A 144,179-nucleotide genomic window follows, 5' to 3' on the forward strand; every position below is an offset into this window, starting at 1 on the left:
ACTCCACGCTATAAACTAGGAGGGTGAAGTGAGGTCATATTTTGAAATGCATGTGGTTTGTAAAAGCTTTAATAGTGTTAAAAGGTTGTTGTGCTTAGTCTGGATGCCAACGTGGTTTCTAAGTAAACCACTGTTGTACTCGATCATGTAGTACCATTCAAACTGTTATAAACATAGAAAAACACACAATAGTAACTTATTGAGCGATGCACGAGGTGCCACCGAGGTAGCACTCGAATTCATGCTGTACACATTGTAGTAGATTGGAGCTTCCAATATCATCCACACAGTAGTGCTTTGAATTGCACATGTTCAAAGCTATGTCATAGGTTGTACGGAAAGAACAAGATATAGGCTACTTTGCATGGCTTGGTAGTGTTTAGTATATCTGGGCAAGGTAAGAACTAAAATACCCAGTGTCATACCTTCGATGGATTGTACTCTTATAGCACAGATATCTGGCTTGACCGTGACAATCATTTTCCTGAATGAAATTGTCAAGCTAAAAAGACAGTGACGTTTCTTGGCTAAATTGGGCTATAGTGCTATTGACACAATAAATGAAACTCAGAGCAAGTTACTGTGTCATGCTATGACGAAATGCCCTGCAGCACCGGGGATTCCAGGTAGAGGGGGACCACATCCATTTCAAGGCACTTGTTTTCAAGGGAGACTGTACATGTGGCTATAAAATTGTAACGATTCCGTATAGGGACTAGGCCATGGTACCGCTGGCAAGCTAGGGTTTCTGACCCATGACGCAAGAAATTATCGAAATGTTCACAACCGCTCAGAAATATTCATATTTGTTGAGTTACAGTAATGTTTTGGTAAATATTACAAATATTCGTTTTGATATTTGTCAGACAATGCACTACTGATTACCAGCTTACGTACAATGAAACTAGTGTTAGTCTGCGTTTCACCCAACAACAGCGAAGAATTACATGTTAAGCTAAATGAGGTGGAGATAAGCCAAACACTAACAGGAAAGTGGCTACTCAGTGATTTTGGTAGGAAAACCGTTTTGAGGGATTGAATACGGTCTTGTATATGAAAACAGAAAATCAACCAAGTTCAACACAATCAAGGATTTCCTCTTCCTGTTTAACAAACAGGAACCATTGTATAACATCAAATATCTAAAGCTGTTTCCACGTACTCAAGACGGAAATGGCTATTTCGAATATATGAAAGCAGAAGTAAGACCGTATACATGTAATTATACCAAGAATAAATGACTATTTGTCTAAAAGATGGGTGTGAACTTTAAAATGGTCGCTAGATCCCCAAATATTAGATAGATATATCTAGTACAGTGCCAATAGGCAACATGCTTGTCTTTGTGTCCATCTCAAGAAACTCCTAAAGCTTTCTACACAAGATACCCGGGACAAGATACAAGTAGCTTCTTCAGATGTTAACACCACGACCAGTCTCTGGGCTAGAGAGCTTCTTGAGATAGTAACACACAGTTTCTGGGCTAGAGAGCTTCTTCAGATAGTAACAACAAGACAAATCTCTGGGCTAGTGAGCTGCTTGAGATAGTTATGTTATCAAATGATACAGGTTTCTAAGGTGTGCATTTTCATTCAAACAAAAGTGATGATGTCCGAAACAAAAAAAAGATGAAAATGATGAGATATATATGACTGTTAGTGTTGCATAGGTATTTGGGCATCTATGTCCAAGACTCGCCTTGAAATGCCGATGGTTCCACCCCTAGTCTGGATTCCAACTGTGGTTAATAGTAGACTACATCCAGACTACGAAACTACTAAACCACTTTTGATTGTACAAGTGAATAATGAACACTTTTATCTCTTATTTTCTTTCAGTTAACAACAACAACAACAACAACAACAACAACAACAACAACAACAACAACAACAGCAACGACGACGACGACGACGACGACAACAACAACAACGACAACAACGTAAAAGAAAAAAAAGGTAGCAACTCAGAATATTAAAAAGAAGAAGCAAATATAGCAGTATTAGATAACCAAAGTCTGAATAAAAGACAGGAAACATATCAGTACGTGTGGCCAAGTTGCTACTTGTGGGACTGACTTGCACAAATGCATGTAGAATAGTCTTGAGAACGAGTATCGCTATTCCGCTATCCTAACTTATTTTTTGAATTTTCGCTCCGTTCCAAATTCAAAAAAATCAAAATATCAGTTAGAATAGTGTAGCAATAGCTAATAGTCGTTCTCATGTCAACAGAAAGGCTAGGGACTGACGAGATTTAATATGACCTTTGACCTAATCTCAATCTTCTCGAAGTTTACCATAATAAAGTGTCGAAGACAAGATTTTATATCCTGGCACCCATGCGGATGGGGATTTTAAATTTTGCTTTTCAATCGTGATAACAGGCTAAGAATGTATAAAGACGCGATTGGTCAGGACCCATTCTACACCCGCGTACAAGGTATAGCATCATTTTTCACTTTGCACCCTTCAATGCCAGACGACATTTACATGTAATATATGCATGTCATAGTATGACATTTCTAATTCTGGGGACACACTTGTTTCTCGGTATTTACTAACTGTGATCGCTTTGAGACAAACATCATGAACATACACCGACAATAGTTATAATCAAAATCTAACAAACGGTTAATATGCGGCAGACATTTCCCAAATTTACAAAGTTGAATACGGCAAACAGCGTGGTAAATAGAGAGGCGTATACTGAGACATCTAAAACGTGTCTCCTGTATACACGAGTAAAGAAAAAACACGATGACATGTACAAGTGACCCGGATTCATATTGGGTCGTCGCTTTTTTTGTGTCTTAATACAAAAAGAAGAAGGAAATAAAAAGCCCGACTTGACATTTTGGTTGGACTCCATTGTGTGTTCAAAGTGTAAAAAATCATATCATGTGAACGACTCGTGAGCTGTCAACCCTTTGATACACGATAGCGCAATTACACCGAGTCTGTGAACGACGCGGTTCAGCGGATATATACAACAATTTGAACAAAGGTCATTCATTAGGGTTGGACAGTTGGCGAGCTTTATCATCAAGATAAGGAATTATCGGAATTTCGCAATCTTTTGTAGTTTCCGCATTGTGACGTCAAAGAGCAGGGTTTTCCCCATCTGTTCCAGATCTGTTCTACCTGGAAGTTGTTTGCCAGAAAAGAAGTTGAGTTATGAGAATTTTAGTACACACGGCTTCAAGCCCAGTGTTTAGATTTTCACAAAATGTTTCTACATTTCTCCAGTATTATTGTCTCCGTTTTTACACTCTTTCACGAATTTCTACAAGTTTTCAACTTTGTGAATACTGAAGTAGGTGTACCTGTAACGTCATATCTCAACCCATTGAATCATACAGCATCATAACATTATATTCGCCTGGGGAATTGAGTACACCCCTTTCCTTCATAAAGCTGTTGTTTTTTCATTTCACACGCTATGCCCACCGATATTTTATTTGCAATGACAAATCATGCGTACATACGTTGATTGAAAGCTTACAGCTTGTACCATGTATTTTGTAATCCCGGCTATGTCGAAGCTGACAAAAAGACCACGATAAACTACAATGTTTCACGACATGTACAGGTACAGAACACATATTTACACAATCATGTAGAACAGGGCAGCTTGGATTTTAAGATAGAAATAGCCATGCTATTGTGGAGTATACATAACCATACAGTATTGTAGAACTGGATTTCAAGTGTCAAATAGCCATGGAAAAGTAAAGTATAGAATGGGACACTACTAGTATACGTAGATGTCACTCTAAATGGGACACTTTGGATTTGAGCCTGCAAATACTCATGTAACACACAAGATGGCATGGGTTTAAGGCTGCAAATCACAATTTTTGTTATAGTCGGGTAGTCTAGCTCGTCTAGCTCCAGACCGGCTGTATTACGTACTCAATGTACTCCATACTAATGTCAGTCTGGACCTAGACTAATATAGTCGGGCTGCACATGTATGCAAGTAGGCAGCAGCCTGAGGCCAGGAGCCTACAAACCTGCAGGTTTTGCCATTTTGTCAGCTATATATATATATATATATATATATATATATATATATATATATATATATATATATATATATATATATATATATATATATATATATATATATATATATATATATATATATATATATATATATGTTTAATAACTTGCCATGGTTATATTTTCAACATGCATTTTAGTAAACAGAGATTTTTAAACAACTAGGGAATCAAAATCAAAACATTTGACAGTTCTAATGGACTCTAACGGAAATAATGTTCGTAAGAAGTTTGTCTACCCATGTCAGTAACGTTTCGGTTGAAGCATATGACGCACTGTTTCGGGTAACTTGTGGATACATTACCCGCTATCATTTTTTATCACAAAATACTTCATTCCTCTTTGTCTATTTTTTATATTCTAAGAATTTGATCAAAAGCGATATCGATACGATAAGTACTATAGCGCCACCATGTGGTAGACTTGATAATTGCAATGCGTACGAAACGAAAGTCACAGCACAGAATGAGACAACTTGAATGGAAGACGAAACAAGAATTGAGAGGTAAACTCTCATATGTTTGGCATTTATGAACAGATAACAGTGTTTAATAACAAGAATCAAAATCTGCAATTGTAATATAAAAACAAAAATATTACTCTTGTGTATTAAATTTATGAAATGTTGAAAATGATGAAATAGAAGTTGGGTTCATGAAAAGTCACACGCGTGCCACTAAGGCGAAAAAAACTAATTGTGTGTTTCCGAAAACATGGTCTCAGAACACAGGGTAGGTAGGTCTGGATTTTATTTTACTTTGTTTTATTTAAATATCGTTTTAATTTAATTGTTTTTATTTTTGTGATAGTTTGATGAAATACTGATGTACAGACATCACTTGGGAAAGAAAACAGACGTGTATGAAGGTCAAGAAGACAAAGAATTTCTCATCTTTTTTATTTTTAATGTGTAAAAAATGTTTAGGGTCGGTCGGGTTATTGGTAGTCTGTAAGGTACGCCGTGACGGGGCGCCCTCAAACATCGGCCAACCCCTAACACCAGAGAGAGGAGGCCGGTGAGGGCGAAACGTCACGACGTATCTTACAGTCTAGGTTATTGGAAACACAAATTTAAAAAAGTGTTTGCTAAGAAGATTAAACAACGTACAAACAGTTCTATATACCAGTTTAGGTGACTTCTTCTATTCTAAGTGCATTGATCATTACCATGGAAACAAGTACCCCGTTTTCATTATAATAATGAGTAATAGTGAGTAACCTATATAGTGCATCATGTCCGACTTCTCCATGCATTAACTTGCTAGTCTAATTGGTCGGTTAATAGTGAAGCGATGTATTGGCCGGGAGATGGGGGTACATGCCGCCCAGATTCCAGACATTGACCTACTCATGAGGGCGTTTGTTTTTCGGTGAAGAGGGGACTCATAATCCCGGCCCATGATACATTGTATGACCATATATGTCTATGGTATGTATGACCAAGAAGGTGTGTACATATAACATCGCGAATTCATGAATGAGGCCATCTCGGTCGTTGGGGGCGATATACAGATTATTACAAGGAATACAACCACATTCCTTCAAATGCCATGCTAAACACAGTTTATTGACTTCTTAATGTGACTTTTTCCCCTTTTCACTCAAGGATTGGATAAATTTCTTATGAATTGATGGCATATAAGTAAAAGATACAACGAGGCGTGCGAACAGAGTTGTATATCCTACTAATACCATGGCTACTAATACCATGTGTTGTGATGACTTGATGATATTCAGTATACATTTGCATCCTCCTATCTTATTTTCACATATACACGCGCATCACACTCAAATCAGATCACAGTGAACGGTTGTCAGGGGCAACGTGGTAGTATGCATCATACTATGTGTACCACTTCATAAATACATTTACTCACAGGTGATGAAATATTATACAGAGTGTGTGGTATTACAAGTAAGTCATCGTATCTAAATAACACAACAGTTTCCAAAAAAAGATGCAGTTACAGCTAGTGCAGCTCTAAGGACGAGGCAGACGATACAATGTTGTATGTGTAGTGGCTATGTTAGCTATTAAACTAAGATTTTTATTGACTCCAACGACACTCTTTTTCAGGTTAACCATGGCTGCTAATGATGAGGAACAAAACAAAATCATAGTGTATCGTTCATATGGTGGTGAGCTGACTACTACATGTATAATGTTAGCAAATACACGAATATACAACCCGCGAAAAAACACCAGCCTGTTTGCTTGAATGGGGTGAGCCAAGGAAAGACCACGCAAATACAAAATTATGAAAAAACAACAGAATACCTTATACAAAACAACAGTGGGTGCCTCTGATCTCAGACCACTAAAAAAAGAGCCACAAGCATGTCTCTACACAATCATACCTCCATGCCACAAGCAAGTTTTATCACAGGTTGTAGATCATGATATTGCGTCTTCTTGTATAAAGTCAGTGGAGGGTGAAATATCCACTTCGCTCAGTCCAGGGCCTGAGCCCATTGCTATGACAATTAGAAGAGACGCTCAAACACATCGCTTTTCTTTTCGATTGGTGGTAAGTACGTGTACGACATATATTTAACTCGATGTCGTAAAACCCCACACCTCTTTACGGAACCAGGTATACTAGTATATTACTGTGGCTTCGGCAAGAGTGTTTTCAAAATGTACACTGTACATATGAACATGCCCAAAGTTTGATCTGCAGCCAAAATTAGTTGAAGGTGGGCTTCGTGAACCACCCCATGTTTCGCATCAAGTTCATTGCCAAAACCACAGATTGCGCCAGAACACCAACACCAAGAACACCACCACCAACAACAACACCAAGAACACGCGAAGTACTGCTAAGATCTGCTACATGTAACTACAGAAGTTTGCGACAACCAAAATGGTCGATACTGCCGTTGATGTAGCTGAAGCATTGGTTGGTGTTTCCCATTCGTGTTGTAGCAGCGTAAGTGACATCGACGACCTTGTGCCAACTGACCATCAACAATCTGGCGGGTGTCGTAAACTTGGTGCTCGGATTTTGACATTGACTTTATGGCTTCTATCCACAATTGATTTGATAACAGATTGGGTTCAATATTACTTATTTGCGACTGACCAGTTCAGTTTGTATGTGTATAAAAGTCCAGAAGCAGAGTGGACATTGTACTCTATATGTTTGGTGGCTTCACTTTTGTATATCATGTACTCGTACCTTCTCTTTCAAAATATTTACTCAGCCTGGAAAATCAGTCGAGGTGCTGTAAATTCTGAAACAAGCGAGGGCGAAAAAGAAGAATGGAAACTAAACAAAGAAACCTATCATCGAGGTAGAAGCGTCATAGAAATATTCGTGATATTTTTGGAAGATGTGCCGACTATTGTTATATACTTTTTTTCGTATATCCCTGTATGGTCGGATGGTTAAACGTGTGGCTGATTGTTTCGTGGTGGACTGCTGTTATTACTAACATTATCAAAATTGTCGTCTTATTCATCAAGTGTTGTCGTTCAGTGCAAGACAGCGAATCTAGGTACATTTGTCTCTATGTATCTATTCAGATGATCTCGATCCCAGTATGTATTGGCACTTTGGTTTTAGCAAGCTACATGGTGGCTAAAGCAAGCCTGCTCACCGACTCTCAGATACGCCTGTACCACACGGCAACGCGGTTCTCTGAACATACATTCCTCGATGGACGAACGCATCGCATATGGAGCGAAAACCCCACGATATACGGCACTTACACGCCAATTGCTAATACCGCTGACATTATAGTTCGCGGGGAAAATATCACAGTTATATGGAAGGATTGTGGAGATTTCTTCACCTCGTTTAACCAAGGTGCACGCGACGTAGATTACACAGTGTGCGGGAATTATTCCGAGGACACCGGAGTATTAACTCCTCTCCCTGAATGTAAATTAGGCTTCACCCTGGTGTACAAAGTATCGGAAGACGGTAGCAAGCGAATGCATAAATCTGTTGAAGTATCTGGAACGGACGGTTTTTACAAATGGCGATGTTTTGGTTATTATAACACTGGTCTTAAATTAACTTACGATGGAACAGATGTGCACAGTAGCATATACTTCATGTATGCTTCTGATAAGCTTAAGCCTTGGAAATACGAAGTTTTATTCAACAGCAAATTTTGTGGAAAAGCTATACATTTATAAGACACAGTTTCGCTGAATAACTGACTATATACCACTGCATACTTTTTAAATATTTTTTCCTATTGAATATAACTGTTGATAAAGATGAAAGCTGTAGCTATTTCCAGTCGAAACTTTTAATTACCATCTCACCTTTTGATGATTTTTTTTCGGGTGTCACAATGTTGCAGAGACAAAGTACGTGACAAAATTTCAGCTGCAGCTAAATTGATTTTAATGAACTGAAATGAAATGTACTGTCCACGAGTGGAAAAAAATGAGAGTCACAAATACAATGGGCATAGGTGATAGCAGCGTTCATTTGTGGCATATAATTTACCTGTAATAACAAAACATATCACATGAACATAATGCGAAACAAGAAGAACGTTGGCAGAAAGCCATCACTCAATGATCCTACAACCAGTTGTGATTGGTTGCTTTTAAAACTGGTCAAAGGCCAAGACCGAAAGCGCTTTGCCATGCCAGGGGCCATTTCGTTACTATTGGTAACGAGTTTCAATCATAGACATTGTCTATCGACTTCGACCATCGGCATAAGTTTCTTCTGAGTAAACTCACGAACTCACTTGCAGACACACACCAGTCTGTCAACCGTCAGCCTTCGTATGACAAACGCTACACCTGAACAATGCGTACGCGTCCTGTCGCATTTGTCAACGGTTTTATGTGGGTTATTGCTACCCTAAACCTATCGTTACATTGGACATTTTTCGCCAATATTGCAGGAAACGATGGCTTTGAGCCCGGGGTAATTGTCTATATGGATGCAGTAAGAAGATGGACTCTATCTGGGTTTTGCATGATTGCATCGTTTGTATATACAATATATTCCTTCCTGGTTGTACGAGATATTTGCTGTAGTAATGAAATATACCCAGAAAGAGATCAAAGACGGATGAGGAACACCAGAAGTAATGCATTCCTTATTATTGAAGTTGTTTCAATATTTTTAGAAGATTTCCCAGTGATCATGATTTATTACATTACTGTGTACCCATGCGTTGTAAAAGACATAAGTTCGGTCATCATTGCATCGATTACCATGACAACCATTGCAATACTTTGCAAGACTATGCATATTTTCTTGTATTTCATTCGATGCATCGGGCGTTCGCCAGCTAAAGAATGCCGCGATGTCCACGACGTGAAGAATTTTGGTATGTTAGTACTTTGCATCATGACGGGTACAATATTCGTGTTGGGTAGCATGTTGACTCTAGCCACTATCAGGTGGCCGTCTGACATTGACGTTGAAATTCAAGTTCGTTATAAAATGTACCCAGTTCGAAGTGAAAACGTGTACGGTAACACGTCGTTCTTATTTTGGAAATGGGAAGAATACACTTCAGAGTCTTATTTCCTCGCCTCAAGTAAAGAGCTTTTCTCGAATAAAGCCGAAGTTAGACTGACATGTGCTGATCTTAAATACGGGGGAAAGATTTACTGCAGAGACTTGACAGAAACTGCCTTTGTGGATAGCTTTCAAAGCAAGGATAATTGTACCTACGATTTCGTGTTCAGCTATAGTCGCCTTACTCGTATCGATAACAGAATATCGTATACTGTATCGCTGCCTCCAACAAGACGATGGCGGTGCTATGAATATTCTCGATCCGGTAAAATTTACATGTATTATTACGGTGATATCGAAGTTGTGTATTCGCAAGTACGTCGCCTTGCATATGATTTACGCCTTGATGCCTCTACACACTGTGGGAAGGGACCAAACGGAGTTCTGACCTAACTCATTCTACGTACATGTTATGCCTACGGCACACCAATGGTGTCTTAGCTTCTCAGCAATAATTACTGCACAAACGAGGTACATGTATACGGAATTATGTTGTTGATGTCGTTATCGGGATCGATTCTGAACCCGGTACACAGTAAAAAAAAAACTTATCTAACACGAACGCTAACGAATGACATATTTTTGGTACGACTTGAAATTGGCATTTCATATGTTGTTATTTTTCAACTGAAAACTGATGCTTTGGACAATATAACTAAATGTATCTAGTATGTACTTATTAGCACATGATCGAGAGGGACGACAATCGTATACGAGTGTGTGTGTGTGTGTGTGTGTGTGTGTGTGTGTGTGTGTGTGTGTGTGTGTGTGTTCGTTATTTGCATAGCTAACCCACGAGCACAAGCTGCAGACTTATGTCATGGGATAAAACTTAAACTGGGTTTATACGTTTTTGGTCGTATTCAAATGTTTATTGCATATACAAAAGGTTCTCGCAGTTTTCTAAAGCATATTTCAAATTAGTCTTAAGGTCTTGTAAAAGAAATCAGGACAAAGCTAGGGCAGAGGCGATGGCTTATAATCTTACACATGGAGACACTCGTAAATTTTGGAACTCCGTTCGCGCCTACTACTGTAGGAGGGTACAATGGCCATACAAAAATAGACGAAATGTGGAAAACGCACTACGAATCTTTACTAAATTCCGTTACGAGTACTCAAAATAAGGAATTTGTACAGTCTGCTCTACTGGAAGTCAATTTTCATGATGAAATGATTGTCACTCCTAAGGAAATTAGAGACGCGACTTTTTAGTTAGAAAAGGGTAAAGCAATGGTATAACTGCAGAACATTTTATCTATGCGAATCCAACCCTGTATGTTTTACTCAGTTTGTGCTCTACTGCTTTTTTCGTTCATGGGTACCTAACCCTCCAGATAGTTTTATGCATGCAACAATTGTACCTATTGTGAAAGACAAATCTAAAGATATTACGTCAGTTGATAATTACAGACCTGTTGCTATAGTTACGACGGCGTCAAAGTTGCTCGAAATTTGTATTTTATCTCGCATTGGGCAGAGTATTGAGACACGTGACTTTCAATTTTGGTTCAAAAGTAACCACTCCACTGATATGTGTATCTTTGTGTTAAAAGAGATAATTGACTTTTATAAGAGACATAATTCGCCAGTATTTTCCTGTTTTATGGATGCAACGAAAGCACTGGACCATGTTTAGAAAACTGATCAATAGAAATATTCCTTTATTTATAGTTAGAATATTGCTATTTTGGTATCGTAGCCAATTATTCTCTGTTCGCTGGGCTTCAGCGGAATCGACCCCTTTTAGTGTTATTAATGGGGTTCGTCAAGGAAGCATCATTTCGCCAAAGTTATTTGCTGTATATGTCGACGGACTGAGTAAAGAGCTCCAGTTAGCAGGAGTAGGGTGTCATATGGCTGGCAAAATAGCTAACCACCTGTTTTACGCGGATGACCCAGTCCTGATTTGTCCTTCAGTCAAGTCTTTAAGGAAATTGATTAAGATTTGTGAACAGTATGGCGAGCAGCATGACATTCTTTTTCACACAACTAAAATTGAGTGTGTGTATATTTACCCTAGATTTTGGAAACCGGTTCGGATCCCCAATGTTTATTTGTACGGAAAGCAATTGAAGATTGTTACTTCTAAAAAGTACCTCGGGTACATTATGTCTTCGACAGGGGATGACGAATTAGATATGCAGAGGCAGCTCAAGTCTTTTTATGCTAGGGCAAATTTTATTATTCGTAAATTTAGTCATTGCTCCCAGAAGGTGAAATGTACACTTTTTAGAAGTTTTTTTTTATACAATGTATATTGTTTAAATGTTTGGTGTAACTATAGTACTAGGATGATGCATACTTTAAAAGTGGCATATAATAACACAATGCGATTAGTATTTGACCTAAGAAGTGCAGTCAGCATTAGTAATATCTGTGTAACCAGTGATATTTTGAATTTTTCATCGCTCCACCGAAAGTTGCTGTATACATTTAACAGACGTATTGTTAAGTCTCACAATACTTTAATTCGAATCTGCATTGACTCTGATGCATATTTTCAAACTTTGGAGAAAGTATAGGATTATCATGTATACTACAAGATAGTTGCTAGTTTAATGTTATTTTATCTGTCTCTTTCTTTGTGTTTGTATGTTTTTTATATTTTTATGAGACATCTTGGTGGCCTGAATTAAAGAAATAATAATAATAATAATAATAATACTTAATCATCATTTGCAAGTTGACTGAACTCAAACCTGGTATTAAGATATGGCCAAAAAAAAAAATCTAGTTCTCAGTGGTCAGCGCGCCCCTGCCCTGAATACCCCGTGTCGATCCTTTTTTCCCCCGATAATGTTTTCTTTCCCGTTCCTTATTTATTCCTGATATTAGGAGAACAAGCAGCTGAAATCTACCCAACATGCCAAGACTGCTTAAATACAAAGCCTAAACTGCTTCAAAGAAAAAGGAAGTTTTTCAAGAGATAAATATGATAGAACAGAGTATGTAAAGTGTCAAAAAAATGTGTATTTACTAATTTGCAAAAAAAAAAATAGAAAAAGAAATTCGCATCGTCGCACCACTTTAGAAAGTTTACCCTGACCAGAACCAGATATATATTTTTTGCCTATAACTTATAAACTTATTGATTATACGTATAAAATGTCGACGACATACCAACTAACGCAATCAACTGTTCTGATAGTGCCAAAAGACAGTTGTAATGTCATAGAAGGCATGTATCGTATTAGCACTATTTGTAAAAAGTTGATCAACCCAGCTTGTTGTGCAATCTCTCGTCACCTACAATGGTACATTCACTCGTATTACAAACCTTGCGAATCTTTGTCAAAGAGTGCCATGTTTAGACATGTATATATTGAGGATTTGTCAGAGAGAAATGACTCGCTTCAACAAAAACAATAAATTATGTGAACTTGAAAGAAAGAAATCGACATCTAGCCTGATGTTTTCTAAGAATGAAATTTAAAGTACGTGTGTTGTATTGTCTGTTGTGAAATATTGCGATATGGATGATTTACTTTAACAATAGCTTACTGTGTAATGTGACACCATTGTTAGGACAGTCGTCTGCGTCTGCGTCTGCATCTGGTATGTGATGGACTATTGTAATATAATATAATAGGCCAGTATTATTGTTTATATATCTGAATTGAAAGTTGTTCTGGTTGGTAGCTAACAAGCGTTCTGGCCTAATGTTTGTTTGTCTCCGTCTGTGTGTATGTGTGTGTGTGTGTGTGTATGTATGTATGTATGTATGTATGTATGTATGTATGTATGTATGTATGTATGTATGTATGTATGTATGTATGTATGTGATTGTACATAAACTCAAGTTGAATACACAAAATAATAATAATTAGAGATTTATATAGCTCCTAGTATACATCAAAAGACTCTATTTGAATGTATATTCCCGTGTAAACATAGGTTAGCTTTCTTTTTATACCTTGACCTTTGACCTCCACATACCAAGTCAAATTATATGTTTATCAATAACTTTTCTTTATTGACATGTATATTGTTAAAAACCAAGAGAGCATACTTGGTTTGACCACAACATTCTCTACAAACTGTACATTCCTGGTCTTGATGTAAAGAATTTAGGTATCTATGTGGGGAAGGCTAGTTTAGGTGACATGTAATCTAAGGCAGGCACTGACAGACTCAATTTACACACTAGAAATGCCTACCAGGGTTTGACCTGCAGGTCCAAGAAAAGGCTATACAAGTACATCCAATATTTCATCTCGGGACAAGTACAGAACGACTGCCCCTTTCAATGTTTGTCTTCTTCTCTTTCAGCCATTGTTGTTTATGTTCTGCCATGTCACAGATGACTGAAAGAAAATCTATAGCACCTTGGTAACTTTGAAATCTTGCACAGAAGCACTTGACATGTACTTGGCTATTTTGTGGATTTCCTGTAAGGGTTTGTGGGAAAATGTGTGGTGATGACATTATAAATAACTTAATCTATTGACGATTTTGTCTTGACACATTTTGTGTTTGTCATGATACAGAGGGCGCTGTCAAATGTTTCTGCTACCTTTGGCCTTTATTTAATCTTGAGAAAGTTATTGTAGTGTACATTATAGTAAAATTTTCCTCAATCATAAAAAATGATCTTGAGCTCCATGATGTCCATGCCTTTCCTTTCCAAGACTTGTATTTAATGTATCTGGTGTATTAACATTGTCTCTATTGCACATAGAAAGCTGATGTTGTCATTTATAACAAATACACATTCACACAACTCCATTCAGAGCAGATATAAGTTTCCAGTGCAATCTTCCTAAAGGAAACCTAAATTTCATCTTCCTACAGGAAACATCCCTCTCAACTGACTCATTGCCTTGTTGCTGAGATGCTAGCTTGTTGGTGTACCCAGTTTTAGCATGTTTTCTCTCACGTTATCTTCTCATGTCATCAGCTAAGAAAGACTCCATATTTCTCTCTCTACTTTTTTCTATAATTGAAAGACTAGCTTGTTGATATGATATACCAACTTTGTTTTCTCTGCAGATACCCTTTCCTGGCATCAGCTACGAATGAGCCTGTATTTCTTCTATAACTTGTTCATGTCCAGTGTTTGCTCATTTTCTCTCCAGATACCATCTCCTGCCATCATCGGTAAATGACCCTGGACTTTTTCCATAACTTGTTCATGTCCCAGTTTTTGCTTGTTTTCTCTCCAGATACCTTCTCCTTGCATCAGCTATAGAAGAGTCTGTATTTCTTCTACTTGCTTTGTTGACACTTATGTCCTCAACTATAATGTAGAAAAAAACATGAAACATTATTTGTTTCAAGTTACACACATTTGGACTCCATACAGACATTGAATATATAGAAGAAACTTTGTTAGATTTCCTTTATCTCTACTACCTTGGACAAGATTCTATAACATTAGCAAACATGCTGACTGTATAGGAAAGTTTCCTAAATCTTACCAGAATTATGACACTCGTGTAACATACTCTGTGAGTCCATGGCCTTACAAGTATGGGACATAAGTAATCTGTCATCTCTATACATTCATTTCTATGACATCTCCTAGGACATACAAATCCTTTATTTAAAAATGTGATTTTTACAGAAAGCAAGGTTTATACATCTTGTAAGTTGCATGTCTAAATATATACCATATTTGTATGAACACTGTATTTTTCTAGCAACAAATTGTTTAATTTACAAAGAATGGTAGAAAAAGCATGCAAAATAAAATTAATGTAGTAGTTGTAATTCTGTCTGTACATTTATGCAGTATATGAGGTCCAATATTGTGCAAACACTTTTTGAGTACTTTAAATCACAAAATCTAGCAAAAATATCTTCGTTAACAGTATCTTTCACTCACCATATGCTCTGTCCCTCTCAGTGTCTTTACTGCGTTGTAGCGCCCTCTCTTGTTCAGTTTCATCCTTATTATCCATTTTCAGACAGCCACTCAATGCATACACATCAAGTTCATGTAGTCTTGGTAACAAATCTTTTATCCACTCGTAACGTACCTATAATGAAAGAGGAATGTTTTTGGTTGTCTATTTATTCATTTACTGTATTTGAACTCAGTAAATAGTTGAGATAAAATATCTTCCTACAAATTATTGAAACAAGTAAAATATACAATCTAACATTAGTGGCAATGAAATCTCTCAGAGATAGATCACTTGTATGTTGAAGGTGTTGGCTTCTGCAGTATTGTTCATTTTCTCAAATGAATTTTCAAGATAGTTGGGTCAATAAGTAGTAAACTCTACAAATTCAAAACACTTTTGACTCATGTATCTACCAATTAATACAAAGCCAATCCCCAGGTAAAAAATCCTGTACACGTAAGTGTTGTTCTGAAGTCACTTTGTAGATATCGATACATGTTAGCAACTACATACTTACTGGACATACTGTTCTTAAATAAACTTTACTTGTCCAAATCACTTCATGGTAAAGTATCCAGTCTAGCCTATCTTCCTTACCAAATAACTTGAAGGGGCATACAAATAAAAACAAAGGAATTATTAGTATTACGTTTGAGGGCGCTGTTTTATATCATAATCAAGCAAGAAAATGATAAGAAGTACTATGCAGGTGGATGACGGTAGTTGTGGGGGTTATAAATGAATATTATACATGTTCAAACAGGTAAAAAATATGAGGGAAAGCGTATGTAAAAGTGTAAGGGGTTATATATCAATGACTTAGGTAGAAGTTTAATAATTATTTATCCTGAAAATTAGAGTGTAGACACAACCTGGTATCATTTGGCTATATGGAAGAAATTAGATACTGTTTACATTAGACTCTCATCTCTGCATGTTCTGCACTTGGCCATCTTTTTTTCCCCTAGTTGTTACTAATAAGTTGCCAGTCTTTTTGTATCACTATCTGCACACAAATCAACAAGGTTTAACTTATTGAATTCGTTTTTTAACAAGCTGTCACATTTCTGTAGGTGTTAATATGTGCCTATATGTATTGTAACCCTAGGAAACCTTCTAGTTTAGTAAACATCTGTCAATCATCCATGAGTCAGTTGTTGCAAGGATATTCCAATACTGTACATCACAATTCACAGTATGTCACACTTTTTACAATGTTTTACATTGACCCCAAGACTGGCACACATCCCTTGGGAGATTTGTTTCGAAGTCTCACACTCTTCAAATATTTTGAGTTTGTTAGTTTGTTATTCACTTAATCCTCAAATTGTTTTTTTTTTTTTTAAATTTTCCCTAGTTACAAGTAGTCCTCTGGGCTTACGTGTTCATCAGATGTTTTTGACAACATCACTCACTCAGGTTTCACCCAATAGAACACATCAGTGTTTTAAAAAAAATGTTTTATTCAAACAAATAATGAATGAAAAAACCCAAGTCTAACTGACCCCATGAATGCAATGTAGAGCAAATCAACTTTTACTGTTCCTGACTTACCACGGAGGCTGGATGAATAAAGACAGGCGTTCCATGACCATCCATTGTGACAAACCCTCTACCAGACACTGATTTCCTTGCTACATTATGGAAATAACCTATACACAAACACCGTCGTAGCAATTCATCATCATTTCCTGATGTTTTGTCTTCAGGGAAATCTGGTGACTTAAGAGGTGAAATATGACGTAAAATAAGAAACACTGATAAAAGTAAAGCTATGTCATGTGATTTGATAATCACTGTAGTTTGATCTAGTGTCAGACGAGGTCTATGACTTGTTTTAGTCTTACATGACATTATTTGCAATCAAAGTATTTTGATGACACAACAGGAAATGTTGATGATGTCTTGAAATGATAACTGTCTTTCTGTCAGATGTAAAAACTGAGTAAGTTAAGCACCCTTCCAAACTGCCACCTAGGAGATTCATAAAAACAACATTATCTCACACTTTTTAATGTCATCACCAAGGTTTTTCCCATAAACCCCCCAAATGGCTGATTGTTGGATGGTTCTGTAGGGCTTCTTTACAAGATTTCAATACCTTATCAAGGTACTGTCTTGCAAGTTGATAGCAGCAATCAATACAAGTGTACTACCATGTGTGTCCAACTTACCGACAATCACATCTGGCATTGTTTTGATCTAGAACTCTGAGGTTATATAGACTAATCACACATATGTATATACGTCAAAGATTTTCCCAAACACCTTTGCTGGAAATTCCAAAAATGGATGACTACATGTCAAGAGCACTAAGACTTCATTTCAAAATTTTAAAGCTGAGTACGTTATCAAGGTTCTATTTTATTACCCAGAATCATGTATAAGTTGATAACAGAAATAATTGGAACTGGACTTTTTCTTTCAGACAATTACGTGTGTGGAGATGAGTATGAATCATATCTTTCATATCACTTCTGGATGGATAACAAAAATTGACATTCCAGCAACCAAGGAAACATCAGTTTAAAACCACTATGTGAAGTACAGAGTGCAGAAAGATCGGAAGTATGTATGCCTATGATATTCTTACCTGCACTTGTCTTTGTAGAATGGTATCTAATTGTTGGTAGATGCTAAAGGCCATCTTTACTGCCCTCCAATGTATGTAATGATCACTACACCACCTGCGAGGTGACTCACTGTCACAGAAATTAACAACAGTGAAAACATACCTTTTCAGTACGTGTTTGGAATTTGTCCAAATATCAAAAATCTTGCATCCTCACTATATCATTCATTCACAAACAGGTAGATAGGTTGGGTAGCAGACTCTCTATCGAGCTTAGCTTGGTTTTACTGAATTGTTGTTATATCATATTTACTTCTATCAAAAAGCTGAAGCTTTGAGTTCAGAACATTTACCCATAATTCAATTTTACAGTGTGATCACCATGGTTACATTAGGACTAATTGCTTACTGTGTCAGAGCTGGTGACAATATCATATACAGGGAGAGTAGATGATATATATCTACATGTGATTTTGGACTCATAGCCATTTTGTATCATAGTCATATATACAATGCCCCATGTGTATGTGTACATGTGTGAGTATGTATGTGTGTGTGTGTGTGTGTGTGTGTGTGTGTGTGTGTGTGTGTGTGTGTGTGTGTGTGTGTGTGTGTGTGTGTGTACATGTGTGAGTATGTATGTGTGTGTGTGTGTGTGTGTGTACATGTGTGAGTATGTATGTGTGTGTGTGTGTACATGTGTGAGTATGTATGTGTGTGTGTGTACATGTGTGAGTATGTATGTGTGTGTGTACGTGTGTGTGCATGCGTGTGTGTGTATTGTGTGTGTGTGTGTGCGCGTGAGTGCATGTGTGTGTGTGCGTGCATGTGTGTGTGTATGTGTGTGTGTGTGTGTGTGTGTGTGTGTGTGTGTGTGTGTGTGTACATTTGTATAACAAGTGCTTTATCTCATATATTATTCACTTCTAATGTCTGAACTGTGTTTTATATTTGTGTTGTTGTTGTTTACCTTTCTTTGCATTCTTGATAGATATACAGCAAAGTAGCAAAGTCATTGACGCCACCTGCTGAGTTAGCCAACTGTGTGTGGATCTTTGTAGCTTCTATTTGTTTCTTTCCTTCACCTATAGACACAAATAGATTGTAATTACTAGACTATAACAGTTGATTTCATGTTGGAATTCAGTCTCTCATCTCAAAATGATAACTGTCATTCATGTTTTCCTTTTATCTTTGATTTAAAATTTTGCATATTTGAAATGAAAAATCTGGAAGTATTCCAAAGTGTAGTAAGACAGGACCCCATAATGTATAAGTGCATGCCAGTGTGGCATAATTGGGGTATTTGTATGAGTGGTTGCAGTGTTCTCTGCCACCAAATTTTCATGGGAGTACTACAGTGAAAGTGAAGTCGATACTAAACACTGAAAGTACAAGTGCTAATACCCTGTCAGTGAGAATGGTCACTATGGCACTCATATTACGATGCAGTTTTGTTATTAGTACATAATATATTAAATGAAAACTGCAAAATTTGCGAAAATTGTACCACATAATCACATGATTTCATGTACAAGAAGTGATCACAATCGTCATTTGCATACATGTATGCAATATGTTGTCAAGATTGAACTGCTATGCAAATACCAATAGTATATACATGCACAGATACAAGGTAACCATTGATATATAATACACAAAAGACAATACCTGGTCTTATCAAGATATTTTCAACTGATAACATGGCAGCTATAGCTAACATCACATCTGAACATTTAGTCCGACCAGATTGTATAACAGCTTTAGATAATCCAGGAGATAAGGGATAATCCACCATCAAATGTCCTAATCTAGTGATATGACCATCCCTGTGTGAAAATTAATTATGCAATTTTTTGTTATTTTGTCACTTGATTTTTTTTTTGACTATGTTACATTTTAGTCAGGGTTCAGAAAATTAATGATAATTCATGGACTAGTCAGCATTCAGAAAGTTATCGACAATTTACAAAAGTATACCTCTTTTGTAGTTTTTCTACTAGTCACCTAAAAACTATTTGTGACTACGTTCAATTTTAGTCAGAGTTCAGAAATTTAATGACAATTTATAAAAATGCACTTTTTTGTTGTTGTTTTTCTACTGACTTTATAACTCTTTGTGACTAGATTAATATTTAGTCGGTGTTCAGAAAATTGATATCATAATTTATAAAATAACAGTTTTTTGTAATACTTCCATTGACCTCAAAAGTATTTGTGACAACCTAGATTCAAATCTAGTTAGTCAGTCTTCTGAAAATCGTAGATAACTTTGTTTGAACCTGTTCAGGTTCCTTTCGGCAATAAACATCTATTACAATCAAATCTCTGGTGAGACTGGCCACATTTGCTATTCTTAATACCTTCAGGGAAAACAAAGTTACTTTTCATTAATACAGTAGTAGCATAATATGTTAGCTGATGTTTTTTTGACTTTCTCATATCTTTTTCGTCTAGAATCTTTTTTAAACAATATCACACAGTAATAAAATTTCAAGATGAGAATGTAAACGATTAATACCAAAATAAGAGAATAGAATTTAATGTCCTGCCTGGTAAGTGTAACTTAAATCATTCAAAAAATCCATGCACGCTAAACACAAGGTCAAGTTCATGTGTGAACTACAGTGCCTTCTAACTACAGCAGCTAGTGATAGATGTATGCACTCTAAACACAAGGCCAAGTTCATGTGTGACAGACAGTGCCTCCCACCCCCTGGAGATTTCGACAGTTCTAAATCAATCTGCTAGGATTTGGGTAATCAGAACATGTCAGGTTGTTGAACTAGTGAATCAAAAAGCTGTCGTCAAGGCAACATGAGTGAAATGGCTCATTTGGAAAGGTACGTAACATTACTGTCACGGGTGATAAATATATATTTTATGCATTTTTCATTTTTTGTTTTGTGTTGTACTACTTGAACTCGAAAATATACATTTTGACCAAAAATGACACAACTCTTGGAAAATTTCAGATATCGATAAGAGATACACAAATGAAATATTAAAGCAATCGTGCTAATGGTTTTTGATAAAGAAGTTAAAAAGAACAATTTAAAAAAAGAAAGAAAAGAAATATGACCACAAATACCCCTGGTATTATTGAAAATAGAGAAATGTGCATTATACACCCAAAGTTGTGTGATAGAAAGGAATCAGTTATTTGCTGGTTGTCATGGAAACATTTCAATGAAGCAAGAAATGTTTAGCAAGACATTCTTTAAAATATCATCAAAAATTTTTCATCAAATATTTGTATCCGTCCTATTAAATTGTTTTGTTGCCATTAGAACAGCAGGAATGTGTTCTCTAACTCAGCTGAAAACTTTCAACTTTGAGCAACTTATTTACATTCTAATAGTGGCAATGGCTTTGTAGTGCAACTGTATTTGGCTGTTGCTATGGGTGTTGTCTTGTTGCTAGGCATATTTGCATACATTTCTTGAATGTTTATTCATATTTAATCCCTGTTATTATCTTTACAATATACATCATTTATTTGTTGCTATGGTCATGGTCTTGTGCTAGGCATATTTGCATACATTTTTAGAATCTTTATTCACTTGCCCACCCTTCCCAGTTTTCATTTTTGCAATATAAACTATAATTTGGCTGCTGCTATGGGTGTGGACTACTGAACCTTATCAGTTAAGTTGTGCTAAAAATGATAGAATATTTAGGCAAAGTAAATAGAGCTACAAAGATCATTCTTCACTGAAATGTTTTTATTAATTTTAGACTCAAAATTAGACAAATAGAAAGAGAACGATACTGGCTTCCTCTTCATCCTTCTATGATTGTAATTGTTAAACTTGTACTTTACAATCTCACAATATCAACTTTGCTGAATATTGAAAAAAAAAATTCAAGGGTAAATCCTTTCAGATTCTAATTTCCTGAGTTTGCTCACCGCAAAAAAAAATTTCAAGGAAAAATTTGTCAAAAGTTTGCTCAATGTAAAAAAAAATTTCAAGGGTAAATACTTTCAGATTCTAATTTCCTGAGTTTGCTGAACGCAAACAAAAACTTTAAGGAAAAATACTGAAAGATGCTATTGTAGGATGCTATAAATCTATTCACACTTTGTGTCTTGTCATTTGTTAGGATTTCATGCTGTGTAAAGTAGTTTGACATAGACATACAAAGCACTCGTGGCCAAAATATTGGATAACCACTGACTGGTGATTTGTTACTACCTCTTTACTTGTGATAAATAGATTGTATCTACTTTGTGTATTCTTATATACACATCAATTTTAAAGTAAACTGTACTCGATCTGTTATTGTCAAAGATTGAATTTATACCATCTACAAAATGGCATTCTTGTCTCTACTTTATGGAAATATTGTACGCACATCAAGTGTAAGGTGGAATGCATCTTGGAACCCGGGAACCAATTTCCATGCAATCCAAGTTTTTAAAGTCTTTCAAAACTTTGCTATATGAAAGTCCTTTAGAAATAATAAAAGAAATTTGGGGTTTACCATCTTGTTGTCAAGGAAATCATCAATCTTATATTTCCCATTGAGGTAACATGGTATTTGGCAGCCATATTGGATTTGGCGGCCATATTGGATTCTAAAATGGCTAAATTTTGATATCATTTTGACCTGTATCTAAAATATTTGTCTGGTGACCCCTGATTTTTTTTCATGATTTTAACTGAGAACGGGACAAAGATTTCTTGAACAATGTAACAGCAAATGTGTATGATATTTGTTTCCAAGGCACATAACAAACTGTACTTGCCCTTTACGACTATTGATTGTACAAGATGTATGACAGCACTTACTTGTCGATGGCTTGAAAGTAATAGAGTTGTCTTAGTGCTTCTAATAGCATTCTTTCTTCTGGTGGATCCACATAATGAAATCTGCAGGAAGAGATTGTTTTGTAATACATATCACGAGTACTTTACATAGGAATGATTAGGGAGTCATAATTGTATGTTCAGAGAAAAGGATCAAGAATTCACACTGCACTTTTTTGTTTGGGGTTCATTTTGTATATAGTCTGGAAGACACAATGTAGCCTAGACCAGAACATCGTTTAATCAACTGTAGACAATTAAAACTGATGTTGAAGGTGCTGAAAAAGTCCTCCCCTTATCACATTCTCAAATTGAAATATAATGATACAAAATAACACTTCGTATATAGATTCATGCCATACTCTTAGCAGTTTGTTTATGCTGTGAAAGTTAGTGATATTTGCTATATATATACCACATGACTAACCCTCACAGACATTACAAACTGATAAAAAATATCGCAGGAATCTACATATGAGGCACCAGACCTATGCAATGTATGTCAGTTTTATATTGTGATAAGGTGAAGACTTTTCGGCAGTTACAAAGCCAGTTTTAAATGTCTACTACTGATAAAACAATGTTCTAATCAGCAAACGTTCTTCTAGACAACTGTTGCATGGGTTGTCATTTGATCATGTATTCTAAGGGAACAAAGTACTGCTTTAAATCTACGTAAGTGATAACTTTTGATGTGTGAACATGTTTACGACAAAAATACCATCATATATTACATTACGACTTTTGGTCAGGACCTTGGTTTGACTTTTTAGTTACATGTACGTACGAATGAAGTGTGAAAAACATTGACTGACGTAAATGTAGATAACACAGTAAATCGGTTAACATTTATTTCTAAGGCATCGTTTGAATATGTCTAAAGCTAACACTTTCACCGAATCACCTCTGTTGGAAGTTTTATTGTGTAATGATTTTTATTGACAACCAATATAAGATAAGTAGGTGGCAGATAGGTTTTACTTGTGAATGATCTCAGTTTTAGTGTTGCTTACACAGCAGGAAAAAAACTTCTGAAAAGAATTTAAAGAAATTATCATCTTAGAGTGGATACTTAAAATGAATGCAATTTCCTGCATATTTCTTATTTCAGTAGAGATGTCTATTTTGGAGAGGTAGAATTACTATTGTCAATGGTATCAATCAGTATGTAATAGGCAGTTGCTACATTCAATTTCACATGCCTCATAGCATGGTAATTTCATGAAATTCTGCTTTAGTGCATACAAGTTACAACCACAGTAGCAGCACTCAAAGATATAATTTGATGAGCACACTGCTGTTTGAATACATGCAAGTTAGGTAACTGTCTAGATACTCTATTATTGCAAGTGAAAATCTTTTCAACCTTTATGCAAAATCTGTTGGGTCGTCTCATATGTGGTGTTCAAAAAAAGGAACACAGCTGAGTTTATCTGGTTTTGATTGTAATTTTTCATGTATATTTGAAAGGTATTTCAAATTTGCAGTATTCTACTTACTAAAGCATATGTAACATCACTAGAAATTGACTGAACTCAAACCTGGTATTTTAGATACAACTTATAAATGATCCGATGATGTAATCTAGTATACATATAAAAAAATATCAGGGACATCCTACTATGCATTCAACTGTTCTAACAATGCAAGATGACAATTGTAATGTCATAGAAAGCATCCATCGATATTAACATTTTTTATACTAGAAACAGTTTGATCAAGGTTTTATGGCAGTATTTTCACTATGAGTAAAATGTCTATAAAATCACCTTGTGCCACCTTTATATACATGAGTGTGTGTTAAAGTGATAATTACAACATAAAATGTTTTCTGTGCATATGATAGAAAAAAGTTCACAGAAAATCTGTCAGGCCTTCTGATATATGTTATTATCCATGTGTATATAAGTAACACAGTCTTCTATACATGTTTGTGTAAAAAAAAATTTAAAACACACAAAATGTTGTCTGAAAGAACAAACAAACAAACTACTCAACACAAGTAAAAGCGTATTAGGGTGCCAATTGAAATTGAGATATTTTAGATAGAATGAAAGTTGTTAGCATTTTCATCAATTCCAAATTGTTGCTATGGAAACAGAGCCAAATGTTCATGAAATTGAGGAGATGTGATAACTAGTTGCATGCCGACCCAGGGCCGGTAGAAGACCACAGGTAGTAGTATTAACAATGATTTGTACTATTGACATTTTTCTTCTTTTGGGAAATTGACTTTTCTGTTAATTTTGTTGGAAATTATTTGCAAAGAGATTAGCTATAATTAAAAATTTTAAATACGAATGTACAGAACCCCCCCCCCCCCCCCCCCCCCAAAAAAAAAAAAAAAAAAAAAAAAAAAAATGTGCCCAACAAAAGAAACTTGTAAGTTTTGACAACCATGCTCTCAAGGATCAAATGTAGAAGATTTATCTCTTGACTATATCTGTGAAATGTATTTCTCTTGATCACATTTTATATTTCACTCAGACTCGGGAAATCAATTATGCCATTGCTATTATACATAGCAGTAGTTCTCTGTTTGAAATATCTTACGGCATATGACATATCAATTTTGTAAACATGTTTATTTGATCTTATAGCTTTGAGCATTTTAGTAATCCTTTTATCTATAGCCAGAATTCATCTATAGAACAAACAATGTATAGCACACTTCATCATAAATGGCATAATTTTGAAATGTACCTTTTAGTAATGTTTTTTTTCTATGACATTTTTGTGTACTGGGGATTTTTTCTTTTCTTTCGTGCAATGGTGTTTGTGAATAAAACATAAACAATAATAAAAACTATTTAAAAACAAAAACAAGTGTTTGGCTGGAGTTATCATAAATTCATTAAGTTTTTTAAAGACTAGAATTTTTTGTTGTTGATCTTTATGCTGTACCTTTTCCTACAAAAGAAATGCAATTAGGTTTCAATTCAATTCAAAACCTTTATTGTCCTTTAAATTAATACATATAATGGAAAATTTTCTTCTGACATCTCAGAAATCCCAATATACAAATAAAAACACTATCACAGCCAACATACAACCAAACAGACAAATGTACAATAATACTACGTAGATCTATAAAATATGTATGCAAGACTAAATTCCTATCACAGTTATTACAATTCAGTGACTCCACAGTTTAAAATGAAAATAGCAGATGGAATGAAAGACTTTTTGTCACAATTTTTCCTTGTGAGGGGAACTTTGAGTCGCCGACCTGAAGGTAGAGTTTGGAACTGAGAATGTAGTGGGTGTGATTGATCCTTCAAAATTTGAATAGCGTTTCGTTTCAATGACTGATGGTAGAGTTCGGTGAGTTGTTTCTGCTTTGAACGATAATCCTTCCCATCTGACTGACGACTCGAGTTACTTTGTCCCGTCTTTAACTGAGAGATATCCATACCAGGATACAATATTAAATGTTAGTACGCTTTCAATTAGTGAGTGATACACTGATGCTAAAATATCCTTACATAACAGTGAAGAACTGTGCCTGAGCTAAAACACCATTTCATTCATATTACAGTTGAATATTTTGCCTTTTCACTATCTATAAAATTTAATCATAGACAGTGGAAGGTTAAAGGTTTCCCTTCCCTTCCACTGTCTATGATTTAACTCAAAAACTACAAAATACTAATTTCAATGCAGACATCAAACTTGTAAAATTTATCCAAAGTGGGTCCATCTCTGACTGTAATTTCCGGAATTCTCTAACCTTCACTAAAAATGTCTATTTCAAGGGGGATAGTTACGACTTCCAGTACTGTTATTTAGTATGCAATTAACATTTACTGCAGTGAAGTAAATGCCCTGCAGTGCTTCCCATTGACATGATGTAGCCATAGAAACTCCCACCCCTCATCATGCTGGAATTTGACATATCACTTCTTTATCATGTACCACTAGTGATTCATCTAGTCTGTGGGTAGACATTTTATTTGTTAAAAATTCTTCCAAAATAATTGTATACAATGATCTTGTATCAAATTCCCACCTATTTCTTCAGATTTACACTTTATTTGTTCAGATCACAGATAAAATGATATTTAGACATAACTGACTGGTTTTAGAATTGTACAAACATAATTATACAGGCCAAATTGTACATATTCAACAGAAAATACAGGATTTATATGCTGGTCATTCTATATAGTATACTTCACAACAACCTCAACAACATGTGTCTACAATTTTTAGTTTTGTGGTGCTTGAAATATGAGGAGAACATTTTTTGGGGAATAAATATCGAAAGCATGGTATAATTTCAAAAAAATGCAACTTAATTTGCTTGGTCTCAGTAATATCCTAGGGAAAGGGTATAGTATCGTTAACTTTAATTCTGTCGGAATATCATGTTTAGTATTATCAAAACAGACCTACAGTCCCTGTATGTGTGTCAGCATAAAACTTATAACTGCATATTGGCATGCCTCCCACCTTTACCCCTTGTCATTATATACAGACTAGATAAATTCACTCGGATGGTCATATGTTTAAATCAAGTATCTACACAGTGATGAGCTGGCGTCATAAAACCCCACTCCACTATTTCAAAAATGTTTCTCTTTATGCAACGGTTTTCATAACTACAGTGCCTTTCTTTATCATTGACAATGTTGCTGTGACAGTCAAATATAGTAAATTTTCATTAATCACATACAAGAAAATACTGTTTGGATTCTAACCGAGAGAAATGATATGATTAGCTTAACTAGCATATGGAATATGACAAGTAATGGGTAGAGAGTCTACAAAAAATATAATGAACAATGTCATGCTGGTCTCATTATTGTTATGATCTTTTAGGTTCACTGGGCTTTTTTGTTGTGATTTACACAGTTACTGTAAGGTATATTTGTCATATATACAGTCGATAGTATGTAGAATGACTGAACTATATCACAATTCAATTAAGGGCCTGTCGTCAATTCTTACATTAAAATAATTCAATCTACGGTAGAAAGACTGCCAAGTCAAACACTGTCAACGTTCATGACCTTTTAGAGAGTGACTGTACAATTGACTAGAAGTAGTAGAATAGGGTACGTTGAAATCACAAATATACAGTGTAACACACTATGTTGATACATTACGAATAGTTAGATGCTAGTATACGTACTGGTTTCTACAGTGCTTGTAGCCACACTAAATTGTAGCGTTAGTCTTTGATTTTTTGTGTTTTTATCTTTTTATCTTTCTGGGCTTTGTACTAAAAACTGATGCTATAATTCCAACAATACAAATTCAAATAAATGGCATTATGCTAATCTGCATCCAACTAGCTTAGTGGATTTTTCTGCTAAATTATGCTGTACCTGCTAAAAAATCAAATATTTTATAACTTCAACATTAATTCAAGACTCCTCAAGACCAAAAAAAATATTCAAAAGTATCCCAATCCCATCAAAAGTGGCAAAAGCTCTTGGAAATGAATCTCAAATTCAGCATCGTCAGGGGTGTACTACAAAGGCTCTTGGTAGAGACACATGAAACCAAACTTACCCTAGAACGTCATGTATCCCCATACATTTTAAATTCAATACTACCATTGTCAGGCTGGTTCTCTGTATCTCAGGTGTCATATTCTCCGTCATTACATTATTGTAAAAATCTCTGTTGATAGAACATATAAAATTGAAGTTTAAGAAACACTCCTTGATATACATGTAAACACATAGAGCCTTAATACAGTCAAACAATCTGGAAAACAATGAAGTCATAAAAATAGTGCCAGTGGAGATGTAGCACAACTGACTCTATTACAACCTTATACTGCCAGTTTCACGTTAGTGTTCACTGTTTCTGTTTGATACAACCATGCAGAAACCAATAAGAAACTGTACATGCTACCTGATTGAATGAATATGGTTCCTTGCGATATATGGCCTAAATGAAATGAACCAATGTTCCACCATGCAGACATAAAATACAGACATCAAACTGTTGGTGCCCACGTGTCTAGTTGCAATACATTTTAAATGGTTGCCATCTTAAGAGTAGAATGTGCAGTTTCTTATTGGTCTCTGACAGCCAGTAAACAGTGACATGAAATGGCAGTATCAAATCCATGCTGTTATATGTGGAAACTCAGTTTTACAGTGATAACAGCCATTTTGTATGCTAGGGATGTCACATACTTGCTTTTCACAAGAATTTCATATATTTTATATATTCATATGTACAGCTTCAACCAAACTTTTTTCAATAAGTAAAAGTACTTTCATCTCCTGAATAACTCCCTGAATGATAAATGATTTACTTGTATGCTATGCATGCAATTTTCATTCTGACAAAGTGCGAATATAAAGATGTGTGCAGGAGATAGAGCAATGGAAATAGAAGTCTGCAAGTATGTCTGTCTGTTACCATAGTAACCGACATACAATACCTAGGGCAGTGCAATGATAATGCATATAGTTACTGGCGATGCTGAAATAAACATAGTAGAAAAGACAATATAATTATCTAATCTGACGGCAAACATATGGGATGAAAATTATAATTATGGCTAAAAGCAAAAAAAAAGTAAGCAACATGTCTGGCTGATTGTACAGTTGTCTGACAGCTTGAAGGTTAATAACAGGATACAAGATTTAATCTTTTTTGATTCATGTTGATGGAAATGGTTATCTAGGAAGACAGGCTTAAGTTTGATGAGTTGATGGAACGACTGCTCATCATATTGAGTATAGGGAAAGTAAAGATTAAATGAAATGATGACATGAATGCAAAATAGTTCATTGATAGCACAGTTTAATATGCATTCCAAGTGACAGTAACAGACTAATGTACATCACAGGAAACGGTGACATTCACAACATGGAAAGAGTAAAGTTTGGAAATTTTGACAATACAAAAATCCTACATACAAACACATCTACCATGATTAATTCATTGATACCAGAGCATTCCAAGTTACAGTAACAGACTTCGCCTTGTTTACAATGTGCATCACAGGAAATGGTGTTACTCACAGCATGTACATGATTCATGAAGAGAGTAAAGCTGGGAGTAAAGCTCAAAGGCAGTTACAACAACACAAAATTCCTATACACAAACACATCTATCATAGTTCATTGACACCAGAGCGTTCCAAGTGACAGTAACCGACTAAGCCATCTTAAAATGTGCATCATAGGAAATGATGACATTCACAGCATGGAGGGAGTACAGTTGAAAGAAATTATGACAACAACGATATTACATATGACTAATTCATTGACAGCAGAGCTAAAATATGTATTTCAAATATTATGCATATCACAGGTTTATCCTGCCTCCAGGACCACATAGTTAGACTTTCATGCCTCCTTGAATGGTAGCAACTTGGAAGTCACATACTCTAGTAAGCAGAACACATTCAAGACGATTTCAAGAGAATTCTCATATGTTTACAGACATTTAGATTTTGTACAGGTACAAACCAGAATTCTATAATTTACATAAAGACATATGACTTACTTTGTGTAAATTCTGTAACATTTACCAGCAGCAGTTCTCCCTGCTCTGCCAGATCTTTGGATTGCTTCAGATCTTGTGATAAAGAAAGAAAAACTATAAGAAACTGGACCAAAACCTATAAAGTTACAAATTATAAGAAACTGGACCAAAACCTATAAAGTTACAAATTATAACAAACTGGACCAAAACCTATAAAGTTACAAATTATAACAAACTGGACCAAAATCTACAAAGTTACAAACTGTAAGAAACTGGACCAAAACCTATAAAGTTACAAACTGTAAGAAACTGGACCAAAACCCATAAAGTTACAAAGTGTACCAAGATTATTATATATTATCTGATTATGTATCTAACAACAGGTGATAAATGATCCAAATTTCTAGGTTGACTCACTCTGCTGTTTTGTCAAATAAGTACTCTACATGTCTCCGAAATGCAGTCAGACATATCATTTATGTCATTATTTTCCTAAAATTTCCTTTTTTATATCTTATTTTCAGTTGTCTATCATTAGTACAGAATGAGAACCTTTACTAGCTTGTTACTTTCAGCATGATATTAATCTACTGATTACAATGTTTTGATGAAATATGATGAAACAATGAGTTCGAGAAGATGTAGTAATTTAACATTGATGATATTGGTAGGAATTATATATATATGTATTTATAACGAAATTGAGATTTCAATTTGATATGAAAGTCTCATAACATACGTTGATTAGGGTCATTAGAGAAAGGTCACAGACAGACAACTACCATATACAGTCAGAAAACTATGTCAGTCTGCTTTCTAGGAAGACTATTACGGTACATTGTAATTAAATGTCATCAGCAAATGTAGCTGGAATCCATTCAGCAATTTTGTCTCTTTCTCTAGCAGGAGAGCTATGTAGATGTCTGTGTATTCCCATAGGGATGACACAAAACAAAACAAATCCTTGGGGATAGGTTTATATGCAGGTGACTTTACATTGCCAATGTAAACTACATAATGTATGTTAATTTATGCTAATATATGCATACAAACCATGACTGCGCAAACTTATGAAATTTGTGTATATTTTACTAAATAGTCATAGTGATAGCACAGTAGTGTTGATTTTAGAGTGCGGACTGAAAAAATCAATTTGATTAGATTTATTGTACAAGTCATGTACCATATTATGTGTACAGTTGTAGAAATATGTTTACTGACAGGTGATTTGATACAATTCAGAGAGTATGATGTCATGAGTACGTCAGTAAATCTAAAAAATCAATGAAAAAAACTTTCAGTTGCAGCTGGTGCCGAGTAAAGTTTTATCAGTGGTGCTTAAATACTGATGATATGAAATACTTACCTTGAAATTGGTACAACTTGCAAAGTATCAAGTCCTGTTCTTGGGTTGAACGATAATTGCTTGACAAATCCACTGTCAACAACATACCTGCAGGAAAACGTTTACTGAATATCAAATAACTACAGTATTGAATGACAGCAATTACATGTGTACATGCATGTTGTAGTAAAGAGTATAAGTTACTTCTTAGTGGACAAAGTTTGGACATTCTTTCAGTTTGTCATTTCTGATTTCAGATTAAAGCCATTCATTTTGATTATTAGCTTACAAACACATATTGTACATCCAAGCATATTAAAGCTTGTCATGGGAGGTCCGATTTTATGGATAGTTTTGACAGTACATCTGAGACAGTTAACACGACAGAGCAAATGCTATAAACATTTGTCTCCCAAGAAGTCCAGTGAGGGCCATCCCTTATGGGTTCAGTGTTAATGCACGAGGAAACTGGAGTACGTGGGGAAAACCTGCATTGTTTGGTAGACTCAAACTGAACGACACACTCCTTACTACATCATGGTAAATTTAAACAAACCCTGAATGGGTTTGAATTCTGACCACAGTGGTATTAAAGAGCCATTGGAAGTGGTTTAACCACTCAGCCACCGACAACCCTATCATGATGATAACAAGTGATGAAAATGTCTTTGCTACTATGATCATTGATAACAACAAAATCATATAAACTACAACAAATATGTTGAAAATGATAAAATTCATCGCCTTGAAATGAACTTCTACTTCCCATTCTTGCAAGCCAGAGTTATTATATCTACCACTATATTTTGAAAGGCCGTGGTAAAACAGGCCGTGGTTTGCGACGATGCTACTTCCTTCCTGATGAAATAAATAAATTTTACTTTCATGTTTACTGCATGATCTGAGGGAGTCTGTTTATCAGAGGCATTAAATCAGAAATGTTAGGAAAGACTTGGAGTATGTACCCTACTCTAGTTGTGATATAAATGAAAGTTTTATGTATTTCATCAGGTATGGTACTACTATTTCAAAGTGATTGGAGATACAGTGCAAACACAGCAAACCACGGAAACAATCAAACACTATCAAATATAACTTTGAAAACAGTCAGGAAAAATAGAAAATTGTGCATTTCCCTGAATTGTACTCTTCCCTATCGTTGATAGATTTGCTAGCTGTTTTTGTGATATGTCCTGCTATCAACCTAAAAGCTCTCGTATCACCAATTCATATGCGATGCTGGACTTCCACGTCTCAAATTTCAATTTAATTTGATCCCCAGTGAAATGCTTCCCTCATTTGTCTCCAATGATATATTGAACAAAATCCCAGTGGCATCTGCTGAGGGGTTTGAGCTCAGCATGAAACAAAAACAAGAAACTCATCAAACCTAATGAGGTCCAAGTTTGAAAGACAAGGGTTTACTTATATCTGAACAAATAGTCACTGAACAAATATGTGTATACAATATGTTGAAATGGAAAGAATCATCAATGTTTCGCAAGGCATTTTAATATAAAGGATACGCATGTAAACAATTTTTTTTTAAATTTTAAATTTTATTTTTTTACATAATCCCAAAATATTTTCAAGGGCAAATTTAGAATCAAATCTTACAGTATCTAATTAACTCAATCATAAATCAATGCTTTATTACCTGGTAGTTAGTTTATCTAAAATAATGAACTGTGTATCGTATTGTAATATTGAATATAAATTCGATCATTTGGATTTCAAGACTCTCAGGAGTTTATGTATAAAATAAAATCTATAACTTTAAGAAGAAATACTGCCAATGGTATTGCAGCACAACTGTATAACATTGCAAAAGAATTTGAGAATGAATGTGAATGGACTCTGGGTTCACAGTATGAAATGAAAATGTCAAAAGATATCTTGGAAATGAATCTCAAATTTGTGCTGATATCTTGGTTCCAAGGAATTTTTTGGCACTTTGAAGTGGGAGTTGAAATTATCATTTGATATTGCTAAAGATACTGTTACATGTTTGTTGCTACGTACATTTGTGTTGATTTTTGAATGGTCATTCATTTGACTATCCTTCACAAAATGTTGTAAAATACACCGGGTATGTGACTGTTGCGCTATGGGCATGGTCTTTGTTGCTAGGAATAGATGTGTTCATTCACTTGCCTACCCATTCCTGTTGTTATTGTCACCCTTACCACCCCTTGACCACCCAGGGCTGTGCCAATTACTGGCTGCAACTGTCTGTTCTTCATTGTGCAAAATATCACATAATCTTATGAATTAGACAGCAAAGTATAACCATGATTGAAAGGATCGAGCACATTTAAAAAACAGATCTGTTGAAAACATTTACTTAATTCTGACAATACCATTTCAAACATACCGTATTCCATCAATGGTTAGTGATGTCCCTGCAATGTTTGTCGCAACCACACATTTTCGAACCCCAGGTTCAGCAGGTGTAAAAATTCTTCTCTGTGACTCTGTTTGATGTTTGTAGAAGACATAGAAACCGAATTTAAGTTGAAATACTTCTCAACATGTACAATGAGAAATTTCAGCATGATGAACAGTTCATAAAAACTAACCAGGTTATATTGGAAACATTTTGTTTGGGTAGATTTTTTGTAGGTTTTATACTAGAATCAGTGTGGCAAAGTTCTGATATGATAGAGGCTTATAAGCTTTAGGATTGTCCACACCACTTTGAAACTATTTTTCACCTTCATTGTTCTCAGAGTGGTCAACTATTGCATCTTGGGAGTTAGAAGATAAGATAATCATGTACATTTATTAGTTGAACACTGGATATTCATGGCTGCTAAGTGCTTAGTACCTTCAGATAAATAGTCCTGAATATTTATTTTTCAACTAATGCATATGTATGTTTGCTAAGTTCCCACGAGGCAACAGAGGAGCACAATGAACAGAAGAGATGAAACAGACTTTTGATTTGGTGTTACTTGGTAATTGTGTATAAAACTTATGTGATGTGAAATCAAGAAATTACTCTGCAGAACCAAAAGTTCATGAAAATACCTGTATTTTGTGGAATGAGATTCTACTTTAAATATACTTTTCATAAGATCTCCTTGGGCCAAAGTCTATATCCACATCACATAAGACACATAAGAATAGTGTCTATTTGGCAAAATGACAATGTGTGAACACAGTGTTGGACAACTGAACCACATCTCTGACACAATCTCCTGTTTGCAATCATGTAGGCTTATCGTGTCTACTGTGTTGTCATGGGAACAAATAATTTTACATGCATTATAGTAGAGTTGACAATAATTGAATATTAGGAGTGATGAACAGGCAATATAAAACACTGAAATTTTACAATTATGTATGGTACATTTTGATACTATATCATGGGTGATATGTAAGCAATATGATACACATGGGTTTGTAGGCAATGCCAACAATATCATTTGGGCAATTGTTTAAAAGTTAAAATACAGAGGCAATATTATCTATGATTTGGGCAATGAAATGCTATTGAAACATTAATTATAATCTGTGTTTTACTGTTCAGAGACTGATGATGAAAGTGGTTGATTTGTTATATTGAAAACCTGGTCATCTAAATTCCTTGCAGGTAAGACAACTTTGCCGTTGATTCTTAGTTATAAATTGAGCAAAACACATGGGAAATAAATCTGTTAAGTTCTACTAGACTAAAAGTAGACCACTGGGACTAGCCAGATGAAATTGTTATCGAGATCTCATACAAGTATCATACCATACATGTAATGCCAGATGAATTGCTTACTTTGAGAATAAAGTCTCAGTGGAAACATCTACATGTTTAATCTACAAAGTGGCTTTTCAAAGAAAATGACACTTAGTAGGTGTGGAAGGCTACGTTGATAGCCTCGTAGGTCTGTCAGAATGAAATGAAATTCTCACCTTGCAGTGCAAGTATCTAAAATTGAAGTGCTCTCTTAAAATACAGCTACTTTGTTCACTGCTGGTTTATATATTTACAATTGTATACTGACTTCATGATGTTCTGTTATCAAGGCAAAAGCTAGTCAGAACTTTTGGAAACCCATTGAGTTGAGTTTTGTTGAGACCAGCCAGTTCTCATTTGTGTTTTTATGCAGTGTATATATTTTGGCATGGGAGGAAGCTATAAAAAGATGTAGCAGCCAATAGGGAGATGATGATACAGTAGTTATATTCTAAATTGGAATCAATCAGCTATAGGTAAATTGACGACTAAAATTTCTCTACTTTGTGTTCACTCTTGACTCAATATTATTTTCTGAAAACAATTTAACCCTCAGAAGAATTCAATTTACATGAACATACTTTTTTTTCTTTTACAATTAGCTACCAGAGTTTCCACTGTTTTGCTTACATTATGACAGACTGCAGTTGCTAGTCCCTGTGGATTGACAACTTGATACAGTCCATCAGAATATCAGTATGCAGGTGTGGTAATCATTTGTTCAGTGTAACAATCAACCTATCTTACTTACTGGGTAACTTTAACTATCTATTTGAATGATAGCTACATACCTATTAAAGATTTATGACCTAATTTACTACATTCACCGCAAACCAGCAATAAGTTATATGTTGTAATTTGGTAATATACAATTAACTGATGTTCGTTTCAGTACACTGCCACATTTGAACATGCTATTCACCTTTTACAGTTTGTCAGTAAGCAAAAGTATACCCACCAAAATATATTTTGTGAGAGGCACTTAAATTTTATAAACATAGAATTTTGTATGGCTTTGATCAGGTTTTATAAAACCCTATCAGTTATATTGAAATACGGTAGTAATGTTGTCTTTCCACCTGTTACACGACACATTGTTTGTTCCACTTGCACCACAAACCAATGATATGCATTCATTTGATATTTCTGGCAATCAATCAACTGTCTTCTCTTCTTTCTTGAATTTGCAAATTGTTTGTGTACATCACATGGGACTTACATTTGTTAGGCTATGTATGATCACTCTGTAGTGACAAGTAAAATGTAGTGCAGTGGCATCATAGATACAGCTAGTAGACAGACAAATAGCTGTCTACTGTGCAGTCACTAAGCAAGTCTTCTGTTAGTCCTTCCAATATTTCATGACACAAAGTCATTATGCTACATATTCTTACTACAACACCATGTTCACACTTCTCATGCACAGTCAATCAATATAACTTGCATACATTCATTACACATATTTCACCTTTTGTGTAATCTACGTGACCCCTGACATCATTCTAAACTTCAACTAAGCTAATTATTTCATAGGACATCACTCAACAAAACAGATGCATTAACACATTATATGGCATCCTAAAATCATCGTTTCGGGAATATGAGCAGTTTGGTTTAAAACCAAATAATGCCATTAAAACCATAGACATTAGAGATGTCTTCTTTATAAACGTCTATGATTAAACATGCAATCATTCATTGAACAAACAGAACCTTTCTTTTGATAGCAAGCTTGAAGCTCAAACATCACCTTTTTATATACAAGAAACTTACTAGACTCAAGGCATGTAACCAGCCAAAGAATCTACAACTTTACTAATGATGTGACAAATCTAAATTTAGTCCTTAAAGGAGATTTGTAGATGGCAGAAGTGAAAGTCAAACAGTACTTCACATGTTACTTCTTCTGGGCAGGATGTGCAGTGCCACCTGAACATCATGTCAAAGGGTTAATAAGGAGAATGAGTGGGACTATTTCTTGTAATTATTGTTGTTCCATTCTGCTCTTCATTGTATGTTAAAGTTTACTGAACATCTTCAAAATTGAACAGTTACCTTTATCAGAGATAAACTGACAATACTACATGTACACTTATCATACATCAAAGAGATGTTTGTCTGTGTAACATTCAGATGATGGTGGTGGAAAAAATAGATTTGTCCATTAAAACAGCATCATTTGCTAGCCCCTTTTGAAATTTTTAATTTATTCCTTCATATAAATGTCATGAAATTCTTGAAAATCAAACTGAATGTCATTCTAGGATTGTATCATTTGTATCACAGATGTCAAATGTTGAAATCTATTCTAAATTAAAAACTTCACTAGCTGTAACATTAAATATTATTTTTTCAATGAGAGAAAATACCAACAAAACCAACCAACAAAATATTCACTGGAAATTGCTACAATACCAATAATTTGACATTACATATTATTCTAAGGTTGATTTTATCTGTAAGTAATATGGTAATGGGTAGAAATCATGATTTTGTTGGGATACTGATTTTCGGATGCAAACCCCCAAATCTATTTGATTTGATTTATTACACCATACTGTGTGTACAACTACAAATTATAAATTGTTTACCCACAGGTGATTCAATACTGTTCAGGATGAATGGTATTACATGTAAATCAGTTATATATATGAAAAAAAAAGCTGTTTAGAAAAACATTCCAGTTGCAGCTAGTATGCAGTTTTAAATGGGCACATCTCAAATAACACAGAATAATGCAACGAAACAGCACCAGCATGCTTTAGGCATGGCTTCAATGAGTTTCATTAACAGTAGCAATCACCCTATTGAGTGTCTAATAGCTCTCATGTCAACTACATAGCATCACATCAGGAAATAACTTTCACCTCTTAGTTAATTATTGTCGATTGTAGCTGACATTCCTGTTAATGGCTTTTACAGTTCCAGTTGATGTATTTGAAACCATGACATGTTAAATTTATCAATATGCTTTCCCTGATAATTAAATGTGATACTGCCAAGTTTGTACTGTCCCAGTAGTTATCTTAGGTATGAAATGCACATTCATATATTATTCACACCTTGATTAAAGCACTATACAAACATATGACAGCCCTTGGTTATGTTTCCTAACTCCTTGGCAAGCACAAAATCTTTGCTGCTTCTGTTAGGTACATGGGATTAATCTTTCATGCAACAACTTTTAGCTGTCTTATGAGGTCCATGGCAATTACAATGTATACTACAACTATCAGTATAGATGTCAGACTGTGGATGAATGAAACCTGTTACAAGTAGGGAAAGTAAACAACTGAATTGGATTAATAACACTTGGCACAGCATGTTGGAAGTACAGAGGATTGTATTACATTTCATCATTTGATAGCAACAGATGTATGGCCACTTTATTTAATAGTTCATGTTCATAACAAATTTACAGTTCCCCTGGCATTTCATGTACAGGTAAAGGGGCCATAAAAACTGTTCTTATCAATCCATGCAATGTAGTACTAGTTGCTGTTGTTCCAACATGCTGTGCCAAGAGCTATTAATCCAATTCAGTTGTTTACTTTCCCTGTTTGTAACAGGTTCCGTTTGTCCATGGTCTGATGTCGACAGTTGTATTACAGCTGGACTAATAGGAATACAATTGTGGTTGAAGGACTTCACAACACTTAAACACCCAAATAAAGCATTCTCTCTCCTTGCCACAATTGTTTATGACATCTATATCAAGTGTAAAAGTATACCTTTACATTTCCTTTAATTATCAGCCTAGTGAGGTGTTTCTAAATAAATGTAATCAATTCTGTAAACAGTGTTACCAGTGCAAAGCACAAATTGGTCATAAAACCACAAGATACTAAACATAGATGTCATAAGACATGAACATCTCACTTACAGTAATAGATAGTCACAGTTTGGGCCACTCTCATTATACTGTGTTTAATAGCTGACAACACTGTTTATATATTGACTACAGTTGGAAAGACCACATGTTAGTCTTAAAATTACACCAGTGTTATTTTACACTGAATATGGATACTATAAACGATTGTGATAAGAAGGGAAACCGCTTTAGTTGGGTGTTCAGCACTGTAGCTGTTCAGCACTGTCGCTATACAGAAACATGGTGGTATGAGGCTTGAACCAGCAAAATTAGCGATTAAGAGTGAGCCACTTGAACCATCTAATCACCATCTCCCCTGGGCCCCCATGTAATTCTGTGTTTTAGTATTAACATGCCATGTCCCAAAGAGGTTTACAACAGTTTCAGCCTGTGATAGAGGGAAGACTACTAAGCTATTAAAGCAATGCTTCTAATGGCTTTACCTGTGATGAACCCTATGTATTTTATTCCATTGAAGACCTACATGTATGGTAGAGTGAATTTTATCAATAATACTCTGTATTTGCCCAACTTCTGTATATTGCCAGTGTCTGTCCCAAAGACGTTGCTAGAAATTCCAGACCTTCTATAGTAGGAACGATACTACAATGATTAACACTGAAACAAAGCACTTTCTCTATGTGCTACACTCATAGCATTCATATCAAGTGTAAAAGTATACTGTTTCAATTGGTTTATTTACAAGCCTAGCAAATGGCCTTTCTAATGTGGTCAATTAGCAAATGACATAGTATACTTTTACACTTTATATTGATGCTATAAACGACTGTGGTACATGGAATAAATGCTTTACTTTGGTGTTATGGGTTGTAAATGAGGCTTTACCACCTACACTAGGCAAAACATTCCCACCGTACAACCTTGGCTTGCAAAATTAATACATGTATCTACCCCACAGGGATAATTCAACATGTTGGAAGTTAATAAGATTAGACTAACCTGTTGGCATAGAACCATATACTGGTACAATTAATAAGGCTGTGACATTGCTGTCAGACACATCATACTTGTAGTCGAGGTTTTCTGCTTTCTTGAATAAATTATCACAAGCTTTCTCAATTTCTACTTGTCCTGTCAGAAAAACTAAAATATCCCCCTGAGGTTGGTCCAGATGAATATCCATCACAACTTTGACTACCTATTAAGTAAGACAATGAAAAAATACCCATTTAAAGAAATGTAACTAAAAGACTACCCAAGTAAGACAATGAAAAAATACAGAAATGTAACTAAAAGGCTACCTAATAAGAGTGAAAAAATACAAAAATGTAACTAAAAGACTACCTAATAAAGTGAAAAAATACAAAAATGTAACTAAAAGACTACCTAATAGAGTGAAAGAATACAAAAATGTAACTAAAAGACTACCTAATAAAGTGAAAAAATACAAAAATGTAACTAAAAGACTACCTAACAGAGTGAAAAAATACAAAAATGTAACTAAAAGACTACCTAATAGAGTGAAAGAATACAAAAATGTAACTAAAAGACTACCTAATAGAGTGAAAGAATACAAAAATGTAACTACAATGAGTGAAAGGTTAAAGTGGCCATATGGATGAGGATTTGGAATTTATTTGGGATTTTTAATTCATAAAACAATATTATCATGGCTTCCTACTTGAAAAGTCAATGTCAAACAACATATACCAAGTCTGTGTTTGTAACTCAATACACTACAAAAGACTGAAAAATGTGTCAAATGTTTGTTATATGCACATACAATAACAAACTTTTTACATATATTTTAGCTTTTTGTCATGTATTGAGTTACAAACACAGACTTGGTATGTGTTGTTGCACATTGATTTTTTCAAGTAGGAAGCCATGATTGAAATTGTTTAAATTAAAAATCCAAAATAAATCCCCATCCATATGGTCACTTTAAGGTGAAAAAAATACATAAAAATGTAACCAATAGACCTCCTAAATAAGATGGAAAATGACTACAAATTACATTATTTTATTTGTTAGTTATTTCAAAATTATTAAAGTTTGGGAAAGCTATCTACGAACACGCAAAAAATTGTCCGGCAGAACTAAAGAAAATCTTATTTTTGGAAATATGGACCCTATCTTATCAATTATATGACTTCACTGATAAGATAGAAATGTGGGATTCAAACATTTGGCTTTAAGTCCTGGCCCACAAAATACACATGGAGTCTTCTGCATACACTGATATCAAAAGCAAAATATACTGCAGATACAATGAATATCAAGTTACAGAATTCTGTACTGTATCCTTATAACTGTAAGCATTGCTCTCCTATCATTTCTTGTCTAGCATCCTAAACAAAGGTGACAGGAATTAAACCCAACCATGTGGTGACTTTGAGGCACCAATAGTAAACAAATCTCTTGCCACTATCATCTACTTGAAAGAAGATTCCAAGGAGTGCTACTTAAGGTAAGTAGTAGAGTGTCTCTGCTAAGTAAAACATTTCTAAAGGCATTCTCAGGGAGTATTGGAAAAAAAATAACACCAAAGACCATCAGTTCACACAAAATAAGCATTTGTTTTATTATTTGCATGTGAATTTTATTCAGAGAGGATTTTCTGTGTCATTGTTCCTTTATCATTTCTTTTCCTAATAGAGAGGTAAGTAGTCTTGAGTTCTAAACTGGTACAGTATTACGTATTAAAAACTTCATTACTAATACCAGTCTAGTCAAGACGGTTACGAAAGGTGTTAAATTGTGGTGCTCTCCTGCAGTGAACGAAGCGCAAAGGGCACATGTCAGTAGTAATCCATTACAAACTGACAGGCTGTCTTCATCGCTTATTAATATTCATTTGATAGAAACGTTTTTGACCTTTCTAACGTTTCAAGGACTGCATTGATATGCAGATGTCCAACCAGGACTCCATCTCCAGACTGTTTAAACAAACATCACATGGGGACGCGACAACATCATCGTGTTTATATGAACACGGTTGATGGGAGCACAGATATATGTGTTTGAACAACCATCTGGCCTAGACTGGTATTAGTAATGAAGATTTTAATATGTAATACAGTACCAGTTTAGAACTCTAGACTAAGAGGTAAGCAGAACTTACAAGAACGAGGCCACGCCGACAATGTCATGATATTGTGCTTTTCCTTGATCACAAAATGTTTGTTTCTTATCAGCAAGCTGTTTTTGACAAGAAACAAACAAGTTTCATATATGAATATAATCTAGCATATTCTGAGCAAATAACTTCATTTGCAGTCAGATTTCAGTGAGAATTAATCCAAATGATACTTTAGCTGATTTGTAAAGAACTATCTTCAACACTGAAAAATTACATTTGAAATACCAACAGTACAGCAAAATATTGAAACATCGCACTTCCAACACTTCAGCTGATGTTGATGTTAATCAAGGTAGAGTTGCTTAATCACTTTTATCAAAACGAGAATGAGACACCACTGAGAAGCTGATATTGTTGGTCTCATTCTCATAAACTCTTCTTAATCTCTCTAATAGAAAAATATTACTCTGGTAATTGAGCCATTGGTGTGCTATGATAGACTAAAACTATTATCGCAACATGTTAATGCAACAGTGATAAGCTATTGAATGGACATTGGTTTAACTATAGTCTCTGTAGGGAGGCATCGCAGAGTTTTATTGACAGAGCTTCATGCACTTGCAGTGTCCTGTTTTGGGTGACTACCGATGCTCAACAGAGGAACCGCTATCATTCACTTGTGTAATCTACCATATTGAAGAACAATAGATTTAGTTTGCACCTAAAGGGAAGGCTCAGATTACCAGAGTCATAATATAAATTTGTAATGTGGCAATCAACTCAATAAATTGAGATACAGTTTTCCTTGTTTGGTACTTGATTGTATAGCAACAGAGGCAATCTTTTCTTCATTTGATACAGCTCTAATATATTAATGGTTTTGTGCTGTACCAATTGGTGTCTTGCGACAGTTTTCACTCAACACATGCATGAGTATACATTATTGATTTGTTTCTAATGTTCTTTGCTTCTTATTTTCTTAATATTTCATACTGATCTTTTCACTTTCTTTATCTTTTATACTGACTATTTGTTATTTTGAATATGCTGACTAGACAGATCTAGTAGAAAACCTTGCATACAAAATGTTATTCATATTGAGGAGCATACAGAATGATATACAAACCTTATAAATGAAAGATAGGGTTTCTGTGGAAACAGATCTAGAAACCCAATTTGCAGATACAAGATACATTTATTCTTCATACTGAGGAGAATATGTCAGTTCTACGAAGCCTTACAAATGCAAGGAGGGATTTATGGGGAAAATACAGGAACTAGAAACCCATACATACAGGACGTTATTTTAACTGAGAAAATACAGATCTAGAAATCATTGCAAATTTAAGATGTTATTCACAATGAAGAGAATATACAGTTTTTAGAAACCCTTATAAATGCAAGTCTAGTTGAAGATGTTAACTGTTATCAACATCAAGTTGAGTAGAATACACATCTAGAAACCCTTACAAATACAAGATGGGATTTCTGAGGAAAATACAGTTAAAGAAACCCTTGCATACAAGATGTTATTCACATTCAGGCGAATATACAGATCTAGGAACCCTTGAAAATGCTATATCATGTTATTCACATGGCCTGTATGCAGTTCTCACTCTGTAGGTTTATTTGATCAAGACTATAAAAATATATGAAGTTTAATATGATTAAATATATGAATATAACTGTACTATAACCAATAACGCACCTTCCTCTAGCATAATCACAGCAAATTGTGAGTGGGCAGTCAATAGATAAAGAAGAAGTTCGTTCAATAAATAGAACTATATATACCTTCAGCAGGAAATTACACATCTTGGAATAAGAAAATGAGAAAATGCCATGCTGAGAACGTACGTGCAATGGTCTTGTTAGTCAGATGAATTATTACATCATAATATCTATTAGTTTGTTGATACATGTTACTCTTCTGATAACTAATAGTATGAATTGAAGATAATAAACTATTTAGTACATTTGCCTTTAACCTATGTAGCGTTAATTCAGTGAGTGTTGTATGCGAATGTAAAATTGATAATGTCATTTCTGTGAGGTATCAACCTCATTAATTTAACGTAGAATGAGCCTCGACAATAATCTCTTTCAACTTTTGCTATTACTAATTTGTTTAGAAAACTTGAATACATCCTCAGTTAAAATTGGCTAAAATTGAAAATTGTATCAGACAACACAATCAATTTCAAATCAGTATGTAGTAGTTTTTTAGTGCCACACATTTATGGCGAAAATTCATCCATTTCTCAATTTGATGGCATTTTGTTAGAAAAATTTTGTATTTAGGGGTACAAAACAGATCCATTTTAAAAGTAAAATCAATTTTGTAGGATGAGAACTAAAACGAATTTAGTTTTTATCCTACATTGAACCATTGATCTTAGTATTGATTTTATCAATTGCAACCACCTATCTTATCAATCAAAGTTGTGACTTTTATGACTTACCTAGAGGGTGAATTCTTCCTCCATAAAACATGCCAATAAACTTATATAATTCTTGTGATAAACGCAATCACATGCTAAATACATGAAACAAGAAGTCATCACGACAGTGCCAGTACGGAACACTGCCTTATCATTAGCTACTTTTGTTGCTGATTATTCATAAAGATTCTGAGTAGGTTCATGGTTTACTAAGTAGATCATGGATATACACACGTAGTGTTGACACCTCTGATGATGCAGATCACTTCAATTTCTCAGTAATACCTTTGTGACATAAATTAGAATGGTCTCCATGGCTATTTCTCATTAGATATCTTTGATAATGTTGACTAATTGCCTGCAGTCACTGTTGTGGCTTGAATGTATCAATAAATAGTGAATGATATAGAGTAGAGTAAGAAGGAACACACTTTTAATAGAATTTCACTGTATGTGGTAAATCCTTCATACAAAACAGACTTCTTATGACTTCTACTTATTCATACCATGCCATTACCTTGGTTTCTCTCTTCTCATGCACCATTTAATTCACATCTTTTTGACAAGTCTATTCAATGTGATGACACATAAGAACTGTAACCTGGCATTTTACATCAGGCATTGTATTATAGTTTTGTAAACACAGAAAACCTTTCAACACAGAGTATAGATTTATACACACACACACACACACTCTCTCTCTCTCTCTCTCTCTCTCTCTCTCTCTCTCTCTCTCTCTCTCTCTCTCTCTCTCTCTCTCTCTCTCTCTCTCCCTCCCCCCCTCTCTCTCTCTCTCTCTCTCTCTCTCTCTCTCTCTCTCTCTCTCTCTCTCTCTCTCTCTCTCTCTCTCTCTCTCTCTCTCTCTCTCTCTCTCTCTCTCTCTCTCTAAGAGATAAATATTGCATTTATATCTAGAGAATTATATCCTAGAGAATTGATACAATCACTAGTTTCTGCTCAAAATTTAATGGATTAGAGTATTGTCCAGTTGATGGATGGTGCTAGGTAGTTATCTGCATTATGTCCACTTTTAACATCATTTTAATGTAGTTTTCTACTTGGTCATTCAACATCCATATTCATCTACCTATTTGATACAGCAGTTTCAATCCTTCCATTTATTGCACCTACCTTATCATCTTTTGCATCCACCCTTCTATCAATCAATCCATCAATCAACCCACCCACCATCCCATCCCATCCCATCCATCCAACCAACCCATGGCACTGACCCATCCTACTGAACCAAAGCTCTACTTCATCAATCCATTTATCCATCCATCCATCCATCCATCCATCCATCCATCCATCCATCCATCCATCCACTCAACCCACCCACCCACCCATCCATCCATCTTATTGAACCAAAACTCTACTCCATCCATCCATCTATCCATCCACCTACCCAACCCACCCATCCACCCAACCCATCAATCATTCATCCATCCATCCGTCTTATTGAATTGACGCTCTACTCCATTGATCCATCCATACCTTCTTTTACAAATAGTATTATTCATTAAAAACACTGAGTTCTTGCATAGAATATATTCCTCTTTACTAGTAAAGAGACATTCTGTAGCCCACAGCACTCACCACATTTGACAAGCTTCAGGTTTAAATTTGACCATTTCAATTCAATAATGACCTTTTCATCAACTGACATAAACACACTATTCCACAGAAAACAATATACACTCTTCTCAAGTACACACATGTAATGAAAACAAATCAATTATAACAAACAGCAAACTTTAACCTAGGGAAAGAAAGCTAACATGGCATGGAGGGAAATGGATAATTTGAACTTTGACCATCCCACTGAAATGTACGTCATGTTAGTACCATGGTTCTAGTATGTCTCAAGGGATCAAGTAAGCCTGGAGGAATGTACCCTATAATTACTGTATAATAATACTTAGCCTTGACAGAGGTAAGAATAAATTTCATCTTGTGTTACACTTAGTACTTAACCTTTCAGTTGAGTGAAATTCAAATGTTATGTAAGTATAATAACTTCATTAATCTAAGATATATAGCAAAATATGTTGCAAAGGTACATACCTCTCAGGAATAAGATTGTTCAAATTTTGAATAAAATACCATTTACTAACTGCTCAAGGACTAAACTACACTTACTATAGGGATGTCTATGTATACCTTTAAGCTTCTACTGGTAATGGGGGTGATTGAAGCCTTTTAATGAGTAAAACAATCACATTGTGTCACATTGTATATCGACTCACTACTTCAGACAAACATCAAATGTGAATATTACAACACCTTTAACTACATTTGTACCTTGCTATGAAAGAAGTAACATTCACATCAGAAAGATATATATGTTAACTGTACCTTCTAAGTAGTGTTGTTTCCATCACCATAAATTATCAGTATAAGTTAGAATGGAAAACAGACCCCCTTCTAGGATGTTCAGTGCCGCAATTGAATAAACAGCTTCAAGGCATGCTCCCCATCTTAAATGAAAGCAAACCTTGACCAGGCTGCTGTTAGGAAGCTTTGATGCATTGTTCTCATCACTATTTGTCAGCTTTTAAACTGTGAATCTACTGTGTGCATACATTATGATAGGCAGCAATTTCATCTAAACCATCCAAAGTGTACGTATGTCTGACTTATACAATCATACCTGGAGAGTTTACTCATACTATGCTGTAGAGCAAGTCACACGTAAACAGTTGTGCTCAGGAATGTGCTTTAGTGAACATTGTGAAGTTGTGATGCTGTGACCGATTCTTTTTCACACTCCAAGAAAAAGCAAAGGAAAACATGCGCACCTGCTGATTAGTTATTTGAAGGCAAAGAGTTTCTCCAGGAGTAGTACTGGAAAGGTAGCTTAAACCAAACCTCAACACTATTTTGAACTACAATCGTCACACTGATCAACATGGAAACAGTTATTAGGAATGACGTTTCCTCTGCAATGGTTACAGTCTACAGTCTGCTCACAACAAAGCCGATAAGTATAAACCATACTAATACTACTAATAGTTCCACTGAAGGCAATGAACAAGAATTTGATGACCTGTTGCCGATATATGTGAACATTACTGAATTAGTTATGGGAATCATTGGAACACTGGGAAATGCTCTTGTTATACTAGTTGTACTCAATGCTAGAAGGATGAAGACGCTGACCAATTACTTGATTCTGAACTTGGCTGTGGCTGATTTACTCACATCTGTGTTGTTAATTTTCAATCGTTACATGTTGCATAAGTTATCACCAGCAGTGCCCTCAGGAGTGGCAGGGCAACTCTACTGTCGGCTTTACTACAGTAGCCAATTTTTCTGGGCAACGATTAAGGCATCCACATTTAATCTAATGCTTGTCACCTTTGAAAGATACTTTGCATTGGTTCATTCATTATCCTACAGCGATTGCTTCACTAAGTGTAAAGTGTCTGTAATGGTTGCCATCTCCTGGATTTCTGCCTTCATACTGGAACTAACTTTTGCAGTCTTTCATCGGTCCAAAAATGGTCGGTGTGAATTATTCGTATGGCCTATACCACTCCTAGGTATGTTCTTAGGACTCTTAAATTTCATCATCACTTACTTCATGCCTGTAATCTTTATGTCATGGGCATACTACAAAATCATTCTGAGTCTCAAAGTGAAAGCTAGGAATGCCAATGGAGCACGTAGAAGTCCCAACGAGCAAGCCCGAGCTCAAGCGAGACGCCGAGTTATCAAGATGCTGTTTCTGGTAATGATGGCCTATGTAGTATGCTGGACACCGAACAAACTGTTGTTTCTTGGACACAATTTTGGTGCTCCGATAGAGTACAATTCTGATTATTATAATGTACTTGTCTTATTGGCTTTTGCTAATTCTATTTTGAATCCATTCATATATGTATTCAAGTATAGGCAGTTTAGACAAAGCTTTCTTGGCATGTTTTGTGCCTGTAAGTCAGTATGGAGACAGAACACTAGTCAGAATGATATTAATGAGATTCCTATGGCGTCTATGTCTTTATCACTACTTGCCCAGGCAAACAACAGAATACTGCAAAATTTACAGTAATTTTTGCATTTCCCCAAAAATTTGTTCATAAAAGAGTTCACCAAGATTTGAGGAAAATTTCTTATATAAAAGCTTATTTAACACCATGATTGATTTAGGTCTAGCCATAGTTTTGATGAAAATAGACAGATTTCATTGAATCTTAATATAATCACGTATATAGTATGACTGCTAAGCACCAAATTATGTACAAGAGGCAAGTTTTCAAAGATATTCCACATCAAATTCACATTTTTTGTGTGGTCTAGCCAGAGTTTTGATGAAAAAGGACAGATTTCATTGAATATTGATTTAAACCACAAACTACTGAGCGCCAGAATAATACAGAGGCAGGTGGTCGAAGACATTACACTTCTGTATCATTACTAATAACATTCTGGTCATAAGTATACTATAGTTAGTTCTAACGATGCGATTCACTTCAACACTAGCATTATGTAAAACAGATTACATCTGAAGAGTCTATCCAGAGGAAATTTCAATCCATGACTGACAGGTTATCAGCAGTTACAACTTTTGTTGTTGTTGCTATTACTGTGTTCATTTTCTTAAGTGTTTTTGTATCGGTTAGAGCAGATGTTAGTGGATTGAAACGCTATGACTACATTAGAGAACTGAAGTCTGTTATCATGTATTCACTAAGTGGCGCAATGTGAAACTTGAAACTTTAATGAAAATGTTTTCCTGCCTGCTCTTCACTTGTAAATTGCAACAATTATCCAATTTTCAAAACCTGGAAAAAAAACTACAAGTATACTCAACCATGTGACACTCTTGCTTCACAGAGAGGTTTTAGTTATGAAGTAGGCATGAAAAAAGGGAAGCAAAATGAGGAATAGCAAGAGTATTTGATTACAAAAAAACCCCAGCATTTTTTCTAACATGAATATTGTCCTTTAATTAAGATGATTTAAGTGACTTTCTGTAATTTTTATGATAATGGATACTATTGATATCTTAGAAATTTGCTTACAATTGAGTTCATGAGATGAGACAATTTTGTTATTTATAGGTTGCCATGCCAACAAGGGATTAATTATCATATTAATGTCTCTATTATCCAGACTTTTTACAATGTGTAGTTTTGTTAGTTTTATAAATATTATGGGGTAGTGGTTACAGTGGCTGGCTTGAAATCTGCAATTTGCTGATTTGAGTCCTGTCCCTGCTGTTTGTTTTTAAATAGATTTGAACCATGATTGTGCTCCAGTCAACCCAGCTGTATAAGTAGGGATCGGGTAGGATAATGCTTTAACCTATATGTACTTAGAGAGGCTGTAGCAGAATGTATACTTCCAAGAGAGTTGAGGAAGTATAAAGGGCCAGTGCAAATGCAGGTAATTAATTGAAAAACACTTGGGAAAGCATTATACAAAAGTTAACATAATTATTAGTTAGTCATAATTATTTTGCGTTCCTTTGAAAAAAAATATTGTAGAATAGAGAAATTTTATATTTCCATATTGGATTTTGGAAGGAATAGTACATTTTTTTATGTAAGTATACATATAATCCCATGAAAAAATACCAAATTTGTTTGAATTATTGAAATTATTTATGATGTTATTTTGAATTGATTGTGAACATTCTTTTTTAGGGTGTAATTAATTAAATAATGTATAGTTACTAGAAACCAAGTCATAAAGGGTTATATCAAAAAAATTATTTGTTTTATCCTGATTGATTCAAAAGAATTTTGTTTTCAAGAAAGTTGATAATGATAATTTCTTGTGTATATATATATATTTGTGTTTGAAATTGTAATAAATGAGTTATAGATTAATTAAAGAGGAAACAGTCAACAACTTGTGACAATGAAAGTTCATGGACTCTGGGTTCATACTTAATAATGAAAATTTCTGATCACAGTCAAAAAATTTCTTGGAAGTGAATCCCAATTTTTTGCTGACATCTCATCAGCATCGTAAGGGGAGTACTACAATGGGCTGCTGTCATGTGTCTCAGAAGAGAGACGTGAAATGAGTATGAGAGAGACAGCTTGGATGGGTTTCCTTTGTGAATACATATGGCTTGGGGATTCGTTTCCAAGAAATTTTTTGACTCTGTGAGTAGAAATTTTCATTATTAAGTCAACAACTTAATGTTTTTTCAAGTTTTACTTTATTACCTATTACATGTAGTATTAGATATACATTAGCTGCAACTAGGGCATTTTTTTTATCAAGTTAAGTAACCAAGCTATATTCACTAAACATTGGTCACCATAAAAATCCCCCCCCCCCCCCCCCCCGAAGTACAAGAAAAACAAAAGCAAAGATAACATCAACACAGAGGGTGCTATCAATCACATGCTTTGCAGAATCCGTCTTGGTAAACAAAGAGGAGCATGGCACATACTGGATGTACATATGTACTTGATATACACACAATCTTTTAAGCATTGCATACATTGAAGTAATGTGGACTGAATATCCCAGTCGGTATTGTCACTGTCTGCCTAAAATTATCTGTTCACAGTACCACAATATTAAACATATAGCTGAAATAGTGTAGTTGCATTTCGGTGTTCTGTGCAAGTCAACAAAGCAAGATTTATTTTGAGTGTCCTCAATAAACACACCTCCATAACCTGCTGCTTTGTACTGACCTGTGTAACTTCTAAATTTGCAGATTTAAAAAAGGCTGGATTGTCATTTGATCAATAAATATTATCTCGATGACCTTTTAAATGACCTATATGGTAACACATGTACTTGAGTAGTACTGCTAATGTTGTCCTCACTTCAACAACACCATGTGGTAAGAAAACTCAATGGTCTATTTACATCACAACACTTTATATAATTTCATGTATCAGGCTACGCATCACCATCGAGTCTTCACAATCAGTTTATGAGTTATATAGTCAAGATCACACACTGTTTTTTTTTAATTGATTTGGTTCTGTGAATGCAATACCCTATCCCTAAACCAGATATTTTAAAATCGTGCACTAATGACTGAGATCTAGCTATGCACATCAGAGATAGTGTTACAGTTGGAAGCAAAAACCTGGTGCAAACACACACCCAGTAACTCCATCGTCATTAGTGACATGTGTGGCAAACAAATTTCTGGTGAGCTATTTATAGCCTCCATTTCAGTGCATTACTGGGTCTGGCTATTGTTCAACCATACATACATGTAGTTCCTAGACATAGAGAGACTGTGAGTCACACACCATTCCTCTGTGATAACAAGTGTACTCGACAACAGTCAAAGTTATGGCAATGTCAAGTATAGCATTACTTGTGGTGCTGGTCATCCCGGTAACAGGACAGCCTACCATCAACAGATACAAGCAACATCCTACATGTAGTAGTGATTGTGTTTCAGCTTTGCACACCTTGTCAGAGAGAGTGGCTCAACAAGAAGCACAACGACAACAACCACCAAATCTTGGTGTCACTCTGCAGAATTTGACAGAGAAGGTGGCACAGCTCGAAGCACAGCAATCACCAAATTTTGGTGTTGCTCTGCAGAATTTGACAGAGAAGGTGGCACAGCTCGAAGCACAGCAATCACCTAATTTTGGTGTTGCTCTGCAGAATTTGACTGAGAAGGTGGTACAGATAGAAGCATGGCAACCACCAAATCTTGGTGTCACTCTGCAGAATTTGACAGAGAAGTTGGCCCAGCTTGAAGCACAGCAATCACCAAATTTTGGCGTTGCTCTGGAGAATTTGACAGAGAAAGTGGCACAGATAGAAGCACGGCAACCACCAAATCTTGGTGTCACTCTGCAGAATTTGACAGAGAAGTTGGCCCAGCTTGAAGCACAGCAATCACCAAATTTTGGCGTTGCTCTGGAGAATTTGACAGAGAAAGTGGCACAGATAGAAGCACGGCAACCACCAAATTTTGGCATTGCTCTGGAGAATTTGACAGAGGAAGTGGCACAGATAGAAGCACAGCAACCACCAAATCTTGGTGTCACTCTGCAGAATTTGACAGAGAAGGTGGCACAGATAGAAGCACAGCAACCTCCAAATCTTGGTGTCACTCTGCAGAATTTAACAGAGAAAGTGGCACAGATAGAAGCACAGCAACTACTGAATCATGATGTCGCACTACAGAACTTGACAGAGAAGATGGCAGGGCTGGAAGTACAGCTTCAGTCTAATCTTGAAGTTACCCAAAGATTGTTGGAAAAAATAGCCCAACTGGACAACCATCAACATTCAAGTCCATCACCAAGTCCAAGTACATCTCCAACAGGTAGGATGTTTGTGGTGTAGCAATATTGGATCTTATTTTCACTGACTTATGTCATACTTTCATATATATGGGTTTGTCTGTCTGTCTGTCAGTCTGTCTGTCTGTCTGTCTGTCTGTTTGCATGTGTGGTATCTGAGTATGGGTGTGTTGTGCGTGTATACATGCATGTATGTGTGTGGCTGTGTCATAAAATTTAAAAATGGCTGATTTAACTCGTGAAATGTTACATCTGGTACAGACTGATTTATGGTAGGTTCATAAGGCTATCGACTAGCAGTTGAAATTATTCATAACTACTATGCTGTGTCTCATATGATTTATCACTGCATACATTTTCCATCTATTCTACTGACTGCATACAAGATAATCATTGTTTTGTTTTGTTTGAGAACTTATATGTATTCTTCTAGGTAATGCCCCAAATGATGTTTAACTGGGAATGTTTCATGTCATTGTACATCACTAAGGTAGGCCATACAGAGCACTTGAATTCACCACCTAAAGTAAGAAATGCACAGAAAGATTTGTCTGTAAGGTGTGCCATGATGGGCGCCCTCACACATCAGTCAATTGAACCCTTTCACAGATAGAGCAGGCTGGTGAGGGCAGAGTGACACAACATACATGTATCTTACTAGTCTGTATAGGTAAGCTGTGATGGGGTGCCCTCACACATCGGCCAACCCCTACCTACCTGTGAGAGGAGGCCAGTGAGGGCGAAACGTCACGACGTATCTTACAGTCCAGTATCTTACAGTTTTAGTAGGATTATACAACATGTAATAAAAGTGAAGACATTTATCAAGATAGTTAATGATTATCATCATTTTCAAGTTGTGCATAATCAATTTCACATATTGATTTCAAATATCATATCATTCTAGAATCACCAGGTTCTGCAGAGCACCAACCTAATGTTGCATTTTCAGTTGCCAAGACAACATCCATGGGACCTTATTTTGATGACAAAGTTATTATCTATGATGAAGTATATTCCAACATTGGTAATGGTTATAACACATCTACTGGTAAATTTACATGCCCTATCAGTGGTATGTATGGCTTCATGATTTCTGCACTGCGAAGTACTGACAATACTAGCTTATTTGTATGTATGATGAAGAATACTACCAAGTTACCCTGTGTATATGCAAACAGCTCAGGTGGTAGGGGATACGGTGCTGCATCTAACAGTGTGATCATAGATGTACAACAAGGGGAAGAAGTCTGGGCAAATCTTCAGGGTGGCCGTGTTGTGTATAGCGATGACAATAAATTCACAACATTTGCTGGATACCTATTGTTTTCAAGTGAACAATGAACAAAAGACAGTTCTGAACACAAGATAAATTTTCTACCTAATACTAACACAAGTACACTTGGATGTCACCTTTGGCTCCTTGCAGACAGACAATGATCTCGTCTGTAATGTTTTCACTTCCAAATTAGTACAGACATCAACTGATGATCATTACTGTTACCTTTTGTCATACCTTTCTGTTTACTCAATGTCTAAACTTTCCTGCAAATTATACTAGACAATATGATCTTTACACATTTATCAACTCAGCGAGGCTTTTTAATACCAGCAAACATTAGTATTTAGAAAAATGTCTTATAGGTTTAAGTTTTGCCAATACCATTCAATAGAGATTCATATCAGTGTTGTGTTTATAAGGCAAAGTTAGACAGTACATAGTGCATTTTACTTTTTTAGAAATAATAGTACTGTTGGTAGATACATATATTGAACTTATAAAATTTCAAAATGACTTACCTTGGATTCATAATTAGGATTTTTTACGTCTTCTTCATTTAACAAATTACAAAAGATATTTTTTACAGGATATAATCGTCCAGGAATCTTGAACACTTTACAATTATCCCAAAACTCAGAAATTTTATCAGCATCCAAAGTTGCAGACATAATGATTACTTTCAGAGGTTGTCTCCTCTTGGATGACTTCCTTCTTTTACTAAGAAACATATCTTTCATCAAACCAAACAAAATATCCTATAGTGAGGAATATACAAAATTTATTTACTACTAAACCAGAAAGAATATATAGAGAGATTCAGTTAGGTTGCATGATGTTCAGAAATGTCACTGTGAACATAAACAAACCGTTTTGTGTTGTTGAATCTTCCTTGTTTCATCTGACAGTGATGTTGATTTGTGTGTACAGTGATATAAAATGCATCATTTTATAAGCTTGTGCACTACTGATGCCTGCATTTTGTTTTATGTAATGTTACAGTGCATGGTGAAAGATTCAGGGAACCAAGGGTAAACCATATACATTGATTCTATTGGTAGAATTTACCTACTTACTGACCATAGCAAAAAACATAGTATACTTGAGACATATGTTTAGACCATACTATGGTGTGAAAGTTGTCTGACACATTTGATAAGTTTAAACTCATGAAAGATTCACAAATATCATATTTATTAGTCTTATAAATGTATGTAAACAGAATGACATATTACCGTGTGTAGACTTCTTTCATGAGCTTCATCTAAAATAATCACACTGTACTTGGATAACTCTTGGTCATCTAAAAACTCTCTCAGCAAACAACCATCTGTCATGTATTTAATAACAGTATCTGACACAAATGTAAGAAAATGTTGAGTTATTTATATTTCACTCATTGCCACTTTTCAATGCAGAAGCCTCGAGGGATAATATGTTGGGAAGATTGTCCTCTTTATTTGTAAGAAATCATCACAGCACACAACCAACAATTATCAAATCAAGGGGAAACATACATTACACAATTTCAAAACAATCTCACAGAAAATGAATATTCACATCATATGATGAAGGTCATCTGTTCACACGTTCCTGCTACACCCTCTCTAGAGGGCGCTGTCTATTGAAAATACATAAACAGTCTAAAGATGTTTTCTATCATTCAAAATTATGCCAACTTCCAATCACCACTCTATTATCTTGGTTACTTTTACCATGGATGTAATACATCCATGCTTTTACTCAGTAATGTTGTTGGCCTTACAGAGAATTCAATACATTAAACAAGGTCAAAGGTGATAAAACCAAGTCCAAACTTGCATTTGTAGTACTAGTATTTAACAGCACTCACAGAGTGCCCTTGAAAATGACACATTTTGGTATATAGAAAAAAAATGTTTTGTTATGCAAATTTTCAAATCACTATTGTTGAACCCACTTGTCTATGATGATCCAGACAGAAACCTGGCATGACATCACATATATCCCCTTGATACCTCACGTCATGATCCTAACAGATACCTGCTACAACCATAGACCCTATACATATAATGTTGGGTCTATGGTACAACCATTCCTTGGTACAACACAGAAAATCTAACTTTAGCTTATGTCATTTTGATATCCAGACAGATACATAGGTACACCAATAGACCCTATATGTGTAGTGTAGTGTACTGTAGTGTAGTGTAGTGTCACTGTCTCTGGTACAACACAGGAAATCTGACTTGATAGCTCATGTCACAGTTCCTCTATCACTGTGACAGAGGGACTGTACTTATGTCTTGATCCAGTGCATGGTCATCTTAGTCTTTATGCTATCCTGCTTACTGCGCGCTCTACACATAGGATGTCGAATGTCCTGTATAATGTTCTACTTGTTTGTTCATTCAGACTTGTTATTGTCTTATATATATATATCACTGAGGCACAAGATCTCTCCTTATACATTCAAGCATATATCATAACCTGCTCCTATCAAATTGTCTATTGTATCTTACTTATCACCATATTCTCAGACTTACTTTTAGAAGTTATGTCATCAAATCTAACTTGGTAGCCCACTTCTTGACCCAATGTACATCTCTGTTCTTCTGCTACTCTGCTTGCTACTGAAATAGCAGCTACACGTCTGGGTTGTGTCACTCCAATCATGCCATGATTGCCATAACCTAAACAAAAAGTTATGATCATAAGCATGATTATGACCTCTACATTGAAAGGTGACTAACACCATGGATGTATTAGGTTTATATGTATCTCCCTAATACACCCATGTTTATATCCACATTTCATGCAACTTCTTTCCAGATTTCAACTTTATATTTGACATGGAGTGATATTGCTTGTTTTATTTCCATTTTCATAGATAATTTTTAAATAGATTTTATGAGGTACAAATAGAAACCCACTAATATTCTCTAAGGGATGTCTGTATAGTTGTCATTATATCACAGAAATAGAAAACAAGTTGTGAAAGAGTGGATGTGCCATTAGTTCAGTGTTTATAGTGATGCAAGCCCACACATGAGATTGACACTATAAGCAATGTAATCCATTCACACAACTTGGGTAGATCATAGACTCTACACGTGTAGGGTCTATGGGGAGATTTAATACAAGTCACTTCCTGTTTACATATGCAAATTAATCTCAGGATATGCTACAGCTGACCACAGTGGGTGGAGGGTCTATGAGCTGACCAAAATGTTATAATGTATTGAGTTATTCACCAGCGTGAAATCGTTTTCTATAATGATAATGGCTAAGATGAATGGATACGTTTTCACTGGAAAGAGAATTTTACCAAAACACATCACATGCAACTTATACAAATGTACATAGAATCGAAACCTTGGTCTTTTTTGTAATTGTAGCTAGCTTGAACATCTTATGGTAATGTTTCACCTTTCTTGTACAAAAACTGTGGAAGCTGGGTTGTCTTGCCGCTTCCAGTTTCGCCTATGATTACAACACATTGGTTTTTCTCAACTGTCTTCAGAATTTCGTCCTTGAATTTGAAAATTGGAAGTTCTTTTCTATCGGGATCTTTAAATTTCGTGTTTTTCGCCGCCATGCTGATATGCTAGTTTGCTTCTTCTTTCTCACCTCCAATACATAAGTAGTTCCTGTACATAGAAACGCACTGGGCTGGTAACTATGGCGGATTCATCCGCGTTAATTGAGTTGCACGTAAAGCGAAGTTGAATATTATTGTTACTATTAAAATTGAATGAAAGTATCATCTTTAATTATTGTAATCGAGATTCTTGTTAAACGATTAGTGAAAAAAAGTTTGACGGCTGAATAAAAATATATTTTTGATAAGAACTATTGTCCGTCAGCTGAATCGCGTATGAACTCGTTGTTATGACGAGGTGTTGCAGGGCTACTATGCTGACAACAAACAGTGTGCAGGAAACAACCTTATGACTTCCTTTGAACTCGAAGTTTGTGTAGTTATTTGAACGGCCCAAATGATCTGATAACAAGATGTCGAAGGACGTCATAAAGTCGACGGCTAGGAAACTGTAAGTCTATATTTTTATACTTATTACTTTAACATTGTTTCAAATGTATCGAACTCGTGACACGAAAGTATATTCTTGGCAAAATTGGGTGTTTTATTACACAGGTGTTCTCCGAGCGTTTACTACCCCGGAGCAGTCGAGGGTGGTAGTTGCTTATTCCAATCACACCACACCGTTCAAACGTTCGAGCTTATCTAAGATTGGTTCGCCATAAATCACCGTCCACTTTTTTGGGTGAGAACCAGAGAGCTACATCGAAAGATTGCACACTTCCATCGTCTTCACTTCAGACCATGTAAATCTGGGGATTATATCGATCCACTTTGACTTTCAACTATCCCATTGTTTCAATTCTTAGCATGTTACTAGTTATCAGTAACAAGTAAATTATCGTGTTTTACACGGTGTAACAAACTTACTGGACACCTAGAACGTCTACCAACTTGTTTGCGATATTTAAAAATAAATCTTTCACGTATCTGTAAATTCGTGAACAAGAATCTTGTCAACGACAATGAATGAGTCAGCTTGTGTCGATCTCAAACCACTCTCACCTCCTACCTCCATGTTTTCACTTTCTTGCATGGGGTCTACAAATCATAATATATTTAAAAAACCCAAAAAACACCCCGTGTCACGCTTGACTCAAGTCAAAAATGTTTGATCAGACATCTTTATGAATATGAATTCATATCATTCAATAATAAATAAAAAGAAGATGGATATCATACCTGACTTCTCCAAAGCATAAATCACTCCAAACAGTGACAACTGTTCATATTTGTTTTGCATAAACTAAGGTACAGGGTTACACACCTAGGTACTACACCTCATACAGGTGTACTCAGGACCAATAAAACAAATGTATTAAACCTGTAGCAGTAAAAATAAAGACAATATAAAGACTCTTCTGAGACATTTAGTGGTATTCTCATGACAGTGATTGTCCAGTCTAATGACGGGACATTAAATCATGGAGTGTGGCAATTCCAATGGTATCTACTTCTTTCACTGTTAGTGTCACAACTTATCCAGTCAGATATATTGATTTCCCAGGAGGGTTTAAAACATTCCAGCTGACTGCCACTATTTAATCACACCAAGTTGAATCGTACATTATTTGTGACTAATTTATCAACATCTAATCAGCACTCTGAAAATACATTCAAAATTGATGCCAAATTGATATCATATTAGTGTGTGAATGCCTCCAAAATGTCTTCGTACATTATTGCAGCTAGAATTTAAAGAAAATGTATTAATTTTTCACATTGAAGAAGAATAGCTTTATCTATAGAGATATGGTGTTACTTGGAGCATAAAATCTATGGTTGTATAATTGAAACTAATGCTAATAGTACCAGAATGATATACAATTTGATTGATCAGATGAAACTTGTATGTTTTATATTTTTATTACACAGTTTGATAGTCTATCCCACACTATCAGCCACACGCAATCACAGTAACCACTGGTTTAGAAGCCTGATAGGGCTGAACAACATGACATACCTTACAGTCAAACAGTTTGATAACAGTTCACATTTAATGTGACAGCCCTGTATTCAGTATATAAGTACTGATACCAGTGTAAAGGCTATCTATGGCTTTCAGGATTCACCATGAATAGCCTCTACATTATACTGATAAGTAACCATGGTAACAGTTTTGTTATGTGATATACTTGGTATTATTTGATGATTTCAGACTGTCACATGGTTTTGTTTCAAAAGTTGACAATTTGACATCATACTTGTCATACTTGAAATTCAAAGCTGAAATCAACAAATAGTTTAGTCAATCATAAAATAAGTAAAAGATAAGTTTATTTAACATGATTTTGGTGCATTGACAAATACTATAAGCCAACAGACAATTCCTTATAGGATAAAATAAATAGTACTCTACCTATTTGATCAAATGATGTTGGAGTCTGAGATGTAAAATTCAATTGTAAATATACTAGTATTCTAAATATAACTAGTTGAACAATGGATGGAGATGTAAAGTGTCTAGTAGAGACAGAGCATGTACTGGTAAACAAAATGCATGAATGCACCACTACCCATACAGAATATTGGAAGTGTACCACATTTTCATGCATCAATTCATTCATTTATATGAAATTTATTTGGACATTGAAATGTAGAAATTATTTTGAATCATCTATAAATCATTAGGATAAGAATGAAATATGTAAATTTTATGACATAAAAAGAAAATCAAATGTTTTGTATTAATACATCACAGAAGCGGAAATTTCTTTCAAGTTATTTTCACAATAAATCTTATGACAGAAATGCTTTCAATTCACAAAAGTAACCCTAACAATAAACCATACACAGGTAGAAAATTGCATCATTGGTAGTCATGCATGACGTCTGGCGCAGTAATCGTGAGTTTGATTCAAGTCGTTTCCGTGTGTCAGTCAAATCAATTTCCCTGTTCAGTATTTTGAACCTAAATCAAATCATGCGCTCAGCACATCGATATTACTTTACATACACATCACTAATATTTCCTTAAACAAGTACAGAATACAAAATTGATTGAAATACAGCCTGAAGAGTCAGAGTAAATTGTTATGTTTACTATAAGGTGAAATTAGTCTAGCAATATGGGAGCTTTTTGTGTCTGAAATAATTTGAAACTGTACACTCTTGTACAGTCAACAGTCAAAACAAATAAGACCGTTGTTGATGAAATTTACACATTCATTGAGTACATTGTCAGTTGCATGTCCATTAGTCTCACATACATATTAAAATTACATGAATCACTCATAATATAAATATGACCGATATTTCTAGATGTAAATGTAGCGAGAAATAGAATATGTTTATTGGTTGACATGGCAATGAAAAAGTTATTACATTATAGGAAATCTTAGATTGTGAAAAAAAATATGCATGGAAAAATTAACGAATAAGTATATTTTGTAAATGATTACTGTCGAGATATTAAGTCATTGCTAAAATTAATTAACAGCTGTATGATACATACTGTGATACATTTAATATGCTACCAAGAACACTGACGTGGTAATGGCTGTATGTGAAATATTTCATCAGAAGATCTCACCAGGGCACTAGAAAGTAATTTATTCCATTCTGTGGTTTCTAGAAAAACCATAGGGGTATGTTTGCATAGCAGCAGTTCATTCTGTTCATTGACTTAATAATATCATCTAGGGATGAATGTTTACAATATCTCACTGTAGTATGTCAAAATTCACCAATGCTTTCAGTGAATGAAATATAAATTGGTTTCTTGGCAACCACCTGTTGATAAAATCAGAGAGCACTTTACAGTCTACTCTTGCCAGGAGTATGTGTGGTGTGTTGTGATATCTAAGTCTGTAACGATGGAAACTTGGTAATTCATTTGTGTGGGCATGAGTATTAAAACATATTCTATGCAATTTGCATATAGATGTATAATTGGTCATGTCTTAAAAGGTTCTTGTGTTTATGAGTCTAACAGGATGACAGCCACTTTTTTCTTTCAAATAAAAATAAATACTGGCATTCAGAATATCTTGAAAAGAAAGTTGTCATAATGCCAATATAAGGTGTACTCATTCACTGAATTACATAACATGATACAATAACAGTAATACAGTGACACACACATGTATGCTGTAAGTGCCATTCCAGTGATTTACTGTAAATGTCCATTCTTCTAGAATAACATATATATGTTAAAGATATACAAATGATAAGTAAGTTATAACACAATATACTTGTATTCATAGTCAGAATATTATTCTAGTTTTAATAAAAGTTTTATTATTAATGAAAACATAAAAATGAATGTTTGTATATAAATGTGTAATCATTTCTGCTAACAGACTGGATATTTGTAATCTCTTCTACAATCGAAGTGTTGACATTGAATCATATCTTAGTCAAGCTTTTGCATATGATTTGAATTAATGATTAGCTTACAGTAGAATTACAAATTAAAACTACAAGTAATTTATATATAAGATGAGGTAAGGATAAAGTAAAAAATTGTATTGTGCCAGAATACAAAAAAATGATTGTTTAGAGGCACTTGACAAAGCATAACAAATGAAAATAAAGTCTGTTATTGAAAAAACACCAACCAAAAATTATACACCGGATAATTCTACTATAAAAACAAATGAAAGATAATTTTTTTTTCAAATATTGTTCAAAACTAAACTTAAAAATGTTAGTAGATATGAGGGTTCAGAATTATGTAATTCTAAAATGATATAATTACTGCTATCTGATTTGTGTTAAAACTATATTTAAAATATATTATTGAAACTAAACTGTAGTACAACGAGTAGCCGTTATTCAATAATATACCAATAGTTATTACTGTCAATTTACATCACATGCCTGATACCTCCGTGTTTAGATACTCAATGAAATAAAGCTGTAAAAGATTGAACTATCATGATGTTGATGTCACAGCTGGTCATGTCCTGTTACACGTTACCACAGCAACGACATAAGGTTGTCAAACTATGTCAGTGTGTCATTCTACTTGCTGTCATGTTGCCATTATGTGTACATACAATGCTATTATGTGTACATATAATAACAAGGAGTTGAAACGTCAACTGGGTAACTCAATAACTCTTTGAACTAATTTCCATTTCTTTGACTTCAAAATCTATTAATATTATTATTATTATTATTATTTCAGAAAATATTATATGGAAATAAAGAGGTTGGAAGATGGCTTTGATCTATCCGGACCTGAATTGCCAAGACAAAGATACCCAACCAAGAAACCTGTAAGTTGAAACATTTTGACAACATGTCCAAATCTAGAGATTAAATCATAGTGTTGTGCTTTGGTTACCAAGGTAATATATTGTTAATTCATATCCAGTCTTTACCAAGGGATCAACTGTAGCAGTACTAAGTAAAGTTTAGTAGATGGGGAATGTAAATCAGTCTGACAGAGTTATTTAGTTACATCTAACGTACAGAAGCTGAGATGTCAAGAGGTCCACAATTCAATTACATAAATTTAGATGAATTACCATCCTGACACTATATGAACAGTGAATGGTAACTCTGAAAATGTACATAATTATATGCATTCTTGCATATCACATAGCGATAATCAATCATCATAACATCTCAAATTGTTCATTTCGTGAATTAATTAAAATTTCTTCTCCTACACAGAAAGTGTAATTTTCCTTGATATCCATTGATTATATTCACTTGACATAGAAATGAACATGAATGGGAGTAATCAACATTAATGTCTCCTTCAATTTGTGAATGTCATTTATTTATGGTAGTCGTTTTTTTTCTCAATTGGCTGTACTTTCCAAATTGAACTAGATTGGAAATTGTTTATTAGTATGACAAAGGATCCATTCTGTCAGTACTTATAATGAACAAATTTCCATCATATATTATTCATTGTACTCACATAAATCAAATCGTTTAAGTCTTCGTTTAGTGTTCAATCCACGTAGTCAGTGTTCTGTATGCATTCTGTGTGTGATAACATAGTTGAATTTAAAAGTTATTGAAAACATAATATTATTTTGTAAGGTTTTGCACATTGTTCGTGTTTGTGGATATAGCAATCTATGGAGATTTAGTGTTAATCTTATATTGTGTGATCAGATCGATGGTCACAGATGGAATTTGCTGTACTTCTAAAATAGAATCGTTGCTGGTACTACCCAGCATTGGTTATATTGTAGTACAAGAGACCACTGTTGGGAGTATGTTTCATGTTTAATTTTAACCATCAGTGACAATGACTAAATGACTCAGATGTGTGTGAAATCAAATCTTTGGTCTGATACGCTGTTTAATCAAGACCTTTGAATGATACTTCATGCCATCCTAGTATTTTGTGGGAGAAATTTGTCAGGTCTATTTTCATAGGAAAAATTTTGTTGTTGTAATTCAATTTCTGGTGCTACCTGCTGGACAACAATACAGTATATGTTTTATAACCAAAGCCAAAATTGAACTATGTGTGTTGGTGTGGACCCGCTGTTACTTTTTATGAGAACGTAGGGTTAAGAGAGAACTACGGGCTGTAAGTCATTAAAGTCACAGACAATTTGTAAAGGGCATGCTAAAAAGTATAACTTTCAAAGGACCTTGATATGGGTTAGTTGTCAGACAGGGTTGTAAATATCAGGGGTGTGGGTTGCTTAGTACTCTACAACTAGACAAACATACCTTAATTAGAATAGTCACTACTCTGATGACGCCAGCAAACAAACCTAGACAAAGAGAAGAGTAGAGGGGAAAGGTTCAAGCAATGCTACGATGATTGATGATAAAACTATAATGTGACTAAGAATTGAAGTCAGCAACACCATGGGTACATGTATCTTCCAAAAGCCATTGATGATAAGGATAAAACAAGTCCATACTACATGTATTTGTATTTATAGAGAGATACTGTATTCACATTCATCACATATTAATTTAATATCGAACATTGAAATAAACCATGATGTCAGAATGACCTCATTTATGATTTATATTATCAGTTTATTATTCAATCAATATGATGATTTGATAATATTGGGGAACTCTGTGAATTTAACTGGTTAGATATGATAATGAGGCTAGTTGATTTTGAAAGTTAGTCTCAGAAGAGACTAAGCAAGCAGATATACCTACTTACTGTCTTGAAGGAAAACACTGCTAAAACCAAGAAGGTAGAACAAATACACACCAACTTTTGTTGGACCACTTAATCCAGTAGGTGAAAGGTATTTACATTGAGTGAGTCAATAAAGTAAATAATTATCTAACAGGTAGTTTTGTTAGCCTTAGAAACAATGTGGTGAATGATACGCTTGGTATCTAAGGCTAGTAGTGGACCACACATAAGTTGACAGTGTTTGATAAGACAAGATATAGAGATACTATATTCAGGGAGTCACATGATGACTATCGTAGTTGCCATGGTGAGGGCCATTGCTACTTGAACTTTTGCCCTAATACAATTATATTTCTTGATGCTTATGTCTCTACACAGTTATCTGCCAGTGGTAAATACTAGTAAAGAGGGTTCAAAAGTGTAGTTTTTGGTTGCCATCCTAGTGTCCAAAGTGTCATACAGTGAATGTGATATATCTGATAATCTGTCAATAGTATTGGTTGTAATATCGGGGTAAAGGGAATCATAGGGGGGGGGGGGGGGGGGGGTCATATAATACCAATGTTTTGACCCTGAAAATGTAATTGTTGTGTGTAAAAAAAGTATAGTTGCCATAGAGTTAAAATATCTGCCTTGGTTTGGTGTGGATCCGGCTTCTTGAGTGTAACACCAAAACAATTAAGTCTCTAGGGGTGTCAGACTGCTATCTGAGGTTGAACTTATGTTTCCTGGGCATATTTATAAATACTATTCATTCTTACTATGGCATTGGATGTTTATTATCTTTTGGCTACAATGTGGTAAAAAAAGTAATACTGAATTGTTTTTGTATTCCATAAAGGTTTTGTTAGTGTGCATACTGTACAGACTGTGATCAAACACATAAGGCCTTTCAATTCCATGCCTTCCGGCTGTAATCTACTTACTTATACCGGGTTACCAGGTGGTGTCTTTCAGACTGTCAGCTGTTATAACACCTACCGTACTTCAATGTGTTTACCCAATCTTACATCAATTCTATTGAACACAATATATGTTGACAAACCAGTAGTTGCACAAAATGTAATATACACCCTCTGGAGGAATGGAGATGTAATTACAAAGAATATGTATGGAGAAAAATGTGTTTGAGTATTTGTTGAAAATAGACACCTCAAATAGAATAAATATATATACTTCGATAAATAACTTTGCTGTATTCTAAATTATAATAACTAACAAGGTTTCTACAAATGATATGTTTCCTTCGTGTTTGCCTATCTCATAGTAACCACCAACACAATTATTGGAATGCCTTTTACAAATCAACTTACAAAGGAAGGAGACCTTTTATTCGTTAACCCAGTGAATGATTCATTGCATACCCTTCTCTGAGTCTGACATTATTACCTTCACTAAGTTTATCTCTATAGTCATTAGAATCACCTGTCATTGTTATTTAAGCCTTTATTACATCTCTCTAACAATGACAGTGACATTTCATTGGGGTAATAATGGCCACTGGAGTTTTGTTGCCATGACTACTATTGTTTAGACATTAACTTGTTGCATTTTACCTGTAGTAAACCATGCATCTATAGCATATCATTATGTACAATATTTATTTCAAAAATGTATGTGTCTTTAATTTTCTACCATCATTACTTTATTAATCATTCAAAAACCAACCAAAATAGTATCTGCTAACCAATGAATTCAAAGGAATGGTACATTACCAGTTGTGCTCCCATACATGTAGGAACTAGGATTTAGGGCCCATGTTCTTGGCTTAATTCTAAATTAATCTCCATGATTCTGTTGGTATACAAAATGTACATTTCAATGATTGGTTATTTTAACATGTTTTCTTTTCCATTTTGAAATTAAATGCTATATACACATATACATGTATACATGATATATACATGATATGAAAGTATGTGTTTTGCAATGTACAACCGGTCAATTTTTTTTTCTTCAAATATTAACGAAGTTAAACATAGCTGAAAATATCAGGTTATGAACATTGTACCTTGAATTCACTCTTCAGGTGATCATATATCGATACTCATAACCACATTTTACCTTGAACACTGGTGATTATATATAAATACCCATAAAGATAATCTCACATTCAGTGATTGTATGATTTTCCTTTCAGTCACATTGTAATGTTAGGGTCTAATTAATGTCTGTATATTGTGATTTCAGAGACCAACTCTTCAATACGATGGTCTTCATGATAGAAGTTTAAAACATTATTTCCATGATGATGAGGTTAAAGTACATTTGAATACTTTAAATGCAAGGCATCACCAATCAGAAAAGGAACAAAAAGTCAAGTAAGTACTTGGACAAGTATCAAATTTTGTTGTCTGTTTTAGCAACATGCATGATTTCACTGGCAAACGTTTAATATTTGTAATGCAACATACAGGGAATGGTTTAATTTGTTAAGTGATCTCAGTTTCATCAAAATATAAATATCAAAAATAAAAAGAGGGAAGCACATCAGGAATCAAAGATAATGACAGTCAACAGGATGAAGAAAAACTATGTTTATTTATATTTCTTAAAGAAAGAAAATCTTTACATGGTGTGATTGTGAAAGAATAGCACTTATTATCTTTATTTGAACTCTCATCATAATTATCCTATATATTCTATCTAGCAGCTATTCCTTGAAATTCCAATAAATATCCTTAAAGTTAAAAATTACCAAAAAAGAGTTCTGTTGTCATAAATAACTTTTTATCATTGTAAGAAATAAAACATTTGTCAAAGACAGTTGTCAATTCTGTGTTAGAACAGATGGCATTAAAACTGCCCCTACGATGACCCCATTGTCATGGTGACAAGGTCACTGATCACATACATCACAATACATGTATATAGGTACAGTATGGTGTTGAACATTTTAGATAGAGTTATCAGAAAACCCTGCCCAATCCTTATTATGACAGCCACTTATTTCTTCAACAAAATATGGCATTTCTGATATTCCAATTATTTTATTTTATTTTACAGGAAAGATGTTACAAGGTACATGGCAAGTTCAAGATATACAGTAAGTATATGGAATACATTGTTGATAGGTCTATGTATATATATATATATATATATATATATATATATATATATATATATATATATATATATATATATATATATATATATATATATATATATATATATATATATCTGATGATCGCACCATGCGTGAAACTCCGAGTTACAACCAAGAAAGAGTTCCAGTACTACCAAAGCTATATATATATATATATATATATATATATATATATATATATATATATATATATATATATATATATATATATATATATTGTTTATTTCTGTATCATTACAGTTGTCCATTGTTAAATCTCCTCTTACAATTGTAACGTCATATTAAAACAGGTTGCAATATTTCACATGTCATTCTTGATTTCTGCAGATTTTGAAAGAGTTCACCATACCTCCTAGTGGTTATAATATACATCACAGATGGCAAAATACAACATTTTATTTATAAATGCTAAATGCATTTATAAAATGCATACATTATTATATATATTAATAGTATAGGCAGTCTGGCTGTAGAAAATTATTACTCAGTGTGAAAGATTTCATTGTTAAATTTCCATATGTAACGTTCATGTCATTGGTGAAGTATTTCATTGTTGTATGTTAAAGTAACATATCATTCATTACCGTTTAATTTCAGCATCCATATTTACCTGATGGTGTGTTATATGTGCCAGTGAAACCACCCAAACCAAAAAAAGGTACAAGATCTTACACAGGTACAAGACCTTACTCAGCTGGATCAAGACCTTACTCAGCAGGGGCAACTAGGAGAAAGTAAGTCAATCTGTAGTTAGTAGGTTTGCTAAGGAAGCATAGACCTTTCTGTTCAGTATAGCTCCCTCTATGTAGATGTAAGGAATAACAAGGCGGAGTATACCACTATTGTATCATTCTCTGGATATTGAAATAGACATGTCTGATAAATAGCTCCCTCTGGGTGTAAAGAGTAGCATTGGTAGTGGTATTTTTCTCTGTTCCTTGAAATAAATAGACCTTAACATAGTTTGTGGTGGTGGTGGGGGTTCAAATTTCAAACACATTATCTTGTATAATTAATAGGTAGCTCCTGTTATCTATGTCCATTGTATTAACATATTGATAACAAAGTTCCTCTTTCATTTTAGATATCCTGTTCTTTAGACTTCACATTGTGTACATAATGGATTCTTTCTTATTCATTCAACCGTTATGAGTTCAGATTTAGGTCACCTCAATACGTGTCAATCTCACCCCATACACTATAATCCTACAAACCTGTTATGCTAGAGGCTTATAAAGGCAAACAAATCCATTTTGACATTTTGGTTTGTCCATTGTTAGTATCTGACATTAATCAGTAGTGAGACACAATACCCAGACACATACGATGACTTCTTAAAGCAAAAACACATTGGCCACACATTCAGCTCTTTGTGTACACACAGTAAGATTATTGGTGTCTACATGATACACACATAGTACAGCAGTGACTGTTTATTACAGATAAGACCAAGATACAGTGTGTTATATACTCTTACTGTGTCTGTCACTGTCTGTCATTGGATAACAAAGAACTTCACACCATGTCACGTTCTGCAGACATTGTTTATCTCATGAGCTGTATATCTGAGAGATATCTACATTCACAACATTACACAACTATTGTATTTTCTATGGCATAATTTGATATCCTGCATTGTCATTTGTAGTAACAGATTCTGTTCTGCACATGTACGTTCTTCTACAAAATATTTTTCATTGGTGTATGTCAGTTTTGCAAAGTCAACAAAAGAAGAAGCAACGTTGCAGTATAAATTTCCCCATTGGCATTGATGACTGAAGTGTATGTATAAACCATTGATTTGATACATTTCGTATCTCTTACAGAAAACAGGGTACATTACGTGGGGGTTCTGTGGCGCTACGTTCCAGACCGCCTGGTTACATTTCACAAGGAGAGGCAGAAAGGATCATAAATACAGCAACCAAGTTATTGGTGGCTACAGTAAGTATTTTACTCACATGTTTGTCATAGCCAGTTATAACTGCCTGAACATAAACCCAAAATAGATGGATTTGTCAGGTAAAGGAATACAATTGCATGGTTTAATCTTTTATCATGTTACTTGCCATGACTCTGGGAAGGACATTGCAAAATCCATGGTCAGCAGCCAGTGAAAGTTGGTAGAATCTGTCAAAGTTTAAACACATACTCACATACAGAGTCCCTATGTAAAGCGCTAAAATTGAAAAAAATATGCAGGATAACTGTTTTAGTATATTGATTGTATTTTGATTTCACTCTCAATACCCCTTTCAAGCATTCTAGTACTATTCCATCTACTGCATCCCTATACATCTGTGTTACTGTGCTATTGTCTCAAACACCTTTCCATGATTGTATCACTGTTCACCAAGTTTTATTGATTTATGTCAATTTTACTTTTTTTTGTGTTACAGGAAAATGTTGGACAGGCGCGAAGTCGGAGTAGGGGTCGTAAACCAATGCCTGCCGGACATGGTAAACCATATGACAAGGTAAAACTATATTGTAATATATGAACTATATATGAACTATCCAAGACATATAGAATGATGTCAGTCCACTTTAGTCAAACTAAAAGACAGGTCTTCGGATTTTATGATCAGAGATTTTAATTATTTGACCCCCCTGACTCCATAGAATCATACTGAACATAGAATATAGTATGATACAATCATGGCAGTTTTTATGACCTTGGTTGAATATACAATCATGGTACAGTGGTCAAAAATAACAATTCAAATGTAATACCTCCTGCTCTAGATATGTAAGATTCAAGAAAATTACTACAATTTAAAATGTGACTATCTATCTATGTATTAAAGCCTCACTATAGAATTGTCAACTTAGAAATGGACACTCTCTTTTTAAAAAAATGAAAAAAATGTCAGCTTATTATAATTAATATTACATATATATTCATCAAACATGTTGTGTAATGTTATATGCTTTTAAATCTATATTAGTATTTTATATGTATAAGAATTTAATTAATAGATACTGTAATAGTCTGTAAAGGTACGCCATGACACACTCACACATTGGTGAGAGGAGGCTTGTGAGGGCAGAATATATCTTACACTCTAATACTGAAATTGATCTTGAAAATGTTTGCACAAAATTGAAACACCACTGAGTTAAACAATGTGAGTGAATTGATTCACACTGGTGTGTACTTTTTTATCAACAGTACTATGGTATACAGAATGATGATGACAATGAAAGTTTACCATACATTGATCATCATGGTTCTACTGAGGACGGTAACCGTCGTTATGGTTATGCCAGTGATACAACCTCCAGGGATTCTAGTCAAATAGTTTCAAGACGAAGACCCAGGACAGCAACAGGAGGGTACACAAGAAGACCAGACAGACCGATGTCTGCCAAAGGTCAAAGGCCACGACCTGTACGACCCAGCAGTGCCAAATTTGCATATGATATGAATGGAAGGAAGTACAGAATAGAAAGAATTGATGTAAGTATAGAAGTGTGTTATTTTGTTGTAGGGGTAACAGTATACAATGCAGTTCCACCCTGTTAGTTCATGAAATGATGTAAACTAATTAACATAACAATACTTTCATTTGTAATGCAAATTATATCAGAATCTTCCACTATTTTTGGGAGGGGGAAATTCTAATCTAAATCATAAAATTCATGATTGTTATGTGAGACTGGAACTTCTAAGATTATTTTTTTTTCACCACAGTTGCTTGGAAGGACTACTATGACAACATGTGTCATTGAGTGGCATGTAGAAGGAGTTGAACTCTTTTTATACTTAGATACTTTATATAAATTCCAGGGGTACCATGTAACATAGGAATGGAGAACTCATTTAAATACACTCAGACATACTCTTTGAGGGAACATATCAAAAATGACATATTGGTGGATCATATCATAACTGTCACATGTTGCAATACTTCTATTTGTAAAGTTGTACCAGTTGTCATGAGGGTATTATTTTTTCGATCAGACAAACAACGATATATTCTTCACTGACAATTGTTAAAATATTAATAATTAGACACTGCTCATGTTAATTAGGGGTCTGATAATATTCATAAGTAGTACAACAACATGTTGAAATTGTGATTGCATTAGGGTACTGATTCTTGGTTGCAGACCCAAAAATAAAACATTTGATTGGATATAATATTGCACCATGTTTTGTGTACAGTGACACAAGTACATTTAGTCACAGGTGATTCAATACTGTATAGGGTGTACTATGTTACGAGTAAGTCAGTATATCTAACAAAATAGTTATAAATTATTATATTTTGTTTAAAACGTTTCTGTCACAGCGTAAGCAGCTTTAATACAATAACACATCAACATATAAATCTTGAGATGTCTAGCCTTTACTGTTCCACCTCACCCCTCATTGTGATTTATCAACTATCTAAAATTCAGAGTAAAAGTTTGTAGTATATTTATCTCCATCATGCACTGTGTTCAGAAACTAGAGATTTCCACAAAGTTTTCCAAAACTGGAGCAAATCCTGATTAATTCTACATGTATTGTACAAACAGGAACCAGCACCACGTTATAAGTATGATGCCTCAGCTTCAGAAGATGATGATGTATCTGAGAGAGTTGACGGTAGATACAATGGTTCCAAAGTATCAGTCTCAGCACGTAGATCAAGGAAAGATCTTCCTGCCTGGCTAGCGTAAGTCACATGTTCTGTTCTGACAACTTTTTGCTTTCAAAGTCAGGGACCCGACATCTTGTGTCGTTTTGTTTATCACACTGCATTGAGATGAAAGTCTGTTATTTAGTTGCTAGAGCCAGACTGCTAGACCCTTGGACAATTCTGCTAACTTTAAAAGCAACCACAGGTCAAGGGCTGCTGGACCTATGCACCAGAAGTACTGTCTTCCTCAGCTGTCTTCTACAACACTTCAAGCACAGATCTGAGGTCTTACTACAAGACTAATCTGTTACTTTCTCAGATATCCAGCATTTAATCATCTATCCTTGACTCTTTATTTGTAAAGTTTCATACTATGCTAAAATGATAGGGGAAGGCAAGCTGGCTCAAATACGGTATCTAATTATTTTATGGTATTTTTATTAAACAGAGCTCAGAGAGCAGCTGCTGATGATGATGAAGAAGAAAATGATCGAGGTCATGACAAACGAAAGAAGAAATCAAAAAGGAAAGAAAGAAAGATGAGAGATGAAGATTTTGTACAAGCTGACATGGCAACACAAACAGCTGTTACTAACTCAACACAAACTATCTGTTATGATGAAGCCAAATCTGTTCAAACAGTTACAGATAAATCTACAGGTACTCAACTCATATCAATAGAAGTCATTCATTTTACGTAACATGCGCATCAAGAATTTTTTTTTTAAAAGTCAACTTTTTGGTATTACTTTGTTCAAAAAATTTGAAGTTATTCATACTTAAAGTCAATATTGGAATAGAGAACAAAATGCTGTGAAAATGTACTTACACTTCAAAGTAGTCATTGAACACTTAACTCTATGGGTAAATAATCAAGATGATTTCCTAGAAAATTCAAAAGTTTACTGTAATTCCAACCATTTGGATATTGAAACAAATTGGTCTCAGAAGCATATTCTCCTGTAAGATGGTTTGTTTGACTACAGTCAGTGGTTAAAAGAAGCCAGATGAAGTAATCTCATAGAAAAACAAAATGAACTTATCTTTTGCACTTTGCATGCATAATTATGCAGTCATTTTAACAATTTCATGTTTTTAAATAATAATAGCAATGATTTATTCACAACTCAGAACCGTGACCGAAAGTCAAATAAAATGAGATACAGGGTTAAAAGTCTGAAAAAAGACTAAAGGTGAATCAATAAAAGAGACATCAAGCAGTAGTAAAATTAAAAAAAAAAACACCAAAAAACTGGAAGAGCAATCCAGTATTTAAAGCATACCAAATCTATTACACTGTAACCTCTTTGTAATGAAATTTGCTTTAGTTGAAATAACTGTATATACAGCCCTTATGTCTAGTCTACAATGTGAAAGCAGTACACATGTATATGTATATAATACCTAAAAGTTCTTTATCAATGTCTGTATTATCTTTAGGGTTAGAATTAAAAGACAATTGTGCCCAAGCCACGGTTTCAATAACTCAGACCTCAGCTCAGACTACTGAAGTACCAGGTGTATCTACACAGGCTGATTTACCAAGCCCTCCTTATGATCCTGATGTAAGTACAACATTTAGTTGTTTACTGAGTAAAGTCATTTGTGAATAAAAAAAGGGGAGAACATGTATGTCACATGATTCCAGTGATGTGTCATGTGATCAACCCAGAACATCAGACTGGTGAACAAGTCCACATGCATGTGTGGACAAAAGTTTTTGTTCCGCTTTCACAAAATGTCAGCACTACTGAACTTTAATGTTGAAGGGAAGATATGTAAAATTTCTTGAATATCAATACCAATACCAACATGTCTTACTACACTCTCATATTACCCTACCTGAATTATGTCTTGTTTCTGTATCATAATGGAATAAAATGAACTACACATAATCACTAAGGTAACATGAAGGTCAGGCGTCTGAAATTTGGTATACAATTATTGTACATTTAATGTAAGTGTTGTTTATTTTACAGGCACATTTAGATAATCTAAAACATGGTCCTAGATTAAAGTCTGGTAGGAGAATCATTTATGAAATCACAGTTGTAACTGGTAATAGATTAGGAGCTAGCACTAAAGCCGATGTACACGTCACTATCTATGGTTCGAAAGGTAATACAGGCAAGATTAAACTTAAACAAGCCAGAGCTGGAGGTAAACTCAAGTTCCAAAAGGCACAGGTGAGTTGAGTTTCTAGACTTAAAGATATGTCATGTTGTTCAGTTCTATTCAGTCTTCCCATTCATGAAGTGAAGTGAAGTGACATGAAATGGTATCTGATAGGATGGCATGGCACATCATATCTTACAGTTTACTATAATTCAAGCTTAGCTTGATTTCTTTATGATTCCATTGAGTAATCTGAAAACAGTCAAGTCATTGCAATTAGTATTACATCGTGTACAAGTATTATTTGGTAGTTCTCTAATTAGTCCGGTACACCTTGCTTCATTACAGAACACTTCACTTGTGTACTAGTAACAAAGTATAGATTTTGGGCTATTGTTAATGAAGAAGAGTTGGGAAATCAGCCTGTACGGCATTAGACATAAAGTATTTCAAGTACCACAAGTATACCACAAAGTTACAGTGAATTTTATCACCTTTTAAAAGCATCTAGTTTATAAAAATGCATACATTTCTTATTGTGAAATTCATCTATATATAATAATTCTGTAAAACAAAATACATGTAAGATTTTGAGAATCATCATATTTTCTTGTCATATATTGACTTTCATACTTACTGGTATATCATATTTTGCATGTACTGAGATGGATTGTTTAGCATAGTTTTATTTACAAGTTTGCATCTCTTTCTTTTTTTCTTCTGCAGACTGATGTCTTTAAAGTAGATACTTTCCATGTTGGTAAATTGGAGTGTATAGAAATTGGTCATGACAGGAAAGAACTTGGTATGTTTTTATCAAACTCACTCTATAGATAAACAGTGTCTTTGCACTAATTCCTAATATAATTGTTAAACCAAAAACTTCTATTTCAAATTTGAAAAGTAAAATACAGAATGTGTTGATTCCTGTAACCATTATACTGATATTAAATAGTAATCCATTGTGTTCATTGATAGCAACTTTGTGTTAAAGTGAAGCCATGGAACATCAAATGCATGCATAGCTTCATTTGTACGCATTTTGTACGTACTTCAAAATTTGTGTGTCCCATCAGTTTACATTATAGGTATAGATATAATGATAAGGCTTGGACAAATCTGAAAATATTCCTTTAATACGTCTGTATTTCATTCATTTTTTGTGCAAAAGTTTACAGTATTGGATTAAGATTGTATTTGTCTTGTGTTTGACAGGAATGGGTTGGTTCTTAGAGAAAGTAATTGTCCGTGAAGATGAGGAGAAAGCCACTTATGAATTTCACTGTAGTCGATGGTTATCAGCCATGGATGATGATAGTAGAACTGTTAGGATTCTACCTCTGTCTGATATCACTTACAGTAAGTATTGATTATCATACTATAGAATAGACTGAGAGATTCAGCATTGTATACAATCCTTGAAAGGGGAACACTGCTCCAGGAAATAAAATCTATTCCCATTAACATTGTTAATTGAATCTTATAAATGCAATTTTGGTACTAAATCAAATTTATGCTTTATTGTTTATTACAGTGTCTTCAAGTGAATCTGAGACAGAAACTGAGACTCAGACAGAAGCAGAGAGTACAGTTGTTTCAAAAAGTGAACCAAGTACACACTACAGTCAGCCTTCTGATACAGATGGTAATGTGAGTGAAACTACCGTAACTACGGCAACACAAGCCCAGTCTAGTAGTTCTAGCGATAGTGATAGCGATGACTCGGCCAGCGTTAAGATTGTCAGGGTCAGGAGGAAAGATGCACCACCCAGCACAACCGCTACATCAGCTTCCAGCAGTTCCGAATCAGAATCCTCAGATTCTGAATCTGAAACGCAAACAGAAACACAAACTGAAACTGAACCTGAAGATACGAGGAATAAACCGAAAAGTAAGAAGCTGTCGGGAAACGAGCAAGCACCCTCAAGGGAAGGCGTTGATAAGTCCTTGGGGGTGCATAAGGAGCAGGAAGTAGAAGACGCCAAACAGATGAATGAGGTAGACTCTGACACTAGTAGTAAAAGAAGATCATCACTAGAACAAAAACAACCAAGTCTACCAACAATTAAAGAAAAAGATCGTGATAGTAGAACTTCATTGTCTTCAGCATCATCATCATCATCATCATCATCATCTTCATCAGCAAGTGAGTCTGAGACTGAAAGTGAACAAGTAAGAAAATCAACAGCAGTAAGTGAAACAGAAAGTGAAATCCAGAAGAAGGTGACCTCAGTAACAGAATCTGGAACTGAAGACCGAGGTCGATCGGGGTCAAGTAGCAGTAGCAGTGGTAGTGATAGCAGTGGTAGCAGCAGTAGTAGTGAGTCAGACAGCGACAATGAGCACAAATCAAAATCTACCATGAAATCAGACAGTGAAATGGAACAAAAAACCAAACCAAGCGAGTCAGAAAGTGAACCAGTGAAGGAAGAGAGGAAAGAGGGTGGATCTGATAGTGAATCACATACTGATAGTGATTCTGACAGTGACACAACCAGTGGTAGTATCAGTGACACCAGTAGTGGATCATATAGTGACAGTGAAACAGACACTAATGATGAAGATAGCAAGATAAAACATGATGGTACAACAGCAGATGATATCCCACCAAGACCAGCATCACCAACACCACCACCATCTACATCATCTGTTACACCTACAGAAACACAAGATAACAAGGCTGATATATTCATGGAAGGATTCAAGGTATAGTGCTCAACTCCATTCATGTCAGTTATAGCTGTGAAATACTCAGCAGAACATTTTAAAAGTCAATCAATATTGATCCGAGTACTAAATCTTTTATATGCACAGTTCATACAAAAATATGGTTATATTGAGTTTATATGACAGATCATCAATTTGATGTTATTTTACATTTCTTTGTTTTAGGCTGGAATGAAGGCAAGTGAGGAGTCTGAGAAAGGTTCATCTGTGAAAACGTTGTCAGATAATGAAGAAGACAGGATATTCCGACAAGGTCCATCAATTCATGATGCTACAAAGAATGGCAACTTAGACAGAGTGAAAGCATTGGTTACAAGGAATAAACAACTAGTCAAGTATGTATAGATGTATCGTGTGTATATATGTATAATAATTGTATGTATGTGTGTAGTGTATGTGGTGAGTTCAATGCAATACACCATATTCCAATTATCTGACTTGTGGAGAGATAAAAGATTTCATGGTTTGGCCACTAGGAGTGCTGTTTGCAAGCCGTTTTAAGGCCAGAAGTGAGGGCCAGAATAGTTTGAGTATTGTAGCATAAAGATAGCAGGCATGAATTTACCACTTACTTTGTGTGTTTTTCTCGTTCTGTTTTATTAGTGACTACCAGTAATCCAAACCTACCTAACTACTACTATAATGCTCTTTACATACATATTTTTGTCTTGGCTCCTTGTATTGCTATATGATTAGCACTTTAGCAGCCATAACAATAAACATCTAATATAAATAATTTTGTAATGTTTTGAGGTCAGAATGTCATATTTTAGAATGTCACAAGCTGAGTTTATAACTTTTTTTATTCAGGTGAAAATAAGTTGCATTGATTAAACCATTGTAGTGGAATCTTATTGCCATTGCATGTCTTGGATGGTCTTTAAAAATCATCTTCTGGCATGATAGCAAAGTTGCTGGCATAATAAGGATTTCATCAACATTACTTACACTGTGATTATATCATTGACTAGTTTGTATATAATGCCTGAATACTAGATTTGAATTCTGCCAATTGCAAGTGATGGTTATTAGTAGGAAAAATCAGCACACGCATCCCCCCCCCCCCCCCCCACATAATGTATAATTTCAGCTAATGACTATTTAACATATGCATATTTTATTTGTCATTTCAGTGAATTAGATGAAAGGGGTCGTGCACCTTTACATACAGCTGCTGAACACAACCAGCTAGACATCCTAAAATGGTTGGCAGTCAATGGTGCAGACATCAAACAAGAAACACGGACAGGGTACACTGCAATGCATATGGCAGCTTTGAACGGCCATGTTAGGTGTATGAATGCACTGTCTGTTATGGGGGCATCGGTCAGTACCAAGACCATAGATAGCCAAACACCTTTACATTTAGCTGCCATGAGGTAAGTCATTTACAGTAAATAAAATTTTAACTTTTAATATGTCATAATAAGATACTAGAATATCATGATAATAGTAATATGGAATCATATCATTGGAATATTCATATCACTAAAATATTAATTGTGTGGTCTGTGAACGTTTAGCATCAAAGCTTTATTCCTAATAACTTGTATAATACTTAGAAATTCTACCAGTCTGTACAAGGGTGTTGAGTTGAAATTCTGTCTGGTTGATTGGTATTTGGTAAATATCCTAGTTAAATAATTTATAAACCCAATATAAGGCTCACATGTCCATAAGTTCATGTGTACTGAATAGTGGGTCAATCTGTTGACAAAAACTGAAGTGTGCAGTTGAAAATTCAGGTAAAATTTTCAAAGTTGTGTGTAGAACAAAAGTTAAATTCAATATTATGGTTTACCAACACAGATGAATTGCCACCAGAAGAATATATATACCAATTTAGAAAAAAACACTGTCTAAGTAATTTGACAAGTTACCCATTGTAGATTGTATACAGTATCACAGACTTGACCAAAACCATACATATTCTTTGTTGTTGAGCAATTTGCTATTTCATCTTGAATATGGGGGTCAAGGGCAAGTTTGGATTACTGATACTCAATGTGTACAGTGACTGGTTGATAGATATTAGTGATTAAATGATTACAATTTGTCTATTTTTTCAGTGGTCATTTAGAGAGCTGTAAGTGGTTGGTAGCTAACAGGGCATCTTTAGATGGTGAGGATATGAATGGAAGGACACCATTAGATTTAGCAGAGCAATATGATCATCCAGATGTTGTCAAATTATTGAAATCATGTCAACAAGATTTACGACGTGAAGATAGTGGTATATCACAGTTAAGAAGTCCTAGGAGACCAGAGTAAGTTACTCAGTGTATGTCTGTGTGTCTTTGACTTTGACTGTGGGCGACAGCTTGGTGTATATGACTGTGTATGTGTATGTGCATGTCTGTGTTTGTGTGTATTTGTGATAGTGTGTGTGTTAGTATGAGTTTTGGTGTACTTGTCAAGATGTGTACATAGCATGACGAGTTTGATGTTAGAATGGATGGATGTTTCTACTTCAGAATCTGTCATTGTCACAAATTTTTAATGAATGGCAAATTGCAAATAAAGCAAGTGAACATATCATTCAAATTTTAAACACTGCAGTGCTTTAAATATCATACATTCCAAAATTGTCAAAACTTCTTGAAAAAAAGGCCATCAAGGTTCAAAACTAGTTGAAGAATCAAGCCGTTCTTTGTATTCATACATTGTGAAAATATTGACCAACAAAACTTAATTACATCAATCAACAGTGTAATAAAATGTAAATGCAAAATAGTGACAATTCACTGCCTCAGATGTATAGCAGACACACATATACAATGTGTACATTATTTAACTTGTACTAATTATGTATTAATGTGTTTATTTACAGAGCTAATGAAGAAACAAAGACACCATTTACTGATTTAATGAATACCAAGCAAACTACCACATCAGATTCTGCTACAAGCTGGACTGATGTAAGTAAATCTAACAAGTTATAATATAATTATATTACTGTCGTTTGAATGGTAGGAAGGGGAGGTGGGGTGGTGGTGGTGGTGGTGTTGTATAACCATTATTGTGAGTGTTGGTAATGTCTTCAACTTATCTTTTTGTTGCTTTGTAAATATGGGTGTCTTTTGTCATAAATCAAATCAGGTAGACATGTTCAGAACAAACAAAATGCATTTTTGCAGAAGATTAAATGACACTGAACCTTCTAAATGAATCTTTCAACAGGATAAAGATCAGGAAGAAAGAGGCAAAGAGAGAAGGGCTAGGAGGAGTAGCAGCAGCAGCAGTGGTAGTAGTAGTACTGGTAGTAGTAGTAGTGGTAGTGGAAGTGAGAGTGACAGTGACAGCAGCACTGGTAGTAGGAATCTCAGTCGTGGTGCTAGCGCCAGTGGTAGTCAGACAGACAGTAGAAATGCAAGCGGTGGGAGCCGTACTGTTACAGGAAGCTCTAGTGGAACAGATTCAGGATCTGTCACCAAATCTGAATCTGAAGCCGACCTCAAGAAAGAGCTACCAGAGAAAATGAAGAAAGAGGAAGAACAAGCACTCAAGGCAAAGTGAAATTTTCCACATTGCAAGTAGGATCTCTGAATACTATGGTGTGAAGCTGAGTTGTGTTGCAGTGCTGTGGCTATCATTTCATTTGTGGCATTTCTGCTAATACAATTCAGACATTAACCTCACACCAGTATTTACCCAGACTATTTTAGTTTATTCAGTGTGCGCTAAAATCTAAATTCATACAATTGCTTATGCACAATCAGTGTCTTTGCATAACAACAGACTACTGCTTACTTAGTGATGCATATTAGTCAAGCAATGTGAAACAAACGTATGGTTTTTATAACATGCTCTCTAAGTGATATGGTTGAGAAGTCAAAATATTTACACCAGGGGGAATTTCCATTTCATGAGGCTGTTGTGTTGGTATAAGGGGTATTTGTACTACACCAATACATGTACATTGTTGTTAGACTTAAAACCCTAAAATGTGCATGAAACACTGTTTGATATTTTGACAACCACTCTAATTCCACTCCATATTAATATCACAGTTTTGATGCCTTCGTGGTATTTTGTAGGACAGACAGTTACTAATTTTTCAAAATTATACATCAAAACATGTGTATCTTCACTTTAATATTTGAAATTGTACTCTCCAGGTTTTGCTGTAGGGAATTTTTTAAATATTTGGTAAAGCTTGGATACACAATTTTAGTTTATATATAAGCACATTTGCTTTACTGAATCATGGAACGTTTTACTTGATGCTTCTAACTCAGAGTTGTTCACTTTAAAATAGGAAAATGTTGGTGGCGCTGTTAATTTTCTCCTGTAGCATGAATAGCGCCCTCAATGGTCGAATACTGAAAGCAAATATGAGACAGTTTGCCTCTTTTTACTCTCCTGTAACTAACATAAATTTTTCTTTTATATTTACAGGAACGACAGAAATCGTACAGTGAACATCATCAAAAAATGCAAGATACTGGAACAAGTTTCCTTGATGCTATACGAATGGACTATGAGAGTAATGAACAGCAGCAGTAGTTGTGGTAACCATCAGTAAACAAACAAACACCAATACACAGAGACCAATGTAATCAGTGCCAAAAAATAATGAAGTTAAGGAGTACCAGTACAAATGGATGTCTTTCCTTTTCAATTTTGCAATAAGTCATGAATAGTTAAGATAATTATTACCCAAGTGTGGTGCTTATCACATGTCCAGACAAACTATCTTTGCTCGTTTTGAAACTCTGAATGTATATTGAAAGACTTTTTTACTGTATATTTACTTTCATAATCTTTTTAATTTATCACTGTATGCAATGAATTTCTTTTTTTTAAATAAAACAAACAAAACATGTAAATTCTTCTTTGTACAAAAAAGAAATAACAAAAATAATACCACCATCAGAATAGACAGTTCAGCTTTTTTTCATTTTTGAAAGATTTCCATACTGAATATTTTTCTTCAATACTAAATGATGCATTCTATAAATAAAATACCATATTTTTATTTAGCAGACCAAGTTTAACCCTCTCCCCTTTCAATACTCTAAGGTCTAAGGTAGAAAATCCAATTCAAAATGTGGGTCTCTACAAAAACCAAAACTTGCATGGAGGTACCTTAGTGTTTTTTTATGGTCATTTAAATGCCCTAAAGAAATTGTATATTCAGATGGTATACTTGGTATAGAGTACCTGGACGAAAACTGTATACCATTCAACCAAAATATAGAAGAGTGAAATGTTATTCTAAATTCCAGAAAACTATTTTTTATTCAGATAGGATACAGTTATTTTAATGCGAATGTGTACATACAAACACTTCAAAGGTGTTAGTTAACCAAAATACTAGTCTACAGAAAAAGTGTTGATTTTTTGAGTTCAAATGTTGAGAGTGGTGGTAGTCATATTGACAGTATTCATAAATTGTTTAGCCAGCTTACGACACTTATGTAAATTACTCCATTATCTGTGATATCCACACATGCTTGACCTGCTTTCTCTAGCAAGTTATTGTTATGGTTTGAAAATCACCCATCCAGTAAGCTTAGTCACAGTGAGGGAGTGATTAATTCAACGGGTTATGATCATTCAAATGAGTCATTGTGTAAATGAACACTTGCAAAAGTGATGTCTGTATGCATCACTTTTGCAAGTGTTCATTTACATAATAACTCATTTGTTACCATAACATGTGTATATAGTGTGATAATGTACATGTAATTTACATGTAACTGTGTAAATTGATGCTGGTAATGACTTTTAGGGATATGGCTAACTGTTCCAGTATTTTCAAACCATATAACAGACAAGCTGAGTATGAGACAAGTTATCCGAGTCAGTCATTCATTGCCGTAAACAGGCTATCAATTGTTTGGTGTAAGTTTGTATAACAGTATTTGACAAATGACAATGTGTATTAGGAAAGTGTGTAGGATAAATTTTCTGTATCACTCTTTTTATATGCAGTGAAAGAGTAGGAAAAAAAAGCTAAGGAAAGAAGGTGAATTTCTCTTTCTAGATACATTTTATATATAGGAAACTTTTTAAATATCCATTTGTCTGACTTTGTAAAAGATGAGGAAGATAACTGTTATATCTTATGGAAATCAAACAATATCCCTCAGTGTAATAATACTACAGTTACAGATTTTACAAGACATTGAATATGTTAATCAGGGTAGAACCTTTCAACCTATGTCACTTTAGGTCAAAGGTCACGATGAGTCAGATTCTTTCAGTTAAGTGTGAATCTTTAAAGAGTCATCTCTCTGTATATTTTATGTACATGCTTATGTTTTTCTCACCTGAAAGTTATTTTTTGAGTCAATTTTAATGATATGGTTTAGACCATTTTACAGTAATGCAATACTTTGTTTGTAGGGAGTTTATACTATGTTTTTTTTTGGAGTTTGACTGTGACTGGGAGCACACCTTCCATTTTGATGTGACTTGTCTATGGTTAGTACTGGTATGCAAAGTTAGATTATAATGGAGCAGTGTTACTCTATTTGATGCAAATTGTGTATATATATATTTGGATGTTATGAGTACTGGTTCTACCCTCAGACCACCATTTGTTTTAATAGTGGTCTGAGTTCTACCACAGACTGTCACCATGAAGTGAACCACCAAGGCCTATAATTCTACCAGTCTCAATGATACAAAGTCTCCAAATTTTGAGATTATGTCACATTGTTTAAAATTTCACATGTATACTGGAAACACTTAGCTACTATATTGATTATAAATTTTATACCATCAATTTATCATAGATAATTCTAAGCAATTTTATTTGAAAGTATCTTCTGTGGATCATTATTGGGTGCTATGAAATCTAGGAATGTTGCTTTTCAAACGATTTCTTGCATGTTGTGTTGATGTGTTTTTGTGTGTGTATTAAAAAAAACACTATTTTATACCTTTTTTCTGTTAGTTATTGTCAAAAATCATCAGACTAAAATTCCAATCATGTATATTTGGGGCAAAATTGCATACCATCTATACTTATCAATGAATAAAATTCTATAAAGAAAGAGTTGTCACACAAAAATCACACACACGAACACCGAGATGAAATACAAAATATCTACTCTCACATTGTTATATATAGCTATCTGCCCACCAACAATTTGTGTAATATGTCAAGGCTTCCTGGGGAAAATATTGAACGAGAGCAACATTTCAAGATTTTCATTCCAGTGCAAAGAAATGGACAACTGAGTTTTAATATCAATTGCAATTAATCAATCTAGTAAATTCATCATACGTATCAATAACTGGGATATTATAACGCTTGCACATATGGCGTATGTAGTTTTTCTGTAAATGTTATTTTCTTACTTTGTTGAAATGTATGTATAAATTTCTTGCTGTATACAATAAAAAAAGTAGTTTTTATGTAAATTTAAATTGTTTTTGCATTTGTTGAATGTTTGGTAGTATTCTCAAATGTTTCCTGTTTTGATCAATGAAGGAGGTTGTCGTCACTGGTGGTTGACACTTAGAATTCAGAGAGAATGATACACCTTTTAAGATTGACATGAATGAATGAATGAATGAATGAATGAAAGAGCCAGTGAGTGGGTGAATGAATGAAGAAATTTTTTTGAGAAATCAAATAATATTTTTTGTCTGAAAACAATTATTCAGATCTTCTTTAGCTTTGGTGCTTCATATCTGACAACACAGCGATGGATCATTGTCATATATACACAGCTGGTGACATACACATAAATATATGATGCCGAATTCTTGGAGGGGGGGGGGGGGAGGACTCAATGTAAGAGATGTTATATAGACATGCAATTCTTCCGCTAAACATTTTAGGGTGTTGATTAGGGTTGGTAGTAAAAGTGGAAAAATAGGGTCATCATGCAGGTATGTGTCATGGTCCCTCAATATGTCTAAGAAAGGGAAGTGTATAATTTTAGACTCAGTTAGACTAAAATGGGGTTTGGGGTTTAATGTTAGGGCTATATACCCTACCAAACAAGTAGGCGAGTGCCCCTCCACTGCGCTCCCTCTGTCCACCCTCCCAAGATCTGATAACATGTACACACATTGTTGTGATGACAACAGATCTGATGACAATCACATACAGTACCTACATCGGATCATGGTAGGATGTACAGCTACAGACTCAATTGCATAGACCTTGTGATGTAGAATTGCCACTGTGCAAAACTGAATATCTCTTTAAAATAATCAATTTTGCAATCAGTAATGGAAATCCTCCATTATTCATAATTTGGCAAAGGTTGTGGTGTAGTGATATCGATATTGTGTGTATTCTGAACACACTGTGTACCGCCCTCAAACCAGTCACCCTTAAAAGTTTTACATCTTATCACAAAAGCTCTTCAATATCGTCATGTCTGAAGCACTAGAGGTATATTTAGTAAATATAGACGTCGAATAGACGCTATTACCTACTAGAGTCACACCCCAGTCGTGCAGAAGAAATCCCGAGGATATCCCTATGACGTAATGCGCAAAATACTTGCGCAAAACTATCCGTCGCCATTGAAGGATTTCCCTTGTGCCTTGCATACTGCGTACACACATGTAGTGCTTGATGATATCTTGATCGTGAACCAACCACGTGGTAATATGGAATAACAAATGGACAACGACAAACTTACTTGACGTTACGTACTAGTAAAAACCGAAACATGTTCCGGAATATATTACGGGGACGCGGAGCAGTGAAGGTACAGTTACATGTCGGTTAAAATAGACACATCACACATGGTTTTAATACACCCCCCATCTTACATATATGATTACAATTTACATCACATATGTTATTATTAAATGATAATATATGATAGCATTCAATTTGTGATTAAACACAGAACCTTGTGAAACAGAAAACTCTTCCAAGTTCAATTTATTTAGGCCATTATCCATAATGTATGTAAACGCATTTGGACACTTTTAGTTTGTAATGTTCATTATAAACTTATCTTACTATTACTAAACCCCAGCCAATAAGCAGAAGGACAGTGTTAATTCAGGGTCTATAATCTAAAATGTCCTTATTATAATAATATTAAGGACATGTCATGGATGATTTTTTTTTTTTTTTTTTTTTTTGGGGGGGGGGGGGTCATCATGACACCCTTGATTGAACATGGCACATGTAGATTATTTCCTGTTTATTTATTTATTTGGGTTTTTTTTTTTTTTTTTTTGAAGGGGGTTAACTTTCTCAAAGAATAATCTTCTAGTTACATAGTCTATTTTTCAGTGCTAACAAAATGTATTATTATGTTCATACATAAAAAAGATTAACCTTTCGGCTATGAAAAATGTTTTTTAAGGAAAACAATTAAAAGAGAGAGGGCAGTGTAGAAACCACTATCATGTAAAAAGATAGTCTAGAAGCTATCCATGGCATTTATCCTCTTCGAATTCTCTCTCTCTCTCTCTCTCTCTCTCTCTCTCTCTCTCTCTCTCTCTCTCTCTCTCTCTCTCTCTCTCTCTCTCTCTCTCTCTCTCTCTCTCTCTCTCTCTCTCTCTCTCTCTCTCTCTCTCTCTCTCTCGCTCTCTCTCTCTCTCTCTCTCTCTCTCTCTCTCTCTCTCGCTCTCTCTCTCTCTCTCTCTCTCGCTCTCACATCTAGTCAAATGAATCTAATCAAGTGAAAATCTAGCTTAACTACATGCTGATAAAAGTCATGTGACAGAGATTGAAGAGGATCGTGGCCAGTCCTCAGGAGCATTGCATCACTACAAGGGCTCTTTTGTATGTACCGATATATACCGCGTAATTATTGTACTTGAATATCCTTGTACTGTGGGCCCTCATTGACTACATAGGGCTAATCATTCATTGACATGTTACTGCGATGCCTTGTGCATCGCAATAACACGGAGCATCACAGTAACACATCAATGAATGATTAGCCATATGTAATCAATGAGGACCCACAGTACAAGGATATTCGAGTACAATTATGTAGTAGATATTGGTACATACAAAACAACCCTTTTAGTGATGCTCCCAAGGACTGGAGAGAGAGTTTAAGCAGATCGAAGCCACACATAGCTTCTAGACAAGAAAAGAGAACAAGGACATGCTTTGTTACCTATGTAGCAATGTTTACTCCATCAATAATCCTTTCCAGAACATCTTAAATACAACCTTACAGTTGCCAAGGATGTATTCTCAAAATTATTTTTCTTTGTTTTATTTGCATCTAGCTGCTCAGGTGTAAATTCCAAGGAATAATCACCAGAGTAACATCTTCAGCATCTGGAGAAACCATGGCAACAGAACTTGATAATGAAAAAGCTGTGTCCAGTGATAGCATCAGTAAGATCCAACCAGATATAATATCCACTTATAATGAGAAAGAAAGACAAACTATATTGGACAGATTTAACAAAGACACTGAAAGTGAATTAAGTAAAATCAAACATTTAAGAATGAAAACAGCACTTGATATTGTTGCACATCGGAAGGAGAACGGACCCTTTCAAGATATCCGCAGTTTAATAGGTCTTACTGGCATTAGAGAAAAGATGCTACAGTTCATCTGTTCTGACATTATCCGTCAGATGAGAGAGAAAGAAGAACCCAAAACACATGTCAAGACAAACAACAAAGCACAATACTTTGCAATGAGACCTGATTTGTCAGAAGACAGACTTGAGGTAGGTGTGCAATATAGTCAGACATGTCATTTCTATGTCAAATAGTAAATTATAGTACATGTATCTTGTCTTCCATGGCGATTCCAATGTCTTATCTATTGTGTATACCATTGCAGAAACATATATTTTCATTTAAATACATATGAAACATATTTTCTAGTAGCATAGAAATTGATACTTGACTCCATGGTAGATAAGTAATACTGATCAAGTTATGCAGCTTTCATTTGAATCTCATTGCATTTCGGTTGCTTCAAAACTAGATTTCAAATAGGTAACTTTATCACTATTAATGTATTTTCTAGTTTTACAGTTGTTTGTAAATACAGTATTTACAGTGATTTCTCTTCCCTTCCAACTCAGTTTACTGAATGATAACTATAAAGTAAGATTGTCAGAATTCAGTCGTGGGATGAAGTTTTTTTAAAAGGAATTATAGGTTATCGTTTCAAGCTCTCTCAGCCAAGTATTTATCACACCTCAAAATAATCTGTGGTCCAACTTTACTGAAATATTACGTAGTGACTTTCAACTTGTATAACTTTCAATGGCACAAGACATGAAATACCAGACATATTTATAATGGCTTTCTATATGTAGTGATCAATCTTGTTTTCCCGGTTTTATTTTTTTCTTCAGTCGCTGCAAAGCATTGTGTCTATAGACCTGGCTTTTAAAAGTATATCATGGATACACATGTCTAGAGATATGCAAGTCACTGATTGGAAACACCATCAAATTGATGTCGGACCAAGTAGATATGATCCAATCAGTTATATTGAAAATGTAAGTATAGGCCAAGAAAAAAAGAAGAATTGTTTCTGGTCAGGACAGTTCATCTAAAATGGTGCGACAACATGCTTTTTTAAATTTAATTCTCAACAAACCTGTAACTCAATCAACTATTTATGGAAGTTACTGGTTGTTTTATTTAGTACTTGACTTTCTGCTATCTGTAGGGCATATCACAAACATGTCCTTTCCACTGAGAATATTTTGAATGCTTTGCTTTTGATGATGTGTCAGCAGCTGTATGTCAAAGTTAACTCAATGACGGAGGCAGCCATGTTGGAAAATCAGTCAACATTGCTGGTATAAAAGGAACTCTGTGATTGGGCAATTTGCTGCTGGATAATGACAGGTTTTAACCATTTGAGGGCAATCTAAGCTATATGAGTTTTAGTAACTTTTTTCAAGGCAGTTGACAGATAATTTAGTTATAATGCCTTGGTTATTCAAGATGAGATGCGGTATGACTATGAATAGTTTGTTATTTTAATCAAATGGTAAAGTATACTAATAATAGTTTTGTGTTGTTAAAAATCTAGTACCAGCCTTTAATGTTATTTTGTATATTTAGGTATCTTCTGTGGTTGGAAAAATGTCCCCTGCTGACATCTACCTGATGGAGTACATCACATTTAGAAAGAAAAACCTGAATCTCCTTCCAGCAATGCTTCACATACGAACACTAGAGGGCGTCATTTACGGGATGCTCAACAGCCAATATCAACATACCAATGAACACAAAGTGGCGTGTCTTGGCAGAATGACTGTTGGCAGGCATTTTGATTTAGTGGTGGGATCAAACCGAAAGAGTGGTCAGCAGATAGCAACTAATTTGGTGAACATGGCTGCAATACATCGTAAACCAAGGGTTATTATACCTCCACATCTCATCAAAATGTTCCTGTCTAGTAGTCAGTTAGAGAAAGAAGGTTTGACAAACTGTTTGCTGCAGGCTGTGACATTTTACGACCTAGCAATACATCATAACACAGATGACTGAATTAGTAGGAAATGTAATTCAAGATATTTTAGTACAAAGTATTGATATAACACAATTTGAGAAATGGTGCCTTTTTATCGTAGTTAATAAATGAAATAATAAATGAAATAAATGTAATTGTGTCTCCAGGTTCACCATGGATACTTCACACACAAATATATGTATTTAATTATTTTTTATTTTTTTATTTATTTATTTATTCATTTATTTATCTACCAATCATTAAGTCTGCATATCCACTACACCATTCTACAAACCTTTGCAGTTTTCCTCAAAACATATACAAATTATTTCAAAATTCACACAAATCAATTTTCAAACCAACATTCATTTATTGTTACCCATAGACTGAATGCGTTGTCATGTCAACACTTGTTTAGCAAATGAGTTCCAACAATGACAGATATTTCTATGTTCAATAACCCCTCTATTCTGTGAAATCCACCCTACTGCAAAGAGTACACATATCTGAAATGATTATTTGTTATCTTAAAACTGTACACATACATCACCTGTGGGTAAATGTATTTGTGTAGTGGTGCACATAGTGTAATGCAATATATGCAATCAAATTGATTTTAGGGCCCATCCCAAAAATTAGCACCTCCAATGAATCAAGATGTCAACAGTAATACTATTTATAGATAAAATAGACCTCCAATTGACATGCTAATAGTTAATTATTGGTATTTTAATGTTCAGTGAATATTTTGTTTGGTTGTCTGATTGAAAAACTAATGTCCCAGTTCTAGCTAGTGTAGGACTTGGCCAAACATGTCTGATTCCAATACATGTCTTATTACAGGACAGTTTATATGGTATAACACAAATACTACTTATGATCTGTATGTAGTGATTACTTGCACTATCAAAGTCTTAATTTACATAAATTTACATTGATGATAGCAGGTGTCATGATTTTTCCTTGCCAGTGCTGTGTTTATCTTGGAGATCAGCATATCCCAATTTACTGAGAGGTTCTTTGGCCATCAGTTCACTGCAATAGAAAGATGTACACGATATACTTTCACTGGCAATGGATATATTAACCATCTATAGTGAAAATGTGATCTTATAGAACGGAGTACATTGTGTGTGTGTGTGTGTGTGTGTGTGTGTGTGTGTGTGTGTGTGTGTGTGTGTGTGTGGTATGTATGTATGTATGTATGTATGTATGCATGGATGGATGGATGGATGGATGGATGGATGGATGGATAAATGGATGGATGGATGGATGGATGGATGGATGCATGCATGCATGTATGTATGTATGTATGTAGGTATGAGAATTTGTCTATGAGAATTAAGATACGTTTCATGCCATCCTATTTACCAACACAACACATCATTTGCTCATAAAGAAGTGAGTATAGAGGGCGCTATAACATGAACAAAAACATATACACACACAACTTTAACACACTGAATGCACCCAACTATATTACCACAGACAGATAGTATATTGCATAGACATGGACGAATTGTCAATGCAATATACCATCGTAATATGTTTTTAAAATCTGAACATGTACTAAACGAAATTGCAAATGTCAAAATACAGGATAAGTTTAGCATATATTTATCAGTATCATTATCAAGGCATGACTGTCTGTGTATTGAGCATAAAAGGACTTTGGAGTGTTGTCAGTAAGGGTTGTATGTTAACACCAATCTTGACTTTGAATCCATGCAGTAACTTATAAGATAAAAAGATGACATCATCACATACACATTTGGATTAATCATACTGATATGTTCTGGTAGACAACTTACTGATCCATTCTACACTGCATGTAACATTTTGCTTCTTCTCGACATTCACTATTCTGAAATCTGTTCTTTCGTAAACATTTCATGTATAAATCCATAGATTCTTTGCATTCTCCTGCAATGAGAAAAAAAATCACATTCTAAAAATGGATCCTACAACCATACAGTCTATGTGCAGTACATTTATGTGGAGTCATGATGGGTGAATGGTTAGCGTGACCGGCTTGGAATCTACAGCTTGCAGGTTCGAGCCCGGTTGATGCCTGCTGTTTGTTTCTGAGTGGCTAAAGTCCTTGGGCAAGATTTGAACCACGACTGTGCCTCAGTCAACCCAGCTCTATAATTGGGGACCTGGTAGGACATAGGTTGCAATGTGAAGGCTTTAATCCTATGTGCTGAAATGGCTGCAATGGATTGTATGCTCCCCGGGGAGTTGAGGAAGACTAAAGGGCTGTTGTGCCGTTCTGATCCGAGCCAGGGGTAATAATTGTAAAGCGCTTTTGAGCATGGAGTGGGAAAGCGCTATATAAGAACACAACATTATTATCATTATAGAGACTGATGACATTGAAGTACAAAATGCTTTGCTAACATTTAGCATAGCAAAGTGATACTGCAAACTATTTTCAATTTCTTTCCCAAGAGTACTGTTTTCTACAAACAAGGTAACAAGAACTGTCATGGTTTTGAAGCACCTGCTTGATATATAAAATATATTCAAGTTATTCAACTTACTGTTTTTGACATTGGCCAAGGTGGTTTACATTGTAAACCACTTTGGCCAATGTCAAAAAACAGTAAGCTCAGAGACTTGGATATCTGCTTGACAATGCAAGCAACTATTCAACCTGATATCCAAGACTCTGTCTGAGCTATGAATTGATGACAATCTGTTTAATTCATATAAATGTCAATGACCTGATTATCACGACAGTAACACTCCGTCCCCAACTGACTTCTGACAAGCAACTTTTGGAACTATACATGTATCATATACGCTCTATACAACTTACAAGAAGACAATCAAGTTTTTATGGGGTACATTCAAGTAAAATTGTTGTTGTAGACAAAGAAAATAAGTAAGAAATACTACACGTCCCTACGGTGTTCATGTAAATGTACATTCGTATGTGCATAGGCCTAGGGTACCGGGTATACGGTTTGTGTTTCTTGTTGACGTGTTCGTTTCTTGTAAACAAACGGGGTCCCCTATGATTACGTGCTACTTTCACACCTACCGTCATGGTCGATAGGAAAGCTACCCTTTGCCGGTGCTCTTGGAGTGAAACTCTTCTGGCCAAAGTTCATTGCAGACATGATTATTGATGTTTGTGTTTACACGTACACGTGTGTGAAATGCCAAGCACAATGAACCGCTCACATTGACCTCTGAACCAAAATAACAGACCACATAGCTATTCAGTAAAATCAGTTGTGATTGGCTATAAAAAGAAGTCATGAATATATCATCCAATCAATAGGGCTTTTTTATTTCTAAACAAAGTTCATTTTCCCAAATGCCTCCCTTGGTGGCGCTCTACTAAGATAGACTGCGCCAAGTTGTCGGCAGTGGAAAGGTGAGTCTCTGCACATGGCAATCAATTTTTTCACAACAATCTTGGTTTCTAACAGATTCACTATAGCATGGCCATCGGAAATGCACTAGAGCAGCTATTACTATAAAGTTACCATTTGCGTGTACCAGCAAAGGAATCGATGACATTGTAATGTGTAAGGAGCCATGATATAATTGAGAATGCAAACTTTGTTTGAAAATTGATCAGATTGGCAGAGTTCCATGATAGCCTCTCCCGGCAACAAAATACATATACACTTTCTGGTCATTGAATATAACCTTTCGGCCACGATTACAACCCTCTGACAGTAGTTAAGAGATCTGATCACCCATAGACTCTCCACCAACGTTGGTGGAGGGTCTATGGATCACCACTTAAATCGTAGTACTAGTAGTATCGTCTTGAAAACAGCAGATACCTCGATCTCATTCACAGTGGAGCACGCTGCAGGTCAGCAGTGACAGTGTAATGTTGATGTTAGATAAAAAGATAAAAGAGGAAGCTGTTTGTAATAGTATTACGTAAGTTATTTACCGTTCACTCATCAAAGTACTTTATGTAGTTTGAGAAAAACAAATACATAAAATCAGAAAAAAAAGAACTTGAAAAAATACAGTAAGAACTGCAAAATATTACATTATTAAAGCAACTGTGGTTACAACTGACTTTAAATTTAATTAACCTAACTTGGTGAAGACAACTCAATGACTTTTTCATATTTGAAGTGTATCAGTTTCACTTTAGTACTATTTTCTAGTTCTTCCAGGATTACTTTAGTTCTTCCTCTTGAAAGACAAACATCATGGAGGACATATCAAAGAACAGTCTTCCTGAGTGTCCATGGCAACCATTAGATGAGATCTGCATCATACCCAGGGATGTGGTAGATGAGTCAGCTAAACCACCACAGTATGTGTCTGTTGGTAGGGGAATTAACTCATCATGTTGGAAGAAATCTTGTATCAGAGATGTCAAATTACCCATGGCTGCAGTGGATTTATTGTTAGATGATGTACATTACGTCAAGGTGAGAATCCATGTTGCTGAAATCTTATCATATATATATATATCATATGTGAGGCCACAAAAAATCCTTTGAGCATGTAATATAAACTGAAAAATAGGTAATGTTCATAGGGATAACTTTCACTTTATTGTATTATGCATTTGTATCTTGCTTTGCATCACTTCTGTGGACCAGAAAGATATGGACCTTGAATTTAAAAAACAAACAAACGAAAGATTGCAAAAACACTGCGGTAACAACTCCACATCCAAGTAAATTTGCTAATTACTTTTGCCAGGTGCCATGCAAACTGGATATTGACAAAGAGCATGTTACAAATGTTCCACAATGCCATCCAAAAAGATTAGTATCCATAGGAAGAGGTAAACTGAAGACAGACTATGACCAGTGTAGACAAGTACAAGAAAATGGTGGTCCGGGAACTAGATCATTGCCATCAAAATCTCCAAAGGTAAGCATGAAATGTCATAATTAATGCAAAGTAGGAAACCAAGCATTCTCAAGTTCCTGCCATTATACTAAGAGTTGGGCATGTGTGTTATTTTGTCTCTGCAGTATATAGGTAGATAAAGGGTAACACTTTCAGCAGGTACACGTATACTAACTTGATTGTGTGTAATCTATTTGGTGTCATGGAAGTATAATCTAAATCAAATAGACCACTGTGATATACTGGTACATTCTGGGGATTCTTGTAAGTCAATATGTCTAGTTTTGTCCTTACCTATATGTATCACGGTAATAGTCATGATGACAACAGTCAAGACATTCATCATACAAACTTGAAAGCTGTACTTTAAAATCTGCTGGACCATTCTTGTTTATTTTAAGGAAAATTAAAAAAAAAAATAACCTTTGAAGAAGACATGTATTACAAATGTGTGGTTTCCATACGATATTGATATATGAGATATTGTTGTAAGTGTGATAGTACTTATCCAATTATCTCTGTCAGTTGTGATAGAAATTGAGATAAGTTCGTCCACTTTCCAAAATGGCTATGGTATACAGCAACTTGTGTAATTTATAATCACACTATCTGCACCTGCCAGTCATTTTTTTGTGTCCATAAATTGCGTCATATATCTGCAAGGAAGTTACATTAACTTTGAATATGTTATCTGTCTATTTTTTTTAGGACTATTCTACTTGTAATGGCAACAATAAGAAAGTTCGTAAGATTTCATGGGCAGAGGCAGAAATTCCAAAACATTACCTGAGAGGGCAGCAGACAGCAAGAGAAAATGGCAACCAGGACTGGACACATAGATACGTTGCAAAATTACTAGGAGAACGCAGAGATTTGGATACTGAATGTGATACTTTACTTAGTACTAGTAATAGTGGAGATACCATGAAGCCGTCATCAGTTAAGGAAACACAACAGAGTGGAAAGCAAGATGATATGATTGTAAGTTTTCCCTTGAGTCATAGGAATGGTGTTTCCAATCTTGGAAATGGACCTACTGATAAAATATTAACTAACAAGTCTAAATTCAATACCAGAGACATGGATAATGCCAAGGAATCTGAATATCGGAGCCATTCTGATCATTATCAAAGAAGTGCCCAGGAATCTGAATGCTGTAGTTCTAGTCATCAGGGGTCAAGGCACTTAAATAGATACAATCATTTGAGATGTGAGGACCGGGTACAAAATCATCCAAAAAAGAAACACATGTATCAAAAGCCTGTCAAACGACTTGCAATGCTTGCCAAATTGACTGAATTAGAATGTGTTTCAAATGTTAACGGTCACCAAGTTTCAGCCAAACAATCTGATGATCAACTGATGGCCCATTGCTCAGAATTAGAAAATGAAGGGGTATCTGCGCTTAAGTGCAATGGTGTTGACAACAACATTCAAGGCTTGAACAGCACTGTCAATCAGTTTCAAGAGCCAAAAAACTTTCAAAAATGTAAAATTATACCAAAAATTCACAGAAGTACTTCAAGTACCTTGTACAGTACTGAAAAACAGGTCTGTAATAGCCATGTTAAATGTGAAGGAATAGATTCAAAGTCAGATTCTAAGGTCAAAGGTCATTCAACAAAGTTAAAAACTCCAACACCAGACTACAGAGAAATGTACCTGTCGTACATCAAATCAGTCAGACACATTCTCTCCTCCCAAGAGTTTCAGGGTGATGATCAGAATGATAAACAGTCATTCAGACAATTGTGTGATGCTGTGAGAAGACTCCAACAAGTCGACAACTGCCAAGAAAATAACAGTGGCCAAGAATTAGTTGATAAACAATCATTTACACAATTGTGTGATGCTGTGAGAAGACTTCGACATATTGAAATGTGTGATGAAAACAATGTAAATGAAATAGATACAAACAGTACAGACAAAGATGGCAGAATAGAAGAACAGATGGAAGAGGAAGAAGATGATGATGATGATGATGATGTCATGGTAAGTTGTTGTGGGATATATTACGGACGTGGTGGTGAATAAATGTTTGCTCAAGCTGCTCTGCTACCAAACAGTCTGTGACTTCATTTACATTGGACCTTCTATTGTTGATAAATGTAACTAAGAAATCAGGATACTTCTCATTGCAACAACTGTCTATTCCTTCATCTTGAACCACAATCAGGTCTTTGTTCTTCACCATAAATTAAATAACTACTCCAAAACATGTTCCAGATTTTGGCACAATATGATCTTTCGATTGTTTTATTGATTTTGCCATCTTTTCAGCAGCTGATTTGAAAATAATGATTTAGCAAGATTGACAGATATATGCATGAATAATAGATAAATAGAAATTCATTTGAATTGAATTTTTAGTTCGAATGTGCCTTAAATTATAAAACCTAAAATTTGACCATAAAAGTGAGTCTGAAAGCATATTTTAATGATATCCTGATTTCAAAAATGACTTTGAATATAAAATTTGACTGGAAAGATTAGTCTAAAAATGAATTTGAAACAAATCCTGATATTGAAAATAACTGAATCTCAAATTTTACTGAAATTGAAGTTGGAAATGAATTGTAATTCAAATATTGATTTTGAATCTAACTTTGAACCTGGAAATTAGTTTGAGTCTAATTTTTGCATGTTTTTTTTTTTCTAAGAATGACTTGCTTGTGGATGGCCCATGTATATTAGAGATTGAAAATTTGCCAATGGATGTGAAAGTGTATGATATCTATGAATTTCTGTCTTCATTTGGTGACGTAGTAACATGTAGAATTAATAAATTTCCTGTAAATCGAAACCCTGTAGGAGTTACAGCCAGAGTACGGTAAGTGTGCCATGTGACATGTCTGTCCAACTATAGATTGGTTCACCCAACCATATATGGGTATGCTCCACTAAAAAAAATGGTTCTTTCTCCTAGTTCAGCCATCTTTGCATGGAGATTTTTCTATGGTATTTCCCCAGCTGTAGCTTGCAGTTCAGCATGCTGGGAAGAGTGGCTGGGTAACTGACACTATATTGAGACAGATAAGTTATTTATAAGCATCAGTGAACAGACTGATCTCAAACCTGGCACAAAGACTATCATTTTTAGCCCAACACTATTAACAGGCAAATGTACTCATCTGAACTTTACACAAAGCCTTGTTAGAATTGACAGGTAAATGTGCAAGTCAATCATATATAAACCTAATGTAAATGTAAAATGCTAAACATAAAATCTTCTATCATAACAATTTTTACAATTAAACTGTTAATACTGTGTAGTGACACACAATGCCAATTCTATACACCTTTATGTGAATGTGTCCCAAAGTTTGTGTTGTAGAATGTGTGAAAACTTTGAATGTTGTCAAGGTTTAGAACTTGGTACTGATACCTGACCACCAAATAAATTCACTGATCTACACATTATTGCGGTGTAAACATATGAACATGTAATAAAGAACTATAAAAAGTAGTAATTATAGTAAATAGTGTTGGATATGTGAAGAGTCTAGAAATGTGCAGGTGGGCATTATAGATTAGCAGTAACTTGAAGATTTTAAAGAGTTTGATCATCTTTCCTGTTGCAGGATGTCAAGTTCTATGTCAGCAGAATGGGCAGTGTCATGTCTACACGGAGTAGAATCACCATTTCCAGGTAAGTTACCATGTGTCTTCAATCATTTCCAGGATTTTACCATTGTAAAAGAGACTTTTCTTGGTTTCCTTTCCCATCATGATTCATTTTATGAGATTTCAGTGACCAAAAATATTATAATAAAAATTAGAAGAGCAAATATGAAAATATGATTTGGAGAGAGGTACAAGTTAATTTTATGTGGATTAAATGAAAAGTTGTCAAATCCATGTTTTCTTTTCTTATAGGAACCTACTCAATGAATACACCACCATTGTTGGTCTGCAGTAAATGTGACCTTTGACCTACCCAATGAACTCATCCTGTGATTGGTCAGTAGTAAATATGACCTTTGATCCCTGAGTTTATGCAAAGATGTTTATTTGCATCCAATATTGGTGCTCTTCCTGTAGTAGACTGTTTCAGAATGCTTGGATGATATCTCAATGTCCAACTTTTAAGTGAAATATCTTTACATCTAAGACTTAAATTTTGCTAAAAATAGAAAATGACTTATATCAACTTGGCATGAACATATCTGCATAGACGGCCTCAAGGCACATGCACACCAAATTGGAAGTTACGATAAATATGCTATGCGTAATAGAATGGGTTTTCACAAAAATTACAGTCCACAGTCTAATTCTTAAAGTTTAAAGTTCAAAGTTCAAAGTTTAAAGTTTATTTATTTTCTAAAGCGCCTTTTCTATTCATTAATATTCAAAAGCACTGTACATACAATATATTTAAAAGCATGGTAAAACAATCAAACAAATAGCGCTAAAAACATCAAATTGGTTACAATAATTACAAAAAGGCTAAAATGACTACGTAGTAAAAGACACATGGTAATAAATTAATACAGCTTATAATATTGTTTAAACAAATGTGTTTTAAGTTCACCTTTAAATAGTTCAACTTCAGTGATCAGCTTTAGTTCTCCAGGAATTGAGTTCCATAACTTTGGTCCACAAATGGCAAGTGTTCTGTCATTTAGTGTATTATAAGATCGAGGTAAAAATCTTAAAAGTCAGTCTTATTCTTACAATCAAATATTAGCAATTAACAATTGTAAATAGAGTATACTAGTACATGTATATACACCATCTAAAACAATATGATCGTATACTTTATGATAAATCTGAAGATTATCAAAATAAGATTGTAATAATTAGTTTGGTAGTAGTACCATGACCCTACATGACTAGTCTGTGTTACCTTCCAACATAAACATGTTCTTTAGCAGTTCTGAACGTAGAGCATTCATTATGATATTATTTCCGATCATTAATTTTGTAATCAATGGAGTAGTTAGACATCTTATCAGGAATTTCTACTGATCGTGAAAATATGTATTGTCCATGGTGGAAGATAATGACATCACAAATTTTGCTGATTATACCGCCACCTAGTGGTCAGATGTAACTATGAAATTTGTCATTCTGATGGGGATCGTCAACCAAGACAGATCAAAATCTCAGTGCTAATAAACTTTGAAGTGTTTGTGTTTTATAACTTGTCTATGCCAATGTATGATTTGATTCATCTTAGCTTCTGAACCCAAACTCTAGAAAGTTTTCATGATGCTCAGTCACATCCCTATATATGGAAAGTCATGAATATTTATGTTAGCTCTTCATTTAGGTCAAAGCTCAGATGACTAGAAGAACAGACTAGCAACGCCTATTGTATTAGGTGTGAATGGGGCTCTTGATAAGGTAATCGGGTAGTGATCGCAGGACAGACGAGGCCCGAAGATCTGTAACATACACTCACAGATCATTCACATAGAATTGTTCAATTTTCATGAAACTTCAAATACGGACTTATAATAAATTGGTGAAAATTTCGCTGAGCACTGTCTTTAAATGTATTTGGCGTACACCCGGAACTGTGACTTAGACACATTCAAAACAACATACTCTACCAATATTTGGTGACCCGATACAACTACAAGTACACACCAATATACATGGAGATGTCTGACAGACTGTCAACATATGGTTGGGACTAGCTCCAATAATTGTAGCATTTGTTGCAATTTTGAGGTTTTTTTTTCTGTTTTGTGTTTTTTTCGTTCTAATGTTTAACTGGAAGCAAACGCTACAATTCCTGTAACGTTAACGCAAATAGACGAGGCCGTGCTGAAAACGTGAGTGAGATGTCAGTGTACTACCCATTTCAAAATGCTGCATGCTTTGCTACTTTTACTGATTTTGATGGGATTGGGGTACCTCTGAACATTTCTTGGGTCTTGAAGGCTCTGTAATTAATGTTGGCGTTAGGAAATGTCTAATTTTTTGGCAGGTAAGGTGTAATTTAGCAGAAAAATCCACCCAACTTTGCGATTCAGATCTAAATTGCTTCTGTCTATTTGTGTTAATGTTACAGGAATTGTAGTATTTGCTTCAAGTTTAACATCGGACTGAAAAAAAAGCACAAAACAGAAGAAAAACCCTCAAAATCACAACAAATGCTACAATTATTGCAGCTAGGTTGGAATGTATCTTGGGACCAAACATTATGTTACTTTATGGGATCAAGTGTAACTTTGTACATAAACAATGGGCTCCTAATCAGGATTAAAAGATTGTTGCTAAAGGAAATAAGTGACACCATCACACCAAAGAAAAGTCGTGTTGCTAGTCTGTTCTTCTAGTGGTCTGAGGTCAAAGGTACAGCAATCAGACGCATACACAGTGACAACAATGACCTCCAATGTAGAGTTCATCAAACTTTTCACTTTAGTTTATACTTTAATTGTGGTATGTGCATCATTTCTTGCTCCCTGATACTCTGACCTAGGTTTTCCAAATATAAAATATGCCTAGCAACAAACACCAAGGCCATAGCAACAACTGAACTGTGTCAATTATAGTGATAAGTAGTTTAAAGAATCAATCTTATTGAAAATCTGAAATATGAGAACCATGTGAAACTTTTTCAGTGCAAAATGGGATGAAGATATGAGGGCAAAGTCAGCGCTCCTTACAGCAGTTTGAATTTCCTGCATATGCATACATTACCCATAATCCTCTTTATATAGTGGACATCTGGCTTTAAGGGGAAGGCTGATTAGCTACCATGTATCACATCTACAGTGTTTGTTGTTTATGTTCTCTTGTTTATACATCATGTGACGGCTTTACTCCTCAACAAACAAAAAAGACAACATGGAAATGTGTTTTCAAATGATAAACAAAACATTTGTGACTTTGACATTTGAATGTGTGTTGTTGCAAGTGTTGTGTAGATATGTTATTGTTCATAAACTTAGCACAGATTTAAGAGTGCTAAGGTTTCATTATAACATGGAGAATATATTGTTCATAGTTCCTTGAATCGATAGCACAGTATAATATGGTTACTTTGGAATAACAAATTTGAAACTAATGCAAGGTTTACATCCGTTTACCATGAACCTTGATCATGCAATGATTAATGATGTTGCGTTAATGTCTGTCTCAGAAACTAGCGGAACACTATGTTTGCAAATTGATGGTAGTTGGTATTGCTGAACACTGAAAGAATAACTCTGTGGCACTATAGATCACATCACTTGTGATAAGAACAGTAGCCATACTTAAACTTGGGAGTCTAAATGCCCCCTTAATGTCTGGATTAAAGAACTACTGGACTTTGGGACCACTGCAACAAGACCAGCCACAATGTGTCCTGGGATAACACCAAGGTTTTAGCCAGAGAACCATCGGCCTGTTTTACGGCAACGTTCTTAACAAGCCTCCCACATTATTTTAGAAATAATAACTCTGGCTTGCGAGAATGCCAGAGAACAGTACTGGTTAAAACATAAAGTAAAGGAAGCCATCTACATCAGAAAGAGAAGACACATCATGAACAGTGACCAAGCATACAAACTACCATCAATTTATGGATTGTCTCACATGGCACAAGCTATGATGAATCTGGAGTGGGGAGGAGGCTTGATCATACTTACAAGAAAATAACAGTCTCAAAGTTAACACTGAATTGCTGTTATAGATTAAAACAATTAATACCATACTTTTAAAGGATTTTTTAAAAAGTTTTTCCTGTTTGCTATGTGTGGTAAGTAGACCATCATAGAAGTGATTTGAGATGTAAAACAAGGATGGAAATGCAGACAGTTTATTAGTAAATCTAACTTTGAAGAAATTTAAGTATCTATTCAACAATGATACTACAGAATTAGTCTGTGTTGGATTCTAAGTTTTTCAGTTTGTTGCAATGCTATTTCTGTACTTCAGTGGAATATACTGTATTTCTTGTGTTAATATTAAAACATTTTGTAACTGAAAATGGCGTGTGTGTGTGTGTGTTGACCGAGCTGTATTAACTGACTGCAAAATTCATATTATTAGTGGGCACACTTACACTGTAGCAGATGATTGAGAGAGTGCCCTCAACGACAAATTTCACAGTTTACGTTAGTAGCAGTAACAAGGATAGACTCCTGGGTACATGGAGATGATTGGAGCCATGGAGGTCACAGGGGCGTGTATTATTGCTTAGATTTCCGTTTTCTTAGGAAAATATCATACGAATCGTGCTGCTACAAATGTATCGATATATAGTACTACGTACACTCTCTTTCCCTATACAGGTAGGAATATATATTCAAAAGGTTGTTATATTTAGTCTGTAGACCTGGAAAACAACAATCTATGCAATATTACACGCCCCTGTGATGGAGGTCAGCGATAGTAACCAAGGGTCAAATTTTCAAACCGAATGCTAGACAAATCAAACGTTGGAGGGATGCAGTCATAGATGTACTTCCTAAAATATTTCAAAATAACATGGCATGCAACAAAAAACTTTGAGGATAGCTCTGTTTTAGTCATTGAATTTCAAAATTTTCGGGGGGGGGGGGGCTCCCGGGCTCCCGTACTCACCACTTTGCACTGCTCCATTGTATTTTGATTCAAATTTTACCTCGTATCGTCACTATCTCGGCGTGTTACAATTACACCAGAAAGCATTCTGTTAGTCCTTGCATTTTTCTTACACTCGGGGGGGGGGGGGTTCCTCCTGTACCCACCCGCATGTGGTTCCTTCAAACTTTGATTCAAACTTTACCGCCTACTGTGCAATTTTTTTTACGCTACATTCACCTTTATTTTGTTGCTCTTTGGAAAAAAATTGCTGTCGTGGTGTTGAAAAAATGCTGGGTCAAAATTCTCCAGGCCCCCCGAAATCAAATGGTTTACCGCTTAGTTATATTACAGTGTTTGTTGATTTTAGTAATCTTGACACGATTCACGATTTTGTACAATACCACACGAGGTTGGGTTTACTGTTAAAAGGTATAAGTAATTATATTCAAATTCGATGGAAATCAATGACAAGATGTATGATGCAATGACACTTGCAATATTTGGAATGAAATGCGAAACAATTACTTTCCCTCCAGCCATATTCCGATAAGAAAAGAAACACGCTCTAGTCGCGTATAGACCCCAAAACAAACACATTCAAAAAAAGATAACGCGACTATTAACTGTACAGCCTCATAAAATTTGTTGTCGGAGGTGATAACGAATATACACACTATTATAAATTTCCTTGCTTGTTGGATTACTAAATGACTATCGACATATGTTTGGGAAATATCCACGGACCACGCATGAAGCATGTCAACATTTTTATAACATCATAAAAGTACTGGTGGCCATATAGATGACAAATAATGGACATTTATTTTGCAACTTCGTTTCAATGGGTTTTTTTAAGTAAGAAAACGTGAAAGTACTATCAACCAAATTCGTGTTAAATTATAAAAGACTAAAATGTTCGTAAATGTTTGTTATTGTACATACAATGACAAACATTTTTTTAAATGTCACTTGTCATTTTGTTGAGTTACAGACGGGGGTTTAGTATACGTTGTTTCACATTGTTTTTTCAAAGTTTTTTTTTTCCCAAAATGAATTACCCATTTGTCATCCATATGACCACTTTTATGGTTGGATTGATTGTTGTCTTTGACATCGAGTCTCAAGATGTCCTTGACAGAGCTGATTCTATACCTCGTTATTTTATTTAGACTAATGGTTTGATGATTCCATGAAATAATTTGCTTACTCTGAAACTGACGTCATCGAATCATTGTTTCCAATGGCGACAGACATATCAATCTCTATTGCCTTGTTAGTTTATTTCCTTCCTACATTGTTGGATTTTTTTGTTCATGTGAAAGTGTTCACCTCTTCGTTTGTTATTTATTTTGCCGTTCTGAAAGTGATCGTTTCTTCCTACGTGACCACTCTCAAAAACGACAGATCAAAAACAAACCACAATATAAGAAATCTACCCTTGTTCCTACGCCAGATTTTAATCAGATTCGAGATATATTGGCCATTATTGAACAGAACACAGTAATCGGCTATTGGTTCAATTCGTGTTTGGCCTGAAAATGGAAAATAAAATAAACCAAGAATAGTAGAGTATAGTTCCATGTAAATTAATCTATCTTACAAGCAAAATACAGCAATGGGTCTTTTTTATACACGAAACCCTCCTTTCAGTAATCTGTACCTGTTATGTTCATCGACTGAATGACAAACTCTTAAAACCACATCAATAATCGAATGACATCACAAATCAAACAAATCAATGTGAATTACACGATGTAGTGCAGTGACGCTATCATCTGTCACTATAATCGCCTCGCCATTTACAACTCATCTGCCACTTTTCATTTGCTTTTATCTTTTGTGAATTAAGCAAAAACAAGTACACGTAATTCCGTGTTGATAAAGTGATTGGAGAGAGTTTATTCAATTCACATATTGCTCTGTAAATATTCATTAGTCTGCCTCCGCTGTATATTTTACTAGGGGGTTAATAATTTTCTTGTCGGTGTATTTTTATACAGTCTGGTATTTAATTTGGGATTTGATGAGGAAGTAAATTTTCTCGCGTTACTTAGCATTAATTTTCATGTTGAGGTGTGTTGTCATGGCAATAAAGCCATAGTGTTATATATGCGATACTAAGGCATTAAGTAAACGCGAGCAAAGCTCGTAAAACTGTAAGTATTGGGTGTCAGAGGGGCGACTCGAAGATGTCTTAAAAAATCATAAATACCCCGAACGGCTTTTCTACAGAGAGATAAAAATAAATCTGTGAAGTTATGACTGTTTTCAAACATTAATGAATGTCATTTCAACGGAAGTTGTTATAATATTACTCAGATAGGGTTTTTATTACGTGGGAGATCAGTTTCTGTCGCTTATATATGTGTGTGAATATTTTTACTGGAATTTAGAAATGAGGTATTGCATACTAGTTTGTGAAATGTACACAATGTTATTTATTCACATTTCATAGGACAATATGTTTATTTCACGTTTCGTTCAGTCTGATTCCCATGGGAATGCATAGGTGATATACTAGAAAACATATATTGCTTGGTGATATTTGAATCTTCGTAGAAAAGAGCCACAAAAACGCAAACTATGTAAAGGAATAAATCGAAAGTCTGTACCGAGGATTTATCTTCAGCATAACTATCAGGATCGTATGTAAAACAGTCCGATGAATTCACTCGCAGCACTTTAAATTTTCTGGAGACGCAAAATTCGCGTCCAGTCGTGTATAAATCCTTAATACGTTGCCCTTTAAGGCTAGCTTCTGCACAAGCGGTGAAAATGCCGTCACAGAAATCTTCACAAACTGTTAAGGTTTCCATCTTATAAAACATATATTGTTCAGGTGAACATACATAACACATTAAGAAGTTCAAATATTTGATACATCTTTCCTGTGCACCGTCAGGCGGTGGAATTCCATCGAATATCATGTCGATTTCCTCTTGATGGCAGCAGGAGAACTCCTTATACCACGTACAGTTTTTTAAGAAGGGTTCTCTCACCGGGGCACGGTTCCCAAAATAAGGACAGTATGCAGGTATCTTCTCCTTTTCATCTTTACTCTTTTCGTCGTGTTCAGTGTACCGGTAATGTGCACCCGTTACATAACAGTGTGATAAAATTACACAAACCGTGTAAAACGCGATTAGATGGACATAGTTCTGTGACGTTCTGCACTTTGATGACAGTACTTGTGTATCCATGGTAACAAATATACTAGTTGTTTATTGTTCCTAATCAACAACAAAATGTATCCTATTACAGAATTGAAAATATAAAAACAAACACATTAAAATAAGTGTAGATTATTCGAGTTTGAGGATCTTGTAAGTTTATGAACCTTCGCGAGTGATCCGGTCTTTAAGCGTAGAACGCGAAGGCAGACTCAGGTAAAGGTATCCCAAAAGTCGAATTTCAAAAGTTACATCAGTCGGAAATTAGTTGCTTCAACGGTCGATACTGCGAACTTGAATCGATGATGTCAACACACTTTTGAGGTTCAAACATTAAAAAGTCAGGGGTATTCATGCAACAAAACCTTTAAGTTCCCTCACAGTGTACATTTACTCTAGCAGTTTGCAGCGTCTACTAACGAAACACAATGATAGCGAGTGATACGTAAGTTTATTTTGGATGGTTAGGTGTCCCTAGAGACTGTAAGCCATCCTATATGATGATGAATTGTGACAGCAGATATGTAGATTACATGCGTTCATGGATGATATCGGCAGACAGCGCATCTATCAGGTCATTATATCAGGAGAACGCAAACGACTGCAGTGATTTGACCCGAAGATAGCAACAATCGTACCTTTACAATACACTTATCTTTTCCTGTGTATATATATGCCACTGGACAGCACCAATCACATATGTATTTTGCATGTCCTATGAAAAAGTAAGATTTCAGTGTCGGTATGACAAGATGTGTTGATGCCTAGAGCAAAATTCCGCATTAAAATGACGCCGCTGATTCTTACACGTGGGATGAAAGGATTGTCAAAAACATCAAATTTCTTGTCGTGTCATCCGAGTCAAATCCAACTTTGTCAATTTCATTGTATATTGCAGGTGACCATACTGTGCTATCGTGTTTCAGATCTCCTCTATTTTGCACATTTTTCTTCGCAACGAAATTGCTTTCATCGTTTCTTCGTACCCTTTCCTTCTTTCATCACGATCCTTCTAAACGAACTCGATCATAGCTGGAGATCTGTCGATTTCTGTCACTTGTCAGCTTTGTATATAGTGACCCTACTGTGGGTGATTGCTGATAAAGCTATCGGCTGCACTACGGTTGCCACACAACTGACAACCGAGAGTCGTTGTGTTTAGCTGCTGGCACAATCAATCACGGTAAGTGTCCAGATGATTCTAAACTATCGCGGTCATTGTCTACGTTAAAGGTCACACAAGGTCGATTTTTATACTCCTACGTTCATTCTGACGTCTTCGTGATCGTCTTCGATCGATCGACCAGCTTTGTGTACTTCGGATGTCATACAATCAAGACGAATACAAAACACAAGTCTAATGAAAAAACCGCCTTCGGGTATTTAACTCTTGCAAAGGTACTTCCTCTTGGGATAGTGAAACCACAGTCACATCAACTCCCAAAAAGCTGTCAAGGTGAAATCGTAACTTTATCCCCACGCTGTGAATCTGCAAAACGAAAGGCTATCAGAGATCTTTGCGCGAAAGCAGTCCGATACAATATTCCATTATCGTCGAAGTCGATTTTAATCCGTTGATTTCTTCATAACCTATATGTTGTGTTTGATATCGTCGAACTGGAGGCAAAGTGTCGCTCTCTACCTATAAAAAGTAGTGTTCAAATACACGCAGACGTTTGATGAATAGAACATCAACGCGGTTTGTTATTTCGCATGGTGTACCGTCACAGGGATCCGGTGTGAACTAGGTGTCACTATGCAACCTACTATATATGTATTAAAAGCTTAGGCGAGGATTGGAGCTACGATCCGTGACCAACTTATGAATAAAGCCTACATGCATTTACTTACACAGCGTAATGCATATGCATAGATGCATCACAATGTATTGTTGTAAGTACCACGTGCTAAAATTGTGAGAGAGATAGCAGTTTTGTCTTTGCAGAAACCACGACGTGTGATACGTCACTGTGTATGGTCGATAACACAGTGATGCCAATCAGGAATTTGATGACGTCGCTTAAGCAGGGCTGCAGTTGGCCTATTAATATTTCACGTACAGCAATCTTGAAGGAGTAGTGAACCGAAACCGACACAGAGATGGCGTCTTGTCAACTCACCTGAGGAAATTCCTTAATGTATATTGCATTACCGTTACTTACCGCATTAATATATCAATTAACAAAGATCAGCAAACAAAACAACACAAAACAAAACAATATTTTTAATTTAAGAAATAGAAGATGAAATATTAACAAAGATGAAAAGCTGTTAATTTCAACTTGAAGTGGCAATATGGATGAGAAATTGGTATTTATTTTGGATATTTTTAATTTACACAAATAACTTTGCTGAGAATAAGACGATGACGTAAAAACCTATATAAAATGTAAAACGTTTGTTGTTGTACTATTGGAAGTGGTTTGTTAACAAACGAGAAAACAGAATATTTATGAACAGTAATTCTTATATATATCATATATAGCAATACGACAGACGCATGCGCAGATCCGACGTGACGTAGTGATTACGTGTGTTTACCTAGTTTGATTATAAATAACTTCGTTACATACAAAAACAAATTTTTTTTTTTACACTTTTTTTAGAAGTTTCAAACACGGACTTAGACTATATTGTTTCAAATCGTTTCCTCAAGATGAAAAAAATAGTTTTATTAATAAAAAAAATCCAGAATAAATATATACTCATTTCTCATCCATATTGTTATAGAATCACAAGATAGTCTATAAACAATTGGATGGACATCCACTCAGTCTGAAAAGAACTTCTTTGGGTAAAATTCATCATCGTGATCGACAAAAAATAGTAAAGAAGCTGAACAAACAGTCAAATTACTCCCTCTCTCTATCTTTCTCTCTCTAGAGAAAGATGTTTTGAAAGATTCCCGTATTTATATCCGCTATCAGTCTAAAGTAGAACTTCAAATTACAAATGCCTATAGGGCGATGAAGATATTGAAGTTATTAACTTTTGAACCTAAATGTCACGGAAAACATTGAAACGTTACATTTATCGTAAATTTGATGTGTTGCTATGTGCAGTAGTTCACTTTGTCATTTTCTAATTCTGTGATTACGTGAGTATGTTTGATCTCTGAATTGAGTACATTTTACCATCGCGTTTTAACAAAAGACGTCATATTAATACTCTTCATAATATTACGTCGCACGATTTTCCATTATGTAAAACAATATAAGGATTAATTCCCATTTCGTAACTGTTAATACGTGTATTGTATAAAAAGACGTGTCATTTCTATTAATTTGTGGTAGCTTCATCAACTTGTAAATCTATGACCTATGACTTGAAGGTCACACCGTGTCACATGACTGATTATCTATTTGATTGCGCGACCATTCATTTGATTGATTGATTTATTTGTTTGTTTCTTTGTTGGTAGATTGGTTGGTTTGTACATGGTCAGTTGACCGACCGATTGACTGACTGACTGACTGACTGACTGACTAACTGACTGATGAATTGATTTATTTATTGATTGAGTGATTGACTAATTGATTGATTATAGATTGATCGATTGTTTGCTAGATTGAGTCACCGTTGATTGATTAATTGATTGATTGATTGATTGATTGGTTGGTTGGTTGGTTGGTTGGTTGGTTGATTGTATTGCCTAAAGGCTCGAGAAATACAACACAATGTATCCAAGTGCTATATATGTTATTCACATTTAAAGGTTAACCACTGCAGGCGGCATCCAAGTAATTCACTTCATTTGAATCGTTCCTAGTGATCTGTATCAAGTATATAAAACTAATTGTATTTGTTGGTCACATTTCTCTGATGATACTCAACCAGTGCAACCGCATGACCACAGAGAAAAAATCACACATGCGCAACTGATGACGGTGACGCTTTAACATTGGTAATTACGATTACAATTTCGATCTGACATGAAAATGAAAATCGAAAACCATTACTATCTTACATTATCAGACATTTTGTAACTTTATTCATATAGAATGTTACGTTATCGTATCATCTGGGTTCAAAGCTATAAAGTGCAAACTGTTGGAATTGTCGACAAGGGACTCATTGCCTGCTTATATGCTTATAGAAGCATACTTATCATACATAGAACAAAAGGTCGTGTCATAAAGTTCTGTTATTGTGAAAACATACCTAGCTAGCTATTTGCATATCTAAGTTAACACAAGACGCATAAGGATCATAGTTTTTAATCATTCACACAGACATTAAATCTTTAGATGCATTTTGGGGAAAAAAATATTTGCTTTGTCTCTCATAAATAGTTATGATTTTCATGCGCAGTTTAGAAGTCTCAAAGTGTTTTTCAAGTCCCCCACACATGAAATTATCCTGTCGATATCCAACTCAATGACTCATTGCAAATTCTCGTCAGCCCGAGTAAAAAGGTTTCGCTATCGTATCATCAAACTTTGAAAGCTTACAAGGGGAGCACCACTATGTTGGAAATAAATTCACTTTCGTTATCAGTGAGTTATTTTGGACAGTTGCATCAGTTCGCTTCATTTACGTCACTCACATTTTCGGAGATATACATAGTCGAAACAGTCACAGAATCTTTATTCTAGTATACATCTACATTGGTTTGAAAAGAAAGAGACGCGTGGCCGGCCATAGAGCTAGAGGATATATTTTTCACACGGTATTTTAAATTATTCAATTTTTTTCTCGAAAAACGTGATAATATATTTGTTTGGTACCACCACAGAATACCACTTCTTAACAACTGAATTCTAAAAACTAACTTTTGATATAATTTAAGAATCCTGTCGACAATAAACACTCCTCCTATAGAAAGGGTACATATTGCATGTATATTCACCGGTGAACGAAATCACGTATGCTTCGTTGAGTGTTTGCTTACAATACTCAACGAAACTTTTGTTTCACGGAAATTAAATATATGATGAATAGAATGTAAGATGATAAGGTTATAATGGCTACTTTATAATCTATATAGCTTAATAGCACATGATATTATTATAATATTTATACATATATCTAACAGCTACTTTCATCCAACCTCGCCGAAACAGTATGCAGCGCACATATGTATTTTTATCTTGGTTCATACAATATTGATAGATTAAACGATTGCGCGCACTATAGACACTTTGACTCTTTACAAATGAAAACTAAACACGTTGTCAAGTAATTATGTCACATTGTTGCCATGTAGTCATTGAAATCTGAGTTGAATAGTAACAGTGTAACACAATGACTTGCATTTTGTTTTTGTATCAACCAAGATAAAATTTGTGACACATACTGTTCCGGCGAGGTTAAGTGAAAGTGGCTGTAATTTCCTCATGGTATGTCATCAAGTGAATGGTTCGTTCATGCGGTGAACATGACAACATTACCCACAGTAATTAGTAAACCTAGTCTAGCGATAAAGACAGTTTGGCAAAGCCCCCCCCCCCCGGGGGGGGGGGTACTCGGGTGGGTAATGGGTACATATGTACCCTGGTGGACAAAATATTACAAGCACAATCTCTACAAAAATTCAAAAAGTAGGGGTCAAATGTCTACATTTTAGCCAGAAACAGGGGTCAAATGACTGCATTTTAGCCAAATGAATGGGTGAAGAGTTCATGCTGTATCTGAGTAATGGGAGTTTAAAGTAGGGGCGCCTACTTCCGATAAAGATGACTGAAAACAAAACGTGGAAACAACCTTGTTCAAAATATGGGGTCAGAAGACGTACGTGCATTCAAAGAGGTGGGTCAAACCTCTACATAATGGTGTAAAAATCAAGACTCAAATTAAAAGTCTACATGAGTCGAAAAAAAGGGGGGGGGGTCAAAACCGCGGTACATACGTATATACCCTTTCTATGAGATTACCCCCGGTCGTGGTACAAGAACCACAGACAATTAACACAGGAACGTAACTAGGTTTTACCGACCTGATGAACGTGTTCAAGGATTACCCACAGTTCTTTTATATAATTTCAGGGAATACATAGATTCTAATCTTCCGTCGAATATTTTTACTCGGCGCTCCAAACGATAATTTTATTCTTCTTTCTCGAATGATTTTATCATTAGGTAAATACATCTCCCTCAGAAATGACAAAGCCTTTGTAACAAAAACATGAAAAAGGTTTGACGGATGTGTGGTAATATGCCACGGCGGATATGGATTCTATTCAATAGATGTAATATTGTGTTTGACTAATTTCCATATAGGTTTGTAGTTTTTTGTTAAGCAGAAATGGAAAATCGTTACCGCCTACGTGTTCGAAAATAAAGTCAACACTCACGATATTACTTTTTTGTATACACCTTTACAATAGATAGTGATAATGGAAGACATTGCCTCGGGCAAATAATGTGACTTTCTCGACATTCTTGCTGAGAGAAGAATAATTCTCCATCAAGAAAAGGAATGCTTTAAAGTAGAAGTCCATTTCAGCAACAAAGAAGAGGAGAGAGAGAGAGAGAGAGAGAGAGAGAGAGAGAGAGAGAGAGAGAGAGAGAGAGAGAGAGAGAGAGAGAGAGAGAGAGAGAGAGAGAGAGAGAGAGAGAGAGAGAGAGAGAGAGAGAGAGAGAGAGAGAGAGAGAGAGAGAGAGAGAGAGAGAGAGAGAGAGAGGGGGGGGGGAGGGGGGGACAGACAGACAGACAGACAGACAGACAGACAGACAGACAGAGACAATGACAGAGTCAGAGAGAGAGACAGAGAGAGAGAGATGGGAAGGAGTTTACAACAAGTATACCATATCCATTAATATTTAAACACGTCCATTCAAACAAAATATCAGTCATGCAAATCTATTAGCATAATAGCACAATCTCCCTCCATGCGAACTACATATCTGCATGTTTCTCTCTCTATGTATCTACTTACTACACATACCTACCCATCAAGCCCACCAGCCAATTTTAATTTTCGTTGTATATTAGACATCAAATTAGAAAACATCTCATCAAATTGGGTAGTAACGATATTAAAACGAGGACATTAGTTGATCATCATTCATTTTATATCAATATTTAATAAAGCTAATTAATGTAATGTTCGGGTTAATGAGTTTTGCCTGGAGAAACTGACACGGTGCATACGTAACAGGTGTGAGTTCCAAGAGGCTATAACTAACATTAAATGTTATATACAAATCGACACTCTACTCTACTCTACTCTACTCTGCTCTGCTCTGCTCTGCTCTGCTCTACTCTACTCTACTCTACTCTACTCTACTCTACTCTACTCTACTCTACTCTACTCTACTCTACTCTACTCTACTCTACTCTACTCTACTCTACTCTACTCTACTCTACTCTGCTCTACTCTACTCTACTCTACTCTACTCTACTCTACTCTACTCTACTCTACTCTACTCTACTCTGCTCTACTCTACTCTGCTCTACTCAGGTCCAATATCATAACCAGTACATCACATTGAAATTGTGATTAGTTATGGGTTGTTGGTAGTAATTCCAGTATCTGCTGCCAGTCTTCTTATACAGAACAGAGGCTGTCATGATATTATAGAGTAGAGGTTGTCATTTCACTATTTATATAGAGTAGTATAGAAATTGGCCCCATTCCATGTTTTTCATACAGTAAACCTTGTCTTCCTTTTTCGTTATATAGTATTAGGTGTCATTCCACTTATCTCATAGAGTAAAGGCTGCCATTCCACTCTCTAATTATTGTGTAAATGCTGCCATTCCACCTTCTGAATATAGAATCGGTTGTCATTCGTTTTCTGTCGTTCTACTTGCCATTAGTTTCAGTGACATGAGAAATTAACTGTAAACGTGCGATGAGTTCCACACTTCAGCGAGCGTGCTTTGTCATATTGTACACATGATGTAAAACAGTATCAGGTCTGTTTAATTAGTTGTATTAAATATCTAGTATAGGTATTCAAGGCTACAACCGGGATCATAGTTTTGTGTAAAGTACAGTCTATGCTATATCGATAATGCCGCTCAGTAAGAGTCTCAGTGCTCATGGGTGAGGGTGTAGTAATTATGTGAGTCAAAGTGCAACAGTGTTTCATTAAAGTGGCCCAGAAACAAACACAGCACTTTCAATACCAGAAAGAGTTGGTGTTATCTCAGAGAACGAACACAGTGTCTGTGTTTTCACCAAATAAAGCATATCATTGGTTACTGTGTAACATTTTGTCTGTACCAAATACAACTATCACTGATACATAAATTACACATTTCTTTCAGTGAAGCTTCCACTGATGAGTAGCAGCTATGTTATTGTAATGACATTGAGCAGACTGTACTTTGCACAAAACTATGATCTCGGTTGTAACGTATATTTCCATTAACCTAATTATTCAATGTGTGAATGAGACGCGTCAATATATATTCACTTTACACAGACAAACTCTTGACAGAGGTGATGTTCTCATGAATGAAATTAAAGATTTTTTTTTTCTCTCACCAAAAAAAGAATGTTGAATTATTTTTTTCCAATGGCAATTGGGGGGGGGGGGGTAAAAGCATTGACAACGGTTTATGGGAAGCCATTTTGTAATTTATGAGAAAAATGTCCGATGAAAGTAAATGGGAGGAAGGGAGAAATTGTCATCCAACTCACAACTGAGTGTTTTATATTGTCTACAAATGAGTGATCTTTTAATTTTAACATGCAGGTTTACCGCCTACTATGCCACGTTCCGACGTCTGAAAGAGATGTTTTTTTATTATCAGACTGTGAAAAAGAAGTTGGTCACCTGGAAGAAATTGTTGTGATCAATTGGGCATTGATTCAGCCATATGCAAGTCTGCATGCCTTCAGGTATCACGACGTCCTGGAGAGACGCTCTATTTCGGTTCAAATGCGAGTTTGTGACATATAAGTCAGTCACATGGAAGACATTGTTTGATCATTTGCGAACTGATACGGCAATATGCAAAGCTGCATGACCTCAGGGAGTTACTCTTCTGAGAATCTATACGCAAAGCTTAATCCAAGTAGTACGGCATGCAATCAAGATAAATTGGTAATTTCTTACGTCATGTTCTCACGCTTCATCAACAAACTTCACGTTTGACCTAATAACACAAAGCTATTTCTGGTTAAAAGGGATTCAATGGATCATAGATAACAAGATTTATTAGATACTGGTAAAAAAAACTTATCTGCCGACATCTAAAGCATATTGTTTTACCGAAGTACTTTCCCCGTTTATTTAATTTAATGGTGAAAATAAGAGAATGTGTGAGATAAGATTATTTCATGATAAATTCAAGATGAATGCGGCAATGAAACTTGATATATGTGTACAATTATATCCCAATGATTGAATGCAAGACTGAGGCAAGGTAATTTCCTCCCTTTACATGGAACCACTGAAGGTGAACAGATGAAAGTATCGTTCTGTGATATCATTGCGTATTCTGTTCCCTTTCTTCTCCTTTGTAAAATACCGATGTCTTTCCAGAACATAGTGTGTAAGAAATCGAGATTGCCCTGACACTGTGGAACTACTAGTAAACAATAAAGAAGTCTACGCAGAAAAAAATCCCAGACGAGACGCACATTTTGTCATTGGGAATAACTAACTCAAAAGATGAGGTTATCCACGTTCTCCTAATTTTTAGTGACGCACTTGGAAAAAAAGTTTAACATTTTAAGGTATTGCAACAGTTTGTGGCATGCTATTCTGCTTTGACGGAAATTACTCCAAGAGTATATTTTTCCTAAGATTATTTATTATTCAAATGTTAAGGGATAGCAGCAAGCTTGAATTCTATAAATAGATACAAGGTGAAATAGAAACGGCATCTACAATATTCTGACATTTCTAAGGTCTAATCTAGTCAGTAATTCAGTACAAAAACGGATTCAATCTTCGGCTAGTTTCATATTATGAGCGGATTTAACGACGTATGATATAATATTTCTATCATAAACCCTGCATTACTACATAGGGGCGTGTAATATTTCATAGATTGTTGTTTTCCAGGTCTACAGACTAAATATAACAACCTTTTGACTATATATTCCTACCTCTAAGGAGAAAAGAGTTAATATTTCTACTAGTATAGCGATTGATACATTTGTAGCAGCAGGATTCGTACGATATTTTCCTGAGGAAACGGCAATCTAAGCAATAACACGTGCCCCTGTGTATTTCCATTTCTACTACCATGGTGCCCAAACGTTAACAAAACTAACTAAAAATTGTCAATGGGAAGACTTGGTAGGAGAGAAATTATTGCGACCATCTTTGTTCTCATTTTTGTTAATCACAGTTGACATTTTCATGAATCCATTTTTGACAATAAAATAGAGTGCCACGGTGACAAGATACTTCTTGTAATTGAGTGTGAGAAGGTGAGATAAACAAACACATTAAATGTCGTGAACCGTCCTGTTCAAACTATCAAATGGCAACCTCACTTGGATTTCATATCACACTGCTACAAACCAAACCAAATCATGACAGTTTCACGCACTTCCTCCCACAACTACTAACCGTTGCATACCAATATCTCTGTATTTCCGTATCACTGCCTAAAGTATTAACACGCCGATTTGTGTTTGATAAGGTTATTTTCATCTTTCCCAGACCGTCCATTTGTCGAGTCCCTGAGGTCACATTCTAGTAAACTTTTCCCAAGTCATGCATACAAATAAGTGTAAAGGAATCACAGTTGTGTAAAGACGACACTAAAACTTGGATTATTCATATCAAGTATCTCATATATTTATTCGTTTTTAAATCACTGCACACTTATATATACACATTGTAAGAAATATAATACACACAGGTATACAAGGAAGTTATATACAGAAGTATTTACACAAGTTGTATTTACTGTAGTAATAGTTCCATTTCATGACATGACAGTGCATCAACCTAGTCTATATTGTAGCAGTTATGCAAGTGCAGTATACAAGTATTTAAGGAATATTTCATCCAAGCCGGGAGATCATTCTAACATTTGTTTAAAAGCATTTATATGCCACCAATGTAGCTTTTTGTCTTCATTCTCCAGAGACAGATTAATTTGTCCATTTTTGTGAACACACGGGAGAATACATTCTACAGTATTTAAATGGTGATATGCTGATCTTTTCCACTGTGTTGACAATGATGAAGATATGAAAGTATATATATGGATTTTTTTTCTGTACGAGAAGAGAACCAAACACTGATTTACAAATGTTCAGTTATCCTTCATTGAAAGGATGTGTCAAAAGTCATGTTTGTTAACTAGGCACACATCTTGTAACTTGTTGGATCAATGATTAAAATGCCCTGATTTGTTAACACTTTAGTATTGTTGGATGAGTAAAAGTGGGTAATCAAAGTTGACACAATTATGATAAAATTAGACTCACATCCATTTCTTGCACGGATTCATCCTTTTAAGTCATGTCATGTATTGTTAATAATGGTTTTTTTGCTGACATGTCTTGCTGACCATCAAAGAGTACCTAAGACTTGTTATCCAAACATACAAATTTCACAAAAGTGGTCATACTTTTCCTGTAGATAATACTTTTCATTCTTCATGCATGATATACTTGTATAAAAATTGACAAAAATATAAGATGATATTTGATACAACTGAACTGTTTACCCTAAAACTGTTACAAACCTTTTTTTTAATAATGACTGTAAGTTGATACAATCTCTACTGGTTAGCGTGTTTCCTACACTTCTCACCAGGGTTACATCTCAAGTATTGTGCCTTTAAGCACATGATTCATGTAAATCATACATACTCTCTGTCATTCGCAGGTGCTATGTTTGCCAGGCCTGGGTGACTCTGGGATAGCTTGTGGACTGACTGGGAAAGCCTTGACAGTTCCACAGCAACGTGATTTAGAGCGTGCAACATAGCCTTGTCACGTGGTCCCAAACCCGAAGGTTCTCTGTAGCATTTGTGTGTGTTTGTGTGTATTTGTCTGCATAACAGAAAATCGCTGGAAGCAATTCCCAGCACAAAAAAAAAAAAAATCAAAAAAAATCGCAAGTGTTGGTAATTAATTCACACCTTTAGAGTTGAACACGAGGAAGTCTGAGATCCAAGTATTTGACAACACTTGTGTTCGACACCTCCACATGGAATGTTTAGAAGATTTATAGGAATACACTCAATATTTTACAACTATCCTATAAAAGAAAACCCTCTGAATCATAATCTATCCAACACACTTTGAATTCTAAATATACTCTGAATGTTCTCAAAATCAAAAGGTGAATGTAAAGTTTGCAAGTCACAGTAAATGTATAAATGTCGAAACTGCTTGGCACACATTGGACAAATATTTTTGTTAGTAACAGAAATTCTCTAAAAAGTCATGAGCATGGTCGGAAGATTATACCTTTGTGTGATAGGTAGCCAGACTCAAAATAGAATCAAAATGTTTTGTACAAAAGTAGTGGTGATAAAACTCGTATAATACTTATTTTCACATTTCTTGACAAATATATGAATCATTGACACATATTCATCTGGTCGGCAAATTTCTTTATCCACTCTCCAAACTACCTGAGTGCATAAAAAATATATTCATTTATTGGTGTATACAATGTTCCTTATGGCTTCACAAACTTGGCACATAGTAGCACTCTATTTCACAAAAAGTGTTTTTTCCCCCTGCATGCTGTGACTGGATTGTAGGATGACACATAACTACAACATGTCATTGGTTTATTCCGAAAAATACTGAATATGGACATCTGTCAGATATTGATCTATACTGATCAACCAATAATCAATAGTATTAAATCAATCGATGATATTGATCAACAAATACTTAATAGCAGTGAATGGCAAATGATCAATATCATTAATTAATAAAAATCAACTGCATTGATCAATCAATAATCACTACTATTGATCACTCAATAATAGTATTGATCAGCCAGATATTGATCCTGTTCATAGAGTGCAGTCTGCACAGCCTGTGCTGCTCCTGTTGTCATCTCATCAGCATCTTTCTGTAATGGAAAGAAGGAGAATATAGCAAATGAAGTGAACAAAGCAATTTGAGTATACTCTATGTGGGGTGGCTCTAACCAGCAACTTGCAGATTCAAAGCCAGTCACTGTAGCCTTTCAATGATCCTGACTCCTACTCCATATAGGGAATAACATACATCAATAAACTTGGATATATTATGTGTAGAAGAAGTGAAAGTTAGTGACGTTCTTTGCTTTGTCTCTCATGACTCATAACATTGTACATCTTGACTTACACTTTTATTATCAATCCCCTATTGTGACAGGATACGTCGACTGATTTATAAGCTCTTCATTTTTCAAGTTGCTGTCATATGTTTTTATTGACTTCAATACCCTTTGACAAGGGAGGGTCATTTAGTGTGATAAAATTACTAGTTTTGATCAGTGGATTCAATTTCAAAAGTTTAACATTGTGAAAGGAATCAGCCAAACAGTTCTATTAATGAAAATAATTTGATGAAAATACGATGAGAAAATGATGGTTTTTTTTTTCACTGAATCACATAATGTCATTTTGCTCTATTTTTTACAATTCAGTTCATAAATGCATTACATCATAAAGCATCAAAGACAACGAACATTTAATTAATATCTGACAGCTCTCACTGATCTTTGCATTGGATGTACATCTATTAATTATCAATACCGCACAGACAGAAATATCTTGCACAACAAATCAGCTGCAACAAGGACATCAATTCTTCATTAGGAGAGCGAAAAAACCACACTGCAAGTCAATCCATTATTTATAATGTAATGAAATTTGAAAGAACACAAGACATAGCGGTATCCCATCTGAATGCATGATAAACTCTACTGAAATTGAATTATTGACAAAGGTCAAAGGTCGTATATGTCCGTCTGTATTCACTTCAAATAAACCCAGATAGGATAAACTGCATGTCTGTCTTTTATAGCTTTCCTCTTCACTACAGATTAAGTATGCTATAACGAACACATTTACTCATACATTTTGATTCATTACTTGGCTACTTTGAGAGAAGTAAAGGCTAATTTTCAGGAGCATAAAATCACTGTTGTGGTGTTTTAGTGATTTTTTGTAATTACGTCAGGTTAAAGTTTTTCTGTAGGAGCTATTAAGTATTCTGTATGTGCATGAAATCCAGGGGTCATTGTATTTTATTTTGATACCAGATTAACCCTTTCCTTAAAGTATATATCACTTCAATAATTTACAGAACACATTTTATTTTTACTATATATGCAAAATTTGGAATGGGAGGACAAAAGAAAACATCAAGGCAAGTTTTAGAGTGATGAATTATGGAGTAATGTTTATACTCTCAAGTTTTACTCAGCTAAAATTTACAATCACACCCCCCCCCTCTCCTTGTTTTTGATATCTTTTACATAAATTCTATATGGAATTGGAATTGAAATTCAAGTCATTGTACAGACCAATAGAATTATACCAGGAACTGCTATTATGTAATAATTTGAATTCACTACTCCTCTGAGTTGACCACTATTTCATTAAAATTCATGTGGAATTTCAAGTGTAATGACCTTTTTGAGTGTAGACTATTATCAATATAGACACAAAATATAGTCTAGTATGCATGTTTTACTTTTGGCTTTTTTTCTGAATTTCACTTTTTTTTAAAAGTTGTTTTTGTATTAAATACCATGGAAACCAGTTTTTAGTGACAGTTTCTGTGTTTTCATAACATCAATTGTACTTGCATTTTAGGTATTAAATTTTAACTTTCCATTTTCTTGATAACTTTATTGTTTGACTGGAGATGTGAAAAATGCTTTTTTAAAAATATTAGCCCAGAAGTGATGAAAAATACAACATTTGTTTCAAATCATCACATAATTTTTGATCCTTCTCTCTTGTTTGGAAGGAATACTCTAAATGTTCATCAAATTAGCATAAATTAGAATAAACTAGCATTGCTACAGGACTATACGAATACATTGACTATTAAAAGTGTGATGGATGGCTGGCATCCTGTTTGGTTGGTGTACATCCGTACATAGGAAATTACATGTACATACACCTAGTTATTACAATCTTAGATCTAGTCCAAATCAACTTCTTTTTGTTATGCTTTTAAACAAATTAGATAAAAAAGTAAATACATGAGAAAGGAAATTTTTGTTCTTGGATGATTTTTTTTTTCATGACAATGTTACTGAAATATAAATAATAAGTAAATAAATAACTGAACAAATAAATATGTGATTATATAAATGATAAATAAAAGTAAAAAGAAACTTGTGTGTAGATCAGGAAATATGCAAATAGACAAAAGTGAGTCTGACATCAGCTTTCAGCTAGTGGAAAGCATGTCAAAGACGAGTTGGGGAAGATAAGAGCAGGTCAACATTGAATATGAGAAGGGGGTCTTTAGCAGGGTCAAAGGTCAAAAAGGTGAGGTGGGAGAATAGAAGGCGAGTTAATAAAATAGCTGGTCAAACATGAGTTAGTGAAATAGCAGGTGAAAGGTCAAAGGTGAGTGAGTGTGTGTGTGGGGGGGGGGGAGGGAAGATACTATGTCGAAGCTGGGTTAGCAGAATAGCAGGTCAAAGGTGAGTTGGTGGAACAGCAGGTCAAAGTTCATGTTAGATGAATGTTGTGGTCAAATAAAAGAGACCACCACAGGACACCCCACTTTGATATTTTATTGCTAATTTTTAGTGTTATGATTGAGTCATGTAACTGACAGCATAGTTTCTATCATAACTTGTTCATCTTTGTTCCATTACTCACTATTTATATAACTGAAGGAAAAACCTTACAAAAAACCCTGATTTTTCTGTTCTTTTGTATTTAATCATTGTATCCAGCTGAGTCAGTCTATTCAAACTGGATTGAAAACGGAAATTAAAAGTACTTAATGGTGTATTAGTGCAGCTTTACAATTCATGCTTATTTTCAATACCCATACATCACATAAACTGGCCTTGGGGATTCTTTTGCTAATAATTCAATCAAACATCTTTGTCTTGTCATGTTTTAGGATTTTCCTCGGAGTCAAAGAGCTCAGGGGTCAAAATCCTGAAGGATACATGTCGGGTAATTGTACTATATGGGTAATAATTTCTGTTTACTGACTTCTACTACTATGTCAGTATACTGTATACTGTAATCTTTGTTAAATGTTATAGCTTATAATGTTTATTGTTCTGATATGAAAGCTGGGTTTTCGCAAATGGCCGTGTTATTTCCCACACACATTTTCAAATGACCATGTTATTTCCAAACAGTTTCAACCGACCACGTTACTCAATCTTCATATGTTCAAATGACCCTGTTTAATAGTTCCCAACATGTTCAAACCGCGGCCATGTTTCTACTTCCCCCATGCTCAAACGACCAAGTTACTGCCCCACAACTTCAAGTTCCTAACAACATTTTCATGTAATATTGTTTCCTCTGTATCTTAAAAGTCCACTAATTATTGAAAGCTTTCATGGTACTAAATATGTAATTGTGGGAACACAGGACAATACCTTGTTGTATAACCATACTATAGAGACTGTTAACAAATTATCATTTTCATATAAAAAAAAATTAACATCCACAGTAATTTGTCAATCTATGCTGTGCACACTTCGAGCTTTTGCTTAAAATTTCACCGACTGAAAAAAAAGAAAACTTCTAGTTTAAAAGTGACTCAGACTTTGAAAAGAATTAAATGTCACTAGTTGGTATTTGTAAAGAGTGCTAACCTGACAATGTGTGTGTGCTGAAAACTTCATTTCAAATTTGTTTATCTAGCTCTGTAAGAAACAGGAATTTATGTTGAAATTGCTATTTTGTTTTTTGTCCTTGCATCTTAACAAGATGGCATATAAAGGACTTATTCATCTCATTCTTCATCATTTGTAGAAAAATCTGAATGACAATGCAGCTGGAACCACATGTACTTATCAGAGTGTCTGAAATTTCCTGTGTTGACGATTCCAGGATGTACTCCGAGTCTTACATCAATGACTTTAAAGCAAGGGATTATTCTGTGATTTCCCCATAAATTCTCAGGCAATAATTCCCAATTTATTTGTTCATACATGATTGGCCTGGGATCAAAAGTCAGTTAGCAGACAATTGCTTGACATGTAACGATACTACAACTGAATATTAAACTCAAATATCAAATATCAGTATCAAATATCGGTTGCACTGTTTTCTGATTCCTAGCCTTCTTTCTTTGACTGTGCAAAGCTGTTTCAACAGCAGGCCGAAGCAATTTATACTTGCATTTCATTTACTCCTTCAGCACACATCAGTCGCAAATCATGAATTTAACAAAACACAAATTTATATATTTTACTCATTTTTCGATGAAATTCACTACATTTTGATTCAAAGTCAAAGATGTTGTCATATCTGACATTTATGATCCAAATATTAACTTCTTACCAAAACCTTTTGTACAAATTTTTAGGTTTTTCTGTAACTTGTCGGCAAACTCCAAAATAACCCTGAACGATAATTACAAGTGGCCTAACCTATGACCACATATCAAAATATTCACTTTCCATCTACATAAATTCTGACAGATTTATTTTCAGAAACACTTAAAAGTGAATGGCATATTGATCTCAACTGATGACAGAAAATGTTTTCATGATAAATAAATTCATATTATATCTACTTTCGGGTCAAACTTAGACAAGTAAAGTTACTACTGCGGCAGATGAGGTTTTGGCTTACTATTAAAGATAACAAACTAAAACAATTAGTGTTATAATTGAGTCATGTAACTGACAATGCTGTAATTTCATAATTTCTATCATAACATGTGCATCTTTGTTCAAATTATTCTATTACTCACAAGTATTTCTTTGTATCAAAGAACAACACCGTCAATAAAACATCCACATTTTTGGCGGCAATATTTTCAACTTTTTAGTGACTTTTAATGGACTACCTAGTAATTATCCTACTGCTACAAAAATTGTCAATACTAATGAAATAATATCAAAAGAGAAAAAATAATCAATGATAAAAATGTTTGAAATAACTTAATAAAAGATCTGATTCAATAAGTTGATCAGTCACATTTTCACTTTTTGTAATTTTTTGATAAAAATTTTCGTTTACGTCTGATCTGAAATTGAACACATCTCACTACTACAATATAATCCAGATACCTGTAACAGAACATTGTCTGGCTCATCAAAAATCAGACTAACATTGCTACAATTTATTGTCTGACTCAACAAAAACACATTGCTACATTTTATCATCTTTCTTGACAAAAATACTTGTCTATTATAGCTACATTTTATTGTCTGCACCCTTGAAAGGATTAAAATGTAACAAAATGTACTCAAGAACTTGTCACAAAATGTAGCAATTTTAGTAAGATGTAGTGAGACGAACTTCTGTTGCAAGTGAACTGGCTTCTTTTTTAATGGCTACACTGTTGTACAATTCTGTAAGCATTGCAACATTGTCAGAGAATTCAGAGTGTAAATTGAATTTTACTATTATACAATGACTTCAATCTCTACCTCTATTATTGTCAACTCCCAATGGTATTTTAAATCAATGGTAATATTATCAAGACAATAAAACCTAACAATTATTTTTTCCTTGTAACACAACAGTTCCTCTCAATAATCAGTCTGACCTTTCTCATTTCCTACAAAAATTTCCCAAGTTTCTCGTTTCACAACTTTTATTATATATTTTTGCCAATGATGGAGAGTAATTTATTCATGGCTTTACAATAACGTTTGATTAGGTGGCTGATAACGTGGTCGTAAAAATATCATGAAATAAAAAAACAAAATCTAGGTATCATACGATGTAAATCATATTTACAACTGTAAACACTCGTAATATATTCCAGTCATATTCATATTTCTTCATCTAAGATCTTGTCAAACAGACAATTTGTGTCAGAAATGTTTGCATTAGCTGCAACTGGAACATTTCTTTGAAAATGTTTTCTTGGATAAAATAATTTACCCATATTCATAATATTGTCTACCCTGAATAGTATTGAATCTCCTGTGGGTAAACATATTTGTAGCATTGCCTGGATACATAATATGGTGCAATATTGGGTCCGCACCAAAAAATCAGTGCCTTCAATGTTGATCATGATTTTAACCTATTACGGCACTATTTATGGATAACATCGACCACTGATGAAACATGTACAATATCTAATTATTGGTATTTTATCAATTTTCAGTGAACATATTGTGGTACTACAGTTACAAACTAGTACAGTTTTAGCATGGAGACAGATTCAAAACCAAGTTTTTGCTCAAGATTTAAACTTGTCACTGCACTAACAACGGATAATATTGACCACTAATTCAGATACAATGTCTTTTTATAAGTAACTGACAAATTTTTGGTGAGTATATATTTAGTTACTTGATGAAAAGAAATGTCCCAGTCATAGCTTGTACATGTATAGGGTTTTAAATAGTATTTGGATGAATCTTTTATTAAACACTAGTCACAAATATCATCTTACGAACCAAAGTCATACTAATCAAAATGAACTAATATCAAGTTTACATTATTCTTTTTTCCACATTTAAAATATTTTTGAACAGAAGTACTTTACTTTTCAATAACTTTCAACTCTTGACTCATACTTATGAAAATAAACAAAAAAAAATCAAAATTTTACATTATTTTTCCCCCACTAAATGTTTTTGAACAGAAATATTCACTTTTCAGCTAATGTGACAATGGTTGGACTTTTTCAATTTTTTTCTTCCTTTTAAAATCTATTTTCTATACATGTAAGTGATAGACCCTCATACATTTTGTTTTAGCTTCTAAGATCTCTGATTTGAATGTACACTATTTTACTACAACAACATCATATATGACAACTTTATTTAGTACCCACAAGGTGGGGGACTATTCCAAGTCCTAACAGGAGTGTCCAGATGATTCCTGTAGTGGCCAGTAACTCCAGTAATCATAAGACAAGACTATTCCAAATTGTAATAGGGGTGTTGTACTTACCAGTAACTCTAGTACTAATAGATCACTCAGCCTCTTTACCTCTCTGTTCTGAGATAATAGAGCATTCTCTCTTCTGCAAAAGAAACAATTGCATATATTATACTCAGCATGAAGCACACATACGTACACACACACACACACACACACACACACACACACACACACACACATGTAGACACATAAACATGCACACACTCACATACACACATATGTAGAGAGACAGATAGATACACACTATGAGATACATTGAGACTACACTATTCAATTTTTGATACAGTACAGTTCTGTAGAGTATCCATATCATACATATTATATTAAATTTTTTTCAACATACCGTATTATACAACATTCATTCATTTTAACCTGACATGTCTGGTAGTTATTTGCATTAGAAATATTCGTATAATCAATCTAGATGACACAACTGATCAATGGCAAAGACCATAACAGAATGAGCTGAAATCAATTCTTGTCCTCTATCATGGCAAACAACATTGTGAGAACATGCACTGTATTGACATGCATAGATGCATTTGAACTGTGTATAAGTTAATACTATAAGCATGCAGTCTGACTAAAAGTGATCAACCCACTCTCTGAAAGCACCTTAGATCAATCAAGTGTACTGCAAACCTAATGATCTGTGGTCAGTACATAAGTGAACTAAAAGTGAAATAAATGAACTGTATATACTTGACGTCATTTGTAAATAGCTCTTACACTCCATTTCACTTTTGAACCACTAATTCAAATGTTACTGGAGACTCCTCAAAACCCTTTTACTTATAGTTATTGACACTCCATGTTTAGATGGGTTCAGTATTAAGTTCTCCTTCAATTAATTATTGTCATTTAGTTCTATAACAGTAACTGATTATACTAAATTACTTTGATGGAAATTGGCCTGATAAGAAGTATCCAAAGAGCCTGACATATACTACACAGCACAGTTAAAGATCTTCCTAGGAACACAACAATTGAGTGAATTCCAACATATTAAAGGGGGCATACCCATTGCCTTTAAATGTCAGAGAATGTTATATACAAATCTAAACATTACAACAACTGTAATAGCCATGATAATAAGAGGTTAATACCTATATAATGACTGATTACCCTGTAGTATAAAACTATAATGTAAACAGAAAATAGCAGCAATTTCTATAATGTGTGTCGGCCATTTTGTGTTCACAACATGTAATTACTGTTAGAGTTAATTGAGTCACAACACCCATCAATTCCTGATATTAAATGAATGAAAACATGGCCTGTAGGAACAATAATTGGTTATTAAAATATCTATCATTTCATGTGGTACTTGTGATTCAGGGGATGACAGTCCTATTAACTCACCTCATTTCTATAAAACAGTATATTTTTACTAGTATATAACTACAGAATCATTGTATTTTGAGTGTTAACATCATCCAAGTCTAGTCTCCAGATTATAATATCGAAGAATTCCCCAAATGTATTGAGAGTAATACATAATATATATTGAGATGAACTGACTCAAAAATCAATAAAATATTCATAACCAACTTACAATGGTTTCTGATACAAATAATCAGACATAACTTATATTAGTGCAATCCTACAAAATCCACAATGTTTAATATGATGGCAATAAATGAGAAATACATATCAAATAGCAGAAAGATGTAGAAAGATAGTAACAAGATTTTAATATGGTTTTCCTTTCTGTTCGTGATCAAAGGGTGACCTATTTTTTTTCCTTCTGTTTCTCATCATCCCACCGATCCAAATTTTTAGCTCCGATATCAAAATAATTGTTTCTTCTTCTGTTTTTTTCCACCTTTAATATTTTGTGGAACAGTGCCATCTCTGGCAAGAATAATTAAATATCTGGACTGTCGACATCATCTACAGTCATGGCAGCGGCGGCAACACTTGTTCACAAACAGAGCTGATGATTTCTTTCACAACAGAAGTTATTTGGGAGGGAAGGGGGGGGGGGCTGAGAACATGCTAATTGTGTAAAGAAGCTGGGAAAGGGCTTGTTACCAGGAATCCAATAAAAAGAAGACAGAGAGGAGGAAAAGGAGAGGCAGAGAAACATGGAGAAGATGATTTTTCCATTTTTTTTTTCCATTTACCAAAAGTAATGAGAAACATAAGAAAAACAGGGTCACCCCAACTTGATGGCCATCTGCTCCTATGAAAACTATGCATAGAAAGACTAAGTGTCTTGAAAGATATATGTTCCCAGGATACAATCACAAGACCAGACAATTCAATTCTGCATCTCAAAATCCAATCAATCAGAAATTAACTTTTAAATTTGATTTTACCTGCGACCAATTTGTCAGCCTATTTTCACTAAATATCGTACTACTATGATTGTATTACTTTGTACGATTTAGTTAGAGTGTCCATAATTCTTCATCAGTGGCACACGATTGTTTAGTTGTTTTTAGAGTGCCCAGAAGTCTAGGTCTTATCACGACTAATGACTTTCACATTTGATATGTCTGCAAGCTAAAATGATACAGCTATATCACAAGGACACAAAGTTAATTTACGGGTGCCAAAAAGTCTAGTTTTAATTCTTTTTTTACACTTTGCTAGCTATAATCAACTCTGAGAATCTAAATTTCATCATATACATATCCAGTGCAATATGGTTTTCATTGGACATTCACAAGAGTCTAAATTTGTTCAAAATTTTCAAAAATCAATGCTGATAATTTTCATTTTTCAATATGATTCAAATTTAGGTGTATAAAACAGTTGTCTGTCAGAGCTATAGAAAAGGTTGGTACAATACAAAAAGAATAATCCTATGTAATCATTTTATGGCTCCACTGATAAGATAATACTAATTTGATGACCCAGGTTTGAAACATAGCCCTCCAAACATCACAGTTTTTGAAGACTAACAATCACTCAATCAATGAGAGTCAGGTAGATATAGTAAGCATAACAATCAACATACTAGTTGTATGGTTTCCAAATGACTGCAAATCACGGAAACTACAGGGAATGAAACATTTCTCTATGGAGAATTGTTTCATTTCAAGGATTAAAAAGATGGTGAAAACAAATACCATTAATAGTAGTAGTAGTAGTAGTAGTAGTAGTAGTAGTAGTAGTAGTAGTAGTAGTAGTAGCAGTAGTAGCAGTGTGAGGGATATTTGATTGAGATAGTACCAATATTGTACAATGGTGAGTATTCAAATAACCTAAGTAGTCAGTATATTATGGTTTAAGATTAATGCTATGAAACCAGACCACGTTTAAAGGTCAGTGTCCATAATTGATGAGATGAAAGAAGGTGATGTACAGGGGGTCAGAGAGTGAAAGTGTGATGACATTAAATGCTAATATCTGCTATTAAGCACACTTTGTATGCCATCTACAACCAGTATTAGCATATCAAGTCTCAGTGTTCATTGACTTTTATAGGGTTGATTTGACTCACCTTGTCTTGGCATAAATCAACCACAAAATACACTTGACTGAAATGGGTATATTCATTGATGCAGTCATAAGGACTGTTCACCACATGATCTAATTCCATGGCTATTTCTTAAAAGACTAAGTTCAAGAGTTACACTAACAGAACAATATAATTTTCACAAAGTGGTAACATCTGAGTTCTCTCTATCAATGGTTTTTACTGACTTAAAGGCCCAGTTCAGATGAGCATTAAAATCTAGGTGTGAGAAACAGTTGTTTGGCCGAGCTATAGCAAAAGTTGGTAAAGAACAACAGAATGATTCTATGTAAATCCTGATAAGATAAGATAACACTAAGTTTGAGAACATGCCAGGGATTGAAACCTTGTTCTTTAAAATTATAAATTCAATGGACTATGACTACTTACAGTTAACATCAGTGTAAACCTACTTATGTTTTTTTCAATTCATAAAGTCAGTTTGTGAATGAAAACTTCCTTACCCTTTTAATATGCTTTTTGGTAGAGAATAAAAGGTGCATGAGGATTGAGGACAGGATGAAATGAAAAGTTGGAGAGTGTAATGTGGCAATGATATGATTTAGTAATGATAAGTTAGTTCACATACATTATGTTCCCACTCTAGTGAGTTATGATAATATTTAATACCCTCATAAAATGTTAACATGTTTTGGGATGGTATCATTGCATTCATTCATTCATTCATTCATTCATTCATTCATTCATTCATTCATTCATTCATTCATTCATACAAAGACTACATTACTGGAGACAACAAACAACTAACATATAAATCCTGGCAATCATTGAGGTATCAAACTATTAACAGACAAATATACAACTAAAATTTTGAAAAAGCTCACATTCCATTACTGGCATAATTTTCAGATCATTAATATGAGTGCTGCAAAATTTCAATATTTCATGCATTCTAAAAATACTGAATGCAATGTAAAGTATATCACATAGATATGGATATTTTAGTGAAACCAGAAACCGTAATGGGTACATATTTTGATCAAAGCAGATAATTCTTGTTTTTACAGTGAGAAATCAAAACTGATTACGCAAAGTAAAAAGCTATCATTTGGTATTATATCACATATACACATTGATATAGGTTTGTTGATAACTGAAATCTCTTCAGGCTGTTTTGGCAAATGGAATTCAAACAGTTTATGCATATTTAATCAGATAGCAAGATCCCTTGATAAGGCATGTAGACAAAGACCATTATATGTATCAGCATGACAGTAAAAATGTAGTAGGATTTTAATCATAGAAAAACATCATTACCGTGAAAAATGACAAGTCCCCCCATGGGACTATCACACAATTAGTTTGTCAGTTTGATAGCCTGTTCAATCATCTTTCCGATCAGAAGATAAAAACAAACAATTGAAGAGTGTCGCTTTTCATCAATAATATAAAATAACAGTGACAGCTTCTGATGAGATAAGTGATCTGGGATACCTGGTTATGAGTTTGTGTAAAATCATGAATATAAAGAGACACTTAATGTTATCTTGTCTGAGATTATATGAATACAACTATGCACTTATTGTAATCTGGACAGGGTATACTTATACTTTTAGCACAATGCTGGATAAATGTTAACAAGAAGTGGGATGTAGTCTGAATGATCCAGTTGTTGGTCGGCTTACATGCATGCAACCACTCACTACCCCATTTTTTCCTTTCATGTGTCAGCTCATTATGACAGACATCGTCCAGGTGGGTTGGAGCATATAACATAGATGGAAACACACAATGACAGATCTTTCTGGCTAGGGTGTGATGTTGTAAAGATATATATACAACTATTAAGTCGTATCCAGTGTTCTCCCCACTAGAGACAAAGGTTGGTGCTAATGCTGTTCTTGCCACCCAGGTTGCCATGCTTGGCAGGTTTCTTTAAAAGTGTACTACACCCTTGAGTTTTAGAATTCTTTTAATGACATTAATAATACTTCCCGTGAATAGCAATGACTGATCCCACTATCCATGTGTGTATGTGTTAAACATAAACATGTCAAGAGTATGTTTCAATGTTGAAGACATGACATATTATATGCTGATCATGATACAAATTACCATGTTACTGATATGTAAATTATTATGCAAATTAGCCACCATCCTTGCAATCTACCATGGGGAGAACACTCGATGCATATCAACCCCCATTATAATTAGATTACAGTAGGTGCATGTAGTATATAGCTCACTCTAAAGTAAATGGTATGTTGTTGTTAATAGTTAATGATCAAGTAATTTTGTGGAAGTCAACTGTGGGGTGGTGGTGGTTAGAGGGGCATGAAGGTTGGGAGAGTTGGAGGGACATTAGGGTTGGGGTTGTGGTGGTTGGAAGGGCATTAGGGTTGGGGTGGTTTGAGGGACATGAGGGTTGGGGTGGTTTGAGGGACATGATCGAGGGTTGCGGGTACGTCCTTGTTGTGGGGGTTGGAAGAACATTAGTTTCTACCTTGTCTATGGCTTTCTAAACAGATTTTTGAGATTTCCTCAACTCCATAGTATAATTTCAAGAGACACCAATAGGAAGGAAGTGTGTGATGATGATAATACTCCTTAGCTATTCATCTGTCATTTACAGCTATACTGAGAACGGTTTTTGATGCAGTCTTAGTAAATGGAGTGTTTTATTAGAACTGAACAGGACTATAATGATTATGTATACCATTAAACTAATCACTGATCTTACTCACTGCACTTAACAAAATCTAGAACAGTATTTATTCAATCATCTCCGTGATGTCTAGAGTAGGTAATCCCGGACAGACAACGTGTCTGCCTCTACTGTTAATTGACAGCATAACATCTACCATCACAACACACTGGCTGCTTTTTTTCCTTTTTCGTACATCTTTCTTTTTGTCATTCACTTTTATCAATAAATGCCCCCCCCCCCCCATCACTAATAAAGCTGTGATCTATATATAATAGTCAGGAGGCCCCCCCCCCCCCCCCCCCCCCATGGAAAATTCAGTGATATCTGTGGAAAATTTTTATAGTGAGTGAAATGTAGAGATGTATAACTGTTAATTGCTGATTCTATGTACATTGGTGATGTATTGTACAACATCAGCATAAACTGCTTTCCTGAGTAGATTTTATGGGTGAAAGTTTGCAAACAAGTACATAAAATATCATGAAACGATGCCATCCTTGTTCACAATTCAAATATTATGCAAATTAGTAGTGCTACTTTAAACAGTGTCTCGGTCTTTTTATAATTCTAATTGTTAGAATAAAGTGTCCTAGCTGTCAAATTGCAGTGTTGACTGTCTGTTTCTGATAATTCAATAAAAACCTGTGTTACAGCATTGTGCATCTTATCACGTTTAGACACACTATTGACAGCTAACAAACTATTCCTTGTCAGTTGCCACTCTGTCTATTACCAATGTCATGGCACCTTACTTTACAAATAGTCTGCTTTGGCGATGACATCACCAGAAAATCTAACATGATGTGCCACTGAGATATTCAAACTCATCTGTACAACACAGAGTACAGGTGGGTGAAGTTGTTGTGCATCCTTTGTCATATCCAGGTAAACTGCATCATTATCATTTACACCTCCACTCACAGTATAGTCAAAGTCATTACTCTAGAAGTCCTGAGATGCATGAGGTATGAAATTAAAATTCATCCACAACCACCCACACAGTCATTAACATCATGTCTTTGTTAATCAATCACAAAATTCTAACCAATGACACAGTCCCTAATAAAGTGAGTGTTTATTGTGACAGTTATGTAATGCCCAAATATGGTATATTGTCAGCTGAGGATGCTACTTATACACTGTTTACATCACTATAGTAGTTGGGATTCACTGATTGGAAGAACAACTTTTTGTGCTGATTGACAGACTTTGACCAGACGTGGTTTAGTTAGAAACCACTGTTGGCATCCAGACTGATTTAATATTAAGACAACAGCAGCATTTAAAAGGGAAACGCCACTCATATAATTTAGAAATAGAGATATTTTCATAAACTTCACGTTCTGAAGAATCATTTCACGATTTCATGTCACATAATTTTCACTCAGTTGCCAAGAAACACCAAATGATATTGAAATTGAAACAACATAGTACTGAATGCTGTTAACATATTCTATACATTGTATATATTGTTGGGCAAGGTCAAAGGAAACTAAACTAAAAATGGCAAATGGCAACTGTATAGAAAAGAACATGGGACTGGACGCTTGAACCACAGTCTAAATTGCACATCAAAGTAAATGGAGACTAAACCAAATCTTAAACCATCATGTGTAGTATGTAGGAAACTGTAAATGGAAACTGTATTGAAAGAATTGAAGTACTGATTAACTATATTCTATATTGCAGGCCATAAGGTCAATCGAGACTAAACTAAGTCTTAAATTGCCATGATTTTTTAATTATTAACAGAAACTGTAAATATAAACTGTATTGAGAGAAACATATACTACTGAACTCTTATCTTTATTCTATATCAAGGTCAGTCAAGCCTACACAAAATTTTAAACTGCAATGATGACTGTATGAAGAAATTGTGTAAATGGGAACTGTATTGAGAAGAATCTAGTACAGGGCACCGTCCCCTGTAAATCATAGAGCAAGGCCAATGAACGATAAAAACAAGTCATTATATTGTGATTCTGGTGATACGGAAAATATACATGTGCAATTCCTTTGGTTGAGTCAAGATCTTGTCTCACTCTACCACTCCTGTTCAGATGGCATTACTAAAACATGGTTCAGCTCCCAACTCCCCTTGATCAAGAAAGGAAAATTTGCTAGCCTATTTAAGAACATGAAAAGCAATCAATCAATCGATGTTCGCCATTTAAACTGGTAATGTGAAATATGCTGATTCTACGGTGGTGAAAGCCATTTCAATATTTCAAGGCATGACAGCTGTCCTTGTCAATGTATAAGAAAATAATGAGGAACCCAGCCTATAGAGTATATATGCAATGGAAAGAAGCTATGATATTACAAAATAGTAGTCCATGCTTTGAAATATTGAAATGGATTTCACAACCCTTACAATCTGCATATTTCCCATTTCCAGGGTTAGATGGAGTGTCAATCGTTTTTCATTTTCTTAAACCCTTAATACAGCCTACAACTATCATGAAATTTATTGTTATTGCAGTATTTGTATTTAAAGATACAGTCTTGGGAATAAAATCTACTCTAGCTTTAAGAGGGTAGCACAGCTCATATAGGTCACTGATCTGTGGCTATGATATCTCGACTAGCCTATACTCGGTTTGTAATCGTAGCAATGCAAACTGTGTTAGCCACAGCTCCAAAAGCCTGAATACCAGTATGTTTAAATTTACATAATATTGTGCATACATGTAAATTACATGTAAACTATCACACTTCATATATTAGGTACTTGAAGGAGGTCGATGATCAGTGATGTAGACTGCGTAGGCTGAATGTAGGTGAGAACTATCATAGCACAGATCAGCGATGTAGACAGGCTGAGTGTAGGTGAGAACTATCATTGCACAGATCAGCGATGTAGACAGGCTGAGTGTAGGTGAGAACTATCATAGCACAGATCTTACTGATAAAAAAATAACCTTTTAGCTATAAAAATGTATTGCAATACTGTCCAACCTCCATAATTCAATAAAGACATATTGTACATCCATATCATATATATAATAATTATATATATACCTGTCACTGTGTGTGTGTGTGTGTGTGTGTGTGTGTGTGTGTGTGTGTGTGTGTGTGTGTGTGTGTGTAATATACCGTACACACTCACTCTTACTCACACACGATAGATACACAAACATGAGCACAAAGATATTGCAGACAGATACATTGTAGACAGATACAGTCACATACTGCATACTACATATTGCACATATTATATACAAACACAGACATACATATTGACATTAACAAACATATATGCACAGACATACACACACACATACACACACAACCACAGACACAGACGCAGACAGAGACAGACACAGACACACATACACACACACACACAGACACACACACACACACACACACACACACACACACATGTACACACTACCTGAACTGAAGATAGGTAGTGATGACAATCTATTATAAAGCCTAGCAGTTATTGACTACCTAGCCTAAAATATTTATGACATTATGATTTCAGACACATTTATGATATGATAAGCCATGGGAAAACTTTTATCAGAATTATACAGATTATGGATTCACGATGTTGCTATATAATATATCATAACATAATGCACTAAATATTTCATATATTAATCAGATGTGCTTTAATGAATCATATCGTCAACTTAGCATTTCATATAGCTGCAGGATACACTGCATTATTCACAAAATGCCTTTTAAATCCTTGTTGAGGTTACATCAGAGGTTAGCAAAGTGACACCACTTGTACACCTGTACATAACTAAAAGGTAATATCATGAATGATACAGACATACATGTACTTCTATGAACTGTGAAAATACTATGAAATACAAACTGGTTTAAGTGAAAGTGATGCTAACATTACCACTATAAAAAATGTTGTGTCATTCTGTTCTTGCCTCAAAGTGAAAGTGTACATTGAATTACATGTACCCAACCAGCTGGTCAGACAAATGTTATAACTTGTACAGGACATTATATTGATACAGATCTGGACTTCCTGACCATTTGCTCCTTTTAACACACATTGTGGAAGGCAGTGAGTACAATTTATCAATGTCCAAATGCTCTTATATGTCTATAATAGATTGACTTTCAGTGCAATCTGTCTGCAAATTCCAACACCATTTAGCGATAATCGACCGTTGTGCGTAACGACTGCAGCATTTCATTACTGAAGATTTGTGGTTGTGAATCTAAGTGGTAGCTAAAATCTCATTGCAATAGAATGGAGGCAGATGTGATATGTTGCATCAATGTAATTAACTTCATTATTTTTAGAACAGTCTTTTTAGTGAAGGTTTTTAGTAGATCTATTACTAGTGATTGGTTGCTTAGGCTTTTTTTTATCCAATGTTTGGTTAATGAATAGGCTGTGCATGTATGTTTTTATGGGCCATTCGATGCCTTGTGATGATACTCTGAGATAGCTAGCATACAAAGCAGAGTAGATGTCAGTCTGGTGGTGGTGGTGACTGATCATTTTATTTTGATGAAGTTTTAGTGAATAATAGGGTGTAGAGAACTTATCTGGGTGAGTTTTTTGAGATGACATGTCACAGTAAGACTTGTGAAGACACCACACTGCACTGGGATAACCTTAGTAGTAGTGCAACAGGGTCAGTCTGACTGATGACTGATCTTTTAACTTTTGATATCCCATATTGTATATTGAGAATGATAAAGTTAAAAAAGCTGTATTGTGTGTTTAGGGATGATGTCACTACAATAGCCTTGTGGCGACATTGCTGGGATGTTGTTACAGAACAGAGGGGGTGACCTGGTAGGTGATTGATCTTGCAACTTTTGATCCGATATTACATTTAGTGAATGATTATAATATAACTATATGTTCTCTGGGCCATTTGATGTATTGCGAAGACCCCATAGGGATAACCTTACAGCATACAAAACAGCTGGGGGTCAGTCTTAGCAGTGATTAATTTCTACATTTTTTATCCGGAGGTACATGTGTATTTTTTCAAGACTATGTCACAGTGATGTCATCTGAACATACTACTGGGATTAACCTTTACAGTGAGTGGATGGAAGTGAATAAGTGAATGGAAGAGTGCATGGAATAGTGTATCTACCTGATTAGTATGTATGTGTGTGTGTGTGTGTGTGTGTGTGTGTGTGTGTGTGTGTGTGTGTGTGTGTGTGTGTGTGTGTGTGTGTGTGTGTGTGCACGCCCGCGTTTGCATGTGTGCGTACATATGTGTGCATGTGTGTGTGTGTGTGTATGTATGTATGTATGTGACCATTACACACACAGAGACACACACTCTCTCTATAGACAGACAGACAGACAGATAGATAGACAGATAGATAGACAGACAGACAGACAGACAGACAGACAGACAGACAGACAGATAGATAGATAGATAGATAGATAGATAGATAGATAGATAGATAGATAGATAGATAGATAGATAGATAGATAGATAGAAAGACAGACAGATTGACTTGGAAATACTTATTGGTTGAATAATATAGGCAAGGAGTATACCAAAGATTTGTAATGACAGCATATCTACAACACAGACAACAGCATGGCTATGTCTGAGGAAGTCATTCACCTTAAACATAGCAAACTGAATGAACTGAAGGATACACAGATGAAAAATAAATGAAAATAAATAAGTTAGCAGATATGAAAATGAATAAGTAAATGAATAGCTAGAAAATAGACATTAAAGGTTAAATGATAAATGAAAGTACATAAGCAATACGGTATTACCGGATGAATAAATTAACATTTTAACTGATATAGAAATATACATCACCAGAATAATACATTATGAATCAAATCAATATTAGCGGTACGAAGTTATAGATGAATAATTCATCTAGAGACAGATAGATGGATTACAAGCAAGTGACTAAAAATATGATGAATAAATGAATATCAAATTATAAAATAATTGTTTGATCATAAAATAAATTAGAAAATAAAATAAAATATGGAACTGAAATATGAAGAAAGAAATATTACTTGATTGTAAAAGGAAAGGAGAATTAAATACTACACATTCTGTATTATTTTGTTCTATGATGTAATGATGACGATAATGGTGCCAGATGTTTCGGTTGCAGACAATTATCTTTCAATCATGTGGTGCCAAAATTGTTACAAAAATGTTGTCAATTTCATACCATGTTCAATACATGAATTTGAACTGTGATTTATGTTGGTAGTCACTGTAACCACTCTCCCCAGTTTGTTATAATGGGATTGGATCCATTATTGGGAGAAAGCTAGGAATACTGACATGGAATTTGTGTGTCACTATGACACAGTACGACAAATACATCAATTAGTAGTAATTCAGAATAGTATGTTCACTTTTTTAGTGTGTTATGTCATGAAAGAAAAAAAGTTGCAAATTATTCCCGAGACTTGTATCATTACAATATTTGCAGTTGTAAATTTTTACTCTTTTTTCCTTCTTTGCGAAAATACACCAAACTTTCACATGAGATGGTTCGATCATTCTGGTTACTTGAATTTAACATCACTCCTACTTGTTGATGATACAGTGTACACTGGATTGATGTCCATGTGTAAACAGCCATTAACAAAGTAGGGATCATTTTTGACTCCGGTACCATTACAGCAAATTGTAAATTCATGGAATGCTGATAGCGTTTGATAACTAAGGCAGTCATAAATACTTCCACAGTTACAAATTTTAAAGCATAAATAAATTGAAAAACAAGACCATAAATTTGTGACCAAAATAAATGAATAACATCCACGGTGTCTTTAACAGATTTGTGATAAGTTCTATTTGAAATAAATGTCTTGTAGGATTATGTACATTTTACAGGGAGTAAAAATGTTTGTTACTCTACTGGGAACATGTCTAGGACTGCGAGGATTAAGAGTGAACTGATGTAAAATTTCTTGTTGCTTTTAACAGATCTTTGAACATCAGCTAGAAATGGATAGATTAATTCTAGAATTATGACTAAACAGGAATTAGGTGTGTGTAAATACCACCTGTGATCATTTGAACAGTTAAATAAGAATAGATTCCTTAGAAAACGGGTTAATGTCCTCTCTGTGGTTTGTATTAATGTTTCAAACACAAACTTGAAAACAGTTACTAGAAATTTTCAACTGCACTTTTACGATTAAGAATATATCAACAGATTGACCCACTATTCAGAAAATGTGACCTAGGACTTATGGACACACGAGCCTTAATAGTGCGGCTGTGGTTTGTATTCATAGAACGTTGCTACATTATTTCACTGTGTGTATTCACATGTACTTTCACTCAGGATACATGTACTGAGTGTGGTTATACACATAATATACTCCATAATTTTCAGTGCGTTCACATTGTCTTTACATTTGACAGCATTTGATGTCACCATATACATATTGATAATACTATATATATTTAAAGGAACTGTATCTATACATAAGCATGAATGTAACTTGTGAATCACATTTACCAAAACTGTACTTGTCTTTACATCTATTGCAGTCAGTCACTTGTGAGCTAATACTGTATTTAAGGATGGTCAAAATACAAAATACAAAATACAAAGTGTAATGACATTATTAGGTATTTTACAAATAAAATACCATCACAAATGTGGGGGTGTTTCCTTCCACTGTGTGATGTGACACCTTGGTGTTTGTGTTTACCAATTATATACTACTATCTTATGCATATTCGATATTCCTGTTTTACTCAACCAATCACTGTACACTGTAGATTGGTAGGGCTTCTGCAGACTTGTGTTGGACCATATCATTATTATGACATACTATTTTGGTTGACTACATTTCCAAAAAAAGGGGTGGATTATGTCTTACCTCATATGTGCTCTGTATTGCTCCTTTTGATCTTTAATAAACCTCTGGGTTGCCCGGCTACCTTCTTCATACATTTGCTGATAGTTTTCATCCAACATTCTAACAGACTGGAAGGCATCTTTGATAATTTCACGATAAGTTGGAGCATCCAATGTTCACAGGAGTTAAGGAAATCACTTTAAAATCACATTTTTGTTATCTTTTTTTTTTTACAAAAAAACATAGCCAGTATACATATTGGTACAATAATGACTGACACAATGAGAAAATAAGTATCGAGGTCTCCCTTTGATATAACTTCTAATATTGGCATGTCTTTAGCTCAGAGACTCGGTTATCAGGCTTGTAGATGCTGCTTCTTAGAAACAAGAGCCTGTTATAGTGAGTATGACAGGTATCTGGACTAGTATGTCTGTAACAGCATCGTCACTGCCATGTCACATTTTTTTCAATATCATGTTGAAAATATACTACATCAAGTCCAAATATGGAATATGATGTGTTCAAAAACTAAATAATCATTAATCCATTCTCTGATACAGCTTTACATTCTGTAGCTGTTTTCAAGATAAAAAACTTAATATTCTAGGGAAACAAAATTTATTTTAATACGAAACTAAATTTCACTGCCCACAGTGTAAAATTGCCATGTAAAGTTTGTAACTCGTCTGTCGGTATTTGCTAAAACACATGATGAAGGTGATTTCAGTCACAACATATACTGATACAAGTTGGCATAAAATGTTCACGTCATCATTTCCCCATGAGAAATTCAACAAATAATTACATTGTTTAGCCTTTATGGGCTTGCATTATCACTGCTTGACTTACAGTCATGATTACTCATTCAAGCAAAAACCAGAATATACACTGAATAACAGGAAGTCATCATTGAACATGTATGTGGCATCTCAAAGCTGGATTTTTAACATTTCTACTTTACAAGCCCTGGTTTTTTGTGTTGCAGGAAAACCCATCAATGGGTAGTCCTATCTACCGTTACTAATTAGTTCATATGTGCAAAAGTTTTTTCCACCCTAGAAGTAAGTCAAGCTAACATACTTTACTATTTGTCATATTTCTACATTCAGTAGTTGTGAAAGGTGTCAACAACATTTGCACTGAATACAGCGGGGCGACATGATGAGTTATTTACAAGAAAAGTCTATTTTCCCATTGCACTCTCTCCCAAATTTAGGTGTTCCTGACATGTCCCAAATTGCCATACTGCCAAATTTTACATACATTATACATTATACAGTGTTTAATGCTTCTCATGACATTGGCAAATTTAGACTCAGTTTGAAACTCATATAAATATGGCAAATTTTGTATCATTGTTACTCTTCATTCCGTAAAAACTATTACTAGACGACTACAAGTACAGAGTGTCAGTAATGTGAACTGTATCTAGCTGCATATCATTAACATTCTACTACCCCCAGTATGATATCATCAGCATTACATACACTAAAGTGTGATAAGTTCCATCAGTCAACTCTCTAAAACACAGAAAAGCTCTTACAGACTTCCTTAACTCCATAGTACATTAATACTGTACAACACTTTGGAATGTGAATTTGCATATTTTTAGTTGCACAATGTGATATTTTTCAAGATAATAATCATTTCTAAGACTTGCACTTTAGCTGCGGTGACTTTCATTCTGTTGTTGGTGGAGGGTCTATGGTTGAATACATAATTATGACAATGGAAAAAATATCCGATTGCTTGTTTTGACTTTCTTTTCTCACTTATTTAATCAAATACTTTGGAGTTGTTACATTGGTATTTACATGTAATGCTTAGACAATTTTAATGTTTGTGGCATGGGGTATTCAAGAAATTTTGATCAAGAAACCCGCATGGAGAATGAACTTGGAAGTAGTAAGGGTCATATTTCATCTAACAAAACTTACAAAAATACTCATAAACTGCATAAAGTATTAACCATGCAAGTAAAGTATACTTCATTTAATTACCATTTTTCAAAAATACTTGTAAACCACGTGTAAAGTCGATACCATGTAAGCAAAGCAGACTATACTTCATCTAATTACCACTTATGAAAGTACTGATAAACCATGTATGATTCTTGTGAGAATGCATTCATTCATGTCGTTCGATAATTGATGCAATCCTAAGCTTTCACAATATCTAGGTCTCCAGGTAAATAGATTAAAATTGAATTACCTCTCTGTCCTGTGGGATGAGCTCTATGTGCCGACAAAAGCGCCTGAATAGATCTCGACAAACAGAAGAATGAGTTCAAATTAACTGAGGATAAAATGGCTGTAATATTAGTCAAAATGTTGTTGTAAGTGGAATTAGAATTGAATGTGTACATTTTTATCTTGTGTCAATTTTTTCTGTAAATATTTGACTTTATAAGTCACCAGAATCGGGTCAGTAATTCCTTTCATGACAGAAACAAATACTAGTAGTTCGATTTTTCTGGGCATCCTTTTTTGAAATAAGAAATGACTTGATTTTGTAATGTATGCTTTCTTGGTAATCTAGTTTTAAAATGACCAAAATAACATTTTGCCATCCATGTTGAATTTTCCAGTGTCTCCTGTTTTCTTTACTTAAAAACTTGGTTTAACTCCACATTCTCTCTTCCATGGTGGGGATGGTGGTGGTGACAGCCTTACATATTCATATAATACATTTAACAGTACCTTCAGTCTCTATCAGATGTGTCTTAATAATATACATGGCTGCAATTTCACATAAAAGTACTGTACTATTTTATCATCAGCAATTGAAAAAAGTAACCGAAACTGTAGATGTTTGTGTTGACAGTTCCAGGTGCTTTCAAAATATCAACTTTCTAGGTTGTCCATTTTTGTTACTAGAATCAAATTCCAATTGCATACTCCTAGATTATCTGAGCATTTAAAGTTGAGTTACTGTATCTCATTATTATTATCATCACACAGTATTATTTGAAAGTTGACTAGTTCTATTCCCAATTGGGTTAACACTTCATAAAACACACAACTTGTCAACTAGGTGCACAAGACTGCATCATTACACACACATACTTTCATTCTAACACCTGCCTTCATCTTGGAACTGTGAACAAAACTAAAAGTCACGACGAAATGATGTTTTACTAGTTCATCAATGTCAAGACAATGTGTTACATGGATAAAAGTCACAGAAAAGGGTGTTTGTAGTTCATTAAACGTCAAGACGATGTGTTGTTCAGAAAATACAATACTCTGCTGGGAATACAGCCCTGATGATTAAATCAAATATTTATAAACACCTAGCTAAATGTGTGTGCTCTTCAGGTATGTGTAATCACATAGCATTTTGACATTTGAGAATTGACCTCTGCACTTTGACCTTGACCTCAGACTTTTCTATACATATTCTCTTGTGTGTGTAAAATTTCACTAAAATCAGTACTTTATTTTTCAACATAAAAAATCTTCATACTTACACACTGGCCAAGTGTACATTTCAATTCTTTTATAAAGATGAAACCAAGTCTAAATATTACTCCATGATTTATTCAAACTTTGCTGCAATTTAGAGAAACGATAATGAAATATTTGAACTTCATGAAATAATCTAACTTGCTACTATTCACACTTCTTCATCAAATTACGCTTGTTTGGTTTTTGTAACATGGGAATAACTCTTTTGCAAAGTGTGAAAAATTTACTCTCAAAGGACCAATATCGTAACTTATTTCAGTCACACAGAAAATATTTTATTACTACTTTGAATTATGTCAATGAGATAAATTAAACACAATTAGGTGAAACAACATCAATAAAATAAAATTATTGGCTTTGAGGTCAAAGGTCGTGATTTGAGCGATAGTAAAAAAGTGTGTGGAAACTTGAGTAGCCTGATTTGAAATAAAATTAATTGGATGTAAGTTCTTCTTAAAACTGCACTAGCAGTTAAATTTCAATTTCAAAGACATGTAATTG

The 144,179-nt window shown here is 34.8% G+C and overlaps 5 protein-coding genes and 1 long non-coding RNA gene across 8 annotated transcripts; 3 read left to right on the forward strand and 3 right to left on the reverse strand.

Moving 5' to 3' along the window:
• Positions 1–14,486: 14,486 nt before the first annotated feature.
• LOC144435575 (putative ATP-dependent RNA helicase DHX40) lies at positions 14,487–57,778 on the reverse strand. The gene is made up of 17 exons (XM_078124160.1): positions 57,610–57,778; positions 56,727–56,873; positions 55,437–55,555; positions 54,723–54,959; positions 40,153–40,351; positions 33,966–34,065; positions 31,613–31,699; positions 30,268–30,339; positions 28,309–28,419; positions 22,774–22,854; positions 19,652–19,809; positions 18,951–19,065; positions 18,002–18,110; positions 16,963–17,130; positions 15,926–16,012; positions 15,383–15,540; positions 14,487–14,785 (listed from the first exon to the last, which is right to left on the reverse strand). The coding sequence occupies exons 1-17, from the start codon at positions 57,776–57,778 to the stop codon at positions 14,692–14,694; spliced, it is 2,211 nt and encodes a 736-aa protein (XP_077980286.1). The 3' UTR covers positions 14,487–14,691.
• On the forward strand, positions 51,886–53,897 carry LOC144435892 (uncharacterized). Its single transcript, XM_078124532.1, has 3 exons — positions 51,886–52,945; positions 53,356–53,412; positions 53,830–53,897. Exons 1-2 carry the CDS (start codon positions 51,952–51,954, stop codon positions 53,376–53,378), a joined length of 1,017 nt encoding a protein of 338 aa, XP_077980658.1. The 5' UTR covers positions 51,886–51,951; the 3' UTR covers positions 53,379–53,412; positions 53,830–53,897.
• Positions 57,779–58,103: 325 nt separating the features above from the next.
• On the forward strand, positions 58,104–84,776 carry LOC144435169 (uncharacterized). 3 transcript variants are annotated; one of them, XM_078123738.1, is made up of 21 exons: positions 58,104–58,232; positions 62,913–63,003; positions 67,050–67,180; positions 67,866–67,905; positions 68,563–68,699; positions 69,792–69,909; positions 70,365–70,442; positions 71,138–71,425; positions 72,490–72,629; positions 73,042–73,253; positions 74,034–74,158; positions 74,573–74,779; positions 75,435–75,513; positions 75,924–76,067; positions 76,243–77,414; positions 77,601–77,770; positions 78,569–78,814; positions 79,505–79,702; positions 80,266–80,353; positions 80,616–80,968; positions 81,834–84,776. In XM_078123738.1, exons 1-20 carry the CDS (start codon positions 58,195–58,197, stop codon positions 80,949–80,951), a joined length of 4,038 nt encoding a protein of 1,345 aa, XP_077979864.1. In that variant the 5' UTR covers positions 58,104–58,194; the 3' UTR covers positions 80,952–80,968; positions 81,834–84,776. The 3 variants fall into 3 exon arrangements, with proteins under 3 accessions (XP_077979864.1, XP_077979865.1, XP_077979863.1); XM_078123739.1 differs by having other exon boundaries at positions 80,616–80,964; XM_078123737.1 differs by having other exon boundaries at positions 80,616–80,942.
• A 1,165-nt stretch (positions 84,777–85,941) lies between these two features.
• Positions 85,942–89,913, forward strand: LOC144435918 (transcription elongation factor, mitochondrial-like). Its single transcript, XM_078124561.1, has 4 exons — positions 85,942–86,116; positions 87,609–88,061; positions 88,701–88,847; positions 89,422–89,913. Exons 1-4 carry the CDS (start codon positions 86,078–86,080, stop codon positions 89,848–89,850), a joined length of 1,068 nt encoding a protein of 355 aa, XP_077980687.1. The 5' UTR covers positions 85,942–86,077; the 3' UTR covers positions 89,851–89,913.
• Positions 89,914–90,279: 366 nt separating this feature from the next.
• On the reverse strand, positions 90,280–92,998 carry LOC144435841 (cytochrome c oxidase assembly protein COX19-like). The gene is made up of 3 exons (XM_078124477.1): positions 92,859–92,998; positions 91,624–91,735; positions 90,280–90,847 (listed from the first exon to the last, which is right to left on the reverse strand). Exons 1-3 carry the CDS (start codon positions 92,935–92,937, stop codon positions 90,763–90,765), a joined length of 276 nt encoding a protein of 91 aa, XP_077980603.1. The 5' UTR covers positions 92,938–92,998; the 3' UTR covers positions 90,280–90,762.
• Positions 92,999–119,186: 26,188 nt separating this feature from the next.
• Positions 119,187–140,370, reverse strand: LOC144434930 (uncharacterized). Its single transcript, XR_013480868.1, has 3 exons — positions 140,230–140,370; positions 126,277–126,349; positions 119,187–119,282 (listed from the first exon to the last, which is right to left on the reverse strand). It is a non-coding gene; the product is annotated as an uncharacterized LOC144434930 (long non-coding RNA).
• Between the last annotated feature and the right edge of the window lie 3,809 nt (positions 140,371–144,179).

Source organism: Glandiceps talaboti, chromosome 5 (genome assembly GCF_964340395.1).
Source record: "Glandiceps talaboti chromosome 5, keGlaTala1.1, whole genome shotgun sequence".
NCBI classification, from domain to species: domain Eukaryota; kingdom Metazoa; phylum Hemichordata; class Enteropneusta; family Spengelidae; genus Glandiceps; species Glandiceps talaboti.

Coding starts and splice junctions, on each gene's coding strand:
- LOC144435892 (XM_078124532.1), top strand. CDS start 51,952: ATGGCAATGTCAAGTATAGCATTACTTGTGGTGCTGGTCATCCCGGTA. Junction 52,946..53,355: donor TCCAAGTACATCTCCAACAG/GTAGGATGTTTG, acceptor GTATTCTTCTAG/GTAATGCCCCAAATGATGTT.
- LOC144435575 (XM_078124160.1), bottom strand. CDS start 57,778: ATGGCGGCGAAAAACACGAAATTTAAAGATCCCGATAGAAAAGAACTT. Junction 34,066..40,152: donor ATATGGTTCTATGCCAACAG/GTTAGTCTAATC, acceptor AACATCAAACAG/AGTCACAGAGAAGAATTTTT. Junction 15,541..15,925: donor ATTTAAGAACAGTATGTCCA/GTAAGTATGTAG, acceptor CTTTCATTATAG/GTACGTTACGAGTGGATAAA.
- LOC144435169 (XM_078123737.1), top strand. CDS start 58,195: ATGTCGAAGGACGTCATAAAGTCGACGGCTAGGAAACT. Junction 68,700..69,791: donor GCAGGGGCAACTAGGAGAAA/GTAAGTCAATCT, acceptor TATCTCTTACAG/AAAACAGGGTACATTACGTG. Junction 80,354..80,615: donor CTGCTACAAGCTGGACTGAT/GTAAGTAAATCT, acceptor ATCTTTCAACAG/GATAAAGATCAGGAAGAAAG.
- LOC144435918 (XM_078124561.1), top strand. CDS start 86,078: ATGTTCCGGAATATATTACGGGGACGCGGAGCAGTGAAG. Junction 86,117..87,608: donor GGGGACGCGGAGCAGTGAAG/GTACAGTTACAT, acceptor ATTTGCATCTAG/CTGCTCAGGTGTAAATTCCA. Junction 88,848..89,421: donor CAATCAGTTATATTGAAAAT/GTAAGTATAGGC, acceptor TTGTATATTTAG/GTATCTTCTGTGGTTGGAAA.
- LOC144435841 (XM_078124477.1), bottom strand. CDS start 92,937: ATGTCTGCAATGAACTTTGGCCAGAAGAGTTTCACTCCAAGAGCACCG. Junction 91,736..92,858: donor CTTTCCTATCGACCATGACG/GTAGGTGTGAAA, acceptor TTCTCATTGCAG/GAGAATGCAAAGAATCTATG. Junction 90,848..91,623: donor ATGCAGTGTAGAATGGATCA/GTAAGTTGTCTA, acceptor TTTCTATTGCAG/TGAACTGATGGCCAAAGAAC.